Source organism: Chenopodium quinoa, unplaced genomic scaffold (genome assembly GCF_001683475.1).
Source record: "Chenopodium quinoa cultivar QQ74 unplaced genomic scaffold, ASM168347v1, whole genome shotgun sequence".
NCBI lineage: Eukaryota > Viridiplantae > Streptophyta > Magnoliopsida > Caryophyllales > Amaranthaceae > Chenopodium > Chenopodium quinoa.
This window is the reverse complement of record NW_018742914.1, coordinates 6,081,129-6,204,825: the sequence shown is the minus strand read 5'-3', so window position 1 is coordinate 6,204,825 and position 123,697 is coordinate 6,081,129. Positions and strand designations below refer to the sequence as shown.

The window sequence follows — 123,697 nt, the reverse complement described above, 5'->3', positions numbered from 1 at the left end:
TGTTTTTTGGTGGTCATACATTTCCTTTAGATTACTCCAAAGGATTTGTGGGTCTTTCACAGTTGAAAAATTCATTTTTGAGCCCATGGAGGTGATGGCGAAGAAAAATCATGGCTTTAGCCTTATCTTGAGGTGTTGACTTATTAGCCTCTTTTATTGTTTCACCAAGCCCTTTAGCATCTAGGTGTATTTCAGCATCTAACACCCATGATAAATAATTCTTTCCGGTAATATCTAGGGCCACAAATTCGAGCTTGGCAAGGTTTGACATTTTTCACTATACAAAATAATATTAAAAGATAAGTATATATAAATAGTATCCAAAATATGTACTAAACGTTATAATCATGCATAAATAATCCTGATACAAGTCATGCATAAATAAGAACGAAATAGAAGATGAGAACGTTAGCATGGAGAAAAATAAGAATGGAACCTTAAATTATTTATCATGCTCTGTATTCGTTATATATGTTGATATTCCAATAAATAAGCATGCAAAATTAGATAAATGTTAAATTATAATTGTTATGGGCTATGATCATACTTACATGATAATAATAATATGGGATTCTAGAAAAATGTTTGGTAATCCTACTCAGTTGACTAGCAATGGTGCTGATAACGTGTTAAATATGGAAGAGAAAATAAAGAGAGATGAGGGAAGATTTTTTACGTTGTATTTCATATTCCATGTAGTACTGGATATATATAATGTACATTTCCTAGGGTTCCATCAATGGATAAGACCAAATACCCAACTCTAGAATATTCTAGATTGTACATGGGATAATAGTCATCCTTATTTAGATATTATCATAACAAATCTACTAATAAAATCATTATTATTTTGATAATTGATGACTAAAAGTTGAAAACACCTTTTTTGTTTCCTGGCTTTGGGGTTTTTTTTTTTTTTTTTTTAAGAAAAAAAAAAAACCGAAAACAAACAACAATGTCAAATAAGCCGTAAATAGTGTATTTGAAAAGAAAAAAAATATGCTATTTTAATAAGCGATTTTACCAGTAATCTTACAACATTGCCCCGTAAAAATAAAATGTTTCATACGTTTATCAAGAAGATATTGGCATGTTTGGTAATTAGAGTTTTGACCATAAATAAGCTTATTTGACAAAATTAAATGTTTGACTACATAGATCATCTAATTTGGTTATTTGGTAAAAGAATTTTTTTTTTCTTAAATTAGCTTATTCAATGAGCTGATTAAGGCGAATAAGCTAATTTGTAAAAGTTAAAATAATTTTATCTTAAAATGTTACACTAATTCACATTCTTGCCTACCCACTTTCTTACCCTAGTAAGGGTCTATTTTGATTTACTTAGCTGAGCTGAATTGAACTGAACTGTTTATGAGAGAAGGAAATCTAAATAGAACTGAACTGAAATTAGGGTGAAGAAAACAGGCCCTAAGTAAAAATAAATTGCCAGTGTCCTAAATTGTCATTTTATGTGTTTAGCTAACAAATAGTTACAATTAATATGCTAATTTTATCAAACAACTCTATATAATAAACTCTTACCAATAAATTAGTCAAATCAGCTAATCAATTAATTAAAGTAGCTGATACAATCAACTCTTACCAATAAGCTAACAGCTAATTACTAAACTAAGGTTATAGTATAGCTCTCTTTGATGTTTGCACTTTGCAAGGTTTTTTTTTTTTTAAAACAATAGAAAGTAAATTTCCAGAGAAAAAGAGGAAGACCATTTCCCAGATTCTCTCTCCTCATTTCTTCTCCTGGCATTGCTGCTCCTTCGTCAATCTTTCATTAACTCTTCGGTATGTCTTTCTCTCAATTCTTCTCTACTTTTTTCTCATCAATCCCTTTCATCTGCGCCGTTTTTTTTCTTGAATTTTGTTGATTTTCCTACCCTTTTCTAAAATGTATTAATTTTTTTATTGATACTTAAATTTGTGTTTGATCATAAATTGCTGTTATATTTTGATACTTGATGCACATATTTATCATTTTTTGTGGGAATTGAGTTATATTCTTGAATTTTAACCATTTCTTGCTTCTTTGCTGTTTCTATCTCACTATTAAGGGGTGAAATTATTCTAAAGTTTACTATTTTATTGTTTGAAAATCCATTGATTTCAATGGAAATTGTTGGTATGTATGAATTAGCATTCTCTGATTATTGAACCTGATTAATATTATTTCTGTCCAAACAAAATTGTGGGGTATTTTTAACTATTATATTGTTTGATAATTTTCATTCTCTAAATATTTCCATTTTGATGGAGATATGATTCTATTGGAGTTAGATGGTTTTTGGGTCCATATAGTACAAGAAGCTGAAATTTGGGGGTGTAACTAGGCTATTATTAAGCTTTAAAATCTCCAATTTAGTACAAGAAGCTGACGTTTTGGGTGTAATTAGGCTATTATTAAGCTATGAAATCACTGAGTTTGATTAATTGAGTTTGTGTTGAACTCGGAATTGGAGTGTTTGACAGCCGGACTAAAACTGTGTGTAGTCTGTGTACCTTATTGCCAGTATCCGAGTTTATGATTATAGGAAGGTGTGATGTAATCAAATTAATACACAGAACTGTTGATTTTTCCGATTTGATTTTTGTTTTCCCGGGTTTTATGCTGGATATGTTATTTAAAATCTGTTTGTAGCTTGAAGGAAGTGGAAAGGAATACTTGATGTAGGAAAAGCATTAAAGAGGGTGATGGATAAATTGTAGGTAGTGAAACTAGATTTTCATGTTTTCGATCTTGTAGGCGGTGATTCTTGATTAAGTGTGGCACTTTAGACTTGCTTATTAAGAGAAGTAACTCTTTGATGTAAACGCATCTTACTAATTCTGGGAGTACTTGGTACAGGCGACTCATGGCTTCTACATTCCGTGCATTTTTGAACAGCCCTATTGGCCCTAAAACAACTCATTTCTGGGGGCCTGTTGCAAATTGGGGATTTGTTGTCGCTGTATGCTTCTGAACTTCTGTTTTGGACTTGTTGACATTTTCTCTTCAGATGTAAGGATAATTTTATGTGCATTTCTTATCTGAAGTTTACCAATGAAATTATTTGTATGATTGCTGGAGTATATAGGGGCTTGTGGACATGAATAAACCCCCTGAAAAGATATCAGGCAACATGACTTCAGGTTGACAATTCTGGCTTTGTTGCATTGTTGATTCTAAGTTTTAAGCGCATTCCTTTTAATTTGATTTTTATGTTGTCATTTTCCGGTCTGCAGCAATGTGTGTTTACTCTGCATTATTCATGAGGTTTGCATGGATGGTACAGCCTCGCAACTATCTACTCCTGGCATGCCATGCTTCAAATGAAACTGTGCAGCTATACCAACTTTCCAGATGGGCAAGGGCTAGAGGTGGCCAGTGGGCCGGGTTGGACCCAGCCCACCCTAACTCGCACGGCTGGTGGGTCACGTGGGTCCGACCCGGTTTCAATCCGGCACAGCTCGGATTTAATCCGGGTTGTGTCGTGGGTCCAAAATTTTCGACACAACCCATTTCAACCCAGCTCAGTTTAACCCGTTTGATTCGACCCAAATCGCACAACCCGTTTTGACTCATTTAATTCGACACACCTAGCCCGTGAACCCACCTAACCCGACCCACCTGGCACAACCTAGCCCGCACGGCCCACCCGCACGAATGACCCACCCAACCCGCACGAGCCAACCCACCTAACCCGCACGCATGACCCACCCAACCCGCACGCATGACCCACCCAACCCGCACGGCCGGCACAACCCGCACGGCCCGCACAGCCCGCACGGGCCCGCACAGCCCGCACAATTCGCACGACCCGCACGGCCTAACACCCATTTTAAAAAAAAAACGGCTAGTTTTTTGTATCTAACGGCTAGTTTTTTGTATCTAACGACTAGTTTTTTAAGTGTATGATCATCCATTCTATTTTTCCTATAAATACCAATTCCATTTCACTCAAATTTCCACACAAATTCAAGCTTTCTTTCTCTCTTACTTAAAAATTCTTATTGTTCTCAAATTCTCAAGTGTTATATAGAGTTATATTTTTGTTAAAAAAAATCTCCTTAATATTATTATTAGTATTCTTAAGATTCTAAAAAAAAAAAGTTCTTCTCCATATTATAATTAGTAATCATACAAAAAAAAAATGAGCTCAAGAGGAGGAATGGGAAGGAGTCAAAGTGGTGGTCGAAGTGGTAGCCAAAGGAGTGGTGGTGCAAATTTTTCGTATGAAATTAATACGGAAAATTTAAACCAATTTGTCAATGAATATGGAGATTATGGTTTAGGAGATAGGCAAAATATTCAAACGTCTCCACCACAACATTTCTCCCACGAGTCCCACCAATCATCAAGTTCAACTATGCCACCTCCATCGCAACCAACATCTCAACCTTCATCTCAAGGTAATTTCTAATTAAATTTTTATTGTTATGAATATTTAAAAAAACTATTATTAATGATTATAAAGTTAGTTTAGTTTCCAATTTTCTATGATTTACAATTAGTTAATTACCATGAAAAATGCGTTTAAATAAGTATAATTAAAATATTTAAAATTTAAAAGCTTATTTTCATGAATAGCATTTAAAAATTAATTTTAATAATTTGATTTATGAAAGGTGGTGGCGGTGAAAGTAGAGGTCGAGCACATTTTTCTTGGGTGTGGAAACATTTTGAACGAGTTGAGGTCACACCCCCGGGATGGCAACCTGGTCAACCAAAGAGGTTCACGTGTACATGCCTAGTTTGCAAGGCGCTAGGTGCAAATGTCAAGTCATATAATTGGAAAACGGGAGATGGAACCGGAACCTTGAGTCGGCATTTGCAAAATAAACACGACTTGTTCGAAAATGGCCCCCGTCCTTCGGGGGGTGGCGTCCAAACACAATTGGGTGGATACATGAACCAACCCGGCGGAGGTACACCTTTCATTTATAATAAAGATAGAATGATTGATGAAATGAGTACTTTAGTTATTGCTAATGAATACCCTTTTAGTTACGGTGAAAATGCAAACGTTGAGCATTTTAATAAAGTTGCATTACAACCTGCATTTACTCGTGTCCCCCGAAATACCCTAAGACGTTATACACAAACTTCTTATTATAAGTATAGGAGTGGTTTGATTGAATTATTTCGTACTTTTGATGGTCGTGTTAGTTTTACAAGTGATACATGGACTTCTAGTTTTGGCGAACCTTTTCTTTGCATTACTGCTCATTGGGTGGATGATGATTGGTTTATTCAAAAACGTATACTATGTTTTCAAGCTATGGAAGAAAGGCATACCGGTTTTAACATCAAAGTTCGTATTTTGGATTGTTTAAAAGAATTTCACTTGAATAATAAAGTTTTTTCTTTGTCTCTTGATAATGCAACTGCAAACACAAAGTGTATTGACTATTTGAAAAATGACTCCGAGTTGAATTTGTTGTTGGGTGGTAGTCTCTTGCATGTTAGATGTTGTGCTCATATTTTGAATTTGTCTGTTCAAGAGGGTCTCGCTGAGTTGCAACCATTGCTAAACCCAATTAGAACAGTTATAAAATGGATTAGGATTACTCAGTCAGTTAGAAGAAAGTACATAGCTATGTGTAAAGAGAGAGGTCTTAAGAAAAGACAATGGTCTATTGATACCCCTACCCGTTGGAATTCTACTTTCAAGTTGTTGAGTGATGCTATAAAGTATCGTGATATTTTGACCCAACTTTACAATGAGACTCGTGTTGATCCTACTGAGTTAATAACCGAAAGTCATTGGACTAATGCTTCTTTTGTTCGTGATGTTTTAAATGCTTTTGATAGTGCAACTCATATTTTCTCTTATATTTATGAGCCTAACGTTCATTTAGTCATAATTGAGTGTGTTAAAGTTGTTCACACCATCGAAGAGCATATGAAGATTGATGGACTTCGTCCCGTTCTTGATAGCATGAAACGTAAGTGGCATACTTATTTTAGTGAATTTCCAATCATTTATGGAATTGCTGCTATTCTTGACCCCGGTGTCAAAGCTGAAGGTTTGGAAAATCTTTTAGAATTTTATTATACAAGTTTAAGTATCGATTATGATGTTAGTGAATATATTAACAAATGCAAATCTGTTTTGGGAGACCTTTATGATCATTATGCATCTATTTATGGTTTTGATTTGGCAACACCAACTACTACTAGCACTTCCGATTCTAGATTTGGTTTTCTTGATAAAGTTATGAAAAAAAAAACACAAAGCATCTACATCATTCTCATCATCATCTTCTTCAACACTTGCTATTAATGATTATTTGTCATATCAACATGAGACCAACAACAACTTTCAAATTATAAAATGGTGGCAAGAACATAAAAAAAGTTTTCCTATATTGGCGAGAATTGCAAAAGATATACTTGCAGTTCCCGCTTCATCTGTTGCTTCCGAGTCTGCTTTTAGTGCAGGTAGAAGAGTGTTAGATGAAAAAAGATCTCGCTTAACTCCGGAAAGCATTCAAATTTGTGTTTGTAAGAAAGATTGGGATCAAGCTGAAAGAAGAACTCAAGGTTTAAAGGAAGACGAAGACGATGAAGATGATCCTGTGATGATATTGGAGTCGTCAACGGATGATGCAGCTTCCGGGGATGATGATGCAACAAACATGGGTGGCTAGAAAAGTCTAAATCAGGTACGCTAAGAACTACGTGGGCTTTGATTCTTTCGGGATACGTAGGCAACTTATTTTTCGAAAATTACAATTTAATTGCAAAATTAAATTTTAGTTTTCTAAAGATAGGTCCAAGCCCCCCCCCCCAAATTTCAAAAGAAGTACAATATAAGAACTACGCTGGCTTTGATTCCTTATTTTATAATATAAGGATACGTAGGCATCTTAATTAAGAGCAAGCCATCAAATTGTTAATTTTGTAAAAATTAAAACACCACACAACCCACCCGACCCTAACCCACGAACCCACCCGACCCTAACCCACAAACCCACCCGACCCTAACCCACAAACCCACCCGACCCTAACCCACTAACCCACCCGACCCTAACCCACCTAACCCACAAACCCACCCGACCCTAACCCACTAACCCACCCTTCGACCCACCCTAACTCACTAACCCACCTTGACCCGTCTAACCCACGAACCTAGCTCGACCCACCCATGACCCGTCTAACCCACAAACCCAGCTCGACCCACCCACGATCCGTCTAACCCACAAACCCAGCTCGACCCACCCACGACTCGTCTAACCCACGAACCTAACCCTGGTGTGTCCAACTTCTCCGACCCAACCCACGACCCGGCCCACCCTACCCTACGTGTGTCGTGCCGTGTGTCATGAAACCCCAACCCGCGACCCACCTAACCCTAACCCAGCTCGCACGACTCGCACGGTGGACACCTCTAGCAAGGGCTAATGGGTAAGGTTTCTGAATTTCCACAGCTTCTAAAATTCCATGTATACTCTATTCTGCCCTTCATTGTCAAATAATTATAGGTCATTCTTTGTTTATTGATTTCACGTTCACTCTTATAAGGGGTTGAGGGAGGGTGAGATTAATCAACTTACATCCGCACACTTATTTTTATTGGATCTTTAATTTCTGATTGTGAAGTAAAAGCTACCTTGTGCCGGATTTGAATTTATTTCTAGTTTGCTTGCAATTTCATGAAACTTGATCCATGGACCAGAGACCTCCCCTCCCCTGGATCTCTGTTGTCACATATTCAATTGTTCTGTATATTCACTATTTTGAGATTTTTTACCTTGTGCACTATGAGATCAGTTAGTGGTTGCCTGGTTGGAAGGGGGGTGGTGTTATGCATATCTTTTGTAAACTTGAGTTTCACAGTTTCTTGCAATTTACAGAAAATCTCATGTTCAACCATTAATGCCACTGTCTAAACTCTTAAAGGCTTTTAGCCTATCCACTTCAGCAGTTCAGCTGGATTCTGGGGCTAGCAAGTTCTCGGAATATTGTGGGGTCAAGAAGCAAGTAGAACACAATTACCAACTGGTACCTGGCTCTACTTGTTGAATTGATCAGTCCAGACAAATGACCCTTACCTTTGTAAAGCTTAGTGATGTAACTTGATGTTCACCAACTAGTTGGCACTGTTGCTTGATCTATCCTGTACTTCCTGCTTGCCTATGTGAAGAGTTAGTCTGTATGTGTCTAATCTTATACATATAAGAGAGGAACAGTGGATTGCTTGTATCAATTGACTAACACATATTTGTCTTTCTCCCATTTCTTCAATGAATGAGTCTTCTCTCTGTGTCATGATGCTCATATATACAATCTGGGATTGAAAAAGTTATGACGATATCATCTATATTTTTTCGTCATCATGCTTAAGCTTAGAACTTTTGGAAGAATTTTCAAGGTCACAACTTTTTGTCATCTGTATATTCAGCTTTCTACAAGCTTAAGTAATGCCACGAAGGCACTCAATTTTTTTCCTTTGCTATTAGCTTCCAATATTTCTCTGGTAGTTTACTCGACATTGGCAAATTTTTGCTAGGGATGAGGATGAATTGTTAGTTGATTTATACATCTTCATAGTTTGGGCACTAGGTAGCTTCCAATATTTCTCTGGTAGTTACTCGACTTGGCAGATTTTTGCTAGGGATGAGGATGAATTGTTATTTGATTTATACATCTTCATAGTTTGGGCACTGGGATAACTGCTGATTCATCTCTTCTTTTGTGTTTTATGCTGAAGTAAAGACCAGGAAACAACTTCAATCTAACAATTTCCATTCATTTCTTATGATAGGTACTTGTCATCAAAAAAAGAGGAAAGCACTGAACTGTGATTTCGCCTTTTCACTAGGGTGCTGATCTTCATATTTATTTAATGGCATCTTGTTTGAGCGATATAAACATTTGATTGTATACTACCTAAACACAAATTGTTGGTGATTGCTCCAGAAATGTCTCAATTTTTCCAAAATTATTATGTTAAATCTTTCACATGGTTTGCTACTCTTTCTGGATGGAAACATGATGTTACAATATAACTCTTGCAACAATACAATCAGTCTATCACCTTTAATAAAAAAGGTCATGTACTAGTTTATTACTCCGTATGTTATAAGATTACAGATACGGGTAACACAAATTTATCTCTTCATGGATTTTGCTTAACATTGTTACGATGGTTTGCTACTGCTTTAAACCAAGAAATTCTGATGAATTTTGAGGAACACACCATCCAAATTAATAGTTTTTGTATAATGTCACTAATAAAATAGCTCAACTATCATTGTCTTTCAGTTTTTTCATGAAATCATACAAAATTTTTATACAAGTAGCTAAATTGTGAGGGGTTGGGACAATGTGTATAATTCCCGATAGCGGGATTAGGATTGAAAATACAATATTACGAATGGAGGGATTAGGATTGAAATTTATAGATACAAGTCCATTTGTGCTTTAGATAATGATTGTTACTGATGCAATTTCCAACTGATATACTCTGAAATTTATAGATATATATATAGCACATTGATGCTCTGAAGAATGTCCAGTTATAGATCATAAATACTATCAGCAGATTTACTCAGTTAGCCAGTTACTTTTCTCACTAAATTCCATTCATATATACATGCAGGTTTTCTGCGTTTAATCGGGTGTTGCATCTCATTCATTCCTGAGTACATGTAGAGAAGCCTTCATGGAGACTGGAGAGGGTTTTACACAACTTCCAAAACTTAACAACAAACTACCATATGCAGTCACTTAATGAAAGAAAACAAGGCTAGAACCTGAACCTCTAACTTACCAAGGCATTGAGTACCTACAATAACAAAATCAAAATTGATAACTTATCTCTAAAATTTAAAAAGAAAATTGTGTTTTCATGTTACATACAATGATCCATGGCACCGCCAAAGTAATAAGACTAATAACTAGTTAAGAATCATAACTCCATATGCACTGGTACATGGTTGGCCTTTCTTCATCTTCATACAGGATTCCTTGAGCATTGCTAATTAAATAGTTAGATGTAATGGTCCATCTAAAAGAAATGCAGCCACTGTCTCCTCAGACCTCAAGTACATCAACTGGAAAATAGTCTAACTCAGGCAGTATCTTCACCAGGCACCTGAGGGAGTGCCCATTTGCCAGATTTAAATTTGTTGTAGAAGGTGGAGCTTTTAGACACTATGTAAAAAACTGCATGTACCAAAATGAATTAGCCAAGGTAAGGAAAAGAAAATGCAAAGTTATGATTTTTAAGACAACTAGCATGCTAGCAGCAACCCTGCCTTCTCACCCTCTTTGCCATTCAAATACAGATTTTTACACACTGCCACCCGACCCTTTTTATTCACATGTTTTAAATATATTTAGCAAGTAGAAGAATGGTACGGAATGTACCTGGTATGCCAGGAATAACAAGATTTGGCTCCTTCAGCACATCATGAAGTGTCCTTTTTTCGTTGACTTTTACCCATCTGGACGGGCCTTTACCTGACAAGTAATCACATAATTGAAGATGGCTGGCAATCCTGGCATAAGCTTTATGTATCTTACAAAACCCCAACAATTACGAAGCTAAAAAGGACAACATTTCTAAAATGACCATCTCCAATGGTGAGAATGAACTTTGAGTATTGAAATACAAAATGAGTTGTTTTTTTACCTCCAATAGTGATACTCAACACAGTTTTCAATTTAGCAACTCATGTAAAGTCTAATTTTCCAATGGTGAGACTTTCTAAAGTATACTAAATGTCACTTTCAATTTATGGGCCACCAAATCATATTATAAAGTTTTTTTAAAAAAAAATTAAATTAAATTAAAACTTAAATAAATTACAAAACATATTATAATATTGATAAGGGCCACACTATTTGTCAAATGATACTCAAAGTTGAGTATCTAAACTTAGCAACTTTTTTTTTTTTAGTTGCTAAGTTATCCTTTGCAAAAATACTCTCTCTCCTAAAGAAACTCCCTCAATTCTCACCATTGGAGAGATTTATCATATAGAAACACAAATTGAATGTTTAAAGGAAAAGAAAGCACTTAGCTGCAGTGACATTCTGAAGCCCCCAAAAAAACTGAATTACCATTTTAGAAAGGAAATGCATGAAGTTCAAAGAAAGTAACTCAAAACAGTCAACCTATATCTCCATTGCACAATCGTAGAGGCAATTTCAATCCCTAGTTAGCAAAGTTCAATGATAAACTACGCACAAATGTCGAGGATTTAGCTTATGTATTCTAGCACTAATTGAATAGAAAAAGCATGGACATATTCGCTGATCTAGTGTGTAAAATTTTATTTTATTCTGATAATTAAATGATAAACTGTAAATTATACAATACCTGTAGGGCTTTCATAATTTGAAGAATCTTTTTCTTCATCAATGCTCACTGCACCAGCACCTGGACTACCTTCCAAAAGATAATGCAAAATGCGTGTCTTTGACAAGCAAACTGATGAGCCAACCTAAGGTTTACAGCATCAGTCATTGGTATCCATAATTCACCATTGGAAAATGCACAGACCAAAGAACCATAAGACAGACAGTCAGATGCTACTATACTAGGACATGTATGCAAGACCAACCATTTTAGATCTATGTAAAGTTAGTCCACTGGTTGTCACGTTGCTATGTAGCAGTCCTGCATAGATTCAATTCTTCTACAAACATTCTGTAGAGCATCTTAAGTACAGGGTGCCAAATCAAAAACCTTAGCTAGAAAATACCCACATAGTACCAACTATCAAATGCAGTGACATACTGGTAGGTCCAGGAAGATACTTTAGAGTACCTTATTGGAAAACAAAAAATTTCTCTAGAAAAATTGTATGTTACAGTGGATATTAACTCTGTCAAAATGTCAAAACATTTCAGTAAGTATTGTGAAGTTCACTGAGTAACCAGAGCCCAGAGATACAGTTCATATTTTCCATAAACAGCCAAAACAAAAGACACCAATAATTAGATAAGCAACTATTGTAATGTCCTTCGGAAAGCAATAAGGGAAAGAAAGATAGATTACCTCATAGTATAATTCAATATTTTCACGAGTGTACTCATTTTCCTTATCCCAAGGCAGTGGAGGACAATCTTCTGAAAACATGTTTCTATGCTAAGGAAATTACAAACACATAAAAAGAAGAAAAAGATTCGCAAATTAAAAAAATAAAAAATAAAAAATTTGATGGCAGCATCTGTAGAAATATCAGGTATATTACTGGAGTGATCCCCAATTAGACATCAAGGAAAAAAATCATGGTATCCATAAATGATCCTATCCTCCAAAACCTCCGTAATGAATTTGAATGTGATGAACTTACCATGAAAATATCAAGCAAATTGACAAAGTCGCAATATCATAAATCTATATTATGCATTCCATACATGCAAAAGAAAGCTAGAAACAAAACAAACAAATATAAGAAAGCAACAAAGGATATTATATCTAGGTGGGATGAAAACATGTCTGTCTCACAAAAGTCTTCAATTATGTCACTGGACATAACCTCTGGATAGAGAAGAACCACTGGCCAATGAAGAATCTTGCTCTTGTCTAGAACTGGTTTCTTTAGTCCAGTAAGTTCACGAAACATTGCTTTGCCAATTTTTAATCCTCTATCTTCAAAAGCAGAAAGAAGGTCCTGCACATTCGATATTTAGAACCTGCCAATTCAGAAAACACCCCTTCATTAAAAAACAACAGGTATAACTGTATACCTTAGCGCCTCTCAAAGCTTTGGCAACTTCAGCCTCATGCTTCTCACGTTCTGCCAATTTCCCACTAGCTAGCTTCACAAGTTTTTTCAGGTCTTCGTTATCAGGGGACAGTTCAAGTCCTTGTTCACAATATGTTATAGCCTCTTTCAACATATCTAAAGCAAACGAAGCTTTAGCAGCACGATATATAGCCTATAATCCAATACATTAAACAAAATGTCATCAGCTTCAGCAAGCAAATCCCATTTTTCAAACATTTCTACAAACAAGGGGGTGGCAAACCTTGACATTCGTCGGAGAAAGCTTAACAGCTTGCTCAGCATCCTCGAGGGCACGCCTGTTATTTCCTAATAAAAGATTTACATGGGCTCTATTCGCAAATAAAACCGATGTCTCTGATTCACCTAAACCCTTCTGATTTATAGCTCTAGTGTAACAATCAATAGCATCCTTGTAATGCTTCTTCCCCTTCTTAACATACTCATTGCCCTCATTCTAAAAAACACCCAACAGAAAATATAGCATAAAAATAATGATTCTTCCAAATTTTATTAATCGTTATAGGCCAATTTTTCACATTTTTAGTACAACAAAAATAAAAACAAGCACAAATGAATGAGTTTAGTTTTCCCATCTCAACATTTATGGTAATCTGAATGAGTTTATTATTTTATTTTTTTTATTTTATTTCAATTGCCAGAACAAAGGAAGTGGCAATTATAATTAGAAATCTAAGGTTCCAAACAAACGAATAAAATTAATTAGAGAAATAGTTGAAAATGAACTAATAGTAACTGGGTATTTAATTTCAGAATATAAATCAACAAAACATATAAATATATACAGCATCAATCATTGAAGCATAATAACAATCTGCAACATAAAAGATTGAAATTACAAGAATTAATAGTAAAGAAGAAAAGGGTAGAAAGAGGGAAAGAGAAAGAACCTTAAGTTCAAGAGCAGTAGAAACTTTGAGGGCAGCAATGGCGGCTAAATCAGCCTTTTCATTCTCTGTTTGGGGTTCAGAATTTGAGTCTAACCACAACGCCATTGTTGAGCAAAAAGTTGCTTAACAAAATGTTAGAGGTTCAACAAACATACATATCGATACATTTGGTTAAGTGAAACGCTAAACATCGCCCGCAATTTACCATATAAAGCCCACAAATATGATATGATTTGACTATTATGCCCTTTTTCTAAAATTGAAATAATCTCGGTGTAAAAAATGTGAAGCCGTACTGGCTCGCCGGGGGAGACCGGAGGGCAGGCCGGAGATGCGGGGGACGCCGGAGGTACGTCGTCGTCGACGGAAAACGAGGTAAGTCACCGTTAAAATTCACGGTTTACCGTCGGAGTGGCTCCGGCGCCTAGGGTGGACGCCCAAACCGTAGCCTGGACGTCCAAGCCAGACGCCAGAACCACCAGAGTGGCGTCCAGCCCAGACGCCCAGACCACCAGACTGGCGTCCTGGGCAGACGCCACTCCACTGGGTGAGGCGGCCCTGCCAGGCGCCAGTCCAGTGGTTGTGGCAGCCCTGGCAGACGCCACCTTTAATAATTAATTTTTTTTTTTTTATTTTGTTGTTGTTTTTTATTTAATTTTTTTGTAAAAAAAAAAATCGAAAATGATTTTTTAAAAAAATTCGAAATGGGTTTTTTGTAAATTAAATTTGAAAATTCGAAATAAGTTTTTTTAAAATTAAATTTGAAAATTCGAAATGGTATATTTTTAATTTAGTTTGAAAATTCGAATTGGGTTTTTATAAAAATTAAGTTTGATTATATATAATTATTTTTTTTTTGTGTTAATTCTGTGTAAATATAGAATTAAATGTATTATCCGTTAAATGTATTTATTGTAATATATAATTGATGCAGGAATATGGTGGAGACGGAAATGATTACAGTGGGATATTTGGACATGATGGTCCATTCGAAGAAGCTCAACAGGCGATTGATTGGGCAAAACAGGTTGCAATTGCAGCTGGATTTTGCTTGGTAGTAGCAACTCATAAATCTCAAAGGGATGGTAGAATGGATCGCATTTTGAGATGTGACCGTTATCGCAAAAGAGAAGAAAGAGATTTTCGTACAGCCACTCGGTTTGACACAAAGCGGAAAGGTTGTGGGTGTGAGTTCAGAGTAAAGGTTCGACAACTACGGAGTCGTGACGGTTGGGAAGTGATAGGTTACTCTAAATGGGGGTATCACAACCATGAGATGATAGTATATGAAGAGGGTCATCGCTGCGAAACTAGTTGTGAAAGAAATGAGTGATGCTCAAGTGAAGCCTGCTAAAATATTAGCATCTGTGTTAGAGAAATTTCCAGAAGACCATCCAAACCGAAGACACATCAACGTCAGACAGCAACTCAGGTTTGAACGGTCAGAGGGAAGGAACCCTATACAGCAGCTGCTACACCAGGCACAATCACGTGGTTACCTGTTCTGGTTTGATTCCGATGAAGATACAGCGGAGGTGACTCATCTTTTCCTTGTGCATCCTGATTGTGCTGATATGATCAAGTCTTGGCCAATTGTGATTTTGATCGACTCAACGTACAAGACAAACAAGTACAAGTTCCCTCTGGTTGAGATGGTTGGGATGGCTCCAACGAACCAGAACTTTCTGATTGGTCATGCAATCATCAGGGATGAGACGGCTCCAAGTTATTATTGGGTGTTGGAGAAGCTGAGAAACTACATCGGGCCTAATGTTCATCCAGCAGCCATCGTCAGCGACTGTGAGGGAGGTCTCTTTGCCCCCATAGCAGAGCTGTTTCCCGAATCGAACCACTTATTGTGCACATGGCACATCAACAACTGCGTGAAAGTGAAAGCCTACAACCTTTTCAAGAAGAATTTGGAAATGGCAGAGAGATTGGTGAATGGTAAGTGGCGGAAGATCCTACATGCTACCACAGAGGAAGCGTATGAGCGAGCATTGGCTAACTTCAGGGATTCGTACCAGTGGTGTCCGGCACTGGTGGACTATGTGATGCATCAATGGGTCCCTCACAGGGAAAAGTTTGTCAAATATTGGACAAACCAGGTACTTCATTTTGGGAACACTACAACATGTACAGTTGAGAGCGCTCATAGAGCTACCAAGGACTGGATTGATTCATCGACCGCTGCTTTGGATACACTGTTCGCTAGACTGAACAAGTCAATTGAAACTCAGAAGAACGACATCAGGAACTCTCTAAAGGACTCCAGACGACGACATGGTACGATGTATAGCCATTTTATATTTAAGATTCTCCAAGGTCGTGTGTCGCACTACTGCTTGGGGTTGATTCTCACTGAGCTGAACAGGGTGAGGGACTTGGCTGACGAAGTGTATACTCGGTGTGGGTGTACTATTTCAGTAACTCATGGATTACCTTGCGCATGCACCATTCACCGCGTTATTACAGAAGAAAGGGCGTCGTTACATGTTGACCAGGTCCATTCATTCTGGAGGACGCTTGTTATTGGTGAGCATGCAGACAATCAAACGGCCGACCGTGAACAGGAGGAGTTGGAGCAGTTCCGTTCGATGTACGACCGAGTGTCCTCCAGCCATCCTTCTATTATTCGTGACGCTACTCATGTACTTCATGACATGTTCCACCTGTCTAACTTAGATTATGAGGAACCCGAAGGAGTTGACCGTCCTCGAGGTCGACAACGGCGGAACAGGAGTGCGTTTGAGTATATCCGTGGTCTTGGTCGTGGTCGTTCTCGTGGTCGGACATCGTCATCTAGTCGTAGTCAATCTTCATCGTCTGTGAATATGCCCCTGAGAACTGGTACGTTTTGGTTGTTTTTATTGCACATAGTTTTAAAGTGTTACTCCTTCCTTCTTAACTGTCTATAATTATATGGTGAATAGGAAGAAACGATGTTGATCAGTTTCCGTACAAGGAAAGGATACCTGCGATCATCATGTCGTACTTGGAAGGGTGGAATGATGTAATCGGAGATGGTAACTGCGGATTCCGGGTCGTGGCTGATGTTTTTCAAATGGGCGAAGACAACTACGGTTTGGTGCGTGAGTTGATGTACAGCGAAATTGCCTCTAACCGAAATGTTTATCGTCATGTGTACTAGGATGACTTGGATGGCGCTCTGCGGCGTATCCGGTGGGGAGGTGGACCTTGCGGCGAAAATCATTATTTTGACGCGCCCCTAAATCTGTTTGCCGTTGCAAACATTTACAAATGCGCAGTCATGCATTTCGGCCTGGGAGTGCATAGTCAAGCTTATTATCCTTGTACCACGGTTCTCCCTTGGCGGTCGCGTGAGACTGTCACCACACCGGTCAGAGAGCTAGCTATTGCGTTTCTTGGGTCGTCATACAGACATTTCATCCGACTAGACATGTCAACCGATTTTCCGGTGCCACCGATTATACCTCGGTGGTACAACATTCGCACAGCGAGCGTAGAGGGTTGGGATGCGCTATATAATGACCGGATCCACGAATGGAACACCCTAGCTGCATTTTAGTTTTTCATGTTTACATTCTTTATTTGTAATCTTATTTGTACGTTGCTCTTTTAATGAGAACATTAATATTTTATATTGTATTGCTTACTGCATTCTATATGTTGCATGGGTAAGTTGCGCGGATCCACGAACGGTTATATCAAAATTTAAAAACAACACTGATAATATGTTTAAGTTGGAAGCTAAAAGAACAATCTAAAATGTTACAATTTTACAACATAATGTCCAACATAATGCTCTATAAATAAAATACAATAACCATCAGTAATCCCTCCTCGACGACGACTCCCACTGCGCAAGGGTCTGTTCCAGACTATCAACAACAGCTCTCCCTGTTGCACTCATGCTGTCCTTCTCAAGAGAGAGTTTCTGTACGTCCTGCATTATCTTTCCCATCCACTGCATACAACAAAAAACAGAAGATGAAATACAATAACAACAAATAAAACTTAATTAAAAGACAACGATAAATATAATAAAAGACATACCGCTTCCGTGGCAGTAGGCGGTGGCACATAATCATCATCGCTGTGGTCGAGATCAGCGATCAACCTCGGGTGCGAATACCGGTTGAACCATTCCATGTAGTAATGGTCACACATGGGAGTAACCCCAGAGGGCGGCTGCTGCAACTCCGCAGTCCATAAGCGGGCCACCATCGGAAACTGGTCCCACGTCCCGGTCATGATATCCGGCCATTCCACGACGTAGTCCCTCGACGATGCAGGTCGGACCGCCTTCATCGGGCACGCCGGGGGAGGAGGGACAACTTGGACAAATCCAAGCTGGCGAAGACAACGCTGGGGCATGTACGCCTCGACGATGTCACGATACTGAATGAGTCCCGTGTACAGGGTCCTGGGTACCCTAACACTAGGGTTCGGGCCGAAAGGCATCCAGTTCACCTGTACAATAACAACATATAAAATTTAATAACATGAATATAATATGTGCAAATAATAAAATGTAGACTCTATAAATAAACGTTACCTCTAAGGGGGACAGCCTGTCCAGCAATAACCGTATCGATCGGAGGCGGTCAACGGACTTCTTCTCCGAGCGCGGACTCCACGCACAAGCGCGCGACATCCCCTCATCAATAGGAACTGGGTCACGATGTGGTCGCAATGCAGGAAAGTACTCGTATATCCAGGTCTGCAGTAGAGTCAGACACCCAGTGATACCTGCCGCGTCAGCCCGACTCGCAAATCCTAGTTGGCGATACAAATACGCCAACGTAGCCGATCCCCAGGAAAACTGGCCTACACTGTCGGGGTCACACGCCTCTACGATGTCGCGTGGCCTGAGCTTGTTTCCGCCGCTCTTATCCGGAAACAAGGTACATCCGAGGAGTAGAAAAACATAAGCACTCAGCTGTGCGTCGGGCGTCCTACGTGCACTCGGGTACAAACACCGCTGCAACACGGATGCGATCTTCACACCTCCGTGTTCCCAAACACCTAGCGCCTCGGTGTACAGTGCAGCCCTGTCCACCGCCAACAACTCCGCCAGCGAATCTGCCTGATCCGCATCAGCCACAGCACAAAGTCGTTTACCCTCAACACGAATCCCCAGAATGGCCTTGACGTCATGTAACATGATCGTCATCTCACCGAACGGAAGGTGGAAAGAGTTTGTATCCGGCTGCCATCGCTCAATGAAAGCCGTGATCAGCGTACTGTCAATCTTATCGTGCATGGTGGCAGGAACGTGCTTCACCCCAGTGCCCTCCAGTCGCTCGAACATCTCGTGCGCCGGCCAGGCCTCAGCCCATGTACGCAAAAAGCTACAAGTCTTTTCCCGGGTATGACATTTCAACAACCCCGTAACTGAAGGCCTCTCCTGGTCCTCCCAAATACGGGCAGCTATGTGTCCTAGAAAGCTAGGAATCACACTCCCGTCAACAGGCCCACCGGGCACCTCACTCCTAACAACCCAAGAATCATTACCGGCCCTCGACCGTTTCCTGCTTGCCCCAGATACAGTGGACGCAGATGATGTGCCAGATCTACTAACAAACCTACCACCCCTACCCTTACGCACCTCCACCATATGCGTCTCGTTCATATCATCAACCCTCTGACTGAATGGACCGTAATCATCATACGGTCCACTGCCATCGTCCACATCCTCATCCTCATCTGCGCCCTCCTCCTGCTCCTCCTCCTGGTCACCCTCCTCAGCATCATCATCGTCATCGTCATCCTCATCCCGACGGTGGATCCGTTCTCTACGAACTGAGGCCGAAATACCACGGGATCTGACATGTCTATGCCCCGACCTCTCCACTGAATAACTTCTACTAAGAAGCTCTATATTCTTCCCCGCACCATGACGACCCAGTGAATTCTACACAAAATTTTAAAATATATAAACATACAAAAATTTATACGATAAATAATCATCATCGCAAATCAAATAAACTAAAAACATACAAATAATTGTAAACAAAATATAAACGTAGAAAAAATACAACGAAATTGAAAAAATTTATAAAAATAAACAACAAAATATAAAAACAATTCAAAATTATATTACACAAAAAAAAAAAAAAATTAAAAACAATTTTTTAAAAAAAAAAAAATATATAAAAAAAAAGGGGGGGGCGCCCTGGCTGGACGCCCAGCCAGCGGTGGTGGCACCAGCTGCAGACGCCGCCACCAGTTGGCTGGCGCCTGGGCTGGACGCCACAGCCACGGTTGTGGCGTTTATTCAAGGCGCCGCAGCCGTGGCTGTGGCGTCCAGCCCAGGCGCCAGCCAACTGGTGGCGGCGTCTGCAGTTGGCGCCACCACCGCTGGCTGGGCGTCCAGCCAGGGCGCCCCACCGCGGTCACGGCGGTTTTTCCCTTTTTTTTTTTTTTTTAAACAAAATGTACCTTTCCTCCTTGGGACATCCTTCCCTCCGCCGCCGCCGCCAATTCCTTGCCTTGCCGCCTCGACATTGCCGTTATTTGAATTTTTTTTTTTTAAGAGAGGTTGAAAGAAGATGAGCAATGAGAGTGTGAGTGATGAGAGTGTGAGTGTGAGTGTTTTTTTTTTAAGGTCAAGGGCAAATTTGGCAAACCAAGTGAATTTTGTGGGCTTTATGTAGTAATTTGTGGGCGATGTTTAACAAATCCCGTGGTTAAGCCCTTGGAGACTCGGACTAGTTTGGGAGTTTGGCAATTTGGCATTCACTTGCCGGCCTAGTCCGCTGGCTAGACCCGACCCAATCTGTTTATTTGGGCTCATATTTCGAGTTTGGTCGGCTTAAAATAGCGGGTTTTGGTATAATTTAAAAAAAAAAAATTAAAAGCATCATTCTGGGGAAAAAAAAAAATCTTTTAAAAGTTTTTTGGTTAAAAAAAACCACCACGTTTATTTTTATTGTGAGAGGAAAACTTATTTCCCTAATTACCTTATAATTAACTTAATAACATACTAATTTATTCCAATTTACCTCTAACCCATCAAATTATTAAATAATTAGATTTAATATATATATATATATATATATATATAACCACCACCCCCTTCCCTTCCCTTCCTTCTCCCTTTCCTCCTCCCACACTGCTGTCCCGAATCCCCCCCATGTCCGGCAACCTCCTCCACTGCCAGACGATTATTTAATTAATTACTAAGGTATTACATATATATAAATGTATTAGTTTGACCGACACATTGGTCAAGACGTAACTTTAACCAATTAATATCTTTAATCCTCTATCAATAAAAAATTATAACAAAATTATGTAAGTAGACATTGTGATGAATCTAATGATATACAGTATTATATAATTATATTTATTAGTTTTATCATAGGAAAAAAATTAAGTCAAACATGGTTTATGAATAGTACAAAAGTCAAACTGATGCATTTAAAAAAAAAAACGGATGGAGTAATAATTTGTAGACTAGTCAACATCAACTTGATATTTCTAGCCTTGCAACAAACTTTAGCTGAGGTAGTGCATTTTTCCCGCAATATCAATCAAGAGTTGCAATCTGAAATCAGTAGTGCACTTGGGATGGAGGTGACAGATGACCTCGGTCTTTACCTAGGCATGCCAACTTTGACTAGCAAGGTAACAAGGGAGACATACGCACACTTATGTGAGAAGGTGGATCGTAGATTAACCGGGTGGAAATCCAAATACCTCTCCTTGGCTGGAAGAATCACTCTAGCAAAATCTACCCTTACTACTCTAGCAAACTATTCTATGCAAACAGCAAAGTTGCCTCGTACTATTTGTGATGAGATCGATAAAAAGGCAAGAAGGTTTGTATGGGGTGGGAATGAAGAGAAAAGCAAAATTCACCTTTTATCTTGGGAGACCCTTCAACTCCCTAAAAATAAAGGGGGAATTGGCATTCGTTCAGCTAGGCAACCTAATTCTGCCTTCTTGACCAAGCTTGGATGGAGAGTGTTAAAAGAGCCAACTTCTCTTTGGTCTAGGGTGCTTCGATCGAAGTATTGTAAGGGGAGGTGTGACATCGATATGTTTATTCCCACTAATAACATGTCTAATGTTTGGCGTGGAATTACGGAGAATGCAACTTGGATCAAGAAAGGATCGAGTGTGGCAATTGGGAATGGTGGAGCTACTCTCTTCTGGGACCATTGCTGGGCCACTTCAACTCCTTTGCGTGAAGCTTGCACTGCTGCTATACCTGCTGCCATAGAGGGAGCTACAGTAGGTGAGTTATGGGATAAAGGGGTGGGCTGGAAATGGGATTGCTTTGCTCATCTTCTGCCAGAATATGAATTGAAGTGTATAGCCTCCCATAGCCTAGCTGAAGACCCTGATGCTTGTGATGTGCATTATTGGAGAGGTCCAAAATCGGGCGGCTTCTCAACAAAATATGTGTATCAAATAATGCAAGACCATGACAATGTTCCTACTAACCCCAAATGGGGATTAGCTTGGAAAGCACCAGTTTCACAAAGAATCTGCACCTTCCTCTGGTTATGTCTCCATGACCGTGTGCTTTGTAATGCTAACAAGCACAAAAGACACTTGATAGAAGACCCTTCTTGTCTCCGCTGCTCAATCCATACAGATGAAATCCTTCTCCATCTTTTAAGGGACTGTCCAATTGCAAGAAAAATCTGGCAAAATGTAGGGGGTGCTGCTTTCTATCCCTCCTTTTTCTCTGGTGACCTCAATGCTTGGTTGGTGCGCAACCTGGAAGCAGATGGGCTGATTTTTTCTGAGAAATGGCCAACAGCCTTTGCAACTACCTTATGGTGGCTATGGAGATGGAGGAGCAATGCAATGTTTGGTGGTGGTGAAGCTATTCCTGCAGACACAGGTTCCTTTTTAAAATGCAAGGTTGAAGAAACTTGGAGGGTACTGTCAGAAACGAGCATCAACATTCATCAAGTTTCTGCTGCTCGAAGTCAGAAAAGAGAAATTTTGATTAAATGGTTAGCTCCTCCATCTGATCGGTTTGCTTTGAACACAGATGGGGCTGCCAAGGGTGCTCCTGGCTTAGCTGGAGGAGGTGGAGTGCTGCGTGATTGCACAGGCAGGTATGTTAAGAGTTTTGCAGCCAATTTTGGGATATGCTCTGCCTACAAAGCAGAGCTGCTAGCTGCTGAATTGGGATTGAAAATGGCAAGGTCCCTGGGAATTTCCAAGCTAGTTCTACAGATGGATAACTACACTTGTGTTGAAGCATTGCAGGAACAAGCACTCTTCGAGGGTGAATGTGTTCACATTTTGAAAAACTGTCGTAGATTAATTATTTCGCTTGGTTGTAATTTTCAGATTTTATTTTGTTTTAGAGAAGGTAATAGGGTGGCGGATGGGCTTGCTAATCTGGGTGTTCGTCTTGAAGGTGTGGTTTATTTCGATTCGCCTCCGATCGAAATAAACGCTCTTCTAAGGGAGGATATCATAGGAGTGGCCTTGCCACGGTTTGTTATGTAATCTCTTTTTAGTTTATAATAAGGGCTTGGCCCACTTTTGCATCAAAAAAAAAAAAAACTTTAGCCCTTTTCATACGAATTGTTAGCTATCTGTTCAAAAACAATTATCATATAGTTTTTTGAAATAATAACATGTAATATGTAATACTTTAGTAACTAGTCGTTGGTGCACGCGCTACGCGCGTGCCCCCTCGACGGTTAGATGAGTAATATTCGCGAATCTGTATGGTCCATTTAGTATTCGTTATTATGTTGCGGGTCTGTAATAAAATAGTAGAGACTATTATAGTGTAAAACCGTTTATTATAAGTAATTTCATTTGTGATTTATAGACTTATTTAGTATATGATCTGATTTACTTTGTGGGTTGATTGAACTACTTTTCAGTTAATCAAAAGTAGTATAGATGATTAATTTCTAATTATGTAAATTTGCAACTAATGCAACATCAATAGTGTAGAATTTTATTAAATCAACATACATGATAGTAGAAATTATCAAAATTCCACAAATCTCAAATTTATTTAATCACGTATACTACTTCAAAAGTAACTTACAGAATTAGATTAACGAAAGAAATTCATTTATTAATGATTTTAAATAACTAAATCAAGAATCATTATTAAGCTGCAGATAAACATCAAATATAATAACACTCCCCTGCTTAAGCTTTAGCACAGCGCCTTCATTAATTTGCACTTCATAATAATCAATCAATTTATCAACACCTTTTCTGATAAAACATTTCACAATTAACCTTCAGCTCAGCCTCAAAATTTGTATTGTAAAGGCGCAGAAGAACCTTAGTCGTGTCTGTAAGGTTTTGAAAATGCTTTCGGGCAAAATCTACCGGGACATTCTGCATAAAAAAAAAAAAAAGGAAATCAAAAAAGAAAACACTAAAAAAAAGTCAAAAAAATATAATAGACATGTAACTAAACCGTTACAGCCTTGAATTGGTTCTCTAAATTTTACTAATATCATGGCTATCTTTATTGCTAATATCGTCATCTTTAATAAGAATAGTTGTGTTCTAGATTCAAGTGTATTAGAGGGAATTTATAATAGTTGAATCTGTGATGTGAATGATTTGTCTAAGTAGTACTCATTTGATAGTATGACTTGTTAGGGAATCAAATATCTGTGTTTATGCATTAGCAAGAGTCTTGTATTTTAGCAAGTGTGAATTATTAAGCCTTGACTGCTATTATTAGTCCAGATTTGACCTTACAATGCAATCTGTATGGAGCAACCTCATGGGTATATCTGAAAATAGGAAAAGATGCCTGCATCTATCAAGATATTTTGTTGAATCTTAATGCCATTGCACTTTTACAATGATTTTGTTGAATCTTATTGCCACTGCACTTTTACAATGATTAAGAATCTTTAGTTCGATATAGTTTTAGCTTACTTGATGTATACAAAAGTTCACATGAGCACAGTTGTTGTGGAGTCTATAGCTATTTTATAATGTGATATTGTACATCAGTTTCTATATATAGTGGCCTATATTTATTGTAGAGTATAGTATGCATGGTTGTAGATATAGTTGCAGTTTAGATAATGGTATGTGTATTAGCCTAATTTATTGTAAAGTATAGTATGCATGGTTGTAAAGTTACTTAATAGTATGCAATTTGTTCACTTAATGCAGCAGGTATAATCTAATCCTAAGTACATTTATTTTGGCAGGCTGATGAAAATTCTGTGATGAAATGGGTAATCAGGATTGAGGAAAAGCATCAGTCTTCTGCTGTATGTGATGTTCATTGTTGTTTACTTTACTAAGCTGTTTTATTTAAATTTCTAAAATGTTTCTTCGTTAACTGCCTTTGTATTTATGTTCAAGAAATCCCTCCAAATTTCTACCACATCTTAGCAAATCAATGTGGAGAATTCAAGATTTTTCGGGGTGCTGAAGGACTTTCATGGAATGTCACCATTAAGAAATCTTGTAATGTGAGTGGTATTAGGCGTTTATATATTAAAGAAGGGTGGAGGAAATTTATATCAGATAATGATATTGTGGTTGGAGATACATTAGTAATGTATTTCAAAGGTAATGGCATATTTCATATGCGAATATTTGCCTTTCATGGTGAAGAAAAGACCAATCTCAATGGCATAATACTAAGGGGTGCTAACTTAGATAGGAGACCTGCATTAACTAACTTAGAACTTGATGCTCATCTATCTGTAATGCAGCAGAAGTGTTCTGCACCTGCTTTCAGGCATATATTTCGGTCACCTTATATCAACGAAGGAACTCTTGTATGTTTGACTTTCTTGCTAGATAAATTGTATCATAATTCTTTACTTTTCTTTCTTTTTTGTTTCCTTTTCATTGTCATGAATGATTGTTTTTGTGAAAAGTCTTACAAAATGCTATTTTGTGCAGGTTATTCCTTCATTATTTGCTAGAACTTATTTAAATGAGATGAAACCGTGTACTGTTGTGTTGATTCGACATAGGCTTAAACAATGGTGTGCTGAGCTTCACATTGCTCGAGAAAGGAATGTAATAACTGCTTGCTCGCTTAGAAACGGTATTAATCTGTTTTATGAAGATCAGTCCATTATTGTAGGCTTTGGTGCTGTAGTAGTCTATCGACGAGGCTATCCTGTCTTATTTGAGTTCCTACTTGGACCAATGTAGGTGCCTCAGGATAACTGTTTGTTTAGTTTCATGTTGTAGTATTTAAGTAGTAGGTGTGTAAGGGTTTGTTTTTTTAAGGACCGATGGTGAGTGTAACTATAGTTCAGGCTGTTTGTTTAGGATATGCAGCAAAATCTTGGTTATGCTGTGGAATTCTATTTTGTATTCAGGTTTTGCTGTAGTTTGACAGTGTCTAAATGATACTAAGCGTGTGGTTGAAAACTGGAATAATAACTTGGTTCTTCGTTTAAAGAATTCTGTGTGAGGAAATGTGTGAAGTTAGTATCTGAATTTAAACTGCATACTTATGAGCAACAAAGCATAACCTGTTTTTAAACATTACCAAGGGGTGTAGGGAAGAGTGCCGGTTTATGTATGTTTATTGGTTTTTGTTTACATCTAACTGGAAATGTATGTTCTAGTTCAGGATTCTACAGCATATATTACATCTAATTGTTGGTGCCCTGTTGAAAAATGTGTATAATAATACAGATAAGTAAGAGTTATGCAGCTGGTAATCAAATGATGCTGATGAATTTGTTAGCCAGTTTCATACTTTGCTTTAAATAGTGCTCTGTTGAGAAATATCTGGTGCAAGTGCGGATAATATTTATCGATACATAAATGTATTTCTCAGGTTTGGAATATAAATGTCAGATACTGAGTTTTATTGGTTTTTTTATCTAAGTGAAGAAGGAAATTGTAAAGAATAAGTTGCATAGTCAAGTAAGTAAGAAATCAGGAAAATTAAATAACTTTTTCTTATATTATAAATAGATATCATAATTTAAGGATATTAATATATACAATACTGCCATATTATAATGTTCAAGCTGATACCATAAACATCCACACTACAGCTGATACATACTGACTTAAAGTAGTATTCCCAAAAGCTTACACTTATTTCATAACATGTCTTACTACATTACTGCATTACTATATACATAAATGATGTTTATAGGGAACACAAGGTGAGCAAAATGTTCCTTCTAAACACCCAAAAGAAGCTGACTCCTTGTCTAACTTTGATACTTAAGAACTACAACTTAATGGCAAAAGCTGCTGCATTTCCATGAACTATAATTTGCTTTCATTATGCATCATTGAGGTTGGAGGTAGCAGAATCCTTGTTCTCGGCAATATCTTTTCCAGCATTGTCCTTGAAAAGAGCTGTACGGAGTTTCTTCCTAGGAACATGGTCTTCATCTTCCGTTTCCATGTCCACATCTTCACTGATTGTTTTTTGATTCTTCGCATTGCTTCGTGGGCGAGAAAGTTTGGCCCAGGTAGGTAGCTCAGCAGCTGGTTCTGGTGATTCTGAAATGACAATGCCCTTGCTTGGTGGCTGATCTGGAATATCAAAACAATCTGTATCAAATGCTTGTGAAGTCATTCTGATCTCCTGAAATTGCATTGCTTCAGCAAAAGCTTCATCAAATGTTGTTGCACTGTTTGAGTTGAAATCAGCATTGAAATCTGGTTCAGACACAATAGGTGCTTTTCCATGGGCCTTAGCTGTGGGCGCATAAGATGAAGCATAATGCTGCTCTGTGTTGGTAGTGCAAGTCATAGGCACCAATGAAGCTGGGATCTGAGTACTTGGTTCATCATCCCCTACATCAATACTTTTTAGAGTCCAAAGCAATACGTTATTCATGGCTAACTCCTATGTAGGAGTTACTTGGACGAAGAATGGCTTAGTGGAAAGCATTTTCTGCACCACTGTAAAAGCTTCCAAATTTCCCTGCAGTGTTGAAAATGTCACATTGGATAGGCAGTGTATTAAAGGATTTATAATGTAAATGTTATTCAGATCGGATCCATGAAATAACATATAAACTTCAATAGTAAAGCAAATATTTAAAAAGAAAAACATAGAAGGGAAAACTGAAGTAGGAGAAGTTATGTGTATAGTGTAGGCTACTACTGCGGTTTAAATTACACGGGATGCATTTAATCGAAGATCTTAAATTTAAAAGGGTGTGTCATCAAGGTTGATTCTTACAGTGCTTTTAATATTCCAAATGTCATTTGCTTTTTTTCGGAAAAGCCTTTCTGTGTCATCATTAAATGCTGTAAACGACATTGTGCCACTTTCATCAGCAGCGTCGAACTTGAAAGTCACTCTGTACAAATATGCATTTTAAGAGTTAAATTTGGCAGATAATCTTATTATACTAATAAGAGTATATGTATAAATCCTACAAAAGCACCTGTAACCAGCAGTAGTTTCTCCTTTTTTGCAAGAGATGCAAGGAAAGGTAGTTCCCACAGGAAAGTGTGTTTGCTTTCCACAACCTAGACAGCCAATGTATGCATTAACTTTGTGTAGGTCAGGGTCTGGTATAGTGACTCTAAGCCATGCTACTTCATCTGGGACCGCGTTTGATGCCTGCATTAATTCAGCCATACATGTTTTAGAAAGATTTATATGAAAGCATATGCATGAGCAGGAAGTTGTTTTCAGTGCTAGGTATTGAATAGAAGCACAAACCTTTTTGCTCCTCAGTTCAGCTATAGTCACAATTTTTTTCTCAACACTTGGGTACCTAACATTCAAGATCCTTTCCTGTCTGTCCAGCAAGACATGATGATATAATTTGACCCTGCAGTTCAATATATAATCGGTTAAGTTCATGACATGAGCTAATGATCTATTTGCTGTTAACAGAAAACATGTAGTTATTACCATTCGCGAAGCATGTCTGCTCTCTCTCCTTTAGGATTCATAATTATTCTAGTTGACATAGTAGTGTTTAAACCAAATCCTGCATTAAAGTACAATAATTATTTCATCCAAGCTTTTTTTAGTCAAAGTACAATTGTTCAAGCACATGTACTAATGTTACCTCTTGTGTGGCGGGTTTTCAGTGCAGTAAAGCCAACAACATGAAACTTCTCAGTCCAGTTACTCAGTGCATCACAGGGTTTACCCGTGAGATCATTCCATGCTGAAATTGTCATGGCATGGTCTTGGCTGATACATCATTGAATATATGTTGTTAGCTATTACAATTAAGCAGTGCATGCAAGCAAAAATATATGTAACAAAGATTTGATGCTATATGGTTACCTTGTGTCAGTAACAGAGATTTCACGAACTGGACTGTCACGCCCACGAATATTAGATATCATTCGCGGTGCATCTTCAACAAACAAAACGACAGCGACAATATCTATTTAAGAAGGGAATTTCAAAAAAAGTTAGATGATATCAAGAGAATATTAACTAACTTTAGACAGAAAAGTGTTTGTGAATAAGTACCAAATCTGCCGTTGGGATCAGGCGATCTTGGAAGAGTTGACAGTGGGCTGATATTTAGGCTCAATCGGACCAGCTTCTGGATTCAAACGCTGAATGATAGTTTGTTGTCCAATAGTCATCTGATATGGAAGTTCTTCAAGGTTAATCTTATATTGCTCATCCATATAAGTTATAGGAGCCTTTGAAATTTCATATTGGCCAGTTGGTTTTAGAACATCTTCATATGCATGTATCTGATCTCCAAAAAGAGCACATCTCATCTTGTTTTTCTGTTTATACATATACCATCAAAGTTAACGTAAAATTTAAAATCTGTCTTTTTAAAGCAATGGAAACCAAACTTTTGTGAGTATGTTAGTAAAATCTAAGCAAAGGTGTACCTATAAATGCAGATGGGCTAACAACAATGCCTAAAAAGTTTAAATATAAAGGGTAAAGCACCTCTATTTGGTTTTCCAAAGCTTGACAAAGAATCTTAGAAGGTAAATCACAAAGCCAAATTCATCAATATAATTCTTTAGATCTACAAAGTCTATTCTAGGTGAATTTATGTGTTGGTAATCCAGAAATTAGCAATAGTAAAATTAGCTTTAAGCTGAAAATAAATGTATGAAAAGGTACAGGTAAAGCAGATTTACCCTCTCATCTTCTAAAATGATTGTCTGAAATATGACTCCAGGTTTTTTGGGTGACGGTTGAGGCCTTCCTTTTTCAGCCACAGTTACCTTAACCTTGTAGTCTTTACTTTGAGTGGTAAGTTCATCTAAGTAAACAGGTTCGAGCTTCATTTTCGTAGGTGTATTCATCTTCTGTACAGAATTGTTGAAACAAGGCAAAGAATCAGCATCAATATAGTTAGTTAATGCAGAACCAAGTTACACCATGCAAAAATAATAAGTATATCCATGCAAGGTATACTACAATGTAGGATAGCTAATCATATAGCAGATCTAAATTTGCTTAAATCAAGATTTAAATGTGGCCTAACATACAAGTGCAGGGAAGAAATATTAAAAAGGCAAACATAGAAACATTTGTTGTTAGCAAAACGACAGAAATAATTAGATCTCTTCCATTAAACTCTAATGTAGAAATAGCAAGCACAAATTCAAAAATAAATGATGGCAAACACATATATATACAATAAATATAAAGCTTTAATAACAACAACAAATATTATTATAACAAAATATTGAAATAAATCTAGGAAAATGTGTGGAAAATAGAGTTAAGTCTTTTAAAAAATGTAAGTTATATGTTTCTAAAATGGAAAAAAATTGTCATGTAAAATAAATGTAGTTGATGTTTTAATCATGAAAAATAGATAATAGTCAATGAAGATATAATAGTATCTAATAATCAAATTAGAAAGTGAACATTTTTCTCTAGTAACTGTCAACTAACAATTCTGTGATAGACAAATAGTTTAAATGAACTGAAAAAAGGGAGAATATACCTTGAAAGAGAATGGAATAATAGAGAATTAAGGAATGAAGTGAAGAATAAAGATGAAGGTGATTGGGTATTTATAGCTAGATTCTAGGCAGCAAAGAAGACCTAATTTTTTTTCACCTGGGCACTGTACCAAGCAGTAAGGTACTGTTCTTCACCCTTTTTTTCGTATGTAGAAGGTTGTATGTGGGTAAAGATGCTGAAAAGGTAATAGTATTTTATGCATTAATCTCAAATTACTTTTTACTTAAACAATAAGCAAGTAAAATTATATTTTTTGTGGCCATAATTGATGTTAAAGTACAGCATCTTAGCTGTCAAAGATTATGTGAATAAAGTACATTTGACTTGTACTTGCATTTTTTTCCCTCTAAAGGAAAGTGAACTAACTTATCATATGTTATTACATCTTGAAATCTAAATAGTAGCACTTTTAATGTGGGCTACATTTTACATGGCCCATTATATAAATCCAAAAGAAACATAACCCAAATATTTAGACATAAAAATAAACCACAAACCTCTAATGTTGATCAGTAAAAATTATTCATCAGTTATATATAAATCGGTTTTTAAAAGTAACTCGGTAAAAGCGTCATTTTTGAAACACAAAAAAAAGATAATCGTTAAATAAGAAACGGAATCTAGATATTCTATAAAGATCTACCCTATATACATTAATTAGTATACTAATTATTAAGGCCATCTACATTTTTCCTAATTTAGGAATCTAAAATATAATATATGATGAAGGAAAGGTTACTATAAACGGTATTCTTTTTTATCACTCACCAAATAAATGCATATTGATCTTGAATGAGTAAAATCTCTCCTCAGCTTCATCTCCCTTATCCGGGATCAAAGTTTCAATTTTATCATCAATCTTATCAGATGCATCATCATCTACATCATTATGCTGAACCTTCTCTTAATCCCCACCAGAAACAGATTGCATTCCACCAGTAGACTCATGCTGCTTGGATTCAGCAGCTTCAGCATTAATCTCTTCTGATGCAGGTGTTTCTGCTTCATTTGCGAGAGCCTTTTTGTCAGAATTATCAACAATCTGCAAAGGCAAACCTAATAAGGCATATAGTAATGTCATTAATAGCTAGTTCAACATGATTATACTAATAATAAAAAAATGCTCACCTCAGAAGAATTTGCATGATTATCACTGGCCAATGTCGCGTTTTCACCAGCAGGTGCTTCTACTTCCTTAACTTCCGCTTTCATCTCTATTCCGGCTATTCCAGGGTCCTCCCTAACAGCAACTCCAGATTTCACGGGTTCTATACTAACAGTATCCTCATCAACAACCAAGCATCCTTCATCTGTAACCTTTGCCTCATCAGTTTTCATGGATTTAGAATCCGTTTTAGCAGGTTCTTCTCTTACAGAATCTTCCTTTGTTGAAGCAGGTTCTTCAACAACAGTAATACATCAATGAAAACTGATTCATTAGCTAGGCTAGATAATGGCTGCAAATCATATGTAAACAAAGCACATAAGGAGGGCTGAGGGTCTACCTAAACCTGTGGTTTTGCATAATCGACCATACTTGTATCTTACTTCTTTAATTCCGAAAAATTGGCTTCTAAAATTATTGTTCCTCAGGTGATGTTAGTGGCATCATCATCTTCCTTTATGCACGATCATTGACAAGAAAAAAAGCATGTGAAGGATTCTAAGATGATGAAAACAGCTGCAGTTCGTTCCATAACACTTTGATAATCAGACTATCACTGGTGCTGCATCAAAACAATAATAAAAGCATTTTATAGCTAACTTCAAAAGGCTAGTGGAGTAAAATTAGACACTAATAACAAATGCGATTCATTGCATACAGGTTGTTACCCCTAATATCATTATATGTAAGAATAGGTAACACACCATAAACCTATTGTGATGCAATTTTAACACAAGTAGGCCTTCAGTCTTCATAAAAACACACTGTAAGGTAATGCTGTAAATGCACTAAGTGACTGCACAATATAAGGTTCTTTCCTCATACTTGAAATCAGCATTCTAATTTTAAGGGGTGACAAACTCATTTACTAAAAACTCACACGAAGAACACAATTCCAAAAATGGGAAGCAAACTTCCAACCCCTACAATCTTAAATTAGTATTTCCTGAATAAACTATAGGAAAGATCCCAAAAGTAATAAAGCACAACAAAAAAAAAAAAAAAAGCAAAAAAAAAAAAAAAAAAAAAAAAAACAACTATCAGCACACATTGTGATACACTAAGTGCATATATATCTGTGATCGATGTAATAAATAAAGAAACGCATACGAATGTGTAAAATGGTGACAGTCGAAGAATTCTGCAATATAAGAAATGAAACCTAAGTAAGTAATTCAGCAATACTCAGAAGTAATATATTATAATCTATTAAAATAATATCAAACCTGCACTTGAAAGATTGGCTTCCTTTGCTTTCTGTCCTGCAGCAATAACAATCTTGATATTAAGTTTAATACATATATAAAGTCATTTATCAGCTTTCATTATTTGCACTTTAAGAAAACGTAAACAGAAATAGGTATAAGCAATAATTACATGTCGATGCATGTACAAAGCTATATATTAGCTGCAATTATTTGCAGTATAAGAAACGAAAAATCTAAAATAGCTAAAGTGGTCAATTACCATATCATATATATAGACTCCAATATCGAGTAAGCCAGCACCTCTTAAGGATCAGCTCTTCCTAGTCCAATTTTATGAACCATGTAAATACAATAAAACAACAAGAGTCAAGATAAAGGTAAACATGGCGACTGCTGCAATTCAAAAGTTCGATTCCTTCTTAAAAATAGAAAACAGAGAAGATCAGCGAAACAACACCATTTGAAAAAAAATATATACAGCTTAATTTCAAGATACCTGTGTAGATGTAATAACCACAACTAATATACATTTGCCTTAGCCCGCAGCATATCAACAAATTCTGAGCACTACTCTGTATCATTTTCAAGAATACCTGCTAAGTGTAAGAGTTCAAAAGACACAACATTGTTAACAGCAGATGAAGAACTCTTCTCTGTAGGTCTTTTCGTAAAAACGCAGACATCTTTTGCTTTCTTAGCTCGGGATAGTGCTACATAAAGCTGTCCATGTGAAAAGCATGGACGCGGAAGATAAATTGATACTTGACTTAGAGTCTGTCCTTGGGACTTATTAATTGTCATTGCAAAGCTTAACTTGATAGGAAATTGTTTTCTTTCAAACTGAAATGGATAGCTGGCACCAGTAGAAGGTCTTAAATTGACTCTGTGTATGAATACATCTTCTCCTTTGTAGTGGCCAACTGCTATAACACACTGAATCACATTTGGGTAGAATTTTTTGCAGATTAGTCTCGTGCCATTGCATAAACCCTCAGAAGGAAGCAAATTTCTCAGCAGTATAACAGGGCAATTTTCCTTTAATATCAGCTCATGAGGACTCATTCCACCTGGGCATAGTTTGTTAATGAATTCCGTTGGATAGATATTACATGTATCATTTAAAATGGCATCAAAGCTTTTGTATCTAACAGCTTGACCTGGGAATTGTTCAATCATAGATGTATTAATAGAATCCACATCATCATTCATAGGTGTTAAAATTGCTTTTTCAGTAAACACTCGACTATCGATCTGTCCCTGAGCAACTTCTGGGAATGTTTGGCCTATAACAGTAGAGACTAATTCTGATAGATTGCTGGCGGAATGGACAATTTCTTGTGGTAATTCAACGATTGCATTTTCTGTCTGTTGTAATTTCCCATTTCCCAACTCTAGCAAAAAAGCAGAATAGACAGGATCTTCTCTTGCTCTTATATTTTCGGTCAGTCTAAATTTGATAAATTTAGGCCACAAATAAGAAGTAACAATACTTGCCTCAACTGCTTCCTTCATAGTTTTCTGAGGGACCACTGGTAAAACCTGCCTAAAATCACCTCCGAAGACAACAACCTTGCCTCCAAATGTAAGCTTATTCCCACATATATCCTGTAACAGCAGATCCAAAGACTCAAGATTTTGTTTCTTAGCCATTGAAGCTTCATCCCATATAATAAGCGCAGTTTCTTTTAGTAGTGCTGCTAAACTGCCTTGTTTTGGAACATCGCATGCTAAAGAAGCTTCACTATCAATCGGTATTTTAAATCTTGAATGAGCAGGTCTACCTGAAGGAATGTTTGCTGCAGCAATTCCTAATGTTGCTGTAGGTAAAACAATCTTGTTCATTAATCGTATTTCTGCATACAAAGCATTGTACAGAAAGGTCTTTCTTGTGCCTCCTGGACCATCAATAAAAAAGGTTCCACCCTTCTGTTTTATAACATGATCCATAATACATAGAAAAGCAGCATTCTGTGCAGAGTTCAACCTAGAGCGGCAACTTAAGCATTCTTCTGGGATAGGAGCATCAAGGGCATCTAGAATGTCCTTTGTCCGTCTGAACTCATCGTTAACTTGGGAGTTTAGATAATCTAGACCAAAAAAAGCAAGTGATTTTTCCATGGCTTCAAGGTGCTGTTCTATAGCCCTTACAATAAGCTGCTGCACTTTTTGAAGCTGTTGTGGAAATTTATGAGAGAAGTCTTCACCAAGAAAAGGATTATTCTTTTCCCATAAAGCAGCAGGATCGCTCGGTTGACAAAATATAAGGACTGTTGCAAATAATCGGCGCAAGGCAACAGGCATATGAGTCTCACAAGCTTCAGACAGAGTTAACTAAGCTGCATCATCATCTTCTATAATTCCAAGCTTTATATCAGCTTCTTGAAAAGTAGGATAAAGATGGTCATTGACAGTTCGTAAATCCTCAAATGACTTAGAGCTTCTTACATGCAGCAATAAAAGTCTTAGGAAAAACCGTTCACCCTCTGCAGGATATACAAATGCTAATCTCCCAATTGATAGCCTATTTTGAACCCTTTGTTTCCATTTCTTAGTACTCTGCTCCCATGTGTAATGCTCACAAAATTCACCGTATAAGTATCCCAGCCCAGCTTCAGAGGCAGAATTCATAGCAAAAAATTCAGTCAATTGAGTTCTTGATCGTTTAGAATTCGAAACAACAACTTGTAACCTTTCATGAGGATGAACACAAACGGTCTGCATATTTGGTAAATGAACCTGCAAAGGTAAAACCGGAGGGTGCATCTCAAATAAATCAAAACTAAAGATTCTCCATGCCGCTTCACAAGGAGATACCCATCGACCTGATTGATACTGTGTAATCTCATCCACAACTTCATTATTAGAGGACACTACATTATAAGAAATTCTATCATGACCCTTATATACATACTTATATAGGTACTTTACTGCTTTAGTTGTCGAACACACCTCAACATTTATATGACAATCAAATAATGAAGACAGATAAGGGTTATATGGAATGACCCACTGATTATCTAGCTCTGCATTTCTTATAACTACTTTTTCTCCAGTTTCTCTCCTCCGATAAATAGGATAGCCATCTTTACTATTAGTAGTTTCATTGCAAAACTTTTTCGGATACTTATTCTTGCAACTTAATTTTAGACCACGTGAGCGCATACATGCACATTCTGGGTTAAGTATGCTACAAGGGCCATGCATCATATGTGCCAAGACAATTCGCCTAAGGTGGCTATTAGTTTCAGAAGGTATTTCAGCACAAACAAACTTATCATAATCAGCAGGACATTTCAGCTTATATTCAGGTTTTAGAATAATCAAAAAATGAGCGTGTGGCAAACCTCTTTTCTGAAACTCAACTACATACACCATTGCAGCAACTTCTCCAAAAACCTTCCTTTCCATGATTTCTTTCTTCAGTGCAATCAATTTTGCTCTAAAAATTCTAGCAACCAAATCAGGTTTGTCCTGTGCCTTTTCACCAGTAGCTAGCTCGTCCTTGATCTCTGGCCAGTTAGCATTACACGTAATTGTTACAAACAAATCTGGCTTGCTGAATCTCTACACTAATGCCATGGCATTTAAATACCGCTTCTTCATATCCCGAGGACCCCCAATATAAGTTGGGGGTAATATCACCCTTCGGCCAACATTAGAAGCAATAGTTTCTCCACTATCCAATGAATCCAAAATACCTTTATACAGATCAGCTCTAATTGTTTCCTGATTGTTACGAAAATAATCTAACCTTGTGTTTTCAATCTTTACATACATGTCGACTATATACTGCTGGAAACATCTCCCTGCTCGCAATAACATGTTATTAGGCCGAATCTGCAACTTGTAGGCATAATATTCCCTAGGAGAAATAAACTTGTCTGCTCTTGTGTTCTTTCTCCTTGCACCTGCATAGAAAAAAACCCATGAACTATGTCAGTTTAAAAACAAGTTATAGTGTATGTCTGGCATAGAATGCATAAACGAAAGATTTGAACTATGTACGTGATTCTTCTTGACTGAGCAAATCCTCAGCATCGTGAACAGCACAAGACATAATGGGATCTGGAACTAAATCTGCTGCTCGTGTACTTGGATGAGATTTTTTTTTTTTTAAGACCCTGAGTCCAGCCACATTCTCCTCGGGGAAATAATAACGGATATTGAAGCGGATCGTAACAGCCATAATTATGATAGATTCGGTGAGTCTGATCAGATTTTCCAGTCACCATAATATGAGGACTTGAACTTTGGCTTGATGAAGCATTCTCTGGCCAGATAACAGCTACATCATCAACAAAAGGAGCATTATAGACACGCTGATCAAGCACAGGATTCTGATTCAGAATAATTTTCGTGTCCTCGGTAACAACGCGTTCTCTTAGAGACCGGAAAAACATAGCATATGGATTCTGCTGGGACACATGCATCAGAATCTGGATCACATCTTCTCTCACTTCTGGAAATGAACCCAATCTATTTTTAACCTCATGCTGTCCATCATAAAAATATAGCTGCAGATATTTAGGACACTTCTCTTCAGGTAATAAATCTGGGACAAAATGATACATCTGACCATGCATTTTGAATACATAAATTCCTCTTTTGCTCTTTGCATCAAAATGGCCTCCAAGAGAGCTGTATGCGAACAAATTGTTATACAATCTAGCATACTTTCGAAAATGAACAGCAATTTCATCTTTGGAAGTAAATAAGTAGATGAGCTCAGGAGGGTACTCATTTGTTGCTATCTCAATGTCTCCATCACCACAGCAAAAGTGGAGGGACTCAAACATAAATTTCTTTGCCCCACATTTAGAACAGTAAATAGGTGCAGAAAGTTTCAATGGATTTGTTGGAAACTCTCGATCTGTAGCAGCACCAAGAACATCTGCCAAAACTCACCAAAAGAACCACAATCATTACCAATCATAATATCCACTGCTTAAATGTATAGCACTTCGTAAATCTATTACTTTCTTTAAGACGGTTGGTAGAAGTATGTGATGAACAGGTAGCCATGCTCTCCTGCGTTGCACTGCACAAAAGGCTAATTCAGTAATATTAAAGGTAGTACTCTAGTCTTGCAAGTGTATTTCAAGCACCTAGGAATTCTAAACCAACAGCAAAACAACAATCAGAATGCCATGAACCTATATATTATGGAGAATGTAACAATATCACATCATCACACAACAGAAAATTTATAGTAAAAGCAAACTCAATGAATTTCACTTAGTACCCATTTCCTCGCGGGGTAGCTAGCGTCTGTATACATTTTCGTTTCTTTGTTGTTCGAATCTCACACAAACTCGCAGTCTGATACTGATTATCTGACTTGGATGGGCTACAATGTAAATCACACACAGTTATATACTTCCAAACAAGTAGTTCATTATATCAATGCAGATAAGGAGGGCAGCAATTTTTACCATGCAAATGCCGATTGAGATGTTCTTTGTGTAGCCTGGTTTAAGCGTCTACAACTATTGCGCGATAATTTTGGCAAGCCATTACGACAATCTAGCATTGAACACCTTAAGGTTATTCTTAATCTTAAAAGTTGCATTCTATAGATATATAAACCACAATACGGTAAACGCAATTTCAGTTTCTATAATACCCATGGTCACAGATCACAGATAGCCTGAAATGCTTGTTGTAGGTGGACTGGAACAAATTCCTAAAGCGTAAATCAGATATGTTGCAGCTGAAAATGCTGCCCAAAAAAGGAACGCTGTGGAAAAACTATCTCAAAAACAAACCAAACATTTTGATTCTTGTCTTGTTTAATAAAAGATAAATGATGCAATCTTAAACCCTTAAATTTAAGTACATTAAACAATACAACAACAAAACACTTATTTATAAGAGAATTATATAAATATCAAAACATCACATTCAAAGTGCTGAAAATACGAAATTCCTTACATCAACAGAGATGCCAAAACAACCAAAATACAAGCTACAATCTGATTCTAAGACAACAACTACTAATAAGCAAAAGGCGCATACTAATACTACTATTATAGCAAGGGACCCTAACAACTAAATACAAGTCCTTATATCCAACATCCAAAACAAGCATGCTCTATGGCACATAGCTAATCAACAATAGAACGCTTAAATACAGTCTCTAAATCTGGCAGACCGGTAACAAGGCGCTCTGAGGTCTCTACTTCCATAGCATTCTTAGAGCTTCCTTCCACAACAATTCTACGTTTAAGCGGACGACTCGGTGGAAGAGCAACAACCGGTATCTGTGATTCTTCAGCAGTTGGTGTCACACAGCAATCAACCCCTACACAATTAGCAGGATCAGATTGTTTAGAACCCCTTTCTAAACATTCAAGATGTCCTTTCAGGATCAGATACTTTTCCCGCATCAAAGAACATCCAGCACTCAGCTTTGATGCAGTCCCATAGTTTGCATCAACTATTTCCAAATGAAATTGAGAAGCAATGAAAAATGATGCTTTCTTCGCAACTCGTTGCTCAGCTATAGCCGCTTCAGCACAAGGATCACTAAAAATGCACTCCATGGCAATAACGGTATGAGGACAGCTTACCATAAGCCAAGAAATATAACCATGTCCCTGTACCATAGTAGTCTCTATAGCAGTTGCAGTGACACCAGTTTTCCTTACCAAAACACCCAGGAATTGTACAAAATCAACTAAAACATGGGTATCATGAAATGCTGCATTCTCCCCTGAAATGCATTCTGATCGTATGCGGTTAAGGGCCTCTCTCTCCTGGACTAATTCAGCGCATCTATTTTTATAGAGCTTTACACATAGACGATACATCTTAAGGCGTTCATGTGTGAAATCATCTACTCGAACATTAAACCGACCTATCAATCGTTTCACAGCCTTGTGAGCTGCTCGCTCATGAGACTCTTCTACCGAACTGGCATCTCCACCATAGAAAATAAACCTTGAACGTGTATTTGGACGGCCAACCCGAACAAAGGCATTGTTCTTAGTAGCATCTACGAATCCATAGGATGGAGGTGGAAACTGGAGCCAAGAAACAATCTTTTCCAACAGAGGCTGGAAAGGAACACAGACCTTGTTTGATCGTCTAGCCATAACCTGTAATGGCAAAATCCAGGACACAATTCAGACCAGAGAAACCGTGTTCCTTCCAAAAAAAACACCGGCATACCGTATCTACAAAGCCAACGAATTCTGGTACAAAACTCTAGGCACAGGGCAACCTAGTAACACAAAAGATATATCTCTACAGCCTAATGACTTTACTCTAATCAAGTTCGTACACAACCCAATGACTCTACTCTAATCAAGTTCATACACAACCCAAACAAAAACCTTGCAAACAACAGGACAAAACAAAGCAAACAATGGAACAGAGCTGAAATAAAGCAAAACAACTAATAACAAAACAAAGAATTCTAAAGCACATCATTAAAAAAACAAAGTACAAGGGATTACCTCAGAATACCCTGCACATTAAACAATACACAGTGGCTCCTAAGTACACCAAAGCACCAAACACATTGATCAAACCTGTAATCCCCAAAAAGGCACTACTTTAGACATATAAAATCAGCTATTAATAACAATTTCAAATAAACCACACCCTTCAAAGAGAATCTATTAACCAGTCTATATCCAAAGATCAGAAACTAATTCAACGGCACACACCAAATAAAATATCACACCGCGACAACAATCTAAGATATATATATATATATATATATATATATATATATATATATATATATATATATATATAATGTCAGAATTCGATCTGTCAAAAGACATCCAATTTGGCTAAAATAATTGCGGCACTATTCAAATTGATAGAAATGAAATATTAATTTCAATGAACAATCTAATACCAAATAAAACATTACACCGCGGCAATGTGAGAATTCAATTTGTCAAAAGACGTTCAATTTAGCTTAAATAATTGTGGCACAACTCAAATTGATAGAGATCAAATTAGAACTTTATTTTCGATGAACAATCTAATACCATCCAGAACCAAGTAAGAACACTTAAGCGAATACCTTGACAAACCAATCACAAGAGATCAGAAACTAACTCAATAGCACACACAAAATTAAACAGTACATAACGGCAAAAAAATAAAACTAAATATATATGTATAATCTTAGAATCCGATGTGTCAAGAAACGTCCAATTCGGCTGAAATAATCACGGCGCTATTCAAATTGATAAAGTATAAATTCTAATTTTACTTTCAATAAACAATCTAATACCAATTGACACCAAGTAACAACACCTAAGCAAATACCTTTACAAACCAATCTCAGAACACCATATCCAGAAATCCCAAAATGAATATATGAAAACCCCAGCAACCCCTATCTCTATTTAACCGACTATACCCACAAGGGTAAACCTAAACTAATCACTGTACGTCCTTTGCATTCTTCTTAGAAGTACAGTTGAGTAGTCCCCAAGGCTTTGTGCTACCTTAACACACAAATCTATTTCCTAACCACGCAATTAACAGACCTAGGTACATTCCTAACACACAAATCTATTTCCTAACCACGCAATTAACAGACCTAGGTACATTCCTAACACACAAATCAAAAACCAATCATGCAAGGCAATAAAGCAACCCAAACAAACAAATCCAAAATCAGGCCAGCTAATAAAAGCCATATCTACAAATCAAAGGCAACAGTGCAAAAAAAGGAATTGAAACCATACCACCCAATCTCACCCATAGCAGCAATCAAACCGAATTCCCTCATCAGCAACGGAAACACAAAACCAAACCAAACCCAAATCGACATCTCCTATAATGAAATACACGGAAACAACGCCTTAGCTAGCAGCCAAAACACAAGCCTTAGCTGGCAGCCAAAACACAACACCCGTACTCTCCTATACAGGTGGCAAAAAAAAAAAATATAATTTAATAGTAACTTAATTAAATCTCTCTCAATTCTTCACTTAATACAAGGAAAATATAATTTTTTTTTTTCCTTCAAATATGGTTTCTTGTTTTGTTTATGTTTTAAGGATAAATTGCTGGAAAAGTACCCTAGCTACCTAAGAGCTAATGGACTTATTACAGCAATAAGTGTCGGCTTCATATGTTTCTATCTAGCTTTATGCAACCGACTTAAGAATTGGAATTTATACTCCAACATTTAGTGGGGGAGCTAGCTTTTCAGTAATTAGATCTTAATTAATTTAATCTAATTGATTTTATTCTTAATCAATTGTAAATAAATTTATTAATCTAAATTATTAAAAAAAACATCAATGTACACTTTCATAATGACTTAAATATATAAAAACTAATCCATATTATTATATTGCGCATATATCGAACATGTATTGCATGTATATATTACGTGAATACATATTTTCCGCATATAAGTTTGTATACTTAAATTAATATATACTAGATGAACCCCATGCAATGCATATATATATATATATGTGTGTGTTAGGTTTTTTAAAAAAAATCATTTTAATGTGTGTAAAAAGTTGTTTAAACTTAGCTCCACCAGTTGCAACATTACTTGTCAGTAAGATTTTAGGTTAAAAATAAGTTTTATTTTAATATTAAAAAATATATTGAATATCTAATTGATTAATTTATATTTATTAAGGAATTAATTTGAATATGTGGTAGGGCAAAAAATACAATTGTTTTCTTGCATTCGTATTTACCCCACTTCGTTCTCGAAAAAACTCTTCACTTGAAAATGTACAACGAACATAAGTAATGAAACAAAATATATATAGATTTACTTATTGTTTTTAGTCAAATGAATAATTTATAATTTTCTCATTATATAAATTATGTATATATTTACGAATTATGATAATGTAATTGGAGCTATTATATTAATAGTTAAAGTTTACTTATAATATTAGGTAAAATGATATGAATAGAATATGAAAAATCGAGAGCTAAAGAAGTAGCAAACGATCAACCCAACCCATTGTGATATTCTCTTTAGATTATCCTGCTCCACTTGACTTGCTTGGCTGCTATTTGGACCATTCTACTATTAGATTTCGATTTGTTAGGTATTTCAGTTACCTTCATTATGTAGTACAATTGGGTTTAGTTTAGATCAGAGTTTATGCATGTGTTAACTATCATGACTCTTTTAGCTTACATCGAATTTATGTATCAATAGGGACGTAAGTTGTATGTTAGGTTTGAATCAGTAATATATATAATCGGTTTAATTTGTGTTTAAAAAAATTACAAAAATATTAATTGAAATTCTCTCTCAAATCTTCTTCATCTACATTTTAACTTAATTTATTGTTCATCATTTGTTCTTAACTTCTTGTAGTATGCCAAATAATTATACTCCAAAAATTTATAATGTTATAAGCGTCATATTAATTTATACATCAAAGTCAATAAACAATTTTACATTAATTAATTCTAATTTAAGTATTTAACATCCAATAACTCTATACAAAATCCTCCAAATTTAAACTTCACTTTAGCAACTTTATTAAAACATTTATTTATTTATTTAATTTTAACAAAACATTTAGCATTATTGATGTTACATTGGAATGGTGGTTACATCTTCATTTTCATTTTAAAGGTCACATGTTCAAAACCTTACATCAAATCTTTTAAATTTAGAGGCCAACATGAATTTTATTTACTTTCAATCCAATTCATCCATCAAAGAAACACAACCTATAATTATTTAATTGAATTATTATTATCTATCATTATTGGTATCATTATTGTTATTGATATGATTGTAGCATTAACTATCTCCAAATTTGGTAAAATATCAAGATTTTTGTGGATTTTGATATATATTGATTATTTCCACTTTAATAATTTTACACTTTGATATGCTACCAAAATAAGAATACTTAGAGAGATACTCCCATCCCTCCATTTCAAAATAATAAGACTATAATACAAAGTAGAAATTTATCACACTTGTCAATGCACTATTTTGACCATTAATATAAATATTTAAATATTAGTAATAAAAAATATTGATGCCATAAAAATTTATACTAATACCTACATTAATAACATTTTACATTTTTTTTGTGATACATCAATAAGTAAAAATTAAAAAAAAAAAAACTTGTTTAAAAGTTAATTAAATTATGTCAATAATTCAGAAACAAATTATATATATATAGTCTTGAAGGCCTTGTCAATGAGCCTAAAGCCCTAAACCAAAAGCTTCTAAACAAAAAATTATTTGGAATTATTTAGTGAGTGTTGTATTATAATTATTTTAGGTACTTAGGAATCAATACCATCTTCAAGCAGCAAAATGCAGCCTTTCATTACTCATTATAATAAAATTGCTTTACATCAATGCAGGTTTGCAAGTTATACAATGGTTCAAGCACAAAAGATGTTGGTGTATGCATTTCTCTCATTATTCCTTGTATCATTTTTTCCTACTAACGGCCGGTGTAGAGGGCTTCTCGAAAAAGATAGGCCGGATCATGTTGCCAAGACCATTGAGGTACTTTTCAAGGTTTTTAACAAATTTGAAACTATTTTGAAATGTACAAATAAAAAAATACCACCTTTTATATACATCTGGATGCACATAGAAATAGGTGCACATAAGAGTGGGTTTTTGCTCATTTCATATATTCGTAGTATTTGATTTTTGCTCATTTCATATATTCGTAGTATTCGGTTTTCGCTCATTTGATATAATTTTTATTTTGCTCAATTTAAAATAAACAAAATATTATATGAGCAAAAAATAAACTTTGGTGTATTTTACACCCGGGTTTATATAAAATTTACAGAAAAAGTATTTTTTATTTTTTGAAGGATTTACAGAAAAAGTATTCATACTTCTTAAATAATAAAATTGATTATGGTTTTCTCTCTCTCTCAAAAAAAAAGTATTTGTGTATGCTTGAAGTAATTAAAATTGATCAAATAATTATAATTTATCTTTTACAAGTAAAAAAATTAAATGTCTTACATAGATAAATAAATCTTAACTTCATATATTCACTGCATCCTAAAATAATTGACACGGTATAGTTCTTTTCACTAGTCATATACTACGTATTAACTTTGACTATAATTTTTTAATTAATGTAATAAAAACATATTTTATAATGAAATGCATCGTTAGACAGGTATTAATATAAAGTTTGATGATATAATTTTTTTTATTATTGTAATTAATATATACTCCCTCCGTCCCTAAGTTACATTCCTCTTTTCTATTTTTGATATTCCAAAATTACATTTCTCCTTTCTATTTTTGGTAAGTTTTTTTTAGTAAATCAACTTTTTTCTGTTTTATATTTAATGTTTTCTCACTCATCTTTACCTAATCTCACTCATAATCCTTGTGCCAAATTACAATGAATATGATTGGTTAAAAATTTTCAATTAGAAGCATGTGATTGATCCTTTTTTTTTGCAAAGGATTGATGACATGTCATGAGTAATAACTAATCTATCTCTGTATTTCTCATTGCATTATCTAATTATTGTTATTTGTCTTATTCTTTCCTCCTTAATTACCGTGTAAATTTCCAAAGAGGAATGTAATTTAGGGACGGAGGGAGTATTTTTTTTGACAGCTAATTAATATTTAATTAGAGAAAATAAGGTCAAATTAGTGCATTTATTGACATGTGTGCAAAGTTTGACTCTACCAATTATTTTGCTTATTATTTACAAAGTACAAATATATTTTTCAGACAGAATACGGGGATATATATGATTGCATAGACTTTTACAAGCAACCAGCATTTAATCATCCTCTCTTAAAAAATCACAGTTTTCATCCAGAGGTATGCTATGCTAACTTTTAATCCTTAATTAGTACTTCCTCATCTGTTCCTATTTATTTGTCTCATTTTCTTTTTTAACGTATATTTTAATAATTTGAGTAGACAAGATCGAGTTCTACTCCTAAGGTGGTTGTTGACAACAATGCTAACTCTTGGAGCAAGAATGAAATGTCACTACTAGATATGTTCCGTTTTAAGGATGGAGGGTGCCCTTCAGGAACTGTTCCTATAAGAAGACTCAGTAATTACCACACTAATTGGAAATACCCAGAGCAAGACGTTTCAGGAATTGTTGTAAGTTTTTCCTTTTTTTTTTTTTTTTTTAAAGAAAGTTTTTCCTCTTAATTTTAGTTGGTCTTTATTTTTTTAATTTGTATTTATTTTAGAACGATTTCCCATAATATTGTTGAAATAAAAATCAATTCCCATAATACATTGATTTAAAAATGAATTCCCTACCTAGTGTCCACGTAGGATCTTTTTTTTTTTTTTGCTTTTGGTTCAACTTAAAACGCTAATGGTAATAGCGGTTTTAAAAAAGAGACCTCCTCTAACAATAACAGGTCTCTTTGCGTCCTTGGTTAATTTACAAGGCATAGTCTTAAGGAAAATTATTTCAAAGAGACCGCCTTGCAATACGACAGGTCTTTTTGTATCCTTGTTAATTCTTAGACCACAACAAGAAAAGAGAGCGCCGGCAATTACACCTAATTTCAACGAGACCTCCTTTCAATAAAAACAGGTCTCTTTGACTTTATTTTACAAAAACTGCAAAACCGCTAATACCGTTAGCGGTTTTAAGTTGAACCGAAAACCAATCCTACGTGGACACTACTTTGGAAATTTTTTTTTAAAACGAAGCATAATGGGAATTAATTTCTATTTTAACAATATTAAGAGAAATCGTTCATTTATTTTAATTTTTAAATTTATTTTTAAAGTAGTATGTACTTATATTTTCATTTAATTAATCTACTCCCTTTGTCCCTAAATACATGTCAATTGATTAAGTTATTAAGAAATATAAATATTATTATATACTTGGTATTATTTATCTTTGGTTATTCTTAATTCATGTTAATTATGGTAATCTCTATTAAAATATGTGATGAGTAATAAATTATACATTGCATGAATTTGTTTCATGTGTAGTTTGCGTTGGGTCAAACCAAAAACGATCCATCAAAGAAATATTATGGAGCTCGAGGAGAAATCAGCGTTTGGAATCCACAACTACTTAAACCAAACCAGTATACTTCTGCTGAAATCATACTTAGAGGTGGTAATGACGCTATTATCGCTGGTTGGACAGTAAGTTTTTTTTAATTTACTAATTTAGTTTCAAATTTGATTATTCTTGAATTAAAATTATCATTTCTAGGTATTAATTTGTTCATATATATCTTTACTTTTTTTTTTCCAATGCAAGGTTAATCCAATGAAATACGGCGACAATCAAACAAGGTTCTTCATTTACGCAAATGTAAGATATATAGCAACATGTTACTTCGTATTATTTAACTTAGGAATAGTTTGTTATCAAATTAAATTTATTTATTTATTTTCTTATGGAAAATTTGTGAAGAAGGTCCTTTTAAGTAGACTTTTTTTTTTTATGACAAATACCCTTTTATAAAAAAGATGGCACAAAGGTCTTTATTGTTTGGGTTATGAGGAGGGTCCTTTGACTATTTTTCCGACGTTGACTTTTTTTATTTTCCGGCCAAAAAAAGCCACGTGTAAAGCACGTGACTTATTAAGTTCCCTTTTTTTCCTTATTTTCTCTCATTGTGGGGACGATTAGCCTTGAATTACTTTGAAAAGCCTTCAATTTTAATTTATGGGAATACAATTGAAGTTTTAGTGTTAATTGTTTCTAGAAATTAGGGTTTAATAGGGAAAAAAAAATGGGAAAACGAGAGATAAGAGGAGGGAGAAAAAAGGGAACTTAGATGTGACTTTTTTTGGCCAGAAAATAAAAAAGTCAACGCCGAAAATGATCAAAAGAACCCTCCTCACAACCTAAATATGATATAAGGACCTTTTGTGTCACCTTTTTTATAAAAGGGACTTTGTCACAAAAAAGTCTATGGTCTACTTAAAAGGACCTTCCTCACAAATTTACTTTTTTTATTTTTATTTATAACTTCCTTGGTTCATTTGTTACCAATATTTGTCAATATAAAGTCCAAATTACTCAGTAATTAACAAATCAATGAGTTTATCATGATCAATTTACAGGCAGGCGATCAACATTGTTTCGATTCAGAATGTGGATTTGTAGTAACAAGACCAGATATTCCCCTCAACTTAGTAATGTCTCCATTATCCAAAATTCCAGGACCAATTTACGCAAACTCTTTCTTTGTCTATCAGGTAACGTGTATATATATATATCCTAAATATGGAGTACAACACATACTTTTATCTGCTTCACTAAAATTGTTACACATTACTTTTTACGTCCATTAGGATGAGAAGAACGGGAATTATTATCTCCAAGGAGGGAAGGACAACATTGAACTCGGGTTTTGGCCGAAGGATATATTCGTAGGGCTAGCAAATGGTGCAACATATGCAGGATGTGGAGGAGAAGTATATACTGAAGGCACGGTAAAACCTATAGATGCACCAGTTATGGGAGCAGGAACATATCCTGATGAGCTTCCAGAAAAGACGAATTTCGCCTATTGCAAATTTCAAGTGGTAGATGATGCTCATAATATTGTGACAACTCCATATCTTGAGGAGTTTACAAATAATAAAGAGTATAATGCTGTTGTTACAAATCAGGAAAATGCTAAATTTATTTACTTTGGTGGACCTTTTCCTGTTAATGTTTAGTTTGATGCAATGTACTTTGGATGAAAACTAATAAAATTTTATTTAGCTTTGGATAATCATCATCATGTGCCTTGCATTAGGAGCAATATTTTTTTTGAGGATTTTTTATGAGCAATATAATATGCTTGGATAAGTCTCCAATCATTTATCTGTTTTTGTAGACACTTTGTTTATAACCGAAATAGCAGCACAAAACTCTGTTTATCAAACAGATGCTTAACAGTGGGTATTAGAAGCTTAGGAAAAATCTTAAACGACAAACATACACCAAAATATGCAGCAACTTTGAGCCTGTTAGGACAATATTAAGGTAAGCTTGTGCAAGTGCAGATTTATAATAAGGTCAGTAAGACAGACTTTTTATTTATCAGTAATGTATTATCTAATCAAAAAATAGATGAATAACTTAAAAGCAATTATAACAAAGGATAGGCTCATTAAAAGGACTACACATCTTGTGGAACAAAATTATAAAAAAAAAAAAACACTGAAACTATTAAAAATAAATGTTCATATCATCATAACAAGAAGCAGGGGAAGATTATTACATCCTCAAGAACATGGAACCAAAGAGAAGAAGACTAACTAGCTACATCATATCGATAAATGTATGGATACAACTCTGAAGCTCACAAATGACATCCTGGCGTAGATTATCACCAAAAGGAAAATAATCAGGTCCTTGATTTCTCAGAAGGTCTTGAACTTGAGTTGAGCAAATCCTCCCATCTTCTCCAAACTGAATGAGGGTACCGCGAGTATGTTCTTTAAAGAATATTTTCTTCGCCAGGGAAGCTGAATGATCAGGGTCAAAGGGACATATTAACCAAGGCATTACTGCAGATAGTTCAGATTCATCTTCCACTTCAATTGTACTAGTGTGCATACTCTGAAGGCGAACAAAGACCACATCGAATGTAGGATGATTTGCCTTAATCTCATTATACCAAATCAATAATTCATGATAAAGTGTAAAGCTATCCATAAGGTAATAATCAAGGTACAGAAGTATGTTTCTGCCTTTGAGTTCAGACACAACAATTTTATTATTTCCTCGAATAACATAATTTCGTGAACCATAAACCAACAAAGAGTCCAAGGTGAGTTCCCTAAGCCTCATCAATCCACTTTCGACAATGCCTTCTCTAGTGAACGGAAATCCTTCTATCCCGAACTGGTCTATGATCTCCGCGCCATACAGTTCCACATATCTATCATGTGGTCCTACTATATATGATTAGCTGATTTTTGTACCGTGGTCCATTGGTGAGCCTCTTGAGCCTGCGGCTTACTGAGTTATTGAAGGGCAATCTCCACCAAGATATGTTCTGCTTTTGTAACACACTATCCACTTTCGCGTTGTATATATCAGGATCAAGACAGTCATCAAAGGGCATGTAAACAAGCACAATCTCAAATGCCAGATTCTGAGCCCTGCAATGCTCATAGACCTTGTGCAGAGTCGGAATGAATGAATCAAAACCGGTCAAGTATAAGGCCACCACCTTCTCAGTAAGTTCCGAGATAGTCACCTGCTCACAATCACCTGCTGTATTATTCTTATAAACAAAATCAGAAGGACTGCAACCTAGTAGCCCCTCGAATGTGGATGTAGAGGGAGTTTCCCATATTGGCCAGTCATTCGCTCTAAGCTCTTGCAGCTTCTCAAAAGTATAAGGAAAGGCATCGGCTCCATGATCCCACAACAAGATAGGATATCCACACATTAAGTTTCTCCTAAAATCTACTTCATCCTTATCCAAAATGAGACATTGAATAGTCATACAAACATCCGGGCCAAGGCAAGGTCAGGGCCGTCTATGCCAATGCCAATGCCAAGGTACTTACATATAAAGTCACGACGCTTTGAGTCCTTGAACAGTACTACAAGGCACGAAGAGGGAAAACCCGACAAAAAGTGATTGAAAACAAACTCATGGTTCGCCAATTTGTTCATCTTCAAAACCACTACCATCTCAAAATCGTTTCTTGTGGAATACAAATCGTAACATGTAGTTGCTAGGAATCCTAAAGAATCCAATCCATATTGTGATATAATTTCCTATAGATATTTAAAGATAGAATTTGTTAAGATATAATTTCCTATAGATATTTAAATATTATTTGTTAAGGTTAGTATATTAAAATTAGGGGTCACTATGTTGAATATAATGTCAGTTACTTGTGTATAAATCTTATATTATAGTGACCCTTTCTTTTTTATTAATAAAACAACTATAATTTCTCTAATGTTAGTGGTTCACAATAAATTAGTGTGAATCAGATCCATTATATTTTTCTAGAAACTTCTATATTTTAATAGTCAACAATTTAAAAAACCGAGCATGGTTCGAAAATAATCAAGTTTAGTACTCCGTATAAGCAATAGGCAAAAATTTGTAGCCTAGAATTTCCGCTAAACTATGGGCACATAAGCAAATTAATTATGTAAGTACTTAATAATGTATTAAGGATTTTATTCAGATAACCTACAAATGAAAAGAGGTGTTTTAAATTACATCAAAAGATAAATACAAGTATTATATATATCCTTTATTATTTAATGGCAATTAAAGGTGGGCATGGGTCGTGCCAGCTCGCGGACGGCACGAGCCCGGCACGATTTCGGCACGGCACGGTGGCCCACTTGTGGGCCGTGGGCCGTGCCGTGAACACAAATCTTGAAATTTGGCACGGCACGGCACGGGCACGATCGTCGGCTCGCCGGCACGTTAATTTTATAATATATATATCGATTTTGTATAATATATATATTTTTAAAAATTAAAAAAACTTAAAAAACTGTGATGGCCCGCGACACGGCACGGCACGGCTCGCCAGGCCGTGCCGTGCCGTGGGTTAGGGTGTGCCAAAACTTGGCACGGCACGGCACGAGCCCCGCCCTGGCACAGCCAAGCATGGCCCGCGACGGCACGGCACGATGCCCATCTTTAAGATTGACAATTTTATCAAAACATTTCACGACTTTATATCTGATCCGAAGCTAATGAATACTCGATCAAATAATTAAAAACCTTAAGAAAAAAAAAATTCTCTTTTCCTGGTACATACTTTATCCGTTCTAATAATATTGCAACAATGGACTTTTTACACTATTCATCACTCATATTTGACCATATAATATGAGTTATATGTTAAACAAAATATAGTCAAGTGGGCTCTTGTTGGATTCGTCTCATAAAATGTTTTTACAATATCAACTTTTTATAATTTTTACTCTTACACTATTATAAATATTTAGCATATAAAATATGTTTTGGGATGCGTAATTTCCTCCTTTTGTAATATTAACAGAACGGAGGAAGTATATTATTATAAAAAAAATAAAAAAAAAATGTTGCTAATCAAGAGTGAGGCCACTCTCTTTCGAACCTCAACTTCAATTGGTTTTTTCTTAGAAACTTTCATCAGTTGCTAATGGTAAGTCCCATTAATTGAGCATATATTCATTGGAAATTTGGAATTGCATTAACTTAATTAATTACGTACCACGGTTCTAATTAAGGTACGGATTCAGAAGCATTATATTAGAACCTAAATACCAGAGCACATTTTGCCTAGTTAATCAGTCAGATTTAATCAGTAGATTCGCGCAATCGCGCGCCTAGTTAATCAAGCAGGATATTCTGAATTTGCATACATTGCCTCCAGTAAACTGTATTGGTTGAGCATTGTTTCAATATTGAACTGTCTCTTAATTGATAACCATCATTAGAAATATTTCTTGTAACAAAAAATTAACAGAACAGTCTGATTTTAATGAGTTATCTATGTTCTGAGTTGTACATATGATCATCTCTCTTCGAGATAAGTTAAAATGCAGTCCCTAAACTATGACATTGGTTGCATATTTGGTCTCTCATCTTTCAAATGAGGCAAATTGGTCCTCTACCACCCTTGCCTCACCATTTGCGGTGGAGGAACTTATGACTCGGCAAAGTTTGGGGATGTGTACTGCCAACTAAACAAAAGTCTAGGGACTTATCCTAGTTAGCATTTGTTTAGAGATTACAAATCATTGTTTTTTTTTTGTCAGCTACTAATTAATATTTATTTTTTATTATGTACAAACTTTGATTAAAATGAAAGAAAACATACCCAATTTTTTTTGTTTTTTTTAAAAATTAAATGACTTTTTTTTTTAAATATGACTTAAAGAATTAAAGAAGAAAATTAAATATGACTTAAAAAATTAAATACTTCGACTTTCTTTCAAACAAATAAATTAAACACTTCAAATTACAGAAATAGAAAAAGAAAAAATTAAGCCCTCTCTTCTTCTCTTTCGATTTGGCTGCTCTAATGGGGGAAACAATCCCCTATTTTGCACCTCATTAACAATCATCAACAATCACCATCTTTTAATTCCAGCCTTTGATTTTTTTTTTGTGATTTAATCTTGGCCTCCTGATTTAATTAATTCTGTGGCAGGTTGTTGGTGATGTGGGGTGAGAAAAGGTGGAAAATCCTTTTTTTTTTTGGAAATTCTATAATTTTATTAATGCAAAACATAACCAAAATATTAATGTTGACGGGGAAAAAAATTAATGTCAATTAAAAGATTCCCTTTTAAAAAAAAAAAAAAAAAAAAAAAAAAAAAAAAAAAAACTGACAATAAAAAAAAAAAATTAATCATGGTCCCTAAACTTTTGTTGAATAGGTTAGGTCCCTAAACTTTTTTTTAAATATTATTTTATTTTTTTGCGACATGGGTAGGGATGGCAATGGGGCGGGTCGGATGCGGATGATGGTACCTCCATACCCATGCCCGCCTAAAAATCTTATACCCATCCCCACCCCACCACCCGTGGCGGGTACAATATCCACATCCATACCCGCCCCATTGGGTACAAGATAGGATTCATTCCCGCCCCATCACCCACTTGAATATTCATACCCACCCATACCCGCCCTAAAATCGTCCCAAACCCATTGCCATGATGCTCTATTGTATCACATTTATGACAATTATATCAAATTAGATTAAGAAAATTGGGACTTTCATTATTCAAGCTTATTGGGTCTTAGAGAGTATCAAGTTTCATAAATTTTAAACTCTTCTAAAAAAATATGGTGCGGTTATAAGATGGGTACGAGGCGGGGCGGATATGGAGCGGGTCTACTCTAAAATCCATACCCGCCCCATCACCCATGGCGGGTACACATTTAATACCCATCCCCGCCCCATCACCCGTCAAACCTCCCTCCATCCTCGCCTCGCTTGGGCGGGGATGGGGCGGGTCTCCCATTTAACCCGACCCACTGCCATCCCTAGACATGGGCACTTTGGTCCTTAAACTTTGGTGACTCATCTTTTTCCACCGGAAAAGTAAGTTATGAGTGGTTGAGGGACCAATTTGCTTCGTTTGAAAGATGAGGGATCAAAATACTATAAATACTAAAGTTGAGGGATCGTATTTTAGCTTAACATTCTCTCTTCTATAGCTGATTCTGAATCTTTTTTTTGTGTCCATTTGATGATTGGAAGCATTCTTCAAGATGGGATCGAGTTAAAGTTCTTATAATAATGCTTAGATACAGGAACTAGTGATCATATGGCAATTGATAATGCTTTACATTTAACCACAAAAACACAGCTCTTTTATCAGTAGGAAGGTATACAAATTGTACTGAAACGATTACAGAAAATAAAATTCTACAAAGCTACAAGAAGCTCAAGATTATTATATATGTTCTCAGGAAAACGGAAGTAAAGAGACCAAGAATTGTAACTAGCTACACCATAAGATGCATATTGCCGTCGGAATACTCGTAATTATTATTTAGTTTATCAATGACTTCCTTGCGTAGACTATCACCATAAGGAAAATCACCAGGTCCTTGCTCTCTTAGAAGGTGTTGAGCTTCAGTTGACAAAATCCGGCTTTCTTCTCCAAACTGAATAAGGGTATCCATATTGTATGTATCTTCGACGGTGAATATTTTCTTTGCCACAAATGCTGAATGATCAGGGTCGAATGGGCATATCAACCAAGGCATTATTGCAGATAGTACAGATTCATCTTCCATTTTAATACTACTGATAATACTACTCTCAACAGAGTCAAGACGAACAAAGACCACTTCAAAACTAGGATGCTTTGCCTTAATCTCATCATACCAATTTAATAATTCATCGTAAAGTCTAAGGTCTTCCCCAAGGTGATCAAGGTACAGAATTATGTTCCTGCCTTGGAGTTCAGACACAGCAATCCTATCATCTCCTCGAATTACATAATCCCGTGAACCATACACCAACAATGACTCTAAGGTGAGTTCCCTAAGCTTCTTCATTCTACTTTGAACAAAGCCTTCTCTAGTGAATGGATATCCATCCATCCGAAACCTGTACATGATCTCCCTTCCATACGGATCCACATATTCATCATGGGGTCCTACAATGATGAGCTATGCAGTGTTAAATCTATTATAGGTGAATTTTTGAAGCCTCCGGCTTACTGAATTATTAAAGGGCAATCGCCACCAATCAGATTTGCCCTGCTTCTGCAACATACTATCTACATTCGCCTTGTAGGCCTCAGGGTCAAGACAGTCATCAAAGGGCATGTAAACAAGCACAATCTCAAATGCCAGATTTTGAGTCCTGCATTGCTCATACACCTCATGGAGTCTCGGAGTAAATTCTTCCCAATCGTTGAATATGTATAAGCCAACTACCTCTCCCTGAGTTCCGAGACAGTAATCTCCTGCTCACGGACACCTGCTGAATTAATCTTATACACAACATCAGAGGGACTGCACCCTAAGAGCCCTTCAAGTGTTGACATTGAGGGAGTTTCCCATCTTGGCAAATCGTTTGATCAAATTTCCTGCAGTTTCTTATCAGTAAACGGAAAGGCATCGGCTCCATAATAATTGCACCAGTCTTGAAGAAATCCACACAGTATAATGTTTCTCTTAATATTTACATCATTATCCAAAATGAGACATGGACCTCTCATAGAAAAACAACTGTAAGGGTTAATTTCATCAGTATATTCTGGTCCCTGAACTTTAAATTTCCTAGCAATAGGACATACGTAAATACGTTCCTCTCACGACGTCTTTTATGCTCTTTGCTTACCATAGGCCACATGGACTTCACAAGCCTTCCATAACACCGCGGCAAATCAAAAGAACATTCTTGATACAGTTCCTGTAGATCCTCAATCAAATTCGGCATGGACTCATATTGTCCTTGGCATACAATTTTTTTCTCAACATCCAACAAGACACATTTTAAACCAGGATCATCTATATCCACATTAAGGCACTCACATATAAAGTCGCGACTCTTTGAGTCCTTAAATGGTACTATAAGGACTCAAAGCGGTTAGATGCCCCGAGAAATCACTAAAATAAAAATTATCTCGGTGATAGTCTTGTTCATTTGGTTAACAGATCTTGTGGACATAATGTAACAAAGTCGTCATCAATTACGTGAGGGTCGTGGGCGTGAGTAGCAGGCAAGTGAAAATAACAGAAAAGTATGTAATTGCCAGTAAGAGTATTCTCATCCATCAGTATGATTTCATTGTCGTTATGGAGTTGGTAATCTTGGTACATTCGTCGAAGGCAATTCGACTCACCAATGTAAGACAACAAAGGACATAACATCCAAATCCTCCATATCTTCAAACCCTGATTTTTAAATATTTAATTAACATATTATGATCAAGTCAAAATGCAATAGTAAAAATAAAAAATAACCAAAAGATAGTAATATACTATTAGCAAGTTAATTAAAAAAAAAAATACATGGATGAAATTAAAAATGAAATTAAAACTCTAAACTTTAATTTGCTCCAAAGCTATGATCAGAGGAATAGAGGATTATTCAGCCAAGACCTCCAAAGCTCTGATTTTTGTTATAGAACAGAAACTGAGAAAGGAAGAAAGAGTCAATTTTTGTTTTTTATTTTTTTGGGGTTTTTATAAAAGAAAAAATAAATAAAAATAAAATGTTTCAAACCTCTCACAAGTGAAGGTAGAAAAATAGAATTGGGAAAAATTCTGGGCTCCAAACAGCTGCTGTGGTGGTCGGTGCTATGGAGCATGGTGGTCGGTGCTATGGAGTATGGTGTTCGCTACTTTGGTTTTGGGTGATCATCAATTGCTGCCCTTTCCTTCCTTTCTTTTATTTTACAAAAAAGAATAATATTAGAGTGAGTGTGTGACATAATTTATTTATTAACACCGCTAATGCCATTTACGATTCTTGTCTAGAAACCGCTAATAACATTCGTAGAACCGCTACTGCTAGACCAGAATTTAAAAAAAAAAAAAAAACAAAAAAAACAAAAAGACAAACCTTGTACCAATCTCCCGTGGACAGTATCGTTAAAATAAGCTTTTAAATCGACATAACTACAGAACTAATTTATATTAAGCAAATTTTACGGAAATTGTTCCTGAAATATCTTCACTCGAATCTAAATTAACCCAAAAGGTGAATCACGTTTTATTTAAAAAAAAAAAAAAACCTTTAATAAGGTCCTGGCTCAATTTGATGTAAACAGATCTGGACTAGGGATGTCAGTGGGGCGGGTCAAGTAGGAGACCCGCCCCATCCCCGCCCTAATGGGGCGGGGATGGGTCTCGGTTTGGCGGGTGGTGGGGCGGGGATGGGGATAAAAACCATACCCGCCATGGGTGATGGGCGGGGGTGGATTTTAAGTTGTACCCGCCCCACCTCGTACCCGCCCCATCCCCACCTCATACCCACATCTATATATCTTTTAAAGCAAAATTACATACTTTTATTCTATTTATAAAATAATTACATGAAATACAATGTTAATTATAATATTTTGTACGACACTTATTTATAACACAAAAATGTGTATAGAATGTTTTATTTTATAATTCGTATTAATTATGTAAGATTGTGTATTTGAGATGCGGATATTAGGTGGATCTTGGGTGGGGATTAGGCGGGTCTTTGGTGGGGATTAGGTGGGATGGATATCCAAGTGGGGGTTGGGGCGAGGATGGTTTTGGGTTGTACCCGGTGGGGCGGGGTTTGGGATGAAAATTGGACCCGCCACAGGGATGGGGATGGGGATGAAAATATTAGGTGGGGATAGGGATGGGAATGTCAACATCCGCCCTGCCCCGCCCCATTGACATCCCTAATTTGGACTTAAAATTCCAGCCTAGAACTTTGGTCCAATCACTTGGCCCAAAATGGGTCATTTCTTTGCAATAAGTCTACTGTGCACCCTGCTCCATCAAAGATAGCTGGACCACAGGCGATTGTTCAGATTTTATTACCAAATATTCAAAAGTATGAACGTGGTGCAGTGTTCGGATTTTTTTACAAAGTGTTCAAAATTTGCAATTGTTCAGATTTTTTACGAAATGTTTAAAAGTACAGGCATACATTGAGATTGTTTAGATATTTTTACTAAATGTTCAAAATTTGCAATTGTTCAGATCTTTTTACTGAATGTTCAAAAGTATAGGCGTGGTACATTGAGATTGTTCAGATATTTTCACTAAATGTTCAAAAAAATTAATATTTAGATTTTTTTTTTAAAAAAAAAAGTTCAAAATTTGTAATTGTTCATATTTTGTTTACTAAATGTTCAAAAGTATCAGGTAATCGATCATAATAGATATGAATTGATCGATCGAATTAACTTCAACAAATTCAATTGATATTAGAACAATGGTTTCATCTACAAATTCATCTCAAAATCAAAAAAATACATACAAATTAATGAGAACAGTAAAAATAATCGGGTAATCGATTACGAATTGAAATTAATCAAATTAGCTTTCACAAATTCAATTGATATTAAAACAATTATTTCATCCACAAATTATCTCAAAATAAATTAATATTGATCACAATGAGTTCATAATAACAAACCTGGATTGATATCTTTGGTAATTTAAAATTGTTCCATCACGTTAAATGCAGAAATTTAAAGGAAAAAACGAAAAATCAAAGAACAGAGGAGAGAGAAAATAGGAATTTGAAAAAAAAAAGATATGAAGTAAATTCAATAAAGAAATAAAAAGAGATTATATTAAAGAGAGAGAGTGAGAGTGTTTCTGTAAAAAAAAAAAAGGAAATAAAATTTTGTAAAGATGGTGGGAAGAAGAAGAAGAGAATGAAGTTGTGTTTCATTATATAAGGTTGTGTTTCAATAGAGGTCTAGCTATTTTAGATGGAATAGGGTCCATAGAAGAATTTGTAATTTTTTTGGGCAAAACCTGAGAACAGCCCGACCATTAAACTTAATATTTAAAAAAAAAAAAAAAAAAAAAAAAAACCCCTAATATTAGTGACTGAACCTCCTTGGTCCTTCCTTAAGACCTTAAACATGATAGTCAAACAAAGTCTTCCTTAAAACCTTGAACTTTCAACGTTTTCAAATTATTGACGAGATTTTATATATATATATATATATATATATATATATATATATATATATATATATAGGGGAGGGATCCGGTAAGAACCCTTCTTTATATAAAAACCAATCTTATATAAGAACCAATCTCAACCATAAGATTAGATTGACTTGAATGAATCGGATTAAAGGAAAGAAAGTAATGGCACTTTTGTAAATATTAACCGCAACCTCTATTACTTAATATAAAAATAAGAACATTCTCTGTCCTACCCATTTGCTTCACTTTCTCTCTCCTAAAACCAAAAACACACTCCACAAAACCTTCATTAACAGACCAAATTCAAGCTTCTTTAAAAGATTTCTCTCAAATTTTCTGTCCTAATCAATGATCAATTACTCATAAATTTGCACTAAACATGTATGATTTAGCAATTTCAGTTTTTGCCAAGCCCTAGATTGACTCAATTCTTAGATTCGGGTATGATTGAGCAATTTCAGTTTTTCAATTTTTGGGATTTTTTCTATTTTAGGTATTTTCTATTTGTTTCTTCGGTTTTTTTCCGATGCTCTTTCGATTTTTAGGATTTTATCGATTTTAGGTATTTTATATATGTTCTTTCGTTTATTTCTACTGTCATTGATTTTATTTTTTCGAATTTAGTTTCAAGGTTTTAGCGTTTTGGTGCTGTGAATTTTTTCTTTTATTATTTGACTTATGTTCTAAATTAGGTCTATGTTTATTATTTATACAATATAGTTAATTGATTAAATGTAATTTGCAACATTAGTATACTTAGCTTAATTGATTAGCATTATTATACGGAGTACTTCGTATCAATATTCTAAACTATATTTTCGATTAAGTTCATGACCATGTTCTAAATTTAAGTGTCGTATGTTCTAAATTTAGGTTTAGCATGTTCTAAAGATGTTTCTAGGCTGGGTGCGGTAATGCGGTATGCAGAGGAAGTTCAGGGGAGATCTTTGGTGTGTTGTGTTTTAGAGCTCACAAAATTGACCTGAAATGATATTATATATACAAGTAATAATTCAGAACGTCTGATTTATGGTTTAGAATATGTGATTGAAACATTCGATTTAAACTTTAAAATATATGGATAACACTTTAGAACATAAAAATGTTCTCAAATGTTCTTACATAGAGAAGGTGGTCTCACTAGAGCTTTCCCTAGGGATTCGGTAAGAACATAGAGAAGGTGTTCTCGAACGTTTTTGCTTATGTTCAAAATTTTTTTGCTTATGTTCTAAACTTTTTCTTCTTATAATCTAAACTTTTTTTTCTTATATTCTAAATTTTGTTTCTATGTTCTAAATTTTTTTTCCTTATGTTCTAAATTATTATTTTTTCTATGTTCTAATTTTTTTTTTTTTGCTTATATTTTAAACTTTTTTGCTTTATGTTCTAAATTATTATCTTTTCTATGTTCTAAACTTTTTTTTTTCTTATGTTCTAAACTTTTTTTGCTTATGTTCTAAATCTTTTCTCCTGATGTTCTAAATTATTATTTTTTCTATATTCTAAACTTTTTTTTTTCTTATGTTCTAAACTTTTTTTTTTCCTTATGTTCTAAACTTTTTTTTGCTAATGTTCTAAACTTTTTTTTTCCCTTATGTTCTAAACTTTTTTTTGCTTATGTTTTAAACTTTTTTTTTGCTTATGTTCTAAACTTTTTTTTTTCCCTTATGTTCTAAACTTATTTTTTGCTTATGTTCTAAACTTTTTTTTGCTTATGTTCTAAACTTTTTCTCCTCATGTTCTAAACTTTTTTTTTATGTTCTAAATATTTTTGCATTTTTTTTCTATGTTCCAAACTTTTTTTTTTTTTGCTTATGTTTGAAACTTTTTTTTCTATGTTCTAAACTTTATTGCTTATGTTCTAAATTTTTCCTACTTATGTTTACAAAAAAAATTCTTATGTTTTACTTTTCCTGTTAATATTCAAAGCTACCCTAATCACCATTTTACCAAACATTCACATTTTATTGTTCACTAAAAGCTACTTATAAGCTAGCGTCGAACACATATGTAGCAAAAAAAAAAAAAAAAAACTAAAAATTGTAGCAAAAAAAAACCAAAAATATTGGAAAAAAAAACTGATAAAATGACAGCACACAAAAAACCAAACACATACTTGGCAAAATAATTGCAGATAATTGGAAAGTGAAAACTGATTGAAATGATTGCAAACTAAGCATTAATATTCCCAAAAAATCGAATTATTCCAATAAAAAAATCTTGATCTAATTGGTAAGCTTGCAAAATATAGAATTAATAAAAATACAAAATAAAGCAAATTCGATAATAGAATTGATAAAGCTACAGTAAAATGTGGAAAAAAATTAATGATATCGTCATCGAGTAATTCGGTTTTGAATCAACGAAGGAAAATTCTAAGAAAATTGATGAAGATAATCAATAATTATCGTGTAAATGTGTAATGTATCATGAATTTGCACAAATTGCACAAATAATTCAATCATAAAATTGATAAACTTGTAATGATTTCTGGAAAAAAATTGACGAAGGTAAATAACGAAAAATCTGGAAAATATTGATCTGATGAAGATAATCAATGATAATCAACGAAAATTTCGGAAAAAATTAATGAAGATAATCAACGATATTCCAGTATATCGTGTAATATATCATGAATTTCACAAATATAATGTAGAATTTGATGAAACTGGTGATTTTGGGTAAAACTAGAGCTGAAAATGATGAGAGAAGAGAGAGAGAGAGCGCGCGCAATGCGAGATTAAGGGAAAGACCGAAAGATAAGAACAAAGGAATATAGACTACGTATATTACTAAAATGCCATTACTATCATATTCAATTGTGCAGTCAGATTTACACTAATTCTACGATTGAGATTGGTTCTTATATAAGTTTGGATTCTTATATAGAGGAGGGTTCTTACATGAGTCTTCCTATCTATATATATATATAGCTTCTGGGCCAAAGAAACATCAGTTACAGAAATAGTTGGTATATCATGCATTCAATAATTCATGTTGCTGGCCTTAAGCACGCAAGATCAGGTTATTAGTTCAGCTTTAGTGTCTAGTTTGGTACAAACTCTTAAATAGACCTGGTTCACACTAATTTATTAGGGACCATGTACACGCAATTTTTTTCCCTAACTTGATTGTTGATGATTTTGCCGGAGTAGAACCTGACAATGAAGAACAGAAGAAGAGAGATGCTACCTAAGAGAGGTAAATTTAAGGGCATTTCAACCACGTAAAAAAAAATATAATAAATAAATAAATAAATAAATAAATAATAATAATTAAACTTAATATTTTAAAATAATACTCCGTAATAATAATAAAATAAATAATAAAAAAAACCTAATATTAGTGACTGAATCTCCTTGGTCCTTCCTTAAGACCTTAAACAGTAAAACATGATAGTCAAACGAAGTCTTCCTTAAAACCTTGAACTTTCAACGTTTTCAAATTATTAACGAGATTTTTAAAAAAAATATATATATATATTATACTATGATCCTGTTTAGTAGTAAGGTTATTGGGGGTATATTAGCTTATTTGACTAACTTTAGCTGATTGACTAGTCAAACAAGCTAATAATATAAGTGTTTGGTAGTAACCTTATTGAAAGATCTTATTCCACTCAATAAGCTCTTTTTGAAAAAGCTCATTTTAAGAGCTTTTTCAATTAGCTTATTCATTAATTATTGTGAAATGACACTTATAACCTCATTTAATTTAAAATCCTATCTAAACTACCTACCCCACAATTAGCTTATTGGTCATTTCACATACTCAATCACCTTTAAGCTATCAACTATTTACCAAACACTTTTATATAATCAGTTAATACAATAAGTTAATTAAATCAGTTAATAAAATCAGCTAGTCAAAATCAGCTAACTCAATCAGTTTCAGCTTTCAGCTTTCTCCCAAACAGAGCCTATAGCTTCTGGACCAAAGAAACATCAGTTGCAGAAATAGTTGGTATATCATGCATTCGATAATTCATGCTGCTGGCCTTAAGCACGCAAGATCAGGTTATTAGTTCAGCTTCAGTGTCTAGTTTGGTACAAACTCTTAAATAGACCTGGTTCACAGTAATTTATCAAAAATACGAAAATATTTCAGATAATGAGACGTGAATTTACCATGCTATTTTAATCAATACGAATAGTATCAATACATATACCATATTGAACTATTTCTTGAAAAAAAAAACGCTATCTTGATCCTAACTTGTATGAAAAAAAAAAAAACAAAAAAAATAACTCGGTAATAAAACTTAAGATGTAAACAGAATTAGAATTAAGAAATACTCCCTCCGTTCCTAAATGTTTTTTACGTTTTCATCTAGGGTGTTCCTTTTTATTCTTTACATTTAGTATATTTCCTATTTTAGTCATAAATTTTGGACAAAATTACCCTTGTTTTACAATTTTTTTACTCAAAAGTCCTTACTTTTCCATGTGATATTGTACTTTTTGTACTATTTTAATAGTTTTTCTACACTTATTATTACTTTCTCTCTCCTCTCTCCTCTAATTTCTTCACCCCACATGATCAACATTGTATTTATCAATAAAATTGTACTTTCAATCATTGAAATATTCCAATATACCTCAACTTTACACAATTTATTGATAACCGCGCATAATTCCAAACGTAAAAAACATTAGGGAACGGAGGGGGTATAATATTGCCTCTGAGTTATGCGCTTCAACCGCATGAACCTTCTGGTTGTGTATATGAGGTTATGAATGACTCTAAATTGACTTTCTCAGGCTTGTTCTCCTTTGGACAAGGCCCTCTCTCTAGTGAACATATGCATCAATTCCGTAATTGCATATGACCTATACTCCATGAGGCTTAACATATGCCGCATAGGCTCCCAAATAATACTCCCTCCGTCTTTGATTGATAGTCACTTTTGAAGAAAAATCACAAGAATTAAGGAGAATCAAATAAAGTAAATTGAAAAGGTAAATTTACATTGGGTATGTAAAGAAGTAGAGAAATAAAGTAATTAAAGTATATAGGAAAGTTAAATTTACACAAATATTTTTGCAAATGTTAAAGAATTTTGCTAAAAAAAAATAATATTAATGGTACTTGAAAAAAGCAAATGTGACTAACATTTTGAGTCACCAAAAATGACAAAAATGACTATCAATCGGGGACGGGGGGAGTATCATAAATGGGTCGAATAAGCCTGCGGCTTACAGAGAAGATAACATGCCACCAAGAAACTAATAATAGTTCTCATACAAGCCTTGGATCAAGAAAGACAATAACGGGTAAGTAGACAATCAATTTGTAATCTGCTGCACAAACGACCAATAGGCAAATTTTAGCCTTGATGTTCTTTCTTAGAAAGAGCTTTTATGCACATATCTTGATGAAATTATGACCAAACACCAAGGTAGCCTCAAAACATTACAAAAGAGATCACTCGTTCCGTGATCAACACAAAATTACTACGGATCATGTAACCACAACGGTTTCTTCAATTGTTTTCTACTTATATAACATTTTAATTGGGTGACATTGAACAATGGCCACTTGGCCAGACCCTTGAACCTCTTACAATAGCTCAAGAACTCGGCCTTCAAAAGATAGTTATCAAGATAAAAGCAGAGGTAACAATTAACACAAACATATGGCAGGTTAATCCAGCATTTTAAACTTCTGTACAGTGGTTTAAAAGGCTTCAGGAGACGAGTTCATCACCTCTGTGTTTAACTATACAAAAACAGCTGCAGTTGACTTCTAATAATCCCTAGATACAAACTAGGTATATTTTTTCAGCTCTACTTATATAAAGTAATGTTGCGGACATGGAAGCTTACAGTCATGAACGAGCCAACCCATTCCATGATGTCTCAAAATCAATATAGAGCATACCTGCATCAACTGGAGCAGGCACTGAAGCTTGGTTGTTCATATCCAATAAGAAAGAGTCCTGTGAACCAAGAATGTCACTTCCATCATGGTCCCAGTTCTCAAAATCAAATTCTGGAAATTCTGTATTATCCAATACATTCCGCTCTATTGTTGGTAAATATTCATGCACAGGCACTCCACCTTGAACTACGAAATTCTCTGTTGCAGGCAGTTGGCAGCTCTTTGAAACAGTGTTCAATGCATTAGAAGCGCTACATGATAACATTGCGCCAGAATAACTTTGTTCTGCAGAAGGATGGCTCCTCTGAGTTATACTGCTTAAAACATCAGGGGTACTGCAGGACAAGTTTGGGCCAGAAATAGTTTGAGTAACTGCTGATTGTATTTTACTGCATAGTGTAATGTTGCTTTGTGCATCAGTATTACAAGGAAGAACCAGACCAGAAACATTTTGTGTTTGGTTCATGGATGTATAAGCATAGGGGCTGTTACTTGCAATAGCAGCAGAATGACCTCCATGGAAATGTGAAGTCGGTGTATGAGGACTAGGCTGACTATATCCTTGCAATTGCAAAGGTGATGTACCAGGAGATATACTGCTTGGCAGACAAAAACTTGGATTTACATCCAACTGAAGTGATGACACTGTTGAGTTAGTGGAATTGTTTTCAGCAAGGTTTTCAGTTAACTGCTGATTTGGCAGATGCTGTAGGTACGCTACACTAACATTTTTTGGTGCACGATAAGTAGGCCGATTAGTAACCACAGGTCTACTTGGGAATCCAGACCTCTTGAACATAGCACGGGAAGCAACCACTCTATTTCCCTGGACTTGGGTACTACTGGTACAGTTCCGTAGAAGTGCCCCAGAAATCAGATGTGGCTGGAATCTTGTTGATGCTACAGCGATACTAGATCGCTGACTCCTAATAATATTAGGGAGGCCAAATGTTGAAGGCACCCCACAGGCAGATGTCGGATTCACAAGTGAATTAGTTCCTGACGGAATTTGTTGCAATTGCGGAAGCTGGTTCAAAGAACCAAAACCAGGCTTGGTAATTGGAATGGGAGATGAAGGGTTCTTCAACTGCCTGAATTTCTTCCTTGCAAGCTTCCAGAATTCTTCCTTATCAGTAGCATGACAATGATCACTACTTGAAGCTCCAGAGCCCCAAAGGGAACATGGAGCAAGTGAGTCGCAAACATAGCAATGGCACTGCATTCCATCAAGGCGAAATCACACTCCGCAAAATTACAATGAAGAGCAAACAAATGTAAAAGAAAAACAAAGCATAAGGGTAATCTAACCATTTCGCAGCGGCTTTCATGTGAAGAAGAACTGAAAGGAAATTTGGCACAAAGATGTCGTGGATGAGGATAATCTCTGCATGCAACCTGCAATAGAGTGCAAGCATGAGAATTTTATTCATTGGGAATGAGAACGGAAGACGCTTATGCTTCATGGAGAACGCCACAAAAGGATTGTCATTCATTTAGATCCTTCCCTACAACCACACTTTTGTATCTATTCACTACAATACATTTCATGGCCCAGCTTCAATTAAAGCAATGTTTTGTGAATGATTTGTTATAAGTTTACAACACCAAAGAACATACTACGGAGAATAATAGTTGCCAAACATCATAAGCATTGGGAGCTGCGAGTGTAAAAGCAATAACAATACTGCCAATTAAACCCCACAAAAGACAATGCTTTACATATAATCAGATGGAACTGTGCAAGGCATACCAATGCACTATTATGTGGTACCCAAATGCAACAACTCTCCGAAAAGAACTGCATGAGCCTGAAAACTGGATCTGCAAGAGCCAGCACACTATAAAGCATTGGTAGTCAGGCAAAAATTTACGACTAGCAACTGGACTGAGAAATTCTGTCAGCAATATAAGCAGAAAACACAATCAAAGGGAGGGAGAGACGGAGCGGCAGGCTATCTCCAAAAAAGCACAAAATTTACGACATGAACTATCAAAAAAAAAACAAAAAAAAAACAAAAACACCAACAAACAAATAGAGTACAACCCCATAGAATTCATGAATGTTTAGAGATTCATGATTCTCACACAAAAGGACCAACCAAATTCTCGAAAATGACAGCAAAGGCTGGTGTTGGTTAGTTGGTAACTAGTCTATGAAATTCTTCATCTACAGTCAGACAAAAGCTGAGGAAGATATGGGCCACTATGCATATGAAAACAGCATAACATGGTCATACTTACATAACACCCAAATACAGCACAGAAAAACCATGACATTTGTCAATTGAGACATAGCTACAAAAAACAAATTCCCAAGAACCCAGTTTCATAACACCCTGCACCTAACATTACAATAACATCAGCAATTTGACCAAATAATTCAGAAAACCACTAAATTCACATAGGGAAAACAATTTATCAACAAAAGATAAGCAAGCTGATTACACTTCACAAACACCGTCAGAACAGTTATAAAATAATCTTTCCAAAATCTTAAAAAATCATATCAAAGATACCTTAGCTTATAAAAAAGGATACAACTAATAGAAACCACCAAAAAAATACACAATTCCCTCAAATTACAATATAAAACTATCTCTAATAAAAGAATTTAGACTAAGTGAAGGACACCAAAATTCAACCAGAGTAATTCTTGTCAGTAATTAAAGCAAAAAATATCAACATGAGACAGAGGCAGGCTGAATCCAGAAAATGCACACCATTAACAGTATCAAGGACTATCAACCGCTGAAATATCTACTAGTTTACAGACCAACAAATTCCATCAACTAAACCTCCAAAAAAATGTACTGCTCTATCATTATGTTCACAAGTCCAGTGCCAAAAGAATGCATAATTCTAACTTAAACCCAACGAACTCTGAAGAAAACGCCAATTAAATGAAAGCGGAAGCTAGTGTCAAAGACCTCTATGTTTAATCCACGAAAAATCATCAAAATGATATAAACCCAACTACGCCTATGCAAGTAATGCAGCAATCATGACATGTTCAGACAATCATAAGATTCATAACAGCACCGAAATAAAGCGTTCTTGGATAGCAAATGGGTAACATGAAACTTGAAACTCAGTCAAGTAGCGCCCACTACCAAAAGTTTGATATCCTCGATCAGCTAATTTGCCTGAATGTTCATAACATTGGAAATCAACAACCGAGATACAATTATTTAATACAAACGTCAGATAAACAAACTAATTATAACCTACAAGACCATATTAATTAGTCATCAAATTCCTTTTACAAAATCCAAAAGGCTGAATTCCCACCAAAAACACAATTCCCTCGCATAAATCCCATGAAACTACCTCTAATTCAATAATTCAACGCCAACATCAAAATTCAACCAACAAAAAGGTTAAAAAATCATAAAACTCATATACCTGACCCGTTTCGCCAACGATAAGCAAATCATCCGAGTCTTCTTCGGATTCCTTAACCTCGTCTTTCGGTTTATCGGGATCACCTTCCAACACCACACAATCATCATCATCATCATCAATTATAGGCATCAAAGTTTTAGCCTTTTTAGGCTTCTGTACTATAACTTCACCAACCACAACAACATCATCATCGTCATCAACAACAACCTTATCACCACCACCACATCCGCCGTCGTCGCCGTCGCCGTCGATGCCGTCACCTAAGTTGAAAATACCACCAACAGAAACAGGATCATCATCTTCAAGAAGCTTCGTAATCCAATCAAAATTGTCGGCGGTGGATGAATTGTCAAACCCCACTTCTTCATCGGAACTCAATTCAAGAATTAGGTTTCGGTCCATTGAAAATTTAATCGAAAGAGGGGGAATATGGGGGAGAAATTTCGTGGGATTTTGTGGGATTTAAGAGAATTGAAAAACCCATGAAGAAATTAGGTGAAGGAGAAAGAGAGAGTGAGAATTAAGGGGTTCAATTCTGAAGAAACCCTAGAAAACTGAAAGTATACCAAAAATGGCATTTGAGAGGAGAGAGAAATCACGAGGTTTTTTTCAGTGTTGACTCGGTACAACCCCGTGAAATCGAACGCATGAATGAAAAAAATATGACGAAAATTTGACAAACAAACAAAGTTAGCGTGATCAGCACGTGATCTAAAGTTTTTTTTTTTTTTTTTTTTTTTTTTTGAGAAAAATCTAAAGTATTTTTTGGGCTAAGTTTTTATGATGTTTATTTGATTGATTGGGCTTTTTAAAAATGTTAGTTACAAGTATCATTTTATGTTGTATCATTATATGCATAGCTTCATGGACTGGATTCAATGGTATTATTAGTATGTGTTTATGTGACTATGTGGTTTGGACTGGATTCAATGGTATTATTAGTATGTGTTTATGTGACTATGTGGTTTGGTGGTTGATCGGTTTTTTTTTTTTAGGGGTAAGGGTTGGGCCCCACCTTAATTTCCTATCACAGGAATATCAAGGGGGTATTACCCACAGGGGAGGAGGGATATGAGCCTCGAACACGGGTTACTACCACGGGAATTGAAACTTAGCTCCACTGATCAGTTGATCCAAGTAAAAATGATGTTCTACAATATCTAAGGTTAGCATAATTTAGGACTTTAGATTTGTACAATTCATTCTAATATGGATTCTACCTTATGAATAAGAGTATGCATGCAAAATTGAATTGATTGTTGAATGATCTAACACAAACTTGAATCTTATTAGAAGCTAGATGACTAAACTAAAAGCATATATATATATATATATATATATATATATATATATATATATATATATATATATATATAATTTGACCTAAGCTAAATACAATTGGGATTGAGAATTGATCTAATCTGGAAAGACACAACTTGATTCATGTTGTACAAAAAACTTTTTTATTTAAATATGATTCCTGATTCGTACTTGCTTTGCATTAAAGTCGATAATCTCTTCATCTGAATAGAACCCAACCTGAATTTGAATTGAATAACCATTTACCAACTGTAACTACAAGTATATCCTTACAAACTTGACAAGATTTAAGATGTTAGCTTGTATGTTCAGCTTGCCCCGATCAAATTGAAAACAAGTCATAGAAGGGTAGTTGTTAAACTAGTCAACATTGACCTAAATTGAGGTTGAAGTAAATGAATATAATATAGTTGATCTATGCTAAATAAATGGAGAAACATGTTTATCAAACCCCTATCAATCACAACATTGATAAGAATTATTGATATTTTAAGTTGCAAGCTTGATTAAAAACAATTCAATTAATCTAAAGCAAACGTATACTCCTTTCTCATAAGGAAAAAGCAAATGTGTATTTTTAAAATAGGAGCAATAGGTGGAGATTTTATGTTACTTTTCATATCATATATAAAGCTGGAAATGCCTAAGTCATACATATGATTGTCATCATCCTTTTACAAAGCAAAAGATCAGTCTTCAACTCTTCATTCTTCGAACAATACCCCAATTTTGCAAATTTGGTCCGTCTTAAACAAAACGCATGACTCTAAAGTCACAACAATGCAATTTTGCAAATTGCAACTACCCACTACTAGAGACATTAGCTGTGTTATTGACTAGTTTTTCATGTTGAACCAATATTCGCAAATGGAGTCAACTATATAATATAGCAATATTGAGTGCGATTTCTAAACTACTTTTTTTTTTTAATCACATAGCAACACACGTGTTGACAATTAGCGGATAGTTGTAGCATATAATATTAGTTGACTTAACTAATTAGTAAAATTATTATTATTTTTTTTAAAAAAGTCCATTTGTTGTATGCATGTTCTATAACTTTGTATTTTTCTCCATTTTTTTTAATCCAACTTTTATTCCTAAATGATATTTACAAACTTCAAAAAAATAATACTCTGTGACAAAGAAAATTAAAGGAAGTACATAGCCATGTTAGTAAGGAGTATTATCTTAAACTAGCTTTTTGGCCCGTTTAATGTACGGGTTATTACTTGGGGTTAATTATTTGAAATAATTGCTTTATTTTTAAAAGTTAAAGGAAAAAAAGACCGAGGGTGGTAAAACTGTGAAAGAAGATGAAGGAATTTATTTAGATATATATACCTGAAGATTGTGAAATATGAAAAGATATATTAGTTTAAATTATATTTAAAGTCTAAGAGATGAAAATATTATTTTTATTATAATTCATATGTTTATGTAATAAGTACTAATTAATTAAACTTTATTTTATTATGGTGGAAATGGAACACTTCATTTTCTTACTTGAATATAAATATTAAGAGAGGTGACATGTGTTATATATGGGGTATTGAGTGACTTGTGATGCCATGTGTCATATAAAAAATTGTGGTTTGTGTTTTTAAATACTAAGTATAGATTTATCTTAGTATAATTTTTTAGTTTAACAACTTTTTTGATAGCTAGAAAAACATTTAATTTTTTATTTTAAATTACCACCCTTTAAATTAAATAATGTTCACATTACCACCCATTTAAATAATCCGGTGGATTTTCCGTTTATAGGCCCCACCTAACACTTATTTGGACCATTTTGACTGATTTTTTCCCGATTTTTCTCTTTAAAAACGCTCTCTAAACTTTAATTCACATTTCTTTCACCAAATTCTACCAAATTTCAAAGAAAAAATGTGAACTGAAGTTAGGAAAACATTTTTAAAGAGAAAAATCGGGAAAAAAAACAGTCAAAAGAGTCAAGATAAGCGTTAGGTGGGGCCCACAGATGAAAAATCCATCGGATTTTTGAAATGGGTGGTAGTCTGAGCATTTATTTAATTTAAGAGGTGATAATTTAAAATAAAAAATTAAACGGGTGGTTTATTCAAAATGGTTACATTTTTGGATGGTAATTTAAAAATTTTCCTTTTTATTAATATTCTAGTTAAAATTATTAATAAAATATAAAAAGTCGATAAAATTCACGTATCGCACCATCTGCATGTCCATTGACGAGATAAGTGTGATCCCAAAACGTTTTACAGAGTAGCAGTTTTAAAACTTCTTAAAATCGGGAGTTTAAAAAAAAATAATAACGTGAAAGATCAAAAAGCACAAACGGCAGCGTAGTTTAATGGAGAGGCAAATAAGAATTAAACAGTTTCCAATAAATTCCCATTAAACCGGGTAACTGCCATGTGCCAGTTAATTTCCCCGGAAATGCTCCTTTTAAACTCCCACTCGCCATTTCAGCGCGTCACATTTAACTGCTTTCTTTTTCATAATCCTACGGCTGTGATTCAATATTACAGATCGATCCAACGCCTCAGATTAACAGGAGTAGTAGTAGCATGTAAAGTGGGACCCACAGGTTAATTTAGCCAGTTGTCGGTTACTGTTTATAGAGACCTTACTGCTAAGCATGTTTTAAGGGAGCTTCTATCACGTGCTTAGCTGCTGCTCCCTAATCATTTTTATTTTTTTAATTTACTAATTTTAGATTTAAATAAATTATTAATACTCGTATTAATTTATTTTGGCTGCGTTTGGTCAAAGCATTTAGAACAACTTTTATGAATATGCTTAAATGTTTAAATAATTGAAATTGGTGTTAGGTCTTTATTAGTGTGGATTTTTTAATAGGATAGATTATGTGGTCAAATTATCACCAAACTTTTATTTTTATTAATAGAAATTTCATCAAATTTATAATATTGTTTAAAGTGCGTGTTGTCTAGTTAGGAGTGATTGGTCTAAATCTCTAATGCATGGTTTGATTAACTGGTTTCTTCAAGGAGACAGTTGGGATTATGTTATGCAAATCTATGTTTTGATTTTAACAGATCTGATCTTGCCCTTCTTGTTTACACAACATGTTAAAACAAATGTGTTTAAGAGCTATACATTTATTGGCTTCCATATAATTTTCATAGGAAAGTCTCCTACTAATCTACAATATAATGGTAGAACATCGTCCTTAACTATATTGTGATGTAATTTTATCCTCAATCATTAATGTTACAATATTATTCAATAGTCAATATCCCGTATACAAAGAATGATAGGAGCTAAATGAATTTTATTAGTACAATATGAATTATTGAAAAGACATGATTGCATTGACATCATGACATGGACACATTAGGCTCATTTCTAAAATTAAATTATGAATATACTCGCATATATTACCATAATACATCATCGTTATTAAGAGTGAAGAATCAGCTCAAGTGGTTAGTGTTTCCCTTCCGATTTCAAGATATATTGGAATCAATTATCATCATCCGTCCTTGTAGTTCTCGAAATACCAAATAAAATAAAATAAAAACATCACTGCCATTACATTTGCATATTAAACAAATCGTTGAAAAAATACTAATCATATCATATAAATTACATAAATATCATTTGGTATGTTGCATCATATTCGGTAGCATATTAATTTGCTTTTCGCTTCATTCCTTAAAATAAAATTATCCTTTTTCGAAATGTGCCTTTAAATTTTGCCTAGTTTCCTTTTCCTTTGGTTAAAATTGTGTATGTCATAATTTTCATGTATACACTATATAACTTAAAGGAACAACAATAGTAAAAACCTAAGATTAGATAATCAAAGTTGTCAATATTTGAACCAACAATAGTAAAAACCTAACATAGAAAATGACTTTCATATTCTAATAACACCTAAATCCAACTTTTTAGTACCAAAAATTAACCAATTTTAGCAACTAGTACAACAATACCATCTACCAATTACCATCATCAACAACAAATTTTTTATCCAAAATATCCTAATATCTAAAATAACTACTTGTATGATTTTCCAACGTGGCCATCCATATTCCAAGTGACCAAGTTCAACATTGGTTCTTGTGGGTCCCATTTGATCACCATTATTCACAAAACAACATTCTCTCAATTTCAAAGGGTCTACCAACAACAAACTATTATCATTATCTTATTGTTCCTAAATGATAGTAATTAAAAGCTTTAATATCGTATTCTGTCTTAAACGATTACATCATTGTCTTTCGTGACTCTCGTTTATTGTCAAAATAAAAATAGAGGACACTAATAATAATTAAAAAAAGTTCTCAATTGCTGAAGTTGAAGTCTTGACCTTTCTATGCTTATTACATCCTTCCATTTTTGTCGACCTTTCCATTACCTCCTCCCCTCTTTCTTTTTTTCTCTCCCTACTTTTTTCCTAGTTTTTCTTCCTATCTGAACTGAATCTCTGCTCAATAATCCTTAACCCTAGTAAACTTCAAAAAGGTATGTCAATTTAAACTTTCCATTTTTGTTAATTTTTTTCCTGGGCAGTTTTTTTTTTTGTTTCTTCATTTGGCGGGTGTTGTAAATGCTGTAATATTTGTTGATTTGTGATTTTAGTGATTAATTTCAAAAAATATTTTGTACCCTTTGCAATTTTTGTTCATGTTATTTAAATTTATTGCTTTGAAAAGTTAAATGTGTTGATTTCCTCATATGGGTATCTAGAAAATGACTAGATAGATGGATGTTTGATTGGATTTTTATTAGTTTTTGTATATTTAATTTTTATTTTTCTGGGTTATGTTGATTTCAATGTTATTTTTAATCTTTGACATACAGGAAATTTGATCGTGCAAGTTACAAAAGGAAGTAAACTTTTTTGTATTCAATTTTTGGTAAAAGTTTGTGTCCAATTTCTGTTTGAGCAGTGTTTGGGTTGGAGGATCATTGGACATACTCGAAATAGAATCGGCTTTTTTAATTTGGTGGGGGTCTGTTTATTGCGTAATTGGGCTGCTATAAATCATAGAATTGTTGATTTTGGTTTGGTATAATCTGAAGAGGGGGAGTTTTCGATTTGCTGATTTTAATGGTATTGGGTTTTGCCAACTGATATGGTAGTGATGAAGAATTTGGTACATGAATGACGTAGGATGAGCTAAGATTTTAGTGAAATGGAGTTAAAAGGGGATGTTGATGTACCTGAAGAACGACCATCTTCGCCGCTGTGGGTTTTGCACCAGATATCTGAGGAGGCAGTTAGGGTGGCAAATGAATACCTGAGTAGTGCAAACACATCACCAGTTTGGACGGGGCACAAACGAAGTCAGAGTGAAGTTGTAAACCATACACACCGGCGAAGTAATAGTTTCCAAAACTTAAAGTCTCAGATATCAAAAGCTTGGCGGTGGGGTGGGAATACACAGTACGAAAATGGAAAGTTTAGTTTCAATCCTGAGGTGCTGGCAAACCAGAAACGCCAGTGGTATCAACTTCATACCCAAGTATGTTTATACTGTATAATAATTTTTATTATATGAAAAGTCTTTCTGTATGTATATGATAATTATTTGCTTTACAAAATAGATATGGTTGCTATGTGATGCAATATATGAGGCTTTTCTTTGAAGAGGGAACTAAATAGGTGTAGACTCTAAAGATTTTGCTCCAAATGGGAGGGTAAGGGTCAAAGATTGGAAACCGAGGTCTAAAGAATGAAACCACTCTATATTTCCATACCAGCTGTCAATTTGAGGTTGATGAAAATTGAATCACAGGTGGGGGCTCAATCAATGGGGTTACCACACTTGATTTTTATTTCGCAAGTATATATGACTCTTGCCCATTTTTATTCACGCTGCATTTCAATAAGTCCGTGACCACTTAGGATCTAAGAGCATTTATGGTGGACTAGTTGCTATAATAAGCTTATTCTGAAAGCAAGAATACCCATTTAGTTTAGGCTAATATCTGTAAATTATGGTATGAGCCGTATGACAGATTATTATTGGTGCAGATGATTATGCTAGAAATTAATTTAGTTTTAGTGACTTATAAAAAAGTTTTTGTGTTGTGCATTTTCAATTGAATTTGATTTCAGGTTGATGTTTTATGAATTTCGACAGGGAAATTTAAGGTCTATATTATTAGTATTTATAAGTTTATATTGTCATATTACATGTTTGCTTTGGAGTCCTTTTTCTTGTGGATGGTCCTTGTAAATTGTAATTGGGTGTCCATTTCCATATTTGAAGTATTGTAATCGCTGCTAACTAGCATTAGCTTTTAATAACATGAAATTCTGGCTTCTTGTGTCTGCATTGTTGGTTTTTTGAAGACTCAAAATCCCTTGAAGGTTGCTGTATCCTATATCTCATGAAAGTTCTATCTTGTAGCACGTCTTCTAAAAGGATTTCAATGTATCTGTCATCTGAATATAATGCTGTCCCCTCTCTCTTTCTTCAACTTAGAAGCCTTGCTTTGTTTCTCTTCATCTTGAAGTTGCATCTTTATATCTTTCCAAATTCAACTTTCACATTTGCTGAAATAAGAATTAGTACCACTTGTGACAGTCTTGCACGGTTTCAATTAATCTTTCTGCTTGGCCAGAAAAAAGAGGCGTCATCTTTTCAGTTTTGATGAGCTTTCTTGGATTCAAAGCTCACAATTTGTCCTTGCTTACTTCAGCCACATATTGTAATGTGTAACATTTGTGTTGAGCTTGAATAGAATAGCTTAGATTCAAATTATTATCTGATAGCTTTTCTTGTTTAACATTACTGGTATGTCCACAGACCTTGAAATCGAAAGATGAGAATAACCCTTTTGGGCTGAATTGGAAGACAGAATTTGTTGACTTAGGTATATGAGATTACACGTATTGGAGTCCGACAAAGTTTTGTGCAAGTTGTTGGCCTTTTCTTATCCTCGAGAACCTATAGTAGTATAGTCTGTAATTATGTTTCCCATGTTTTTTTTTTTCTTTTCTCTCCCATGCATAGTTGATTCCTTTGGATTTGCTTCAAACTTTGAGTCGTTCATTGAACAATGAGCAGAGCTGATTGATTGATTTGTCACTTCCTAGAGTCCCTACCGCAAAACCACTCTTTTTCATGGGGACTGTTTAGTATTTAGTGTTTACCACATTAGCCCCCACCCCACCTCCTCCTCTTCCCGCAATTACCACTGGATTCATTCTGTCATCTGTGTCATGAGACTGTTCCTGGCTTATTAGACTGACTACAAGATGTTGACATGAATTATGATTTAGTTAGTCTTAAGCTTATCTTTTGCTATGTTATACTTCCCCCATTCGTAGATAATTGCACCATTAAAAACAAAAGTATCAAAAAAGTAGCACCATTTCCCTAGTTGGTAAATATATTATGGAAAAATATCATAGTGCCCATCATAATTTCTTTTATTACCAACTCCCATGCCCCATCTTTATTTCCCCTCTCTCTCTTCAGTCTTTACCGGTCCTCTCCATTCTCTCTAGCCAACAGTTACAACCACAACCTCCACCTTTGTACCACCATCACCAAGTATATCCTCGATCACAGTCAACTATCAGCTGTAAATTCATCCTTTCCCACAGCTCCAACGACCCAAATCCACCACGAAAACCACTCTAAGTTTTTTTGTTTATGTTGCTGGCGTGAGTAATTCAGCAAAATTAGAGTGCTTGGTGTTCGGTTTTGACCTGAGGTCTTATATTTACCTCAACTGCACCACCAAGTACTTAATTTAGATGGTTTCGGTATAATTTATCAGTCATCACTAATTTAGGTGGTATTAGGGCATGAAATTTTGATGAGTGTGTTGGAATGGGGGGTGGTGCGTGGTGCGTGATATTGTGGGTATTACCTGTTTATAACAACTTGTTCATTTACATCTCAATTATCATTTGTGATCAACCTGATGACATTTGAGGCGAAGCTTTATAGGTTAGCTTCATAGAAGGAGATCAAGAGATAAATTTGCAATCAATATTATATCTGAGATTTGTTGCATGTGTCTGAATCTGAGTCTGCTTATGTCTAATTTTCTCTATCTTGAGTTTACATGAGCTGTGTTGGTGCAAGTAGCATAGGTGAGTACTGGACTCGTTGGAGATGTATGTGAAAGGGATGGCTCTTTTTATTATTATTGGTTTTCAATATACCTCTTGAATTTTTTACTTTTCTATATGAAATAATATGAATTAGCCATAGTAAAGGCAAAGTTTTTCTGGGCATATAGTTTATGATGGGAATGCTGCTTTCTTGTATTGATTGAAAGTTGTTAAAGATAAAATGATTTGCTCATAGGGTCAGCAAGGTTGATAAACTAAGTATGCTGCTAGCTTGATGTTTTTGTCCTTAGCTCTAGGTTGTTCCTTCCACTTTCATGGTGTGTAGGGGGAAGGTCAGGGTGGTAGTCAACGGTGTTTTCACTTTTCTGTATTTCTCTTATGCTGTTCATCGACATATTTTTTAATCGTACTTTTTCATTTGATCTTAAATAACTTGCACCGTGTGGCTTCCTCAGGATCGTACCCAATATCAGGAGCCCACTTCATTATTTGAACACTTCATAGTTACAGGTCTACATCCTGATGCTAATCTTGAAGCTGTCGAGGATGCCTTTGCTAGAAAGAAAAGGTGGGAGGCAGGAGTGGCTAAATCAGAAGAATTGGATGGAAGATCCTTGAATTATCGTGGTCCCTCATCTCCCGTGCTGGATCCTCAGGTTTGATCCTGAATAATTATATGTATCATTTCTTATTCTTGTAGAGTATTCAAGGTCTACATATATATAAATATAAATATATATATATATATATATATATATATATATATATATATATATATATATATAGGGGAAGACTCTCGTGAGAATTTTTCTTATATGAGAATTTTTCTTATGTGAGAACACTCTTTATGTTCTAAATTTTTACTCGTATGTTCTAAATTTTAAATCTGATGTTCTAAACTTTTTTTTAGGTGTTCTAAATTAAATCAAATGTTCTAATTTATTACTCACATGTTCTAAACCATAAATTAGTTAAGCTTGATGTCATAAATTTTAAATAACTTGTTCCAAACTTTTAACTTTTATGTTCTAAATTTTAAAACGTGTGTTCTAAGATTTTTAATTATATGTTCCAGATTTTAAAGCGTATGTTCTATTTTTTTTACTCGTATGTTCTAAATTCTTTACTCACACTTTCTATATTCAATATCAGTTTGTTCTAAATTTTTATTCACATGTTCATAATCTTAAATCAAGTGTTCTAAATGTTACTCATATGTTTAAAATTTCATAAAGCAAATTTTATAAATTTTTAATCACTTCTAATTCTTAAATCAGATGTTCTAACATATTACTCACACAAATGTTCTAAATTATTACTCATATGTTCAAAATTTTAATTTGAGTCACATGTTCTAAATTTTAACTCGTATGTTCTAAATTTTTACCCACATGTTCTAAATTTTAAATCAGTTCTCATATAAGTATGAATTCTCACATATGGACCTATTCTCACCGGATCCCTCCCCTATATATATATATAAAATTAGGGATAATATTGGGACAATGCTAGTCCGAGACTCCAAGCTACATTTTTTGAATTTGCATGGACTTGTTTAACTCATGATTGTGATTGTATGTAATGATGTACTTTTTGCGTGCAGATAATTTTTAAATATCCACATGGGAAGAGACTGCCTATGCGTGTTAAGGATTTATGTGCATTTACTTTCCCCGGAGGTGTCAAGGTTTTCGTGCAACTCATGATTAATATTTTGATTTTGCATTTGAGTTATTTGTGTCAGAATTAGTGCAAGTTGTTTGGTTTCATGAAACGTAACCTTTAGTTTTGCTTAGAATATTGTATCAGACTTGCAGTATGCTTCTCTATGAAAGTAGTTTCCTTTTATTGATTTTTATACAGTATTTTAATTAAAACTTTGCTATAATTAGTCATCTAATGATTTTGATACTTGTTTATGAACCAGTTATCTTTGACCTCTGAACTAAAGTCTTAAAACAAGTTGAATATAGCACACTCTTGACCTATGATCTTATCAACATTGCCCTTAAAAGATGCCATGTTATAGTTTTATTTGCTATTGCCTAAATTTTTTGTACTTTAAATGCTTTCTTAGACAGAAAATTTTATGGTATGTTTCTGAAAGATCCAATAGCTTAATGTCTATTGATATTATAATTCAAGTGCTTCTAGAATTTCAATATGAAGTAGAGTTTTGGGTAGTTTGCTGAGGGATATAAATGATTAGAAGATGGATACCTGGTCTTAGAGGTTAGTGTGGTTTCCATTTCACTAGGCATATGAGAATGTCATTGCAGGAAGGCAACAAGCCCAACACTATTTTTTTGCTAGATTGAATTGTTGGCACTGTGATTTGGAGCTGAATATCACCTTCATCTGTAGCTCTGTTGAGCATTAAATTTTGTTTAGCGACCTTAGATTTGTTTTCTTCATGATGTTGTATGATAATTTTTTTATTAATTTTTTCTTTTGCTATCATCATCAATTCACCATAGTGTCACGATTGGAAAGTCACCATGACTTCTAATTCTAAGCTTTTCTGGTGTATCTTGTACTGATATGGGAATTTCCTTTGCCTTTTATTTAGTACTAGATTAAACCCTTTGCAATGCACAATTGTCAAATAATTGTAATGATTGTAGATTTTACCAAAAAAAAAAGTATGAAATAGACTCGGTATTAAAAAGTATGAAATATAATGTTTCCAAAAAAAAAAAAGTATGAAATATATGTGAAAGAAAATAATTAAGTATGTAATACTTATAATGAGCAATTTGATATTTAAAAAAAGTTTATTTTAGATTTTGTACAAATCAAAAGTCATAATTTAGATACAAACCTTATTTTTATGTAAAGATAAGTTTTTTAGTAAATTATTTTGGAGGGAAAACTTTTTATTTTATGTTGCCAAGTGTCCTTCTAAGTTCGCCTTTAGTTTAATGTAATTGATTGGTGTGCCTTTTGTAATATATGTTTGTTTGTTAAACTACAGGCTCGGCTAATGGAGAGAAGTCCATCCCTGAGCGATTTGAATTCACTTGTTTATGGGCAGGTAGATTCTGTATTTCTTGCTATTTTGTTACTGAAAATTGGTATCTCATGCACTCATTTATACTCCAAGCCTCCAAGGGCTAATGGTTAATTGGTTATTGCTGAATATATATTATTTCTTGTAGATTTTACATTTTATAAGTTACACAATCTTTCTTTTATTATTTCGTGAAATGAAGTTTAAACAATGTCACCTGTAAAATCCCTATTAGCCTTGCTATTTGAGGACCCATTCTTATGTGTGGAACTTAGGTTAAATTTGCCTTCTGTTTGTTTTCTCATTTCTAACCTCAAATAACCAAAATTTTGAATTATAACATAGGTGGCCTTTAAATACAGTAGAATTATTGTAAAAAAGGTGAATAAATGCACTCAGCACCTGTGATTGCAGTTAGTTTCTTCCTGAGGACTTCAACCACTTTGATATGCAAAAGAGGTGACTCCCAGGCTCATAGCCATGTAAGCACAGGAGACAGACGTCTGGGGAAGTGCATCTGAGGGTTGTTGATTCTGCATTTTATCACTAGTGTAGCCTGTACGAACTACAAATATGTTGTTCATGCAAAGGTCTCCTCTTTGACAGTTTCTATTCCAATTCTATTCCAATTGTAAGTGGCCAAAGGGAAAGGGTGTTGCATGTTTGAGATTGTTGTAAATGATTGGAGATGTTACCAATGAATAAATGCCATACAAATTGCCCAATATGCTATTACTAGGAAAACAAAGTCCCCACCATATCAACGAGTCCATCTCTCTTCTACTCTTATTTCTCATGAAATTGCTTGATAAAGTATGATCCTTCTTTTTGTTGGGCTATGAAGGGGGCTTTATGAAAATTCAAAGATGGTGAAGATGAAGGACAAATGTGAAAAGAGAATACTCTTTTGTCCACAGAGACTTCTATTATGACCTAATTTAACCTGCTAACTCATTCAAAATCTAGCCATTGGGGAAAAATATAGAATATGCTTGGGTTACCAACATCCATGGGCTTGAGTAGGAAGATTTAATATCTGCCATTTTGTCACACCATTTCATGGGTTCTTGTTATTCTTTATCACTCAATTCATGAGTAATCTAAAGGGGATATTGCCAGTATGCCACAATCATTGTGCAATAAAAAATAGCCTATCTCTTCATAAAATTGGTAGTTCTGAAGACTATCACTCTATTTAGATATCTAGAAGGCAAAAGAAAATGAGGGAAAGAGAAGGATGGGGAGGGGAAAAGTAAGGTAGGAGGAGGTGGAACTTTATTATTCCTTTAAATCTTTCCAATTTCGGAGGGATTGTGTTTATTTAGGAGGAAGGGAAAATGGATCCCTCCCTATCCCTCTCCTTTCTACCCACGACCTCTTATCCAAACAAGGGAACGTGTACCCCTCTTCCCTTGTTTCTTCCCCTTTCTTTCTCTCCATTCCCTCTTATCCTAGCAAATTGTATTTCTTCATTGGAATATTCATATAATCTTGTTAAATGGAGAGAATATTTATGAATTTTGACATTTTAATGGAATGAAAATATTCAGATGGGTGATGACAGTCATGACACAGTATCCTATCTTTACCTTTAGTCACCAACCCATAACCTTTCTCATTTTAGTCCTTATAACCTCCTTGGCCACTACTAAGATTTATAGGTAAAAACTAAATCCTTCTTCCACGTACTCTGATTAAAATGAAAACCAATTGCCTTATATGAATGACCACCTAACCCTCTAGTTTACTTTGATACAAAATAAATTACACATCCATACCTCAATGCTTAGCATTATCAACCATCTCATTAGCTTGCAATGAGAATTGCATGAAAATAAAACTGTGCCTTCAGATAGATTACTTTTTTCCCACCATTGGAAGTTACCATTTAAGCCTTAGGAATATCACCATGTTAAAGATCGCAAAATAATTGGCTACATTATTTAGTACTAAAATTTAATGCTTGCACATTTTGCTTTAAAATGGCCACAAAGGCTTACTGTGGTAATTGGTGTGATGGCTGATAGAATTACAACTTGATTTATGCTTGTTTAACGTTAATTTATATTGTATTTGCAACTGTTTATGTTATACACCATAGAAAATCTATCCTAGCTAATTTTAATATTTTAATTTTTCAGGAGCATATGGGTAGAGATGATTTGGCATTTGTTTTCTCATTGAAGGTAAACCATTACAGTCTGAAGTAAGACGTGTTTGCAGAGTTGTTTCTAGTTAAAGTACAATGCAATTTACAACTTGGAAATTGAATATATCATTATCTTAACCCCCCTCCCCTCCCACCAAATAATTTAAAGCGTCATCGTATGTATGCTTGATCAATAATAATATTACTTGTGAAGCAATTATCTGAAAAATGGCGATTATAGTAATTTAACAGGATACCATCGTGTCATGCCTTGTTTATTAATATTACTTCACAAATGGGGCTTGAATCTGTTAATGGGAAGCTGCAAAATATGGTGACAGTTTTTTTTTTTAATTATTATTATTATTATTATTATTATTTTATTATTTTTTTTTTGTTTCCAGAGAAATACAACTAACATTCATAAATAGGATTTCCAATAAGGTTTCACAACTGTCAACTGTATAACGACACAGCTTAATTGAAATTATTAGCTGACAAGCTATAGCATTGGTTTGTCTTCGCCACAAATGAACTCAAAATTCTGTTGGTTTTCTTATACTTGCTTCCCTGATGAACCAAATACGAGGTTGAAAAGTGTTAATATTATGGTAAAGCTGTACCAATTGAAATATTTTTTTGTTATATTGTGTTTAAGATCTCGTATGCAGTTACCATTTCATTAAATTTGAATGTGAGCACCTCCAGTATTATTATTCCATACTGAGCTTTTATTATATATTGCTTATTCTTCTGAACCTTGTGTGTGTGTGTGTGTGTGTGTGTGTGTGTGTGTTTCGATACTGAGTTATCTTATCTTGAATTAGGCTGCAGATAATGGAACACTATATGGTGTTTGCCTGCATGTACCAGAAATTGTTCAGAGGCTACCTGCCATCCTGGGTTCTTCATCACCCCTGTGTAATCCATCTGTTGGAGGCAGCCGGTTTCTGGTCTCCGCACCCCGCTGCTACTGTTTGCTTACTAGAGTTCCTTTCTTTGAGCTGCACTACGAGATGCTCAACAGGTTAGGATATATCTACTGGACTCTGTTGGTTTCTGAATGTGAAAATTGAGAACAATTTCACCTTCCATGTTCTTTTCTATGCATTTTGCTTGTCCAGTTTATGCAATTGAATTCTTTGTCTTTTATGGCAGTATAATTTCACAGGAGCGTTTGAATCGTATAACACAGTTTATTAATGAAATGAGTCTTTGTGGCTACTCTCCTTCCCCCTCCCCTTCAAGGGGACCGTATGGAAATCTTGACTCACCTAGTAAGGAAACAGAGTGGATGTCATCAGCGATTCCTGTTGATAGTGCAATAGCCCTCACTGCTGCTGCTGCTGGTATTATAACTGAAGATGAGATCTCATCTGCGTCTTTGAAAATTGGGGAAACTCTATCTCCATCAAATGCGAGCGAGGCCTCAGATTTTGGTCCTTCTAAAGAGATAGACCAGGAGGGGAAAAGAAATTTACAAGATTCTGATGATCTTGCTTCTGATGCATCTGAATGCTGTGCTAATGGTTTTACTAGACCATTAGAGAATTACGAAAATGGTACTTGCTCACCTGAGGCTATCTTGTCATCCCAGGCTGACAATCTGAAGCTGGAGAGAAGCAATAGCTCTCTGTCTTTGTACAGGTATACCAGCTTACACTGTAATATTGAGTTAGATACTATAAGCCAGGTTGTCCTGATAACATTCATGCACCTTCCAAGGTCTCTCTTGCATCATGTTTTTAGTCCTTGCATGCATACCCGCTGTGGTCAAATTGCCATAAATTCAGCACAATCTATAATCATACTGGTCTGTTTTGACAGTTCAGTGAGAAGCATGGATGAAGATGATTGTTTTTCAAACCAGGATAGTGATTACTCAGGCGATTTCATGAGTATGGAATGGGCTAAGGTTTGTTTACCTTGTTCATTTTCTAAATGAAGACCTTTACTTGTAATCTGTGGCAGTTGTCCTTTGTTGTTTAAAAGAAGTTTGATCTGTTGTATGCTGTCTTACAGGAGAATAAGAATGATTTGCTACAGATAGTTTGCACTTATGGGTCTCTTCCTATTCCTTCACGGGGGAACGAAGTAGTTTTTCAGCCACTTGAGCACCTGCAGGCCATCCAGTACAGACGCTGTTCCGATTCTGATCTTGGTATAGATGAAGTTTCGTTAGACATAGAGTTGTGTGATCCAGTTAAATCTGCTGAGGTATGCTTTTTCATGGCTCTACTTTATAGTCAGGAGTAGCTTATATCAAGGATTGTTTGTCTTAGTGTTGTTGTGACTTCAGGCCAATGCAAGATTAGCAGCTGCAGAGGAAGCTGTTGCATTATCTGTTTGGACCACTGCAACCATTTGTCGAGTGCTTTCTCTTGATAGTGTATGTATATGCTGACTTATCCTCGCTTGGAGGGCTTTGTTTGATAAATTAAAGTGATAAGTTCTGTATAACTATCCCATGCTTCATTCATTATATTATTTGTCTGTATTACAACGATCTAGAAGATTCCATTTATAATACGAGACCAAATGAACTCTCATGTAGAGATTTATGTATAAATGAGTAATAGTTACATAAAAGATTTTGTTCTAATTTATACACTATTTAACAAGTGATAAGGAAATTTCAAATATTTTTATTATGAAAATTTTGCATAGAAATAGCATCTCCCTCCTTGCTCTCATTTTGTTTATATTTTAACCTGGCAATTTTTAATCTGCCTGGATTTTTATTTTTGATGTTTCTATTGATTATTATATAAAAACTAAAATTTTGTTGCTTTTTTTTAAAAAAATAAATTTATGGACATCTTTTTCTTTCGCGCATTGTATTTCTCTGGCTGTATATTGGTATTTATTTATTTTTTATTTTTATCTTATATTTTTTTTATAATGCCTATATTTTTTTTTGACATACTGATACCTTTTATTGCTTTATCCATAAATCTCACCATCTACAATCTGTCTTTCAGATCTTGGCTTTGCTTACTGGAGTATTGTTGGAAAAACAAGTGGTTGTATATGGATCTAATCTGGTAAACTATATTTGTAAATTCTATTTTATAGTTTTTATTTGTTTGAGAATAAAACCTTTCTGATTTCCCTACATTGTCCCCTTTATTTTGGGGTCCATTGAAGTGCATTTAATGAGTGGTGTCCAATTATTAACCTGATTTTGCAAAAGTCTAGCTCTACTGGTTTGTATCTTGATTCTTGGCTCACTTGGTCTTGAAACTTTGAATGCTATCGTGCACCTTAGGAAACTGTAAGCAACCTTACTGATTAGGATTTTGTTATGAAAGGAGAATATATTGTTTTTAGATAAGAAAAAAAGAGTACTATTTAACTATGGCCGCAAAAGGGAAGTGGATCATTTAATTAATTATGGAGGAAGTATAATACATAGTTTCAGGATTTCTAGAATAGCTTTTGTAGTGAAATGAGAAATTGAGAATCTATCCAGGCTTTGTACTGGAAGGGTTAAATGAAGGGGAAGATTAGACTTCCTTTTTCTGAAAACTTGAAAAGAGACGAGTTCAGTGCCTAGAGCGATCTACATCATTTCTCCACACTGACGCTAGAGAACTTTAATCACTGTTCTACCATTACACTTCCTCCCTTTTTTTTTTAAAAGCACCGTTTTGTATGGGCACAAGATTTAAGGAAAAGTGTAAAAAATGGAGAATGTCATATGTGCCCATGTGAAAAAAACAAGGATTTTTCGTAAATTATCACCCTAAAATTTAACATGTGTTGAAATAACCACCCATTTTTGTTGAAATTTAAAATAACCACCCATATTTTACAAAAGTGTAGGTTTTACCACCCCTACCTATACTCCGGCCAGTTTTTCGATCATGTGCCTCACAATTTCATTATGAAGAACCCTAATTTTCAATTCAAGTTAAATTGAATGAATCAAACAACGATTACATCATTAAATTCCTAATAAAACACATTCCAAACAAAAAATATCGTATAACTTGAATTCTACTGCATTAAACATGCAAAATAACGAAAAAAATAAAAATAAAAATTAAGTGTGATCTTCAATTACCTTGTTGTACAAATTGGTGTAAAAAAATTTAAGTGCATACTTCAAAGGATTCGCTTGTCAATTTGCAAAACTTGGAGTAAAAATTGGTAGAATATGTGGAAAAAATGAAGAATTTTAAGTTTGGGAGTAGTTTGTGAAAGAAGGGAGGAAATAAATCGAGAAACAACTTTTATAAAAATAAAAAACAGCCGTTATGTGGGGCCCATGCTCGAAAAACTGGTCGGATTATAGGTCGGGTGGTAAAACCTACATTTTTTGTAAAATATGGGTGGTTATTTTTAATTTCAAAAAAAATGGGTGGTTATTTCAATACATAGTACATTTTGGGTTGGTAATTTACAAAAAAATCAAAAAACAAATAAGTGAGAAAAAGTTGGGTATAATTGTTGTTGTAACATGTGAACAAGGGTAATTGCGGTATTTTGTGTGTGAACACAAGCAAAAAGTGAATAAAACATACAAGCTAATGATTCACTTACCTATGATAGTTATAGATGTTTTTTTGTTTGTTATTTTTTTATTATTTCTAAAATGTTAAACTCTAGTTATTATTCTATTTAATACGAAGTATGATGTATATTCATATGTGTTAATGAAAAATATTAGGTTTTTTTTTTTTTTTTTTTTTTTTTTTTTTTTGGGACAAGAAGAAAAAAAATTTCATTAGTTGAAATATATCTTAAAACTACATATTATGACAATTTATTAAGACTTTATTTAGTATAGTATTTAAAATTTGGTTTGTTAAACGAGATATATCAAACTAGAGCATTTTTTTGGAATAAAGAGTATAATATATAGCCATGAATATGATGGGTGTTAGATTATTTGATTTGCACCTAATATAAATAAATTATGTACTTCATCCTTTCTTTATTTGGTATGTTTTATTCACTTTTTGCTTGTGTATATTTGTAGCAATAAGGTTTTTTGGAGTATTGATTGCAAACTATAGTCTCATTTCCTGTTTTGGATCCACCGTTCAGGGTTTTATGGATTTGGTCAATTCCTGGGTGGCTGTGTGGGGCAATCTGGGAAGAGACCTCCAGTGAGGTGCTTGTAAGATAGAGTGTGGGCAACAACTTGTTAACTTGAATGGGTTTTCCTGAAAGTGTATCCCTCTCTCTTTTAAGGGCAGGCCTTTACTGAACCTTTCTATTGTATATTTGACTGTAAACATTGCTGGTAGTTTATGGAAATCATATAAGGTGATAAATAACAGTAGGATTTAGGCAAGAGTACAATTTTTGATTCTTAGATGGCTACTTGGCTAGTGTGGTTTATCCTGAGATGTTAAGTGTCTTCTTGAGTTTTGAAGCGTGTTTCCTAGCACTGTACAAAGTGTGTCCTATGTCTCAAGTGCTTTTATCGCTTAGCATTGGCTCGGAGTTTATTACCATTCTGTTATTTGTGGGATATGAAAAATTGACAGTGCTATCTTAATTTCGTTTATGAATGATAGTGAAAGCATATAAAAACTAATCTGCCCTGTTACTCATTTACTCTGGACCTGTTATGCAACATTTTGTATCATACAAACTCTAAGACATCACGTAAACGCAAAGAAGTTAGCTCTTTGATATTCTTGTGTTTTTTATTAATTATGAGATGTTTATCTGTTACTGCTTCCTCACCGCTATATTTGAATTTTACAGGGTGTTCTGTCAGCTGTAGTGCTGTCCATCATCCCTATGATTCGTCCATTTGAGTGGCAAAGTCTATTTCTATCAGTAAGTGGTTGATATTTGGAAATCACCCTTCCATTTCACTTCATTTTGTGATTTACCGTGGAATTATTTGTTTTCGTAACATCTTCCTGCATCTGATCTGTCCCTGTTCACATATATTTGATCACAATGTTTGTCCAAGGGTAGAAGAGTTGGGCAGGGGAAACATCTGTTGTGCATATGTTTCATGATAGATATATTGACAAGTATCTCATAACAATGGAACTCAAGATGATTTAATTCCAAACTAATTAAATATTTATATAATAGAAATTGCATGGTATCAGATATTAAAATACTTGGCCCAAAAACCTCTCAAACTCTATGGCAATTCTTTCTCTTCAAATTTATATTTCCTGTGTCTTTGCGTTTAGTTATGTTTATATGACAATTATGAAATATGAATAATTAATGGCACACAAACTGAAATTTTATCATATTTATTGTGGAGTAATAAATATATGGGATTGAAGTTGGTGAACTTTGAACAAAAAAACAATTTGGGAAATCTGTGTCTGTATGTAGATGAGGGCTAAGGCAGATAATCTCATGTCCTTAGCTGTCATGTAACTATGTTGTCTACAAATGAAGCAAAGTCAAGTGCTGTTCAGATCCTGACATTTTATAGCTAACCATTGTTGATTGCTAAAAGTAATAATATCAAGAGCATCTTAATGTAGGTCATGAGATTGTGATTTAATGATTTTATTGTGCTAAGCGTCGTGGGTCACATCTAATTGTTGTTTTTTCTGATATTATCATTGCTGCAGATTCTCCCTGTGAAGATGCTTGATTTTCTTGATGCTCCTGTACCTTACATTGTAAGTCAATTGCATTTAGCCTTCACATTCTAGTTTTTAAATTAGTCTTGATGCATCTTTTTCAGGATTTTCATTAGAGTGCACAAGTTACAAAAAAAGGTGCTTGTTTGTTGATAATGACTATTGCATTGTCTTGCTTTTATCATTAGATGTATTTACTCATGTGTCTGTTTCACATTAAATTTCCTGCTTACTGACGCTATTGCATATTAAATGTCTTGCTTTAATATTGAGATGGTATTGTTCATCATGACTCAATTTTGAGTTTCTATATGGAAGTTTCGCTGACGAGAAACCCTCAAGAGTAGCATCAAGAGTAGCATTTGGGTGTGTTAAAATTTTGTTCCTCTCAGAGTTTATGAGATGATTTAGGAAGTTGTGTGTAGGTCACTTTTCCTATATTTTGATCTGTGCATCTTTCGATTCTCATTTCCAAAAGTTTTCACCTGCCTCTCGTTCTGTAGCTTACTTTGCGGAAAGCCATCGTCCTTAGGAAGATAAAGCCATTGTGAGTACATGTTTAAGTAGGGTTACAACAATCTGTGGACAAATACATGCACACAATGTGTACAGTGCTGTATATGAAACCATCTTTTTCAACATTGTAAGGTGGCTGTGTGTGGTGCATTGTGATCTGGTCTGGTTTCTTCATCACCCATTTTGGTGCATTGGAGGTTACTGAAGTTTTAGTGGGAATAAGGGGAAGTTGATTTTAAAAAATCAGGATGTCTAGCTGTAATTTAAGTTCTGTGGCTAGAGCGAAATGGTAGGATGTTCAGCTATAATTTATAGGCAGTGATATTTGTGGCGCACTTAACTTCAGTGTGGTGCCTTTCTGTGGGGGTTTCCTTAGCTTTCTCCTGAGATAATTTCAAGCATGGTTGGCAGCGGCACACTATTCTTGTATAATATTTCGTGTATTGTCCAGAGTTTTTATTTTATTTTTACATTTTAAATATTTTTATTGGATTGGAGAATGGTTAGGGTCTTTACCTGTAAATGGCTCGACTCAACCCCCTCAATTTCCAGTGTTTTAGGAAGCAAACGTTATATAGAAGGTGAGGGTTCCTTTTAAAGAGAGTGATTTTGTGTGGTCTTTGGCAGTGAATTGGATTAATGCTACTGACATGCTTAGGTTTTTTCCATCAGAAATTTGTATGCTTTGATGGGCTTCCAGTGAGTCATGTTCACATGTATTTCTACATTGTGACATGGCAAGTCACCTCTAGAGGAGATTGTTTGTTTTGCTTGCAAAATCTTGGGTTTTTTTCTTTAGTGGTTGTGGATTGGGCGATTGGCTGCTGATCAGATTTTGAGGGTTTTGTAAGGTTGTGGCTTGTAGAGAAGTTGTGATAGCAATGCTTTTATGGCAGTCATGCGGCGTGTGTAGCTAAAGCAAAGCTCAGGGGTATTTTCAGAACCTTTCAATTATTATGGGACAAAGCCACTTATTTATCTTCGTTATGAGCTAAGGTGACTGAGGATTCTGAGAGTTACTAAATGGGGACAAATTTTCCTCTTTGTGTTGCACTCCTTACAAAACTAAACATTTAATGCCTTGGTATGGGCTGCTAATCTTGCTATCCTTAGGAAGCCAGAACAGAATGCCATCCTATTTCTTTGGAAGCCTCATCTTTCAATACTCTCCATACTTATTTTGGGTTTGTTTAAGAATTTGGTATATTGACTTGTAAGTGAGAGTGTTAGTTTCGTGTGTGGTTATTGATTTTCTGGATCGATGCATTGCAAATTGTCATCCTGATGAAGCTCTATTTAATTTTGGTTTGCAGGTTGGTCTAAAGAATAAACCAGCAGACATGAAGATTAAGACTTCTAATCTTGTCCTTGTTAATGTGGCAAAGGACCAGGTTTGCACTCGTTTTTAGATGTTAACATATACATTTGTGTTAAGCTTGTCATGGTGTCTGAATGAAAATATATATGTTGGTAAGCCATGAAATTTTTTATGTTGTTGTTAGGGCTGTTTGTTTATAACATTTACTCGTGGCAAGAATGATCTATGGGTTTATATATGTTGGGTGAAAAGCTGCATATGTTGGGTGAAAAGCTGCAGGTGGAACTAAAATATTTGATAGAAAGAAAAGAGCTCCTGTGTAGTTTGGCTGACAAATGTATTAACTAAAACTCAAATCGGAGTAAATTATAATTTTTAGTAATGCCAAACATTGTAGGAAATTAATAACGAAAGGTGGGGTGATGAAATGAAAGGACCTCAACCTCAATTGGATTGATTCTGAAAAGGACCTTTTGAAATTGAACTCTTCTACAAAATTTTTCCCTGCACACTCCTATCCTCTATCCCAAATTCCAGCTTCTGATCCCCAATTCCATGATGCTTGTCAATTCTACTGATGCTAGTGTTGTCAGTTTTTCACTGATATGGGGAGTCAGTGTTGTCAGTTTTTCACTGATATGGGGAGTCCTTTTTCACATTTAAATATGTTGATGCAGGTAAAAATGTGTTCCTTGCCCTTGCTTCCTCGACGAAAGGAGCTCTATTCTGAACTTCGTCCAATTCATACTGCATTGGCCGGTCATTATATGATGGCTGAAAAGCACCCTGTATATAAGTGCAGTGAGGAGCAGGTACTTTCACTTTTTTTCTAAAATAGCAAGTGTGGTTTTGATATATAATACTTTGTATTTTTTTTATTTAATTATTTTACGAGAGAGATGATTTTTGCTTATGACTTATGTAAGGTCCGTAATAATAGAAAACACACACATGCCGGGGATCTTTTATCTTGTCTTGTGTTCTATCTTATCTTTTTGTACCTTACACCTTGCCACATTATCTTTTTAAATAGAATCATTTGCTGTTCACAAATTTTTGTATGTGGCCAGCCATAATTTCTATTTTTTTTTTATTTTTTTTAAATACCACAAGTCTTCTCACTCCTCTTTTCTTAACTTGTTCTCCAAGCCAAACTACACCATACATCACCAACAACATATCTCTACTCCACCCATTTTCTCAGCTTCTTTTTCAAGCCACACCACACCACACATCATCAACAACCATATCTTTACTCTACCCATTTTCTCTCTCCTCTTTGCCAAATTGCTGCAATTAAAGCCCGAAATTGTAGAAATTGGGTGTCAAATTGCTGTGAAAACTTGCAATCAATTAACCTTAAGATCATCAACAACATTTGAAGTAGTGAAATTGATGAGAACCAGAGAAATGCGAGCTTGTTTTCTTCGTGAAATCTTAGATCGAACATTCTTCGTTAAAAATTCAGCAACAGAAACAACAATAGTAATATGAGTAGATTGTAGAATATTTGTAGGGTGCGACTGATTTGGTCAGGGATTACTTGTAGGGTGTTATTGGTTTGGTCAGGGGTTACTTGTATGGTATTACTGGTTTTGGTCAGGGGTTACTTGTATGGTGTTAGTGGTTTGGTATAAGTAACCCTTGAATAAGTAACTCATACAAGTAACCCCTGAAACAACTCATATATGTAACCCTTGAATAAGTAACTCATACAAGTAACCCTTGAATAAGTAACTCTTGAATTAACCCATACAAGTGACCCCTGAAAAAAAATACAAGTAATCCCTGAAAAATACAAGTAACCCTTGAATAAATAATCCATACTTACAAGTAACCTCTGAAAAAAATACAAGTAACCCCGGGTAATCCATACAAGTAACCCGTGAAAAAAATACAAGTAACCCCTGAAAAATACAAGTAACCCTGGAATAAGTAATCCATACAAGTAACCCCTGAAAAAAAAATATACAAGTAACCCCTGAAAAATACAAGTAACCCTTGAATAAATAATACATATTTACAAGTAACCTCTGAAAAAAAAAAAAAATACAAGTAACCCTTGAAAAATACAGTAACCCCAGAATAAGTAATCCATACAAGTAACCCCTAAAAAACAAAATACAAGTAACCCCTGAAAAAAAAATACAAGTAACCTCTGAAAAATACAAGTAACCCCTGAAAAAAAAAATACAAGTAACCTCTGAAAAATACAAGTAACCCCTGAAAAATACTAGTAACCCTCACAAAACCAGTAACCCCGTTATGCGCGTGAATAATAACTCCGTTATGCATGTCTGGGTCTGTTATTTTCGCTGACTAGGCAGCAGGCCACACGGTGTGGCCTGCTGCACCAAAAAAAGCTCTGTTTACTGTTTAGTTTAAAACAATCTGTTGCTGATGTGTCAATAATGAGAAGCGATGAGCTAGCAAAGGGAGACTAAAAGAAGCTTTTTAAGAGCACTCTGAATGCTATTCGTTCTGCATTGTCTGATTTGTACCGGTTAATCGAGCTGGTGGATCTTTATTTATCATGAATTAAACTTTTCAAGTTATTTTAATTAATTAGGTTAACATAAACCTGAAACAACATTAGTTGGGCTAAGTTTAGGCCAGGAACCTAATGATAGCTTTTCAAATTTAATATTCTTTAGCTTGAGGATTTTCTTATTTGATACTAGGGAGAAGTTCATGGGAAGCATCGTCCAGCTGTTAACTCCAGCTAATACTTGATTTCTTTTCTGGCTCAAAATAAGACTTGGGACTTGTCTCAAATTTGCAAAAAGAATAATTCAAAAAAAAAAAAAAAACCTGTATTATGGGAATTTTCCGCTTTTATTGTTCATTATGAGCTCATTTCCCCCAATTTGATGGAAAATAATTCTCATAAATTGCTTCCTTTATTTTTTTTTTTAAAAAAAATTAAAGATAAAAATCTCTTAAATGGGCAACATAGGCTGTGTTGGAGTTCCAGTTCTTTTTTCATATCATAGATTCATAGTCCCTTGGCCTATTAATTGGGATGAGTAAAAGGTTGGAGGGGTAATATGAACCTAACCTATGAATCGTGTTTTCTAGCTTCATTTTTTACATGTATTCAGTGTTCTGCATGTCTTTAGGCACAGAAGATTAGATTTATGCCCTATACATATGTAATTGCCTAGAACTTTCCGCTCTAAAGCCCTTTCTTGTAAACACATTGACTTAGCATGCTACTCCATATCAAGTACATGACCTTTGTCCATAAGGTTCCAAGAATGAAATCCTCTCTACTGGTGTCTTGTTCTTCAGGCTATTTTAAATTTCTAGATGAATTTACAGGCTGAAGCTGCCTCACGATTTGTAGACGTCATGAAGAGATACATGGAGTCCTTGTGTGCAGATTTAAGGTCCAATACGATCACCAGTGTACAATCAAACAACGATCGAGTGAGTGAAACTCTATTAAATTAATGCAGTTAGGCGGGTGAATAAAAGGGTTGAATTATAATATGAAATAGCAACAAGGATCTTAATTCTCGTGTTGTACTTGCAGGTCTCACTACTTCTAAAGGATAGTTTTATTGATTCCTTTTCTAGCAGAGACAGGCCATTCATTAAGGTTTGTCCTTTTGAGCCCCTTGTATCAAATCAGTTTGCATCTTATACACTTCGGTTTCTTAGTTCTGTCATAACCGTCATTGTTTAGCCTCTCTTCTTCAGGCATTATAAAGGTCAAATTAAATTTAATGTTGACAATTAATTACATCCTTTGCTTATGCTCTTTGGTTTTGCAGCTGTTTGTAGACACACAAATGTTTTCAGTATTATCAGACTCTCGTTTGGCAACCTTTGAGCACGAGACGTCATAATTTAGACGCAGAAAAGCAGGCAAGATAGAAAAATATGCTGAATGCTCCCTTGTCAAGCTATCAGGCAGTTACTTGCAGTTAGATAGGTCTCGTGGTGTTTGTAGGTAGTACATGATTAGGTTTACTCTTTTATTCTCACTTTTTCTTTTTTGATGGGGCGGGGGGTTGCAAACAGCTAGATCTGCATAGTTTCTAGCTGCTGTTATTTGGAAAGAAAGGAAAGAAAATCTGTAACATAGTCTCATAGCCCAAGTAACATATATGCTATTCAGGGAAAGTTAAATCCCTATATTCATTTGGAAAATTGTCTGAGCCGCAATCAAGCGCCTGTGGTTCTACCTAATGTAAATGTTATTTATCCATCCAATAAAATTGGTTTGATCTTTCACATATTGGTGTGTTGTCTTACTGATTGAGCAATACTTTTGGGCATCTTAGTGATTGAATGTGGTGTAATTTGCAATCTTGAGTTTTTTTTTTTTTTTTTTTTTCTTACACCTGGTTATCAGTTTGACAGAATATGAATATACAGTAACTGCTTGTTCGGTTGCTGCCAATGCCTAGATAATGTTAATCCAACTCGATTTAATTTTTTTTTTTTTTTTTTTTTTTTTTTTTTTTTTTAAAAAAGTTTCTATCATAATATTTTATTACCATCTATCACCACTCGAGGGGATGGTAATAGAAATAGATGAAGCACATATTTGGAGTTGGAGTTGCATCACCATGGCCTTGAAAATTATTCATTAACATGATACTCCATTACATTGATATTTATCACTACTGGTCTTCAATACTATAACGACTACCACATGAGCTGTAAAAGTATAATTAAACATGTCTTCATTAGAATAAAAAGGCATTACTCTTTCTGTATTTAATTAAGTGCATCACTTTAATATTGGAATTTTAATGATAAAGAAAATGAACTTGGTAGAGTTACTAACAGTGTTTCAACATTTTTTGAATTATACGACATTTAAGATCATAGCATTTTGGAGAGAATAGATTCGCGACTTCATCTAAATGTATCAGGAAAACCGAAAACATAAGTTTAACTATAATAGGCAACTCAAATTTATATGCTTTTATTATACCCTCTGTTTTTCTTCATCACTCTTACAACAAGGCTGAAAAAGTGCAGAAAGACCAACATGTACAATTCACTATGCTAAGCTTCAGAATGTGAAAATATGTAATCTGTTAATGTGAGAAGTACACGAGCCCTTTTTCACCCCTGTTGTTATGAGCGCCTTGTATTTGCCTTTAAAACTTGGCAATTAACAAAGGTACTCTTTCACGTTCATGTGATGATATAAAACAATACATTAGATCATCACTCTTCATCTTCCTTATCAGAATCTGCAAATACAGTCTTGGGCTGGGTCTCAGCGTAAGCAGGAGCAATAAACTTTGGATCTTTTTCTGCAGCATCTGCATACTTCAGTATAGCTTCTCTAGGGTCTTCATCCATCCATGTTTCTTTCAACATACCTCCTTGCTGCAAATGGAATTCAGGTCATATTCTCAAAGAGAAATGCCAAGGACTGAAATAATTTAAACTCATAGAAGCCATCCTTACCTTGAGGAGATATTGCGTTAATAAGCTACCCGAAGATGTACCAGTCCTCCCTCCATGGCCAGGTCCTGTCATAGGGAGCTCTGGTTTGTGGGATTTTACTGGGTCCTTCAGTATCTTCTGTCTCTGACGTTTGCGGCTTGGTTGATCTCTGAACATGGGAAGTGCATGAGGATTGTGTATAGCTGGCTGCACTTCAAAGTCATCCACTGATTTCATCCTTGGGGCACGAGCAACACACACAAGAGCTCCTCTCTCACTCATGTTTGGATCATACAGAACGTGTGTCCCTCCTTGGTTTTTATTTCCAGCAGTAGCGAAAACCTAAAGCACAAATATATGAGGTTTAAAGATAATAGTTTTGCTTTTTATAATGTTTCCTTTTTTTCCTTTTCTTTTCCAAGCAAGCTACTCTCTCAGTAACAAGTGTCAAACTTGATTCTCATAATGCAATTTATATAACACCCTTGGTAATTCCTTCATAATTAATTAAAGTAACAAGTGTGGGAAAGTGAGCATACCTGATTTAGCTTCGGGTGCCAAGCACACTGTACAACACTGCACGATGGAGAAATGCCAACCTTTGATACTAATTCAAGTTTATCCCTACCATAAAAGCACAGCAACCCTCCAATAGGGCTATCTCTCTCTACAGATGTACCAGTCAAGATAAGTTGCTCATCAGGACTTAAAGTGATGTTCGTTTGAGCATAGTGGTTTGGCAATTCCTCAAACACCTTCAGAGATTGCTTCATTTGACGCAAGTCCCAAACCTGTAGTTTAAGATTGACAAAGTATGAAGATAGGACGAATTGGATATGTAGGCTGCAGGTGAGCAATCATAAAAACAAGTAAAACTTAAATAACCTTTAGTGTGCCATCAAAACTTCTAGAAAACAGATGACGACCATCACTTGAAAATCTCAACCCAGTAATATCATCTGAATGAGCGTTCTCAACACGAATATCTGGTCTGCTTCCCCATCCAGGCTTGAGGTTCCATATCTAAAGGTTACAGAAGCATTAACAATGCTGAAAGAGGAACGTAATTTTTTATAATAAAAATATAATATTAATTAATTTTATTAAACGCAGCAGAAACATAGAGCACAACTATGGACTTAACAAAATGAACAAGCAAGTGACATGTACCTGAATAGATCCATCTCCTATTCCACCAGCTATGCTATTTCCATCACGTCCCCACGCACATGTAGTTACTGGGACTCTCCCAGGCCTTGCGAGCTTTGGCTTAATTACCTATAAAACAAGAGGGTTAAGAAACTGAAACTAGAAGTTTTGCATCCAGAACAAGCGGCATTCAAAGCAGCAAAGATAACACTGTCATCAGGCAATGCAAGGTGATAAATATCACTTAACCAAAAAGATTTTGATATCGATACACAAGGTTCTGTATTATTTATTTATTTTGCAAATTATACAATATATTATGGTTGAAATACTAATAATGGTTCAATTAATTTTAGAAAGGACAGCCGTCAGAGGAAAGTTTATTCCAGTCAAAAACCAAAATTTTCTAGACTCCAGCGCTTCCACCCACCCCCACCCCCAAAGTTCCAACACTGCATATCTGCTTTCAGTCATAACACAGAAGGGTATGACTTGTTTCAAATGAAAGCTGCAAAATCACAGTCAACATATGATTCAGAAATAATGCATCAGAAAAAAGCCCTTTACTCCTATTTCAGTGTCATTGAAGGAGAACGAGTCATTTGTATTACTGTTGTTTTTCTTAGTCAGATAAAACAATTCATGGGACCAAAAAAAATGTACAAAGGAAGCAAAATTCCCATCTAAAAATACGTTACTTTTGTATATTGAGGTATAATTACAAAATAATATCTTTCAAAAGGAATAAGCCAAAATCGAATAAAATAGATAGGGGGAATTCTCACCGGTAACCCTTTTCTTTTTACTTTTTTAATCGGAAGACAATTACTATTTCAATTATCTTTGGTAGCTTTGAACTGATAACAATTCTCAACCGTGGATTGAGAAGGTTTTTTCGTCAAAGTTCTGTTAATTTATCATTTAATTAACCATGGTGGACTTTTCAAGCTTTCCTCTTCTTTCTGCTCTTTCTATTTCATCTCTTTAATTTGATACCCAGGCTTCAACATCACTGAATTCAACTATTTTACACTCACTTCCACCTCTCTGCGATCAACAACAGAACCCTTGCCGCAAATTCAAAACCACCATCGTCACTAGCTAATTAGCTAGTCAGACCAACCAACAAAAGACAGATTAATTGCAGACTAATGCGTACATCGTATATGTATCTTCCTCTCCTTTACAATATCATCACTTTCATCTTTCACAAAAAAAACCCTGACAAAAAACCCATATTGAATGATACTACTAGTAAAGTAATACCTATAAGAGTGATAAAAAAGGAGATCGTTTCTTTCCATTTTTTGTCATTTTGTTGAGGATGTTCTTATCTTGCCTTCTTGAATGACAGTGATCATTCAAAGTTACCCTTGTTATTGATTTTGCATTTGATTTTTGTATAATAGATTCAGAGCTTTTGATTTGACCCAATAAATATAAAACAATTGACAAGTTCAGACTCAAAAGCCGATGCCAAAATCTAAGGCAATGCCTTTGACTTCAAGGGCTAGATAGAAGAGATAGGGGTGGGTGGTGACTGGTGAGAATTTAAAGATTGAGGTTTTGAGGAGTGAGGACTTATTTTGGGGTGGAGGTTGATATAGTGGTTGGGAGGGTATTAAGGAAGAATGGAGGTGAAAATGGTGAGTCAGGTGATGAAACGGGAAAGAGATGATGGTGGACGAGGAAATAATGTATTTCTGCTAGAGTAGAGCGAATGTGAAGGTTAGTTAATGGCAGAAAAGTTGGGCTTTGAGGGGAGAGAGGGGTAGGGATGAGGATGAGTTAACTATAATTAGTTACAGTTCAGTTTAACAGACTTTTAACCAAGAAACAATCATTAATGCTACGATTGAGAAATTTAAAAAGTTCAAGGATACTGACTAAAATAAAAAATAATGAAAAAAATGGATACCGATGTAAAAGGTCAAAAGTAATGAGCCAACACTGAGAATTTAAAAAAATAAACATAAAAAAGTACAGTATAATATATCAATGTAAATCATGATTCACAACACTTGATAAAAATTTAGGCACACAAAGCAAAGTGACAGATAAGTGGAAAAGTGTGGATAAAAGGCGATTAGGATATTCATATCATCAAGATGATCAAAAAGTTGGAAACCATATAATATTCTATCATGGTTTCAAAAGACTGGAAAAGTGGAAATTAGTACTTGTATATTTAGCACCCCACTCAAAAAAAAAAAAAAAAAAAAAAAAAACTAAACTTTAGCAAGCATTCAAGTAAAACACGTGAATTCACACACACACAAACACATGGATTCAAGTAAATATTAGCACCTGCTTTACATAAACACATGAATTCAAGTATATACACGCACCTGCTTTTGGGATTTGAAGTCATTTACATCCCATATACGAAGTGAACCATCTTCGGATGATGTTAAGACTGTCTCCTTTTTATTTGGGTGCCACTCTCCACAAGTTATACCAGATATGTGACCCTTAGTATTCTTAAGATCACGTATATACATATCACCCTTTACAAACTCGCCAATAGTAAGCCCATCACGGTCATAAATCTGACATAAGAGAATGTATTCTCATTAGAGTTATCAGCATATAAGAAAGTACCAATGACCATATAATTAAGAGTAAGCAGAGCAAAGTAAAACCTTAGCTTGAGCAGAGCCAGTAACACACAAAAAGAATCCAGCTGTAGGACTCCAACTCAGTGATCGTACTTGGTGACCTTCGGATGGTTCCAGTTGTCTAAATGAAGCTAAATCTCGTTTCATGCCTTGAAAATCGTACATACGTACTGTATAATCATAACTACCAGAAAGAACTCTTGATCCAGAATGATCAATTGCTAAAGCAGAAACAACCTGCCAACAATTTTAAAAAATTCCAATTTAATCAATATATGATCTAATCTAAACCATAACAATTCTTACTCTGACAATGGAGTATGAAAAAATCTACAATTGAAGTTGAGCAAAGCCAGCAATAGTTTCAGGCTAAAATAGATCCAACTCTAATGACCAGATAGCGGTTCAAAGCTCATTAAAGTAACCTTCCGCCTTCACCTCTACCTAACAGGCCACCCACACTTATAACTCTTACAATTTCATGCAGCTACATAAATCAGGCGAACGCATAAAGATTAATTTTCAAATACGAAATTGGAAACAAAACCTCTCAGTACACTTGGAACTTGATGGAACTCTCACCATAAAACAACCTTTTTTCCTTGACAATTTTCAGCAGTAAACAGTGGCGGAGCCAGGATTTGTAATCCGGGGGGACAATTTTTAGATGTTTAATAATCGACAATAATTATAAGAAAAAAGAAATTGATCACATAAATTGTTTAATATATATTTGAAATCGCTTATGAGATATGACAATTATTCTTATATGGTGAAAGAGGAGTTGTTAAAAAATTAATTGCATATTAAGAAATTTATTAACCAAATTTTTTTTTTATGCTGGTAAACCCCAATTTTAAGGTATGTAATCCTTAATAATCGATAAATATGATTTATCAAATGATAAGCATTTACACAAATTGATAGTAGATGTAAAGGGATTTGGGTTACATTTTAAAAAAAAAATAATAATAAATAAATAAACTTTCTTTGACTAAAAATAAAATTGGAAACTTAGTTCCAAACAAGCTATAAAAAAAATAGAATTTAGGCACACATAATTAGAGAGATAAAAAAATACGGAGACATGTGTTCATTACAAATAGTTTAATAACACATTAGTAATCACTATCAACAAGGCGATACTTGATTAAACAGTTAAATGAGAGTAATTAGAGGTTTGAAGACTTATAATACTTTGTATATATAAATTACATACTATATAATGAAATTTAAAAACCAGTAAAAAAAAAATGGCAAAATCCAAAAACAAGAAAAAGAAGTTAAATAGGAGCACTTTGTATAAACTATAAAATGAAATAAAAATAAAGTCCAAAAATAGCAAAAAGAAACAAAAAAAATGATCGGGTAAAGAATCGAACCTAGGATCAAAGAGAAATACAAGCTTTACTCAAGCCCATCAACCACCAGACCAAATGTTGTCTTTGTTATATAAGGTATACATGTAAGGTATTTATTCTTATTTACAGCATTTATTTAAGCTAACATAAATTAAATTTTTTTTTGGAAAAATGGGGGGACAACCGTCCCCCCTTGTTCCTACATGGCTCCGCCCCTGGCAGTAAACTAACCATAAGGCATGATCTTGAATCACATTCACAAGAAACCCCCACAAACACAACTCAAGATTATAGCAATATGATTACTTATCAATAATTCATGGACTAATTAAAACAGCATCTATCGAAACCCCCTCGAAACACTTACGCTAAGAGGCGACTACACAATAAACCATTTCTAACTAGATTTTCAGCTACAATTATAATCCTCAATCTTTGCCAATAATACCAAACAAGCTTAATTTCACATATAACACAACAAAGTAATCAAAATACAAACCTGCTCATTAATCATCATACTACTATAACAATTAGCCAAAATTATAAAAACTAAAATCAATCAAAATAAAAAAAAAAATTAAACAAACTAAAATTTAAAGAAAATAAAATTTGTTATTCAATTACCTTAGTATGTCCCTTCAAAACAATCTCATTACTCAAAGGAATCCGATGTCGAGTACCCTCTTCCTCATCATCATCCTCATCTTCAGTATCCTCATCAAAAGTCCTCCCTTTGGACTCAGCGGGCCGCGGCGGCCCAATCAAATCCCCATCATCATCATCAACTGAGCCCACCGAAGGAGGTGGAGGCGGCCCAATCAAATCCCCATCATCATCATCCTCCTCAATAGTCGGCGGGCGAGGTGGGCCCACTAATTTCTCATCAGACTCAGAATCATGGGGTTTAGGGTTAGGGTTTGGGCGGACGGAATCAATCCAAGCTTTGGAAGAGGAGGAGAGAGAAGGGAAGGAATCGGCGGCGGGATTAGCTGCCGGAGATTGTTGGTCGGAAGTTGATCGACGGGTAGTGTTGTGAATGGCTTCAAGTGGGGTTTGGGGTTTTGATTTTTTGCCGAATGAAAGGGGAAATTGTGCCCTAATTCCGTCGTATATCTCTGATTCATCCTCCATTGATGAGAGCTTGATTTCTTTGATTATGTGGAGATGGTTTGTAATGGAGAAGAAATTGTAATATGGTTGTGGTTTATTTTGCCGCCATTAGAGAAGCTTGAAGAAGGAAAGCCAAAATAATTGTGTTTAGAAGAAACGAAAGAAAGAAATGTTGGGCCTTTCCCACTTCCGAGTTAGGCCATGATTTTTTTGAGCTGAACTATGGGCACTATTAGTCTACGATGGCTAATCGAGTTAAGCAGCTTGGGAGTAATTTGAAATTAGTTCGATCTAAATTTGATTAAAACTTGACATGAGTTGGCTAAGTATCAAACTTGGCTTGATTCAAAGATTTGATGAGCACATGTTGAGTAAGCTCTGACTTGACTCAATAAGCTTGTGTGCGGCAAATTATAAGATGCATCATGGTGCATATAATTCTATGTGAACCTCAAATTAAAATATAATCTCTATTCTCTTTCCTCCTCTACTTTCCTAATTTCTGATTTTTCTCTCTCCTCTATTTTGTTTTTCTTTCTCTTGAATTCGTTCATCATCTTTTAAATTGAATTCCTTCATATTGTTAATCATCATAAAGTGAATTTCTTCACTACAATAGATTAAATTCAAAATTTGTTTTCTTCAACCTTCGATTTGAAGCTTTGTTAATGGAGTTTTACAATGAAGTAGTGAAGCTAAAAATGGCGTCGTCGTCAAATAGAAGGTGGTTAAGACGATGGTGAGATTATTTTTCATGAGATTTCATTATCTAAATCACCATGGCTAGGTTTGAGTTTCGAAATGAGTAGCTTTTATATTCTTTTGACTTTTTTTTAGTGATAATTGTGCATTTTGTTATGAACAGTTCTGTATTTGATTATATTTTAGTATTTTGAACATTTTAAGTTAAAAATGTGAACGTATGATACGTTTTCTGTAAATACATAACATGTATTTTTGGAATTTCGAACATCTTTATTATAATTCTGAACATGCCATAAATTACTTATGAACTTATTTTTGTTTTAGATCTATGTATTTTTAATTTTATTAAAAAATTTGGCATTATCTACTTTATAATTTATAAATCTGAACATTTGGCATTCTGAACAGTGTCTTTAAGTGTAGAAGTTTTTGAAGGGTGTTCAGTGGTTTGTGGTTGGGGTTCAGAAGTTTTTGTAGGGGGTTCAGAGGTTCATCTAGGGTGTTCAGTGGTTTGTGGTTTGGGTTCATAAGTTTAGGTTTTTATAGGATGTTCAGTGGTTTATGATTGGGGTACAAAGGTTTTTGTAAGGGTTCGGAAGTTTTTAAAAAGGTGTTCAGTGGTTGGTGTTCAGAAGTTTTGTAGGGGGTTCAGATATTTTTGTACGATGTTCAGTGGTTTGTGGTTGGGGTTCAGAGATTTTTGAAGGGTGTTCAGTGGTTTCTGATTGATGTTCAGGGGAGTTCAGAGGTTTTTGAAGGGTGTTTAGTGGTTTATGATTGGAGTTCAAAGGTTTTGTAAGGGTTCAGAAGTTTTTGAAGGGTGTTCAGTGGTTTGTGTTCAGAAATTTTGTAGGGAGTTCAGAGATTTTTGTAGAGTGTTCAGTGGTTTGTTGTTGGGGTTCAAAAGTTTTGTAGGGGGTTCAGAGGTTTTTGAAGGGTGTTCAGTAGTTTGTGATTGGGGTTCAGAAGTTTTTGTAGGGGGTTCAGATGTTTTTGAAGGGTGTTCAATGTTTTATGGTTGGAGTTCAAAAGTTTTTGCAGGGGGTTCAGAGGTTTTTGTAGGGTGTTTAGTGGTTTGTGGTTGTGGTTCAGAAGTTTTTTAGAGGGTTGAGAGGTTTTTGTAGGGTATTCTGTAGTTTATGGTTTGGGTTAAGAGGTTTTTGTAGGGGTTCAGAATTTTTTGAAGGGTGTTCAATGGTTTGTGGTTGGGGTTCAAAAGTTTTGTAGGGGGTTCAAAGGTTTTTGTAGGGTGTTCAGTGGTTTGTAATTGGGGTTCAGAAGTTTTTAACAATTGGTTTTTTCTTAGATACATCATCGAATTTCTTCTTCTTTTGGTGTTCTGATGTTGAACATTTGACTAATTGTACAATTTAAAAACAAATTGTGAACTTAAACAAAAAATTACTTACACATCTTTATCCTCTTCAGTAGGAGCAAATAATTTTGATTTTCAACCAAAAAAAAATAAAAAAAAAATAATTTAAAAAAAGTCAAAAAGACAATTATATAGTAGAATATAGTTTCAATTTTACAATTTGTTGAATTATATTAGCAAATTTATTTAACATAAATGTAGGAAAATCAAAAAAGTTAAGTATTGTTTATTTTTTTGAAGGTGTTTTCGTTTGTTTTTTGTCTTTTGTCATAGTAGATTGCAGTTTTTAGAGAGGGAAAAATAGTGAGAGGAGAAAGAAAATATAAAAGAATTCATTGAGGAAGGTTTTTAATTTATGAGAGGAGAGAGAAAATTTTTAAAATGAAATAAAAATAGATATGACATTTTTTTTTGAAGTTAAATAGATTTAACAGTTGGAGAGAGGAGGAACTATTATAAAAAAATAATAAGAAATAAATAAAAAAAAACTTCATGGGCTTCTTTCGTTTGGACTTCTTGTGTTGGGTGTGGATTGGGCCAAGTGCACCTATTTCTAGGTGCACTATGGTGCACATAATACTAATTGTGTGCGGCAAATGTGCAACTCGATAATGTTTTTTTTTTTTGGGTTTTTTCTATATATAACCTTGTTAAATTCACTTTTCTACGTTGTGCCCCAACATATATCATTTTCCACACTGTAAGCCCAATATACATTTTGTTTCCATACGGTAACCTTGCCGTTATCCCGCCGTTAAAAATTTTGTTAGTAGGGCCCACTCCCAATTTATTAATATTTTTTTATTGATTTGCGCATTGGAAAATGTTCTATTAAAGATTTTCGAGGCTATTTTGGATCTTATTATGATAATATACATTGAGATTAATCCAACAATATTTTACATATAGACATTTGATTTAGTTTTATATGTTATTATTAAAAGTATAGTCAAAGTTAGCAAGTGTATACATAACGCTGCATGTATTGTGAAACGAAGTTACAAAGATGTAGTACTCCATATGTATTTCGGTAAATACTTGGGTTCTTAAGGCTTTTTTTCCCCTATTATTGCTTTAAAATTATTTCTACAACTTTCTATTTCATTACAAAGTAGTAAATGAGAAATGAAAGGCTACCCACCAATTTCTAATTAGCCAGCTAATTTACTAATCAATGTATAAATAGGGTGCTTATATAATATGTATGACAGGTCATAAGAGACATCAACCCAAATTTTTTTCCCTAAAAATGAAAGACCAACAAATAGTACCTATTTCTCTATGTGGTAATTCATCTTTAAAGACTAGATGATGCACATAAAATTGATAAATCAAATGGCAAAAACATCAAAAACTCTTCAAATCTCAAAACTTTTTGTAACATTTTTATTCTTATTCATATCCAAACAACCATTATTTGTAAAAGGATGGGCTATTGGTCCTGCAAAATATGTATTTAGCATTGAAAATGCAATGGACAATGGCATTATGAATGTCCATTGTAATTCAGAGAATGATGATCTCGGTCTTGTTCGCCTTCCTGTAAATAGCAATTATACACACGGATTCACAACTCAAATGTTCAAGACGATATCTTTCTTTTGTGAACTTATGATCCCTAGTCGCGCTTTCAAGGTTTTTGACACATTTAGAGACGTGGTAGAATTTGTGGATAGACAATGTGGAGGAAGACATTGTTTTTGGAAAGCAACCGAGAAAGGTATATACTTGTATCATATCCAAAAACATAAATACTACAAGAAGTTTGAATGGAGTAAGTATCCACCTAATAAGGAGGATCTTAAGAAGCTTGATGATTTTGATGATAATCATATAGATTTTGTTTCATCTTGATTAATTAGTGCATGATTTGCATGACATGAGACTCTATAAATCCATCTTCAAGCTAATTAACATGATGTATATATGTTAATTGTTAATTATGTCATATTTGTATCCATACAAGCATCAAACCAACAATTGTAAAACCTTGAAAGTTTAGAGGAATAATGCTTAGTTTTGTGATCCAAAATCAAATCAAGATGAATAATTTATGAGCGAGAGACTTTCTCATTTGAGGCATTTTATATATAAATAATTTAGAGGAATAATGCTTAGTGTTTTTTTTTTGTTGATATATGTAATATAATTTATTACATACTTTTTGTTTAAAAAATTAAAATTATATAAATCCATTTTTGATTAATCAAAATACGTGCGTGGCAATATATATATTCATGAAAAAGAGGCCAAGAATTTTAAATTTAGAATGCAAAATACAATTCTATAAACTTTTCATCATCTTATGTCTCGATAAATATTACTCGTATAACAATATCTTATATTTATGATTTTAATTTATTAAGATTTAAAAATATTGATGGTTAAAATTATTTTTTGGCAAACATGATAAACGAAATAGGTCAAGTAAAAAAGTATAGAGATAATAGGTTGATGAAAAGATAGTCAAAGTGTATGGCTGAAACTATACATGATAGTGAAGAGTCTCATAGTTCTATATTGGTTCGTTAAAATTTTCAACAAGATTGCCGAAGTGTGAAATAGAAATAATTAATCTACCTTCTTGTGGGAAAAGGGAGAAAATTGATGGGGAATCGATGAGTTCGTGTTAGAGTCTCACAATAGATCAATGAAAAATTGAAAAGTAGGCGTCTCAAGAAAATGAGATACATTATTTTTTGGTGCGAATGAAAAATGATACTACTATTATTTAAGTAGTATTTATTTTTTAATAGGAAGGGATGATATCACTATAATAATCTTTTAACAGATTTAAAAATTTCCTATACAAGTACTCCCTCCGTCCCTAAATTACATTCCTTTTTCTAGCATTTATTCCTCACATAATAGAGAGAAAGAGGAATGTAATTTAGGGACGGAGGGAGTATTAAATATTCTAAAATTAATGACATCACTTCTAAACTACTCCTAAATAATTTTAGCTGTTTTTGCATCATTCTTGACGGAGCTTTATTGGTGTATAAAAGTGACCAAATTTGATTCGGCCATTAAGGGTTTGTTCACATTTACTGAACTGAGCTGAACTGATTGGAGCTGAAATGAACTGAATTGATTGGAGCTGAACTGAATTGAATTGATTGGAGCTTAAATGAATTTTTTATAAGAGAAGGAAATTAGGAGCTGAACTCAACTGAACTGAATTGAATTGATTGGAGCTAAACTAAACTAAACTGAACCGATTGGAGCTGAACTGAACTAAATTGAATTGAAATTAAGCTGAAGGGAACAGGCCCTAAGATTGACAAACGTGCAAAACGAATCTTTAAATTTGTATCCCAACACACACATAAAACAATCAATTAGCAAAAAATCTTCTTGCTTAGATAATGGGAATTGTGAAAATTCTATGGAAGTTATCCTTAAAATGACTACTATTATACTAATTTTTTATTGGTTGATTTTTAATTTATTTTTTATGTCAAAATTAATAATAAATTTTGTTCATATTTTTAAAATTATTATTTTTTTTTATATTTTTACAAATTATAATTAATTTATGAATTGTTCTTTTAATTTCAATAATAATAAAAAGTGAATTATGGAAATTAATTCGGAAAATTATGCAAAAAAATTCAAAATTATTTCAAAATTAATAATTAAATTTTTAAAATTAGATAAATGATTTATAATAATTTTGACATTGAAAATTAGTACTCCCTCCGTTTTTAAATACTTGCTTCACTTTCCTTTTTTCGGCCGTTTTTAAATACTTGCTCCATTTTCTTATTTGGAAAGTTTTTACAATATTTAGTTCATTTCTCTCACCTAGTGGACCCAACAAATATCATATTTTTATAATTTCATATTCTCTCTCCTCCAATTTCTCCACTACTTTTGCTTTTTACAATTTTTTATTCTTCCACCAACTTCACTGCCTCCATATTTTATTACTTTTTCCAATTCTCCTAAAACTCCGCACATGGAGAAATGAAGCAGATATTTTAAACGGAGGGAGTATAATGGTAGTCATTTTAAGGTTGACTACCATAGAATCATCTTGAAACTGTTGCATAAGATCGTCTTCATCTAGCCATGCACTTGTATACCTAATAGGTAGAGTTATAACCAATGAGCTTTGATGGCGTGTGTAGAGGACTCGAACAATCTTCCTGGTTGGATTGTAGTGCCAAAAAGGGGCAAACTTGTTTGTTTGGACTTTGGAGAGCCTTAACATCTATGTTTTGACCAACAAGGCCAGATTATTGTTGTTATAAGTGAGTTGGTGTAAGAAATAGTTTGTCAAAAGAAGAAATAAAAGGGTGTAATTTATAGAAAGGATGAAACTATAAAGCTTAGAAGTGTTGTAACATTATGTCCATTTTATCAACATTTTAACCATGAAGAGAAGTTGTTGTACCTATTTTCTTATAAAAGTTTGTCTTATAAATTAAAAGTTTTGTTGTACCTATTTTGTTGTACCTTATTTGTTTAAATTATCAATAAGATTGTCTTATAAAAGTTTTTATAAACAAATAAAGACACAAAAGATTTTTAAGACTTGAACACTTTACCTTATTCAGTAATATTTAATTATAATTTTAATTCTGTAAATTTAACTTTAGTTCAACAAGAATGATGTCAATTTAATTTGTAAAAATAAGTTTAAATTAGTTTAATATAAATAATTTAAAGAACAAATTTAAGAGAGACTAAGGGCCGGTTCACATTTACTGAACTGAGCTTAACTGAACTGAACTGATTAGAGCTGAACTGAACTGAAGTGATTGAAGCTGAACTGAACTGAAGTGATTGAAGCTGAACTGAACTGAGCTGAAATGAATATTTTATGAGAGAGGGAAATTAGGAGCTGAATTGAACTGAACTGATTGGAGCTGAGCTGAACTGATTAGATCCGAACTGAAATTAAGTAAATGTGAACAGGCCCTAAGTAAAAATAATTTAATTCATTTATTATAATTTTAAATTTTAAAAAATACTTCGTATTTCAATACAGTAAAAATAAATTGAATTCAGTAAAAATTAGATTCGATTATACTCTTAATTTATTTTATTTATTTTTTTATTTTTATTTTTTTAATCAAAATGAGGTTACAAAAATACTCTCATATGTGACTTAATTCCACGCTTGACATCAACATGATGTTATTTTTCGACTTATCAAGGTCATCCACCAAAACACATACTTTTTTTTTAAAGCAACAAAACATGCACAAACTTAGGCCCTGTTCTCTTACGTTGAAATTCAGTTCAGTTCAGTTCAGCTCAGTTCAATTCAGTTCAGTTCAGCTCCTAATTTCCTTCTCTTATAAAATATTCATTTCAGTTCAGTTCATCTCAGCTCAGTTCAGTTCAGTTCAATTCAGCTCAGCTGAGTTCAGTCGTCAATGAGAACAGGCCCTTAGAGATCTTTAACCAAAATGACTACTTTTACAAAACTATTTACCAAAATGGCTATTTATCAATATTAATTCCAAATAAAACTAGCTAACTTATTTAACTTGGAAGGAAATTGTTTATTTCTTATTTTCCTTTGAACTAGTTTTTTTTTTTTTTTTTTTTTTTTTTTTTTTTTTTTTTTTGTAGGGTATTCCTTTGTTTGATTCACTTTATGCTTTTTTTTTTTTTTTTTTTTTTTTTACAGAAAAAAAAAATTAGTTAGTGGTATCATGATAAGAAGAAGAGATACAGGTTTATGTGGCCATGGCAAAACCATACTATTGTTTAAAATCGTCTTGTCTATTTGATGGGTACGTAATTTACATGCCCAAAATCAGTAGACATGCAGCAATAATAAGTGGTAACCAATAAACCAACTCAACAACTTTATTTCTATTTTGCCAAAAAAAATTTCTAATAAATAAAAATCGATAATGTAAGCAACTAATCGAATTTATTTCGAAGTAATAACTCTGGAGTAGTCATATCCTTCTCCTTGAGTTTAATTTAGTATTTTGCTATGGTTTCTAGTGGTCTTTTAATCGATCTAATATAAATAAACTGAAGTATTTTCTAATTAAGATGTAGATCATGATGTGGTTCGATTTTACTATGATTCCAATAATGTAAACGCTAATGAAGATTTTCTTAATTAGAAATTATGATCCTTTTGTAGTACTACCTTTTTCTTTTCTACTAACTCATTATGTTAATGAGGATTTTCTTAATTAGAAATTCTGATCCTTTTGTAGTATTAACTTTTTCTTTTTTGACAACAACTTTACAGTATTTTCATGATTGTTTTATTTTCATTTTATCATCAAACGAAGAAAAAAAACTAACCTTAGGTTAGTTGGGTGTACGATACACCCGGGTGTATATAACAAATTCTAGCATAATAGGGGTATAAAAAAATTATAAAAAATAGATAGTGAGTTAATATTTATTAAAGACTACTTACGGAATGTGAGATGAAATGGAATAATAAAAACTACTACTTGGAAATTTTGCATATGACCACCTTTTAAATCTTATTTTTTGCAAAAACACCACATTTTAAAAAAAATGTTGTTAAAGGCCACCAATTTTTTTAAAATTGTTGCAACTTTCCAACAATTGCCGGAAAGTGGATGTTGACCACTTTTTCCGACGTTGACCTAGAATGCGCATGTAGTCCAAGTGGCAAGGCATTAGTTCTTGGAGTGGAACAAGTGCATATATCTTTAAGTCGTTTTACAATAAATAAACGTACACCCGTTGTATACAAGTCTTTGTCAAATTAAATTTGCATGCCAATTTATAGATAATAATAATTTTTGATATAAAAGAAGGGTAATACTATACATTTCTTTTTGTTTGTCTTGTATTATTATTCTTATTTGGTTTTTTTTTTTTAGATTTAGCTTGTTCATTAAAATTTTCAACTTATAGCCCACTTGTGCTCTCCATCTATATTCTCATCAACTACAAAAGGCACACCATAATTAATATGGCCGGTTATTATTTAAAAAAAAAAATCAATATCAAGTCTTTCAAGATGAAGTATTTGCCGGAAATTGAGGTGGGAGAAAAAAGGGGATCAGAATCATCAGATCTTGAGGAGATAATTAAGAGTAAATTGCTGAACAACAACGACAATGAGTAAGCGGAAGAAGGCAATGTATTCGTAATATCAAGCCATCTAACATTTTGATTACAACCAGCAATTCAATAATGTTGTTATAAATAACATAAATACAATACCTTCACAAACAACAATCTTATTACATGCTAATAAGTAGTGTCGAGCAATACAAACTTATACAATCCCAAATAAAAACAAGTGTTATGTATGTACATACTATTAGGGGTGTCCGTTCGGTTTTTGGTTTGGATTTAGTCCAAATCCGATCCAATCCGAAATATAATTCGGTTTTCAATTTTCCAATCCGATCCGATCCGAATTTCTCTCTTGATCCAATCCGATCCAATCCGAATTAAAATTCGGTTATTTGCATCCGATCCGAAAATCCGAATTATAATACATTATTTTTTAGCGCCTAATACAATTATAAAAATAAAGCTTTACTATAAATAAAAGTCTTCAAAATCATGATTAAAATACACAGTTCAACGTTAAGTCATTAATTAATTAATACAAAGTCTCTAATTTATTTTATGTAGTATTATGTATTTGAGCTAAACTTCAAAATATACAAGCTTAATTTTACAATTCGGTTTTTGGTTTGGATTGGATCCAATTAGGGTCAATCCGATCCAATCCGAAAATCCGAATTTCCAAAAAATCTCAATCCGATTTAAAGTTCGGATCCGATCCGAATTGATAATTCGGTTTGGATTGGATTGGATTTCGGTTTTTATCCGAATTATGGACACCCCTACATACTATCAAGTTACATATATATAGGACCGAATCGTCTGACTGGTCAATCGCGATGAGGGGTTGGCACAATCCGCGCAAAGGCGTTAGAGGCATGACAAACCATATCTTTCACTTTCTTACACAATTTAAGATCACGAAGATATCGAAAAAAAAGATCACGAAGATATCGAAAATACATACGAGCGGCAGATGTCACAATTGGAGCAACAGGTCCAAGAAACTTGATGACAAGATATTTTTGCATGAGCACCATCAACGACCATTGGCGGACTTGGCCTTATGCCTGGTGGGTCAAATGACTCACCAGGGCCCAAAATATTTTTTAAGTTTTTTAAAAAAAAAAAAAAAAAAAAATTATTTTTTAAGTTTTTTTTTTTAAAAAAAAAATACTAACTTTGAACCTTTTGTTAATGTTGTTGGGTTTTTGATGAAATGTGAACCTAATGCTTGTACAAATTTTAATCTTGTCAATTATTAGTTTGTTAATTATTAGAGAGCTAAGCTTGTCATGTTGTCAATTATTAGCTTGTTAATTATTAGTTTGTTAATTTTAGTCTTGTCAATTTTAAGCTTGTTAATTATTAGTTAGTACTGTAATCTTGTCAATTTTCTATTTAGATGATCTTTGTAAATAATTTTTCTTGGGAATTTTGGTAATTTTTTTCTTTTTACATATTTGGTTATCAATTGTGACTCACCAGTCGGAAATTCCTGGGTCCGCCACTGTCAACGACAAGCACATTACCAAAGTGTAGATAGCAATCCAGGGTTCCTGCCATGAAAGACACAAGAGTTGTGTAGAATGAAATTAAGAGCAGTAAAATCCATTAATATCACCGACTTGCGTTTACTTCCGGTAGCGAAGATCCAAAGAAGACAAAACAAGACCATTGTTGAGAGGCACATTGTCAATATGTCAAAGAACATAAAAGCCTGGAAAGCTACCGACTTTATAAGAAGTGGAGTCCCTACAGCATGTTTATCTTTGACATCTTTATCATCTTGGACTGTTTCACCTGGAACGGTGAATGCTGCTGTGAAAGTTATTGTTGTCAAAAGTGCTGCTATTACACCCATTATCGTGTTCACATAGTCTTTCATCTCTTCCGTAGAAATACCATACACACTTCGGTAACCCATCAATTCTTCAAGATCCCCATTGAAAAGATATTCCAACTGCATCAAATGGAATTGATCCAATGCGAGTTTGTTATTCTTGTAGATAATCCAAGTAATAAATTATAAGAGGATGCCTAAGTTTCTTTTAGAGATAAAAGGATCCGTGTATCTTGATTGGTGGCAATATTGTAAATATAAATGCATTTTGAAAAATAGAAAAACATCATCATCTTCCTTGTAGTCGTTAGTTCATGACCTAATTCCATGGTTTCTTCCTCCTCCTTCCTTCATTTCCCACCCAGCTAACCACCTTCATCTTCTTTAATTTGTTTCCTACATCAAGCCGCTTCAATGGATTTCACCATTGAAGGAGTTTGTGTGATTTCTTTCCTCTATTGATTTCAACATTGATGGTGCTCATGAGATTCTTCATCTTCTTGCTCTAATCTCTATTGAAACTGTTGTGGTGTTTATTTTTCTTAAATGGAAAAAATAACCTTTTTTTTATAAGCAAAGGGACCAAAACACCATGTGATATTTGGAAATGAATTATGAAAATAAAAAAAATTCAAAAAAAAAAAAAAAACATAGTATAAAACTATAGATGCACTTACATCTTGTGGAAGGTGTCGAATCGAAGCTATCAGGTCGCCGGAAGTAATACCATTTCCATCTTCTATTTCTAGAAGATTCCTCATGTACCGTTTATCTGAACACATCAGAAAATGCTCTGCCTGGGTAAAGCGTCGAGATTCCAGTGCCAGATGCAATGGCGTTTTCCCCTCCTTGTCTTGGATCTCCAACAGCTTAATCAAATGCGCTTTTTCTCCAATGCCACTAATAAGTTCCTTCGTCATGGATGGTGGCTGGTTTACTAACATGTGCCAGAGCGTCCGACCATTATTGTCAACTCTTTTCGATGCTTCTGGGTTAGTCCATCCTGGTCTTGGCTGTTTGCTGCCTCTACATTTTCATCATGTACTTGCTTTATCACATCACGCCGCCACTCCACTGAATCCATCATGTTTGATTAGGCCAAAAAAATGCGTGCAAAATAGTATACATATACTCTTAAGAAAATGAAGTAAATAAATCAAATACTCCCTCCATTTTTTTTTTATGTGCGTCACTTGAGATTTTGCACTATTCTTATACTATCTTTGACTTAATTTTTAGTCTAATATGTAACTTATAAATATGACTTTTTTGGCTTTGTTACATTGTCTATTTTAAAATATATGTTGATTTTATAATTTTTAAAATATAATTTATTATATAATAATAATAATAAAAAAAGCGATCATATATCATTAAAATTATGTTTTTATTCCGATCCTACTCATTGGATGTAATACATAATTTTAAAATAGTTATATAGATAAATAAATAAAAAAATGATTCTCATTTACTATGAATTTTTTAAACACTCGTATGGTCGTAAGATGTAGTTCTAATATACTAATGGTTTAATCAACACTTTCGTTATATATATACATACAAAGTACGAAATATGTTAAAATATTGTATTTTGGTTTTTGTCCACGTTGTTTTTTATATGATAAAATTGTCGTGAAAGGCTAAAAGCACATGACCTGTCCTAGTGTGTATTCTATTCACCTAATTTTCATTTTATTGAACTAATCTAACCTTATCTTAATTTATCTTAACTTATTAAAAAAAAAATTTAATTAGTTGTAATTGGTAACCCTTATCAAAATTTATTCTTTCTAAATTAAACTTATCATACCTAAGATAAGTGAAAATAAGGAGGACAAAACAGGTCTCTAGTTGAGTTAAAAAAAAAAAAAAGGATGTATATTGATTGACAGGCTGACAGCAAAGCTGAATTTTTTTGTGTTACTAATAAAGAAGTGTTTTGGGGCTAAAATTGGTAAACTAATTAATTAAGAACCATACCGTTGTTAGTTATTACTCTGCAAGATTAGCACAGTCTCAGCTTAAGATTTTAATTCATTGCCAAATCAGTTTTTTAGATTAAATTTAATTATTTTTCTAATTTATAATTATGTAAGACTTCTTAAGACTCGATGAAATTTATCTGATCTCTTCAATCGCTCTAACTCATTTTTTACATATAAATTAAATTATTAAAATTTTTTAGAAATAAAAAAATAATAATAATTGAGTGCTAAATTGAGTCTGAAGTTGTGTCTTGAATTTTCAATATTCCACTTCAGATTTTATTAAGACCAAACTTCATAAATCTTTTAAAATAATAAAGTCTTGTCTTAAGACCGCAAAATTAGAAAATGATGATGTCATCTCAAATCTTAAGATTTAGGGCGAATCTTAAGATTTAGGGCCAATCTTACTTTAGGATTGGTATCGAACAGAGGAAAAAAAGGGGATGGCTACCAAATACTCCGTAATAAGTAATTTACTTGTTTACTATGATTGTTACATACCGAAATGCATTAAAAAAACAACTAACAATATATATGCAGTTTTATGAAAAACATAACTTTATTGGGTGAGAGGGAGTGGAATAGATACTTACCCAAGGAGCATCCTACTAGAAGATGGAGAATCGTTTCCTTACGTTTGTTACTCGTTCCAAAAAGCTGTTCTGCTACTTTTTGAATACAAACGTATTAATAAAAAAGCAGGTAGAATATGATTTGCTCTGAGTGCTTCATGAAGAGGTGTGTTTCCGTCCATGTTCTGTACCAACAATGGCATATTATACTCAAAATGACAACGATCCTCCTCTTTTGTACTTATAATTTCCGCATGATTGGCTTTAGCTCTAACAAAAGTTGACACGCATGGTACTAGTAACTCATATGGAAGAGATGATTTAGTATACGTAACATTATCCTTATCATAAACATTTAAGGATTGAGTAGTGCCACGATAAATCTTTGTATCGTAAGAATTTTGCATGAGAACATGAATTGGAGTGTCTCCATAAATGTCTGTTTGAGCACTAAGTGTCGGATATGTGCTAATAACCTGTATGATGAAATCCAAATATTCATCATATTCGATAGGAGTTCTCCGCTCTAACCGCATCAAGTTATGTAGCACATTTCTTCTCTTGGAATCTCGTGAGGACAAAAAATTTACAAATTCTTAAATGGATCTGGTTCACACTAATTTATTGTGGACCGCTAACATTAGAGAAAGTATGGTTGTTTTATTAATAAAAAAAAGGGTCACTATAATTAAAAAAAAGGTCACTATATTGAAATAAAAATTTATTTTGGTAATATATATGCCTAAGTGGTTATTTTTGTAATAAAATATTTTATATACTGATCAATATGAATAATAAAGGCCACTATGTTAAAATTAGGGTAATAGCGTCATATTTCAAGTTCACAATATTATTAAACGTTGTAGTAGTTTTAATAAAGGTTACTAGGTTAAAAATAAGGTTACTATGTTAAAAATAATGGTCACTATGTTCAATATAATGTCAGTTGCGTGTGTATAGACCTCGGGTCTACAATAATATTATTGTGGACCAGGTCCACACAAGTCTTTTTGCAAAAAATTTATTCCAAACTTGGATATGTTCTCCCTTATTATCTGGATATTTACCCCGTCGATTACTTCATAATCTTCCAATGTCTTGTTCTTCATCTTTTATCAAAAATAAATTTTTTTGAATGTTAATAATATTTCTTCATCACTTTCGTATTATTTGCAACTTTAGAGTATTATTGGTGAGATTTATATATTCCAAAGATGTAAATAATATGAAACGGAGGTAGTAATAATTCACCAATACATAATTTTAGAAAGAACTAAAATATAAGCTATAATAATGTTACCAAAACAATTACTCCCTCTATGTTTTTTTGAGTGTTAAAGTTTGACCGGCACATAATTTAAGGCAAATTAATTGACTTAAATAAAATGAGAGGTAAGTGGGGTAGTTAGAGTATTAAAAAATTGTTAAAGAAAGATAGTGGAGTTAATTGTTTATTAAAAACTAATGAATGTGAGAGGAAAGATATAATAAAAAAAGTAGTAGTGGGTTTGGGTGGAGACCATGAGAGGAGAGAGATATAATATTTTATTGAGGATATATTTTAGGGAATATTAGGATATATTTACTTAGCATATTTTGTGCTAAGATATCTTTTGATATTTATCTTTTTGGTAGTTTCCTAATCCGATGTTCATAGAGTTAGCTTGTATTATATATGCTTGCGTGAACATCAATGAGAATGAAGCCTTGTGTTTGATTGAATTTAGCATGGTATAAGAGTAAGGTTATTTTTTTTCTCATAAAACACAGCCATGGCTGGCGGTGATACTCTACCACCGCCACCACCACCAAAAATTGAAACCAATTCACCTTTTTATTTAGGAGCACATGATAGACCGGGTGATTTTATCACGCCGATTCGATTAAAATTGGACAACTTTGATGCTTGGGCGCATGCAATATATGTTGCTTTGTCTTCTCATCGAAAATTTGGGTTCTTGGATGGAACCATCACCGATTTTGTGCTGCCCGCAACCAAGGATGATTGGGTTGTGGTGCAATGTATGCTTGTGTCGTGGCTCATGAACACGATCGATCCGGAGGTAAAATCTATGCTTTCCAATTATGACAATGCTAAGCGTTTGTGGGATGATTTACATGAATGTTTTTGTGTGGTATACGGTCCTCGTATTCAACAATTAAAAGCTCAAATTAATCGTTGTGAACAACCTAAAAATATGTCTGTTGCAATTTATTTTGGTAAATCAAAGGTCTTGTGGGATGAAATTGCTAAGCTTGAACCTTTAATTAATTGCAAATGTGGAAAGTGTGTTTGTGATATTAGTCGACAACATGAAAAACGCCGTGAGGATGATCGACTGCAACAGTTTCTGCTTGGTCTTTGTTCTGAGTATTATGCTCAAACAAGGTCCAATATTTTGGCTCAAGATCCCTTACCTACGTTGAACAAAGCCTATCAACAGGTTTTGCAAGAAGAGCTTGTGTGTGGCTTTGATCGTGTTCGAGAGGACCCGCCTCCTGCCGTGGGGTTTGCTGTCCGTACAGGAGCTGGAAGTCGTGGTTGAGAAGGGTCGGCATCTGTTTGTGGCAAGTGTGAGAAGGTGGGTCACGAGACATCGAGTTGTTGGTCGGACAAAGTGTGTAACCATCACAAGAAAAGGAGTCATATTGGGGCCAAGTGTTTTGAGCTACATGGTTATCCTCCTACCATGGGTGATGGTAGCCAGGGGGGAAGTCCTCTAGTGATCGTAGTCAAGGGCCGGCACGTGCTAATGCTGTCTCGGGTTCGAATACTTCCTCTCAAGGTCAAGTGTTTTCAAGCGAACAATGGAAAACAAGTACGGGTTTGTTTTGTAATGCCAAAGTTTTTGAAAATCTCTTGAATGGTAAGTTTGATGTTTCTTCTTGGATTATTGACACAGGGGCTACACACCATGTTACACGAGAAAAGGCTTGGTTGTTTGATACAAAAAATTTTGAGTGTCCCGTTGGTTTACCTAACGGAGATACTGTGGTTGCTTCATTAATTGGGTTGGTTTGATTATCCGACAAGATTACTCGTTCTAACCACAGTTCTTTATGTTCCACACTTGAGTTGTAATTTGTTATCTGCATCACAACTTTCTGATGATCTTAATTGTACTGTCCAATTTAACCCTTATATGTGTGCTATACAGGACCAAACGAAGGAGCAGATTGGAACGGGAGCTAGGAGAGACAAACTATATTATTTTAGCACTTCGGATACGATGAACCATGTCGGTGTTGAAGTAACCTTAAGTTTGGAATTTTGGCATCGTCGTATGGGTCATCCTTCCGATAAAGTAGTTAAGTTGCTTCCTCATGTTAGTAGTAATAAAGAGAGTCTTGATAAGGGGTGTGAAGTGTGTATGCGTGCTAAACATCGTAGAGACAAATTTCCTTTAAGTGACAGTAGAGCTTCTAGGATTTTTGAGAAAATACATTGTGATTTGTGGGATCTATATCGACATGCTTCGTCGTGTGGAGCTCGTTATTTTTTTACTATTGTGGATGATTATTCTAAGGCGGTTTGGATTTATTTGTTGGTTGATAAAACCGAAGTTTTTCGAATGTTTTTGTCTTTTGTTGCAATGGTTGATAGGCAATTTTCCCAAACTATTAAAATTGTGCAAAGTGATAATGGTACGGAGTTTAATTTGTTGCTTGATTATTTTCATGGTACTGGAATTATTTTTCAAACCTCTTGTGTGGGAACTCCACAACAAAACGGGAGGGTTGAGAGAAAACACAAACATATTCTTGAGGTAGGGAGAGCATTAAGGTTTCAAGGTAGCTTGCCTATTTATTTTTGGGGGGAGTGCGTTTTGACCACAGTTCACCTAATTAATCTAACACCCACTCCTTTGTTACAAAACAAAACTCCATTCGAAATCTTGTTCAATAAAACCCCGTCTTTTGATGTCATTCGTACCTTTAGATGTCTTTGTTTTGCTCACAGAAAACCAACAGGGACAAATTTGCGAGTCGGAGTAGCTAGAAAATGTGTTTTTTTGGAGTATCCTTTTGGGAAGAAGTGGTGGCAATTGTACGATCTTGATTTGAAAGTTTTTTTTTGTCTCTCGAGATGTCAAGTTTGTAGAGGGTATATTTCCGTTTGGTAGCCCGGAGGATGTGAATATAGTGTCCATGGAATTTGGTCAAAGCAATGAAGTTCATGATGATTTTTTGGGGTGTGAAATGCTTCATGAGAACGAGATTTACACAGGGGATACAAATGCTGATTTATTACTTAATGATCAAGGGGACACGGGTCATGCCGCGCCTCACACAGACCTGGCCGCGACCAGGCCGTGGGACGATGATCCCAGCCGCGACCAGGCTACGAACCAGCCTGCCCAACAGTCTGTTCTGCGAGACACAACCCAGTCCGAAACCAGGCTGCGGGAGACTGATCCAAGCCACAACCTGGTTGCGGATCCCACTGCCTAGCACGGTAATTCAGGCGTGCAGCAGCTAGGCAGTGCCGTGTTCCCCCCCCGAGCAGCCTAGCAGTGCTGCTACTGCTTCTCCGCCACCCACCACCGAGCATGAACAAGGTATTGAGGCCTTAGGAAAGGGGTTTCGCGAGAAAATTCCATCGGTCAAGCTTCATGGTTCTGGGACTTATTCCGTTTGTACTAATAGTCCATCTCCGTCCTCTTCGTCTCTGAATCCTCCTTAATGTACACCATATATATCTTTTAGCACATTATATAAATTGTTACAAGTTTTCTTTCAATTATCGGAAGTTTATTGCAGCAGTTGTTCAGGGAAAGGATCCAAAATCCTTCAAAGAGGCTATGCAATATGAGGGTTGGAGAAGGTCTATGAAAGAAGAGATACATGCTTTAGAGGACAATGGTACTTGGTCCTTAGAGCAATTTCCGATCCCCCCGGCAAGAAAGCTCTAGGGAGTCAATGGGTGTATAAGATAAAATATTTGTCTAATGGTGATGTTGAGAGGTTAAAGTCTCGACTTGTTATATTTGGAAATCATCAGCGGGAAGGCATTGATTACAGTGAAACTTTTGCTACAGTAGCAAAAATGACTACAGTTTGGGCATTTCTTGCAATTGCAGCATCTAAGAATTGGGAACTGCATCAGATGGATGTTCACAATGCCTTTTTTACATGGTGATTTTGATGAGGAGGCATACATAAAATTGCCTCCAGGTTTTGAGAGCTCGGATTCTTCATTGGTGTGTTGTTTGAGGAAGTATTTGTACGGTTTGAAACAGGCTCCAAGGTGTTGGTATGCAAAGCTCACTACTATTTTGAAAGGGTATGGTTTTACACAATCTTATTCTGATTATTCTCTTTTCACGTACTTTAAAAGGGATATTCAAATTAATGTTTTGGTGTATGTTGTTGATCTTATTATTTCTGGGAATAATTGCGATGCGTTGGTGGTGTTCAAGTCTTATTTGTGTGATTGTTTTAAGATGAAGGACCTGGGTCCTTTGAAATATTTTTTGGGCATCGAGGTTGCTCGTAATCCTTCTGGTTTGTTTTTGTGCCAAAGAAAGTACACCTTGGATATTATTTCTGAGGCTGGATTGTTGGGGGCTAAACCGTGTGGGTTTCCTATGTAGCAAAATCACAAGCTTGGTCTTGTAACGGGCGAATTGATGGCTAATCCCGAGTCCTATTATCGTCTTGTAGGACGATTAATTTATCTTTCAGTCACTTGATTGGATCTTGCCTATTCTGTGCACATCCTCTCACAGTGTATGCAACAACCCCGTAGTGAGCATTGAGAGGCGGCTCTGCGAGTCGTTCGATATTTGAAGGTTACCCCGGTCAGGGAATTTTGTTGAGTGCACACAATGAACTAACTCTGCGGGGTTGGTGTGATTCAGATTGGGCGGCATGTCCAATCACTCGGAGATCATTGACAGGGTGGCTGGTATTTTTGGGTCATTCTCCTATTTCTTGGAAGACCAAGCTAGAAGCAACCTACAGTTGCTACATCTTCATCTGAGGCCGAGTACATGTCAATGTATTCTGCTACTTGCGAGTTAAAGTGGTTGAAGGCTCTATTATTGAGTCTAGGGGTGAATCACCCTAAGGCGATTCCGTTATTTTGTGATAGTCAGTCGGCACTACATATTGCTAAAAACTCAGTTTTTCATGAGTGCACGAAGCACATTGAGATCGACTGTCATTTTGTTCGTGATGCTATTGTAGACGGCTTGATTTCTCCATCTTATGTTCCAACAACTACGCAATTAGCGGACATTTTCATCAAAGCTCTTGGGAAGTCGCAGTTTGATTATCTCCTTTCCAAGTTGGGCACGTTTGATCCACATGCTCCAAATTGAGGGGGGGTATTGAGGATATATTTTAGGGAATTTTAGGATATATTTACTTAGCATATTTTGTGCTAAGATATCTTTTGATATTTATCTTTTTGGTAATTTCCTAATCCGATGTTCATAGGGTTAGCTTGTATTATATATGCTTGCATGTACATCAATGAGAATGAAACCTTGTGTTTAATTGAATTTAGCATATTTTAATGTATCTTTTTGCCAAAAAAGGAAGCGTAACACTTATTAATGTACGACCGGATTTGGTAAATGTAACACTTATTAAAACACGGAGGGAGTATATGGAAATCAGACTTGGCAATCCTGACCCATACCCGATGAGCCGACCCGAATGACCCGACCCATGTTCCCAAAACAACCCAAAACCCTAAATTAACCCGACATGACCTAAAAATGGAGTTGACCCGATTATGACCCGACACCCGAACTGACCCGACTTGAAGTTGACTCGATTAGAAGTGTTTGACCCGAACTAATCTGATACTCGTAATTGACCCCAACAGACCCAATACCCGAAATGTCCCGAACTAAAATTACCTTATAATTGAACTATAAATGTCTTGTGCCAAAAATAACTCAAATTGTTTATCTTCAACCGTAGAAAAAGCTCATAAACTAAATTAATAGTTTGATTATAACAATAACAAAATATATACTCCTTATGAAATTTTTGAATTGAGCTTGATCCACAAATAAAACAACCCGAACATGATCTGACCAGATTTTGACCTAACCTGAACATACTTGACACGATCCGAAATTGACCCGATCTGAACTCGACCTAATACTTGACCCGAGTCATACCCTAAGCCTGAATCGACCCGACCCGATCCATACCCGAACCGAATGTTAGTTGACCCGAAATGACCCAACCCAAAAGTGACCTGACCCAGACTCGACCCGAATGACCTATTTGCCCGGTAAAAAAATATATATATTAAAAAAAATTAAAAAAAAAGACCAATGTTGAAACCAAAATAATACGAGTACTCGAAAAAGCTAGCTAACCTGATCAAAAGGAACTAGTTGTTGAACGT

General features: G+C 34.7%; 14 protein-coding genes and 1 long non-coding RNA gene across 22 annotated transcripts; 4 read left to right on the top strand and 11 right to left on the bottom strand.

Annotated features, from left to right (window-relative positions):
• The first annotated feature begins 1,649 nt into the window (after nucleotides 1-1,649).
• On the top strand, nucleotides 1,650-9,068 carry LOC110728038 (mitochondrial pyruvate carrier 1-like). Its single transcript, XM_021907651.1, has 5 exons — nucleotides 1,650-1,803; nucleotides 2,861-2,963; nucleotides 3,090-3,144; nucleotides 3,238-3,369; nucleotides 8,759-9,068. The coding sequence occupies exons 2-5, from the start codon at nucleotides 2,868-2,870 to the stop codon at nucleotides 8,800-8,802; spliced, it is 327 nt and encodes a 108-aa protein (XP_021763343.1). The 5' UTR covers nucleotides 1,650-1,803; nucleotides 2,861-2,867; the 3' UTR covers nucleotides 8,803-9,068.
• A 532-nt stretch (nucleotides 9,069-9,600) lies between these two features.
• On the bottom strand, nucleotides 9,601-13,812 carry LOC110728037 (tetratricopeptide repeat protein 4 homolog). Of its 2 annotated transcripts, XM_021907648.1 has the most exons (8): nucleotides 13,650-13,812; nucleotides 12,983-13,195; nucleotides 12,701-12,892; nucleotides 12,424-12,624; nucleotides 12,006-12,086; nucleotides 11,325-11,448; nucleotides 10,370-10,462; nucleotides 9,601-10,165 (listed from the first exon to the last, which is right to left on the bottom strand). In XM_021907648.1, exons 1-8 carry the CDS (start codon nucleotides 13,752-13,754, stop codon nucleotides 10,071-10,073), a joined length of 1,104 nt encoding a protein of 367 aa, XP_021763340.1. In that variant the 5' UTR covers nucleotides 13,755-13,812; the 3' UTR covers nucleotides 9,601-10,070. The 2 variants fall into 2 exon arrangements, with proteins under 2 accessions (XP_021763340.1, XP_021763342.1); XM_021907650.1 differs by lacking the exon at nucleotides 12,983-13,195.
• Nucleotides 13,813-26,341: 12,529 nt separating this feature from the next.
• Nucleotides 26,342-28,150, bottom strand: LOC110727781. Its single transcript, XM_021907356.1, has 3 exons — nucleotides 27,986-28,150; nucleotides 27,778-27,898; nucleotides 26,342-27,516 (listed from the first exon to the last, which is right to left on the bottom strand). The coding sequence occupies exon 3, from the start codon at nucleotides 27,427-27,429 to the stop codon at nucleotides 26,866-26,868; it is 564 nt and encodes a 187-aa protein (XP_021763048.1). The 5' UTR covers nucleotides 27,430-27,516; nucleotides 27,778-27,898; nucleotides 27,986-28,150; the 3' UTR covers nucleotides 26,342-26,865.
• A 122-nt stretch (nucleotides 28,151-28,272) lies between these two features.
• Nucleotides 28,273-29,298, bottom strand: LOC110727780. The gene is made up of 4 exons (XR_002512565.1): nucleotides 29,038-29,298; nucleotides 28,846-28,948; nucleotides 28,462-28,749; nucleotides 28,273-28,378 (listed from the first exon to the last, which is right to left on the bottom strand). It is a non-coding gene; the product is annotated as an uncharacterized LOC110727780 (long non-coding RNA).
• A 2,119-nt stretch (nucleotides 29,299-31,417) lies between these two features.
• LOC110727696 (ATP-dependent DNA helicase PIF1-like) lies at nucleotides 31,418-35,187 on the bottom strand. Its single transcript, XM_021907276.1, has 4 exons — nucleotides 33,480-35,187; nucleotides 32,905-32,940; nucleotides 31,642-31,913; nucleotides 31,418-31,555 (listed from the first exon to the last, which is right to left on the bottom strand). Exons 1-4 carry the CDS (start codon nucleotides 35,185-35,187, stop codon nucleotides 31,418-31,420), a joined length of 2,154 nt encoding a protein of 717 aa, XP_021762968.1.
• A 30-nt stretch (nucleotides 35,188-35,217) lies between these two features.
• Nucleotides 35,218-36,294, bottom strand: LOC110727695. The gene has a single exon (XM_021907275.1). It carries the CDS (start codon nucleotides 36,292-36,294, stop codon nucleotides 35,218-35,220), a length of 1,077 nt encoding a protein of 358 aa, XP_021762967.1.
• Nucleotides 36,048-37,905, bottom strand: LOC110727779. Its single transcript, XM_021907355.1, has 2 exons — nucleotides 36,892-37,905; nucleotides 36,048-36,794 (listed from the first exon to the last, which is right to left on the bottom strand). The coding sequence occupies exons 1-2, from the start codon at nucleotides 37,070-37,072 to the stop codon at nucleotides 36,451-36,453; spliced, it is 525 nt and encodes a 174-aa protein (XP_021763047.1). The 5' UTR covers nucleotides 37,073-37,905; the 3' UTR covers nucleotides 36,048-36,450.
• An 888-nt stretch (nucleotides 37,906-38,793) lies between these two features.
• Nucleotides 38,794-41,791, bottom strand: LOC110728036. Of its 5 annotated transcripts, XM_021907645.1 has the most exons (4): nucleotides 41,450-41,790; nucleotides 41,173-41,396; nucleotides 40,344-40,418; nucleotides 38,794-39,983 (listed from the first exon to the last, which is right to left on the bottom strand). In XM_021907645.1, exon 4 carries the CDS (start codon nucleotides 39,978-39,980, stop codon nucleotides 38,991-38,993), a length of 990 nt encoding a protein of 329 aa, XP_021763337.1. In that variant the 5' UTR covers nucleotides 39,981-39,983; nucleotides 40,344-40,418; nucleotides 41,173-41,396; nucleotides 41,450-41,790; the 3' UTR covers nucleotides 38,794-38,990. The 5 variants fall into 5 exon arrangements, with proteins under 5 accessions (XP_021763337.1, XP_021763336.1, XP_021763335.1 ...); XM_021907644.1 differs by having other exon boundaries at nucleotides 41,173-41,790; XM_021907643.1 differs by lacking the exon at nucleotides 41,173-41,396 and having other exon boundaries at nucleotides 41,598-41,790.
• Nucleotides 41,792-44,242: 2,451 nt separating this feature from the next.
• On the top strand, nucleotides 44,243-48,521 carry LOC110727694. Its single transcript, XM_021907274.1, has 6 exons — nucleotides 44,243-44,374; nucleotides 45,585-45,677; nucleotides 45,780-45,971; nucleotides 46,830-46,988; nucleotides 47,919-48,053; nucleotides 48,150-48,521. Exons 1-6 carry the CDS (start codon nucleotides 44,243-44,245, stop codon nucleotides 48,519-48,521), a joined length of 1,083 nt encoding a protein of 360 aa, XP_021762966.1.
• A 589-nt stretch (nucleotides 48,522-49,110) lies between these two features.
• Nucleotides 49,111-50,305, bottom strand: LOC110727693 (probable nucleoredoxin 1-2). The gene is made up of 2 exons (XM_021907273.1): nucleotides 49,776-50,305; nucleotides 49,111-49,732 (listed from the first exon to the last, which is right to left on the bottom strand). The coding sequence occupies exons 1-2, from the start codon at nucleotides 50,303-50,305 to the stop codon at nucleotides 49,111-49,113; spliced, it is 1,152 nt and encodes a 383-aa protein (XP_021762965.1).
• Nucleotides 50,306-54,278: 3,973 nt separating this feature from the next.
• Nucleotides 54,279-55,330, bottom strand: LOC110727692. The gene is made up of 3 exons (XM_021907272.1): nucleotides 55,221-55,330; nucleotides 55,002-55,146; nucleotides 54,279-54,950 (listed from the first exon to the last, which is right to left on the bottom strand). The coding sequence occupies exons 1-3, from the start codon at nucleotides 55,328-55,330 to the stop codon at nucleotides 54,279-54,281; spliced, it is 927 nt and encodes a 308-aa protein (XP_021762964.1).
• Nucleotides 55,331-64,166: 8,836 nt separating this feature from the next.
• LOC110728035 lies at nucleotides 64,167-68,924 on the bottom strand. Of its 2 annotated transcripts, XM_021907642.1 has the most exons (4): nucleotides 68,226-68,359; nucleotides 66,574-66,644; nucleotides 66,132-66,218; nucleotides 64,167-66,039 (listed from the first exon to the last, which is right to left on the bottom strand). In XM_021907642.1, the coding sequence occupies exons 2-4, from the start codon at nucleotides 66,625-66,627 to the stop codon at nucleotides 64,771-64,773; spliced, it is 1,410 nt and encodes a 469-aa protein (XP_021763334.1). In that variant the 5' UTR covers nucleotides 66,628-66,644; nucleotides 68,226-68,359; the 3' UTR covers nucleotides 64,167-64,770. The 2 variants fall into 2 exon arrangements, with proteins under 2 accessions (XP_021763334.1, XP_021763333.1); XM_021907641.1 differs by lacking the exon at nucleotides 66,574-66,644 and having other exon boundaries at nucleotides 68,226-68,924.
• A 4,895-nt stretch (nucleotides 68,925-73,819) lies between these two features.
• Nucleotides 73,820-95,403, top strand: LOC110728033. Of its 2 annotated transcripts, XM_021907638.1 has the most exons (19): nucleotides 73,820-74,018; nucleotides 74,358-75,022; nucleotides 78,048-78,248; nucleotides 79,196-79,279; nucleotides 80,567-80,626; nucleotides 82,744-82,788; nucleotides 83,579-83,778; nucleotides 83,910-84,398; nucleotides 84,579-84,666; nucleotides 84,774-84,968; nucleotides 85,051-85,140; nucleotides 85,733-85,795; nucleotides 88,473-88,547; nucleotides 89,315-89,365; nucleotides 91,156-91,233; nucleotides 91,838-91,972; nucleotides 94,482-94,589; nucleotides 94,696-94,761; nucleotides 94,937-95,403. In XM_021907638.1, exons 2-19 carry the CDS (start codon nucleotides 74,693-74,695, stop codon nucleotides 95,009-95,011), a joined length of 2,433 nt encoding a protein of 810 aa, XP_021763330.1. In that variant the 5' UTR covers nucleotides 73,820-74,018; nucleotides 74,358-74,692; the 3' UTR covers nucleotides 95,012-95,403. The 2 variants fall into 2 exon arrangements, with proteins under 2 accessions (XP_021763330.1, XP_021763331.1); XM_021907639.1 differs by lacking the exon at nucleotides 73,820-74,018 and having other exon boundaries at nucleotides 74,932-75,022; nucleotides 78,103-78,248.
• A 613-nt stretch (nucleotides 95,404-96,016) lies between these two features.
• LOC110728032 (WD repeat-containing protein 70-like) lies at nucleotides 96,017-103,038 on the bottom strand. Its single transcript, XM_021907637.1, has 8 exons — nucleotides 102,325-103,038; nucleotides 100,364-100,576; nucleotides 100,070-100,270; nucleotides 97,743-97,850; nucleotides 97,458-97,595; nucleotides 97,112-97,363; nucleotides 96,594-96,914; nucleotides 96,017-96,512 (listed from the first exon to the last, which is right to left on the bottom strand). Exons 1-8 carry the CDS (start codon nucleotides 102,829-102,831, stop codon nucleotides 96,348-96,350), a joined length of 1,905 nt encoding a protein of 634 aa, XP_021763329.1. The 5' UTR covers nucleotides 102,832-103,038; the 3' UTR covers nucleotides 96,017-96,347.
• A 15,062-nt stretch (nucleotides 103,039-118,100) lies between these two features.
• LOC110727691 lies at nucleotides 118,101-121,922 on the top strand. Its single transcript, XM_021907271.1, has 7 exons — nucleotides 118,101-118,869; nucleotides 119,037-119,323; nucleotides 119,487-120,120; nucleotides 120,416-120,759; nucleotides 120,836-120,961; nucleotides 121,080-121,226; nucleotides 121,410-121,922. The coding sequence occupies exons 1-7, from the start codon at nucleotides 118,101-118,103 to the stop codon at nucleotides 121,920-121,922; spliced, it is 2,820 nt and encodes a 939-aa protein (XP_021762963.1).
• The last annotated feature ends 1,775 nt before the right edge of the window (nucleotides 121,923-123,697 follow it).

What these genes read in the sequence shown, in the direction of transcription:
- LOC110728038 (XM_021907651.1), top strand. Translation starts at nt 2,868, where the DNA reads ATGGCTTCTACATTCCGTGCATTTTTGAACAGCCCTATTGGCCCTAAA. An exon ending in ATCAGGCAACATGACTTCAG is followed by an intron (nt 3,145 to 3,237) that starts GTTGACAATTCT and finishes TCCGGTCTGCAG; the next exon opens with CAATGTGTGTTTACTCTGCA. An exon ending in TTCCAGATGGGCAAGGGCTA is followed by an intron (nt 3,370 to 8,758) that starts GAGGTGGCCAGT and finishes TCATTTCTTATG; the next exon opens with ATAGGTACTTGTCATCAAAA.
- LOC110728037 (XM_021907648.1), bottom strand. Translation starts at nt 13,754, where the DNA reads ATGGCGTTGTGGTTAGACTCAAATTCTGAACCCCAAACAGAGAATGAA. An exon ending in TTTCATCCCACCTAGATATA is followed by an intron (nt 12,087 to 12,423) that starts ATATCCTTTGTT and finishes TAGCATAGAAAC; the next exon opens with ATGTTTTCAGAAGATTGTCC. An exon ending in ATATTGAATTATACTATGAG is followed by an intron (nt 11,449 to 12,005) that starts GTAATCTATCTT and finishes TGTAAACCTTAG; the next exon opens with GTTGGCTCATCAGTTTGCTT.
- LOC110727781 (XM_021907356.1), bottom strand. Translation starts at nt 27,429, where the DNA reads ATGAATAACGTATTGCTTTGGACTCTAAAAAGTATTGATGTAGGGGAT.
- LOC110727696 (XM_021907276.1), bottom strand. Translation starts at nt 35,187, where the DNA reads ATGCCTGTTGCCTTGCGCCGATTATTTGCAACAGTCCTTATATTTTGT. An exon ending in AGCCAATCTTTCAAGTGCAG is followed by an intron (nt 31,914 to 32,904) that starts GTTTGATATTAT and finishes CTGTTGTTGAAG; the next exon opens with AACCTGCTTCAACAAAGGAA. An exon ending in ATCATGCAAATTCTTCTGAG is followed by an intron (nt 31,556 to 31,641) that starts GTGAGCATTTTT and finishes TTGCCTTTGCAG; the next exon opens with ATTGTTGATAATTCTGACAA.
- LOC110727695 (XM_021907275.1), bottom strand. Translation starts at nt 36,294, where the DNA reads ATGGAAAGGAAGGTTTTTGGAGAAGTTGCTGCAATGGTGTATGTAGTT.
- LOC110727779 (XM_021907355.1), bottom strand. Translation starts at nt 37,072, where the DNA reads ATGGCTGTTACGATCCGCTTCAATATCCGTTATTATTTCCCCGAGGAG. An exon ending in GCTCAGTCAAGAAGAATCAC is followed by an intron (nt 36,795 to 36,891) that starts GTACATAGTTCA and finishes TTTTCTATGCAG; the next exon opens with GTGCAAGGAGAAAGAACACA.
- LOC110728036 (XM_021907647.1), bottom strand. Translation starts at nt 39,980, where the DNA reads ATGGCTAGACGATCAAACAAGGTCTGTGTTCCTTTCCAGCCTCTGTTG.
- LOC110727694 (XM_021907274.1), top strand. Translation starts at nt 44,243, where the DNA reads ATGGTTCAAGCACAAAAGATGTTGGTGTATGCATTTCTCTCATTATTC. An exon ending in ATGTTGCCAAGACCATTGAG is followed by an intron (nt 44,375 to 45,584) that starts GTACTTTTCAAG and finishes TATATTTTTCAG; the next exon opens with ACAGAATACGGGGATATATA. An exon ending in ATCACAGTTTTCATCCAGAG is followed by an intron (nt 45,678 to 45,779) that starts GTATGCTATGCT and finishes TAATTTGAGTAG; the next exon opens with ACAAGATCGAGTTCTACTCC.
- LOC110727693 (XM_021907273.1), bottom strand. Translation starts at nt 50,305, where the DNA reads ATGACTATTCAATGTCTCATTTTGGATAAGGATGAAGTAGATTTTAGG. An exon ending in AGGCTCACCAATGGACCACG is followed by an intron (nt 49,733 to 49,775) that starts GTACAAAAATCA and finishes ACCACATGATAG; the next exon opens with ATATGTGGAACTGTATGGCG.
- LOC110727692 (XM_021907272.1), bottom strand. Translation starts at nt 55,330, where the DNA reads ATGTCAACACTTGAAGGGCTCTTAGGGTGCAGTCCCTCTGATGTTGTG. An exon ending in GTCTCGGAACTCAGGGAGAG is followed by an intron (nt 55,147 to 55,220) that starts GTAGTTGGCTTA and finishes TGAGCAATGCAG; the next exon opens with GACTCAAAATCTGGCATTTG. An exon ending in GATTGCCCTTTAATAATTCA is followed by an intron (nt 54,951 to 55,001) that starts GTAAGCCGGAGG and finishes AACACTGCATAG; the next exon opens with CTCATCATTGTAGGACCCCA.
- LOC110728035 (XM_021907641.1), bottom strand. Translation starts at nt 68,627, where the DNA reads ATGGACCGAAACCTAATTCTTGAATTGAGTTCCGATGAAGAAGTGGGG. An exon ending in TCGTTGGCGAAACGGGTCAG is followed by an intron (nt 66,219 to 68,225) that starts GTATATGAGTTT and finishes ACTCTATTGCAG; the next exon opens with GTTGCATGCAGAGATTATCC. An exon ending in ATGAAAGCCGCTGCGAAATG is followed by an intron (nt 66,040 to 66,131) that starts GTTAGATTACCC and finishes GATGGAATGCAG; the next exon opens with TGCCATTGCTATGTTTGCGA.
- LOC110728033 (XM_021907638.1), top strand. Translation starts at nt 74,693, where the DNA reads ATGGAGTTAAAAGGGGATGTTGATGTACCTGAAGAACGACCATCTTCG. An exon ending in CTTTCCCCGGAGGTGTCAAG is followed by an intron (nt 79,280 to 80,566) that starts GTTTTCGTGCAA and finishes GTTAAACTACAG; the next exon opens with GCTCGGCTAATGGAGAGAAG. An exon ending in CACTACGAGATGCTCAACAG is followed by an intron (nt 83,779 to 83,909) that starts GTTAGGATATAT and finishes CTTTTATGGCAG; the next exon opens with TATAATTTCACAGGAGCGTT.
- LOC110728032 (XM_021907637.1), bottom strand. Translation starts at nt 102,831, where the DNA reads ATGGAGGATGAATCAGAGATATACGACGGAATTAGGGCACAATTTCCC. An exon ending in GGCACCCGAAGCTAAATCAG is followed by an intron (nt 96,915 to 97,111) that starts GTATGCTCACTT and finishes TTTGTGCTTTAG; the next exon opens with GTTTTCGCTACTGCTGGAAA. An exon ending in TAACGCAATATCTCCTCAAG is followed by an intron (nt 96,513 to 96,593) that starts GTAAGGATGGCT and finishes TTCCATTTGCAG; the next exon opens with CAAGGAGGTATGTTGAAAGA.
- LOC110727691 (XM_021907271.1), top strand. Translation starts at nt 118,101, where the DNA reads ATGGCTGGCGGTGATACTCTACCACCGCCACCACCACCAAAAATTGAA. An exon ending in TACCTAACGGAGATACTGTG is followed by an intron (nt 119,324 to 119,486) that starts GTTGCTTCATTA and finishes TGTGCTATACAG; the next exon opens with GACCAAACGAAGGAGCAGAT. An exon ending in AGCAATTTCCGATCCCCCCG is followed by an intron (nt 121,227 to 121,409) that starts GCAAGAAAGCTC and finishes TTGCAATTGCAG; the next exon opens with CATCTAAGAATTGGGAACTG.